This window comes from Haemaphysalis longicornis, unplaced genomic scaffold, assembly GCF_048455015.1.
Source record: "Haemaphysalis longicornis isolate Haplotype H1 unplaced genomic scaffold, Haemaphysalis longicornis Haplotype H1 scaffold_1, whole genome shotgun sequence".
Taxonomy (NCBI): domain Eukaryota; kingdom Metazoa; phylum Arthropoda; class Arachnida; order Ixodida; family Ixodidae; genus Haemaphysalis; species Haemaphysalis longicornis.
In genome coordinates, this window is record NW_027526203.1 from 200,788,862 (window position 1) to 200,933,040 (window position 144,179).

General features: G+C 46.2%; 1 protein-coding gene and 1 pseudogene across 1 annotated transcript; one reads left to right on the forward strand and one right to left on the reverse strand.

Annotated features, from left to right (window-relative positions):
• Positions 1–22,765: 22,765 nt before the first annotated feature.
• On the reverse strand, positions 22,766–95,817 carry LOC144141230 (nose resistant to fluoxetine protein 6-like). Its single transcript, XM_077672790.1, has 13 exons — positions 95,317–95,817; positions 86,855–87,063; positions 86,126–86,249; positions 59,802–59,889; positions 54,053–54,168; positions 53,670–53,849; positions 44,887–44,983; positions 44,564–44,659; positions 40,714–40,882; positions 37,049–37,131; positions 33,091–33,213; positions 31,262–31,706; positions 22,766–23,313 (listed from the first exon to the last, which is right to left on the reverse strand). Exons 1-13 carry the CDS (start codon positions 95,678–95,680, stop codon positions 22,948–22,950), a joined length of 2,460 nt encoding a protein of 819 aa, XP_077528916.1. The 5' UTR covers positions 95,681–95,817; the 3' UTR covers positions 22,766–22,947.
• Positions 95,818–109,514: 13,697 nt separating this feature from the next.
• On the forward strand, positions 109,515–122,118 carry LOC144156397 (SWI/SNF-related matrix-associated actin-dependent regulator of chromatin subfamily A member 5 pseudogene; annotated as a pseudogene).
• Positions 122,119–144,179: the final 22,061 nt, after the last annotated feature.

The following is a 144,179-nucleotide window of genomic DNA, read 5'->3' on the forward strand; positions in this document are numbered from 1 at the left end:
ATGGACAGAAATGACTGAATTTGCGTAATCATAATAGGTATTCCCTTCTTGCGCTGTCGGTGTAGTAGTACCTTGACTTTACCTCTACAGGTGTCTTACACGCACGATTTTTTGTTTCCAATGCCATGTAGTTATCACGCGTGAAGGTAGAGATCGCTGAAATGTTCCCCGTACAAAGTATTGTCATACGGTGTCGTAGGATGGGTGCTTCATTCCGTCGGTGTTGGCAAGTCACCACATATAGCTATAGTTCATTTAAATCTGCTCTTTTCCGCGCCATGCGACATAAAGTTTCTTGAGGGTCGTCAAGTGAAATATCTTGCAATCTCAACACGTCAGGGAATTATAGAAGTGTGGGAGCCTGGATGGATACACTGAAACCATCGCTAATATTAAGGCCCGAATAACAAAAAAAGGAAACGACCGCACTAGTTCATGTCCTTGACTTTCTTACTGCCTTCCGAATTTGCACGTAGTAAAAATAATTACAGCTTAATTATCTTCGTCATAGCCTTTTCTCCCCTATAATTGAATGTAGCATCCGCTGCTCGATTTGCAGCATCAACAAACGGAGCTAAGGATGAGCGACATCAGTCAATAAGACCTATACAAAGCGAATCACGCTGGGAGCGATACCGGTATAGGTTGGCTTATGAAACATGACACAAAATTAATATTAGACTTGACAGGGTGTACTGTTTAGCGAGTTCGTAGTTCATTGTAAAATGGCTACAGCGCTAAAAGGAATAAAGACACGAGGAAAACACGGGATATGTGCGAGGTGGTATAGTCAAACTACGCGAGGGCTCACATCAAATCGACAAGTTAGGTAGCAAAGGCGTTAGTTGGGTGTCAATCACGTTGTAACAAAAAGATATTTATTGATTGATTGATTGATTGATTGATTGATTGATTGATTGATTGATTGATTGATTGATTGATTGATTGTAGCGTTTAACGCGCCGACGCAATGCAGGCGATGAAGCGCGCCGTAGTGGAGGGCTCCGCATTAATTTTGACCACCTGGGGATCTTTAACCTGCGCCGAAATCTCAACAAAAAGAGATTGATTTTCTTTCCAACACGTGGTCCGCATCGGATAGGGCATACCCTGGTACCTTAATGGGTGGTGCTACGTCTGTAAACGCCTTTTCATGTCGTGTGTTTTTCTTGGTTTTGGGGGCCTGTTTTTGGTTTAATATTTTATTACCTTCTGTCGTTAATATGATGGGTGCGTATAAACGGCGCAAGTTTCTTCATAATCAATTCAGTTAGAAGTCAGTGCTCGTTCCGTCTTTCCGTCGTGTCTTTGTTCCTTTTCGCGCTGCAGCTATTTTAAAATGCATATTACACGCTCCTTTTTACAGATATTATAGGATAGAAAAAATCGGAAGGTATTCTGATGCATTCTATTTGTGACTTCCGTCACCGAATTTATGGGGATAATTTCTTAAAATTTGTGTTAATCGCACTAAAATAACATTAGGCGTATTGCGCAATCGTATTTGTTAAAGATTCCATGCTCGAGTGCTGCATATATACTGCGTCCTGTGGTATAGAAACAGGGCTCTTTCGGGTTGGGTTCCGTAATTTGTTAGCTTTTGGGGGTTGCTATTCCGCCTGGTGCGGGTGGCGACCAAGGGTCGCCGGTCGATAACGATGGTCTGCAGATCCCCGTGATACTGAACGATTTATTGTGAGAGCCTAAAAGAAAAACCACGTGATGCAGTGAAGTCATGTTACAGAGCTTGCAGCGCCACGCTACAACAATCCTCCATCCTTAATGTGAATAACGGTCCACTAGTTTCTTGTTAAGACGATATGGTCGTAGTTCCGGGACCAGGTTATCTTCAACGGGGAGGCGTTGTGCCAGCGCTGTTTCTTCAGGAGGCGCCGACGCTAGTTACAGCACCGACGCCGTTTCATGCTTTGTAGTAGCCTTCGCCACTTGGCTGGACTCTTGCGCCGACGAACGTGATACAAGTGTCGTTGAAGCTCACCCGCAGCCGCCTGGATGGTAGCCATGCGAGAGGCCGTCGTTTCATTTAGAGTTCCGGAAAGCAAGCGTTCTCCTGGGCCGAAATGGCGCGCCCAGACGGAGCCACTGGGGCCAAGCGTACTCTCGCTCTCCTCCTGCGTGCACAAAGGAAATGATACGGGCGGAGGAAGGCAGGTGTCCGGGCACGATCGAATTTGGTATCCCAAAAGTCGCCTTCACGCGGACCTTCCGTCTCCCTCAGGAGTTATTCGATAGTTGAAAAGAAGCCTTGTTAGACGCGTAGGCAGATTGTCCACCTGAAAATTCTTCAAACCATCCTTAATGGTGTGAACGGCCCTTTCTGCTAACCCGTTAGATTGTGGGTGGTATGTTGCAGTCCGCAAATGCTTGACGTTATTTAAGCCAAAAAGTTGGCAAACGCGTCGGATGGGAATTGCGTTCCGTTGTCGCTTACCACTCACTGCCCTTGGTATGCCTAACCGGCTGAAAATTTCACGCAGCGCTGCGATAGTAGCGTCGGCCGCGGCGTGCGGCATGGTGACTGCGTCTATCAACTTCGTGTGAGAATCCACTGCCACCAAATTTATCGCACCGTTCAACGGCCCCGCAAAATCCGCATGCACCTGTAACCAGATCTGCGTCATCGGCCAGTTAACAGGCGGCTTGGAAGGGGGGGGGGGGGGCATAGCCCTTGATTGTACAGTCGGGGACTTAATTTTGCAGACCACGCGAGCAAGTGGCAAAAGCCACCGATGCGCGCTCTGGAGGCCCAGCGCCTGTTGTCAAGACCGGCGCGGCGCGCATGCGCGTCCTGTTTTACTCGCAGGCACGCCGATTTTCTCGCTTACTGCAGTGGTGCTGCAATGGTCACTCAAGCACCGCATAGCGACGCCTTTGTAGCATTCCTTTCTTCGCGATGGCACATTTGGGGCCTAACGTGACGATTGCGACGCTTTCGCGCAAGGGCTCTTCGCGTCCTGATAAACACTTCCGCGGAATGTTTTCTTTGTTTGATTTGCGCTTTATCGTGTATAGACGATGAGACTAGCGGCTTGCGAACGGCGTCCCCGAATGAAGCGCGTACGAAGCACAGTCTAACGGTACCGCGCTACCGACGACTAAATGCCAGCTATATGAATAGCCAACCTTTATTCACCTTGTTTATTTTGTAATTTGTCCACTGAGCCTATATTTCAGCTCGCTCTCTGCTGCCCATGAAGTAGGTGATTTGCAAGTTTGATAAAAGAGATTATTTCAGTGTTTTTGCTGCCTACTTCATTACTTAAAGATGATAGAAATGCGTACCCATATAAATTGTCTGTTCGTTCTACGCGTCGGCATTATTCAAAACGACACCTCAGGTTCCCACCGAGAAACGCGATAACATTATTCACTACTTTTCGCCGTGATATTAATCACCACTTAGGGCCTTTCAAATGCTTTTGTCACTAATGAACGGGTGTTCAACCACTGAAAAACAATCAGCTCCTTTTTCGTTGTTGACCTTGTCCTTCCGCTCCGCTGGGCATCTGCAAGGTGGCCCTTTTATGATGGCGGCAAAAAGCGAAAAGGTTCAAGAGTATTCGGGGTTTCGGTGCATGTTACACGTCCCCAGATCAGCAAATTTAACCTCATAATCAATCAATGCATGCCGACCTTGAAGAATCGCTCCGGCCTTGGAGCAATTCATCCCCGTAGGCATGAATTCCTCCCCTAACAGCACCTCTTGGCCTATTAGTAAGCCGGCAAATGTCCCTTTGAAAAACGTATTCTCAAATGTAACGAATAATTTCACGCCATTCAATGGAAACCCGAGGTACCATTTTTACGAGTGCGACGGGTAGAGCGAACAGACAATTTATATTGGTGCACATTTCTATCATTTTTAAGTAATGAACTAGGCAGCAAAAAAACCGAAATAATTTCTTTTATTAAACTTACAAATCGCTACTTTATGGGCAGCCGAGAGCGAGCTGAAATATATGTTCAATGGACAAATTACAAAATAAACAACGAGAATAAAGGTTCGCTATTCATACAGCTGGCATTTAGTCGTCGGTAGAGCGGTACCGTGAGACTGTGCTTCGTACGCGCTTCATTCGGGGACGCCGTTCGCAAGCCGCTAGTCTCATCGTCTATACACGATAAAGCACAAAACAAACAAAATAAAACATTCCGCGCAAGTGTTTATCAGGACGCGAGGAGCACTTGCGCGAAAGCGTCGCAATCGTCACGTTAGGCCCCAAATGTGCCATCGCGAAGAAATGAATGCTACAAAGGCGTCGCTATGCGGTGCTTGAGTGAAGCGAGAAAATCGGCGTGCCTGCGAGTAAAACAGGACGCGCATGCGCACCGCGCCGGTCTCGACAACAGGCGCTGGGCCTCCAGAGCGCGCATCGGTGGCTTTTGCCACGCGCTCGCGTGGTCTGTAAAATTAAGTCCCCGACTGTACGCACGTGGTACAATTACGCGCCATTTGTTCGACGTAACTGGCCATTCGGGGCCACCAAACACTCTTTCGAGTGACCGCCTTCATCGCAGAGGTTCCCTGGTGTGTTTCGTGGAGGAGGACGAGCCGCAGCAGCACAACGACTCGATGGCCCAAATGAAACAGATCATGAGCCACTGTCAGCGCCAATTTTCTGGACGGATACCGCTGCGAGTGCCAATCTGATACTTTCCGGTCACGTGGCCAACCGTTAATTAATAAAGACCGCACCATTTTGAGCAGTTCGTCCTTTGACGTCATCTGCTGGAGCACCCGTGACAAAAGTAGCCTGCTGTTGAGTTGTTGCAATGAATGCACGTACTTACTCTGGCAGCTCCTCCGGGGCTTCCTCCGGGATCTACAACGAAAGTCGAATGAAGGCGTCCGCATCTTGGTTGTCAGGACCCGGCTTGTACTCGATCTTGTACAGGTACGCTCCCAGCAGCAGTGCTAAACGCTGGATCCGGACAGCGGCCATGAGAATCGTCGGGCGGTCTTCTCGGAATAGTCCCACTAACGGCTTGGGATCTGCAACCAGTAAAAAAATCGCACAAGCAGGTAGTCCCGAAACTTCGTACCCCAAACACCAACGCCAGCGCTTCCCGTTCAAGTTACGAATAGATTCTTTCCCTTTTAGACAGCCTTCGCGAGCGCAACCCAATCGGCCTGTCGTTGCTTCCAACTCGAGCACCACTTCTACGGGGTGTGGGGAAGCATCACACTAGAGGCGCAGTGGGTTGGTGGGATCGAAATTTGCTTGCTGCAGTGCCAGCTTCGACTTGTCCAAGACCTCCTACTGTTTCGGTCCCCATACCCAGCGCGAATGGTTGCTTAGCAGACCGTAGAGTGGAGCGAGTAAGCTAGTCATGTTAGGAAGAAACTAGCTGTAGTACGTCAGAAGATCAAGGTAAGAACGCCATTCGCTTACGTTCTTGGGACTCTGAGCATTCATTACAGCTTCCAGTTTCTTCTCCAGGGGTTGTAGTCCTTCGCTGGTGATCCTCTGAGCAACGTATGGAACCTCGGGTAGCCCGTCAAGATGGCCTCTAAGTTCACACCTTCCTCATGACTTGCTAAGCTTTACAAGGTAAGGACGGGAACTCCCAAGTTGTTTAGATTCTGAATGAGGTCTTGACCGCCTTAACATGGCCCTGATTGATGAAGCACTGTCACTGGCGTAGTAACGGTCTTGTCACCGTACGACACGGGAAGGGTCAGCTTACCGGCAACTGGCACTGGTCTCAAGTAGCACGACAGCTTCAAATCAGATTTCTCGAGTGGTGGCCAGCTAGCTCGAGGCTTGTTGTAGGTGTCCCAAAATAATCCATACTGGTGAGCCGGGGCCCATTTCCATGACGAGGTCTACACCCCCCCCCCCGCCCCCTCAGCTGAACTTGCTTCAGCTGGGGTGGTGTGGACGGGGCCTTGCATCAGAGAAGACAACTGCGAAGACAGTGTTCGGTTGTCCTCCGAACTTGGATTTTCCGTAGCTGCGAATGCCTTTTGCTTTCGCTGGCCTTTCGAGCGGCATAACGGTGCAAGGTGTCCATTCCTGTCCTTGCTGCTTTTCCACGAGGACTTAGGTCGCCGCTCACTTGCCAGCTTATGTCGTTCTGGCTCGACCTTTAATCAGTTTTGTGCGCGGTCCGTCCGCTTCAGCCGAGAGCACAATGTTCTTCGCTTCCTACAAAGTCAAATTCAGTTGAGCAAGCAGCCCCTTTGGGTGTCGACACTCCGAATGCCACAAACTTCTGTCCCGTAGCATGCGGTCCAACATCTCACCGAATTTGCATCTTTCAGCCAAGCTTCCAAGTTCCAAAAGGAACCTTTGAGCCCTCCCTTTGAATTCGACTGCAAAAAAAAAAAAAAAAAAATACTGGTGGCCACCTCGCTCTGCGAAAGTGGATGTCCAGCAAAGCTGTTGTAAACCACTACAAATGGGGATGGAGGAGGATATGAAACGTTTCTCGTCGTCTCGGTGGGCTTAATTGTTGCTTGCGCTCGGCTAGTGTCACTAGATAAGGGTACAGAGTATCGGCACTATTTTCTGTTATTGTTCCGTGCCGCCGCAATGATTATTGGTCAGTTCACATTACACGCCATTTGTTTACACTGCGATGGTTCATGGGCGCTTCCATTTTGTTGTTTATGCGTTTTAGTAGGTCAACTCTGGTAGGGTTAGCTTGTCCTCCCGGCTCAGATTGCGGCGGCGTGCGACTTACGCCATTCGGAATGCGAATCAGCGATAACGCGTGTAAGAGCATTTCACCTCCACAAGTGTGTGCAAAGATGTAGCCAATGCTGAGTCCTGCCTAGCCTGACGCATGCGTTAGGCATCTTGAGCAAGAACTACGTTATTTAGGGACAACAGTCCTGCCTAGCCTTCAAAGATAATCGGCAAACATATTACCAGAAACATGTGGTGTGTGTGTGTGGGGGGGGGGGGGGGGGGATCACATTGTTCACAGGCGCCTTATCATCCATAATGCGGTTTCGACGCTTGTTTTGTGGTTTCCTTAAACGAATTCTGAGCTCTATGCTGTATGCCTGATTAGCCTGCCGCAAGCGCTCGGAGTCTTTGGCCTTGGTGCCTTGGCATTTTTGCCCACGGAGATCGTTCTTGCCCAGGTGAAACCGTTGAGGGGCAGATGTATACAGCTTTACTGTAACACTTTAGGCTGTCCGCTATTGCGTACAGCTTCGGTGCGAAACATCATTCCAAGAACTGCACCGTTTCCGCTTAGGATAACTGATTGACGTTTCGCGGGGCACAACGCCGACACACCACATCGATGGTTTTTGTGCAGAGTTCCGAGACGAGAAGCGCTCTCTTTCTTCGCATGATCTACGATGCCGTTTGCCTCAAAATACGACTCAATGAGGATAACAAACGAGTCCGCTTATCGTTTGTGTCGTCGAACTACGGCACTTGGTCCAACCTTTCTGCAAATGCGCGGTTGTCTTTGTAATCTTCGAAAAGCTGGTTCGATGCTCGTCGCCATTGCTATTCCGCCTGCGCCGTGCGGTGACCAAGGGTGGCCGGACGATAACGACAGTACGCATATCGCCGTGATGCTGAACGATTTGTGAGAGCCTGGCCTTTTAATAGCGCCCGCTCGGGAAAGAAAAATCACGTGATGCGGTCGCGTCATGTTAGGATGCTTGCAACGTCAGGCTACCAAAGGGGTAAAATTTGGGCGCTGTATAAAAAGTAGCTAAGGGAGAACAATTGTGTTTCTTATTTATGTGTTCAGAACATTTTTATTGTGTTGTTCATTCAGTAAGATGAAGTTATTATTGAGCTCCATTAGTATCGTTGGTGTGCCAATATCTTTCAGGAGCAAAATGTACGACAAAAAAAGGTAACAGCGCCAAAACAAGCTGGACGAACTCAGACGATCTTTTACTGCGCTTCGGACAGTCATGCTATTCCGGAGAGCCGCTTCAGTAACGTCAGGAGAGCATTTGCCAAGGGCTGGCGTAAGTACGTGGGGTAATTTAATCTACACACTAAATTTTTTGCACCCTTTCTAGCCGGAAAGGGTGCAAAAATCTTGTCAAATGGCGCACACCTTCAAAACGTATTTCGACTAAAAAAGGGTGTAAGGATCAAAAAAGAATTCTTGTGAATACCCTAAAAAAGGGGTGTAAGGCTGCTTAACACCCCAAAAAAGGCTGTGGGCAGCGCAGCTAGGCGCGACAAGTGGATCGCCTGAGCGCGCAGCATGACATACAGACACATTCAACACGCATAAGTCCCTCTTGGACCACGGATGAATTGAGTGAGAAAACCAGCGAGATGCATGGGAAGAGCGAGTATGTACATACTTATAAACACATCTGCTCAGCTTGCTTTTATAGCCAGCAGAGGAAAGTCCTCTGATAGAGTCGGTGGGCTAATCGCAAAAATCAGATATTTTAGCGCTAATTTTAAAATTACTCATTTTAATTTAGCATATACAAGTGAACATGCGAATTTCCAAAAACTTTTTATACGCAAGGTTGTTATTATGTTCAATAAGTCATAGACTTTTATTAAATACCGTACAAATATTCCACACCATTTAAGCACGCACCAAGGAGGGTGCTAATTATGTCAACACACCTTTTCCTACAAGGTTGGAAAGCTACGAATAGGGAGTTGGGAACTAAGAGAAAGGGCGTGAAAGACCGCCAAAGACCTCCAACTTTGGAGGTATTTTATACCCGTTTACACGGTGGACTGAACCTTCTCTACAAGCGCGGTATGTTTTGCACCTCACGATGCTTACACGAGATGAATTGGCATAGTTTAATACCAGCGAGCTGTTTAATCTTGAGCTAGGTTCGGTGGCGTTAGCGAAAAATACAAAAAGAAAACTGCCCCGCCTGTAGAGGGTGCACCACAGGAGATAGGGTATTATAACAGTGAAGCCGGCTTTCGAACCTGTTCGAGTGTGAGCACAAGGGGCGCATGCGTATTCGCACCTCTTGCTAGTCTATTTTAAAGGTATTAGTCTTTTGGGGGCACTAAAACTAAAAAAAAAATTAGTGCCCTTCCACTCTGTGAAGAAGGATGACCTGCAAAGCTGGACGCAGTCCACGGAGTGCTTCAAACAAAACACGTTTATCGTAATTTGCGAGGGAGCATATTCCCTAGCCAATTAGCTGACTGAATCTCTGGCGGATCCAAGCTTTGTTCTTGCAGAGAAACATGCAACTGCCTGTGTCCCTCCCGCGTCGTAAGCATCTTACTATTTGTGCAAGGCCGGGTTCAGACTGTTGCCGCAACTGTCGTAATAATTTTAACAACTGATGTCATTTCACGTCTCAGCCAACCGAACTGCTTGACATGGCATTTTTTACGTCCATAGATAATCATACGGGATTTGCGTCAGTAATCTGAACAAAGCCTAACACACAAACCCAATCCGCTCTACCACAAAGGACTCCGGACAGGTCCCATTGGGCCGTTTGACGTCCGCGTTTAAATCTCGCACCAGCACAGCGGACATGCCATCCATCAGTACGGGCATGAAACCCAAAGCTGCACGTGCACGCCTCCCCTCCTCCCTCCCACTATTCACCACTGCAAACCTGCGCACGCATAAACCGGCAACCGGTCTTGTGCGCGTGCTTAGAAGTGACAGATGCCGTTGAAAATATCCCCTGAAAGCTGTCTGAAGAAGTTGTATTGGCTCACGCCGGTGTTCCAAGCGGGCAATTTGCTGTTCATCACGCCCCGCACGGGGCACCTTGAGTAATCTTGGTGACGGTGTTGGTGACACCGTGGACCCCGAGCCCCCAACATAAGCTGGATCCAACCGTGGCGATGTGTTCTATGGTGAAGGGTAGAAACCACAAACGGTGGCCGTTGGAGCCCAGGTCAAGCACCGGCGGATTGGCTCCCTGTCTGTCTACCAGGCAGGGAGCTCCGGGACCTCTTCAGCTATCAGGGTAAGGCTGACCAAGAAAGTACCCCCGTCTCCCTGCTTTCCAATGTATCATATGGCATTTTCCAAACCCCCCCAAACGTGATCGGCCCCCGAAAAGGGGCCGCACCGAATTTTCTTTCCCACCTCTTTCAACAACTGTCTTGTCAACAACTGTGAATAACTATGCTCGTTTTCTTGTGATTCAGTCAGCTGACTCAGCAAGACCTGTCGCTTCCATGTCCGTATTCTTGATTTTTAAATTTCTGCAAAGCACAATAGCTGGCAAATATCAAGCTAAAATGCTCAGGACCGGAGAAATCCTTGTAGAACTCAATGCCGAACAACAAGCCCGCACTCTTCTTGCACAAACCCGCATCCATGATCTGGACATCAGGGTCACACCCCACAGGAGCCTAAACAGCTCCCAGGGTGTGATTTCTGAGACAGATCTCCCGACGGAAACAGATGCCGAGCTTCTCGAAGGTTTAAAGTATCAGGGCGTCACAGCCGTCCGGCGCATCACGATACGCAGGGACGACAAGATAATCCCCACCAAACACATTATCCTGACCTTTGACCGCTCGGCACTTCCACAATATATAAATGCAGGCTTCATTCGATGCTCCATTCATCCTTACATTCCGAACCCGCGCCGTTGCTTCAAGTGCCAGCGGTTCGGGCATGGTACAAACTCTTGCCGTGGCCGAACGACCTGTGCAAAATGCGCGGCGTACGATCACCCCAGCGACAACTGCCCATCCGACACCCTCAATTGTGTGAACTGCGGGGGGCCGCATGCAGCGTACTCCCGCAAATGTGAAAAATTTTAAACAGAGAAAAAGATCATCAACATCAAGGTCACTGACAACATCACCTTCCCAGAGGCGCGAAAGAGGTTCTCCTCCTTCCCCCTGGGGAGGTACGCCGACGCAGCTCGCCGGGGGGCGGAGCGGCGTCTGGTTTCGGCTAGGACCCAGTACCGCGAGTCGGACTTGATCCCGCCTCCCCCCCTCTCCCCCCCCCCCCCTGGGTTGCCTCATGCAGCCCAACCCGGCACCACGCCGGTTGCTGAGGCAGCAGCGTTTGTGGTGCCAACCGTCTCTGTTGGGACCGATGCCTCTCCCACCGCTGCCTCCCCGTCCTCCAGTGCATTGGAGGGTGCCGAAGGGATGGACACCGGGGGCCCCACATCGGCTCCCACCGCCACCGCACCGCCCGTGCTACTTCTGGCGCCCGCGACACCCGCGGCTGTGGCGGCTCAAACGAAGGGCCCCTGAAGGGGGGCCAAGTCCGGGGGGCCCGGTTCGACGGGCACACCCAGGATATCGGACGACGAGATGGACGTCGTGCCGTTCTTGCCTGCAACGCAGCGCAAGGAGCGGCCTCCGACGTCCAAACCTACAGAAAGGAACAAAAAGCCCAATCCAAGAGTCACAGCCCCGGAAGTCGACACATGAACACACACACACACACAATCCATTCATTCTTAAACGCAAATAATGGGAACAGAAAACATAATCCAATGGAACTGCAGAGGCCTCCTTAAAACTCTTGATGATGTGTATGAGATGCTGCATGCCAATCAGCCAAGTCTCGTGTGTCTCCAAGAGACACACCTCAATTCCAAACAGACAGATTTCTTAAGGAGGTACATGCTATTCAGAAAGGACAGGGTGGGCTGCACACACTCTTCTGGGGTGTGGCCATAATCACCCGGAAATCGTTAGCATGCCACCCTGTCACTTTGAACACTGTCCTTGAGGCTGTAGCAATTCGCACAATAATATTCAATAGATTGATAACGGTGTGTTCCATATACATTCCTCCTGATCATGCACTTTCGACCTCTGACTTCGAGGCGCTGGTCGACCAGCTGCCCGAACCATACATCATAACAGGCGACCTTAATGCGCACAACTCCCTTTGGCGCTCCTCCAGAATGGATGCCCGAGGTCGCCTGATAGAGAAATTCCTTACATCTTCAGGAGCATGCCTTTTCAACAAAAAACAGCCTCCATACCATAACTTAGGACACAATACATACTCACATCTTGACTTGGCTATTGGTTCTGCTTTTCTCTTTCCATGTCTTGAGTGGGGTGTGGGCACGGACCCATATGGTAGTGACCACTTCCCCACTTCACTAACGTATATAGGTAGAGGCCCAAGCAGTCCATCTTCCCATAACAGGTTTAATGAATCAAAACCAAACTGGAGCACATTCACAGAAACATCTAAACTACACCACACATCCATAAAACACCTACACGTGGAGGAAGCTGCCCAACTCATCATGGCGCACATCCTCGACGCCTGCCAAAAGTCCATTCCGCAGGCCTCCAGTGCGTCCCGCAACCCAAGGAGGCCCTGGTGGAACGAGGACTGTAGGCGGGCGCGAGAGGCCCAGAACAAGGCGTGGGGTGTCCTTCGCCGGTACCCTACGTCGGGTAACCTCATTTCTTTTAAACGGGCAAAGGCTTTTGGGAAGCGGGTGCGTCGCGAGGCGAAAAGGGAGAGTTGGCGTGCCTTCCTCACTTCCATCAACTCATACACAGACACACGCAAGGTATGAACACGTATACGCAAACTCAAAGGATAACAGACACACAGCCTGCCCCTGGTCAGTACAACAGGGGACACACTCGAAGACCAGGCTAACACGCTTTCACAACATTTTGAACACGTGTCCAGTTCAGCATACTACACAAACACTTTCATAAAACACATAACATCAGCGGAAAAGAACTCCCTGCGTGATAACAAGTCGCACACGTCCTACAATTCTCCTTTTTCAATTCATGAGCTGAAGGCCGCTCTGACCACATGTAAGCCTTCAGCTCCAGGTGCAGACAAAATCACATACACCATGATACAACACCTACACCCAGAAACTCTTGAAACACTCCTACATCTATACAATAAAATATGGCTTTCGGGGCAAATTCCAAAATCTTGGAGGGAGGACATAGTAGTGGCGTTCCTGAAGGAAGGAAAGGACCCTTCCTCTCCCGCCAGTTATCGTCCCATCGCCCTGACAAGCTTCCTGTGTAAGCTCCCCGAGAAGGTGATAAACACGAGACTGGTGTACTTTCTTGAGTACAACGGTCTTCTCGAGGGCTGCCGGGCAGGCTTCTGGGTGGGGCGATCTACAAATGGCCAACTTGTCGCCCTTGAATCATACATCAAGGACGCTTTCATTCACAAACAGTTTTGCGCAACGGTGTTTTTTGACCTTGAGAAGGCCTATGACACCGCCTGGCGCTACGGGATCCTCAGTGACCTGAAGTCTTTCGGTGTTTCGGGCCATAAGCTCAACACTCTTGCTAGTTATTTGTCCGAAAGTACGTTTCGCGTGAGAGTAGGTAACGCACTGTCAAGGAGTCATGTGCAAGAAAACAGCGTGCCGCAAGGTGGAGTTCTAAGCTGTACTCTTTTTAAATTAAAATGAACTCTCTTGGTAAGGCATTGCCACCTACCATTTCTTACTCTATGTATGTAGACGACGCACAGATATCTTTTAAATCTTGTAATATGTCAATCTGTGAACGTCAGGTCCAGCTTGGTGTTAAAAAACTTGCCAGCTGGGCAGACAAGAATGGTTTTAAACTAAATCCAGAAAAAAGTTCTTGTGTTGTGTTCTCTAGAAAGCGCGGGATCCATCCGGACCCAGATATTACTCTGAATGGCGTTTCAATTCCTGTTAAAAAGGAGCACAAGTTTTTAGGCATAATATTCGATAACAAGCTAACATTTGTTCCACACTTGAAACATCTTAAGCAAAAATGCCTAAAAACTATGAATATTCTCAAAGTTCTCTCCCGCCAGTCGTATGGTGCAGACAGGCAACTCCTTCTGAGGGTTTATAGCGCCCTAGTGGGTTCCCGCTTGGACTACGGCAGTGTTGTTTATGGGTGCGCAACAAAAACGGCACTAAAAATGCTGGACCCGGTGCTGCATTTAGCGCTACGCCTCGCATGTGGTGCTTTTCGCAATAGCCCTGTCTATAGTCTGTATGTAGAATGCAATAAATGGTCCCTAGATCATCAGAGGGTGTACATGGGCGACGTTTTATGTGCCTCAAAAATCATGTCTATGAAAAATCATCCTTTTACTCCGACCATTAATGATGCATCCTCACAGCAACTCTTTTAAATGCAGAGCATTTCTTAGCCTCGCCTCTTCCTGCGTCGGACGGCGTCCACAGCTCCGCGTCCGCAGCAGGTGCGCCTCTCCTCCTTCCCTCCTCTCTCTCAACAGCAGCTGGCGCGCGCATGCGTCGTAGTCAGCCCGTTCGCTCCGTCGCTGTCTCGGCGTAACAGGTGCGTGATAGCAGCGCGGTGGGGCGTGGTAGGGCGCGCTCTTCTTGCGCATGCGCGCTCTCCCCCCCGTACTGCTCTCCCTCTACTGCGCGCGCTGCAAATATAAAGCGGCTAGCGGTCGCTCGTGCTTCAATCACTGCGTTGCTCCTTCCTTCCTTAGTTGACGCTCGCTCCCACGTTTACTCTTGTCTGCTACTCCAGCATCACGGAAGAAGCGATGGAAGCAACACTGCCTTCAACCAGTACTGAGGCACGAGCCAACATCATCATCCCAGCACTCGTTGAAGACCCCGTTACCTCCTCCACATCGGAACCGTCGTCGTCGTCAAATGCGGAAGAAAAGGCCGCGAAGCGGCGCGCATACGACGCCGAACGCAAGCGCTTGAAGCGCGCTGCGGACGCCGAACTTCGAGCACGAGAGGCCCAATGCTCTGCATTTACTCGTGTTCCCCTCGCGGGAAGGCGCGGAAATTTTTAAATCGTCCATCAATCTCCATGCCGTTTCCTCTAAGAGTGCGAGAAGAAGCTTCTGAGCTAGAAGTCTCGTTTTCAGGCATTCACAAGACACCCATCATTGATTCAATTCCACCATGGCATCTCCGCCCTGTGTCATGTGACCTGTCTTTTATGCAATTTAACAAGAACAGGTCACCAAGGATTGAGATTCTGCAGCATTTCTTGTTTGTGCAGCATAAGTACCGCTGTGAAGAGTTTTACAGTGATGCGACCAAGACTGCAACTGCTGTGGCTTGTGCTGCGCATGGGGAAAACTTTCACGTCAGTAAAACAATGAACCTTTGTAGCAGTATATTCACAGCGGAAGCATGCGGTATTTTAATGGTAATAAATCACATAGTCGAACATCAAATCCTAAAATCCATCGTGTACACGGACTCTCTTAGCGTTGTACAAGCACTTACATCAGGAAAGCATTCTAAAAACTTTGTCATCAATCATGTTTTTAAGGCCATCATTTCTGTATATGCATCAAACCTTCAAATAACTTTCTGTTGGGTTCCAGGACACTCTGGAATTGTCGGGAATGAAACCGCAGATCGAATGGCCACTGCAGCTACACTCTTGAATGCAATGGACATAGCAACAGTGCCATACACAGACATGAAGCCACACATCAGACACCAACTTTGCAACAGATGGCAAACACACTGGAGTGAACAAAAAGATAACAAGTTACACGTTATAAAACCACGCTTGGGACCATACACCACTTACACACGCAACAGATACACAGAAGTTGCCCTTGCTAGGTTACCGATAGGGCACATACATGTCACACACTCGTATCTTCTCACGGGGTCTTCAAGACCCCAGTGTGGCAGGTGTGGAGAGGCCCTATCCGTAGTTCACATACTCATTCAATGCAAAGCACTTCACACAACACGACGCAAACACTTCCCACAGCTGTACAGACTACACGTCCCACTACACCCAGTGTTTTTTCTGTCTGACGATCCCATGTTTTCTATCAAGTGCGTTTTTAAATATTTAGAAGAAGTTAAATTTTTAGACCTCATTTCATACCACGCGTGATCACTCCCTGGCCCTATACACCAGCCATGCTCATTGTCGTTTTGTGATTTTACTTTTGTTTTTGCTGACTTATCTTAGTGTTTAAGGTTTCACCCCTGATATATGACTATTGCTTTGGCGCTCTTTGCCCCAGTTGTCCTTGCGCCATAAACATCCAACCATCATCATCATGCTGTTCATCAGGGAGGGAATCGCCGCTACTCCATGAGCTGAACTTCAGGCGGTAATGGCGGTGCCAGCTGCTTTGGCGGTGCCATTGTTTTTGCACCCATTCGCGCTTGTGTTCGGGCCAACGCTTCGATTCTTGCTCTTCCTCCAAACTAGCGGCATGCATCCGTCCCATACCAATTTAAAACCTGGAAGCTCTTGAGCTCTATTCTCGCGTACAAACATGCGTCTGTCGGTTTTCCTTCCCCCTCGTATGCATCTTACTGTGTGTGTAAGATGTCTGTGTAACACATCAACCCACACCCGAACCACTCGATTGAGGAGGACAGCCGACTAACCGAATCTAAATCTCCCACCAGCACAACCGGCATTTCATCGGTAGCGGCATGAAGCCTAGGTGTGCGTGCACGCCCCCTTTTTCTACCCACAAACCGTGTACGCATAAACCGGGAACCGGTGATGGCGCATATTTAGGCGTGAAAGACACCGGCGAAAATGTCGCTCGGAAGGCCTTCCAAGCTGAAAACGAAATATGGGTTCAAGCCGGCGTTCCAACTGGGGAAATTTCTCTCCTACCGGGAGGGATTCGCAGCTACCTGGCGAAGTGAATTTGAGTGGAAACGGCGATGGCGCGTTTTGGTCGTTTTAGGGGGCAGCCCTTTGGCAGCCGTTACCTGGGCTTCGCGGGAGCGGCGTCTGTTTACGTCGGCGTAACCGAGTGAGCGAACGCAGCAGCGACGAAAGAAAACAGAGAGAAGCGTCTAGCGAAGGGTGAAGGGGAGTACGACACGTGCGGCTACGGCGTCATCTCTCTCACTGCCTTTCTCTCACACATGTTTCAAGTGTCGCCATCAAGGAGCGCTGTCCCCATGACACTTTCCCCTGACGCTGTTCCATTCTCCGCTAATCCAAACCACGTGACTTTTGCGCGGGAGTTTCAAACACGATTCGCAACATGCTGGCCCCCGGAGGCGGCGCACTGCGAGGTAGCAGCAGAGTAGAGCACTCCGCCGTACGTTCGCTGATAACGCGAACACTTCCCGAGACGCAGCAGAAATGCGCCGTGACCGAGAAGACTGCAGCTAGCGCTGCGCACAAATTTGATATTAGGGAATGTAGTAATCGTCAGTCCATTTTTGTGCCCATCCGTACTTCTGTTTACTTTTTGCAATCATCTGATAACCGCATACCGCCGTTAGCTGCCGACTGCGCAACTTGCCAAAGGGGCATCGGTGGAAGCGAGGGGGAAAAGGGGAAAATAGTTGTCCCGGAGTGGCGCCGAGTAAATCGATGACACTGGAATAAAAAATTCCCCCGCATTTCCCCGAGGGGGAGAATGTGAAAGTGTGAATGCACGGTTGTCGGCCCGCTTGCGGCGCTTGCGCTCGGCCCCCGCAGCCCACCGCCTCGCCGCCTTCTCTTCCATCTCTTCCATCGGGTTTGTAGTATCACGTGTACACCACGCAGTTATCAAGCCGCTATAACGCCGCTGAGTCCCAACGCACGCCGCTGACGACGTAGTTTGAATGCGTTAAAGATATAAGGCGCGTCACTAACACTGATATCAGCGTCGCGTCCGTGGCTTGGTCGGTAGAGCGTCGCGCTGCGGCCGCAAAGTCCTGGGATCGAAACCTGGCGCCGGATGCTGTTTCTTTTTTAAATATAGAGGAGCACTGCGGACGCCGCCGCCGCCGCCGCCGGCGGTGGATGGTTTGGGGTCGCTTATAAAGTGCATTCGCACTTAAAATTGGGGAAGGGGGGCGGGGGGGTTAGACATGTATACTGCTTGGCAGTTAAAATTGGCGCAGCTTGCAGTAGTGGTGCAAGGCTGGAGAAACAGTGGAGGTGGGGGTCGACCTAGCTTTTTTTTATTGTAAGGTTTAACGTGTCAACGCCACGCAGGCGATGAGGCACGCCGTAGTGGAGGGCTGCTAAGTAATTTTGACCACCTGGGGATTTTTAACGGGCGCCGAAATCTCGTACACACGGGCGTTTTTGCTTTTCGCCTCCATCGGTCGACCTAGCTTGTTTTCCCCTTGAATCCGCTGTCAGTGGGAATGGCACATTGGAACAGCCGTGTAAAATCCGGCTAAACCTGGCCTCACGCCGCAGCACTTAGCCTAGCCTAGCAAGAACGTCGTAAAACCTAAGAAAACTTAGCAATGCCTAGCAAAACCTAGCAAACCTTAGCAACACCGGAAGAAGCAAGGTCGACTCCCAACTCCGCTGACGTTTTTTTTTTTTTTTTGCCTTTTGTAGGGATTATCCCCTGAGAAATCCTGCGTTGCTCCGTTTAAACTGGAGCGCCACCTCTCCTGCCATCTGGGAATGAACAGGGGGAAGACTGTAGGATAGAGGGGGCGTGGCACGTCCTATGGAAACTAGATAAGCGCAGTGGCGCTTGTCAGCGGAGCGAGTGTCGCCAGCCAGGAGAGGCCAGCCGCCACCAGCCATCTTCAAGGAGCCCGCACGACAGCAAGCGGAGAGACGTTCATCCCGCCATGCCCTAGACCTCCGGACAAAGACGTGCTGGGGCGAATACATCCCCTGTGCCGTTTGTGATTTGTTTCCACTGCTCCAGTAAAGCCCGTATTTAAGTTCTAACTTTTTGTGCAGTGATGTTTTGACAAGGCCTGAACACCCTCGGTAGGCAGGACTACCCGCAAACTGAACATCTATTTTACAAATTTTCTAAACCCTACAGAAAATCAACGCGTTGCACTCAGTCAACACCCTTTTCGCCACACAGAAAGAGTGTAAAGCTACAAATTAGGCGGTTGAAACCTAAGAAAAAGGGCGTGATAACTTCCCAACACTGTTATTCTACTTATACTACACCTTTTTTAGGCAATGAGGGCGTAAAAATGTTAAGTGTGTATATATAGTGTTCTAATTTTAAAAATTCAAATTGACGTTTCACGTGCCAAAACTAAGCTTGGGCCACGAGGCGCACCGTATATGGAAACGGCCGATCATTGCAGATGAACAATTTTTTTGCTTTTGAACATTTCCTACGCGGTGGGGAGGGGTGTATGAGGGGATGTCTTGAACTTTGCAGTGAAATTATACATTCATGCATGGCCTTTATTATACAACAGCTTAATACCTTTTCCACACCCTTTCAACACCCTACCACAGACAGAGGGTTCTTGCTGATGTCGGTTAACACCATGTTTTCCACACAAAAAGTGTGTAGAGCTACATATAAGGGTGTTGAGATTGAAGAAAAAGGGTGTAATGGCCTCCCAACACCCTTTTTCCACTTATGCTACAACCTTTTTGCCCAAAAATGGTGTAAAAAAGTTTAGTGTGTTTGCTTTGCTTGTTTTTTAGCAATGCGCACCAAACATATAAAACCGAGAAAAGATAGTTTTTTTTGTGGCTTATCATTAAAGCGGACAGATGTTTTATGTTGCACCGATTGACCATGAGTTGGCCTCTTTACCTGTTAATCATGCTGCTAATTAAACTGCACAGGTGAGTTTTCGTGCATATATCTCCGCTGCTTCCTCCGGCTACACCGACGCCTTTTAACGCGATAGCGTTATTAGGCTCATTTTTCGATTTTGCGGTCCCTGCTAGCCGTCCGCTATCAGCCGTGCCCATCAAGCGTCCACTGAAGTATGTACGTCATCGGGGCTAACAGGAAAGTAAAACTGAGGCAGCCAGATCCGAGGGCTCGCAAGAATCGAAAGTACAGAGCAGCGTCTATTCGAAAGTGGAAAGGAGGACAATAATACTAGGGCCGAGACAAAAAAAGATATGTGATTTGAGCTGGCGTCGCGCCTGCGCAGTGACGTTTGTTCTACGTGCCCTGTGTAGTCGCACGCTGGGCAGACACGGTCTCCAGCCGTGCCGCAATTTACGCCACCCATCCCCTCCCCAAAGTGCCTCTCCGACGATCAAAAATGATGGCGGCACCAACATTATGTCACCTAGTTGAAAAGGGGAAAAGATTAACGCCAGGCTCCTAAAAACTAAGAAAAGCCTCGGTCATATTTGGCCCATATTGTAAAACGTCTTTTACAGGGGAAGAGCGGGAATGGAAGAAATGATAAAACTTACTAAGGCACTGATCATGAGCCCGATATTTTACAGCCTGCCGTAAAAGAAACTTGCGCGCACTGAAGGCCAAATAAACACAACCATCAGGGCAGTATATAGGGCAGGCCTTTCCCTCCCGACATTTACGATTAGAGGAGGGGTCTTTTAATTGTGTGTTACAATACCTTTGAAGAAACCAGAGAGGCCAGCCTCCTAGCGCAAAACGAGCGCCAGGAAAAAAACGAAATTGGGACCAGTCACCGTATCAAATATAGGCACACCTCCAGAGAAAGAATGGCTGGATGCCATGACGCATATGTAACCATCCAGCGACTTTACATGAAAGCGATCGACTACTACCAAAAAACATAGATCAAAATCTAACCGAGGAGAAATGACAACCAGAGATCCCAGTCCTTCGAGGAAAGTTCGAAAACCATGGCAACACAGTATACGTGGGCGCCAGGACGTCCTAAGGTACGAAGGCAACAGTTGTCGCAGTGGACTACCATGGCAATCGCTGCGACTTCATTACCCTCCCACACACAGGAACGTAAATAGCGGACATCGGAGCCATCCTCTAGGTGATCCGCCTAGCGGAACTATGGAATGGATGCTTCATCATTACACACGCTGAAAAGTTCATTAGTCTCTTCGCTGCAGGCACTATACCTGAACACTTCAGAAAGATTATCCAATGCACAATGACAAAAGTTAAAATCACATTAAAACCCGGACACAAGGGTCTCGAAGGAAAGGAGGCAGCCAGCCAAGATCCACGCGAACTCGCATACCATGCTTCTCGTTGACCACGACTACCACACTCCCTTCCCCGAGAAATAGGCAAAACGTCTCATCCTACGCCTAGGAATGCCAACCCTCCCCGTTCCGCACGGTTATTCTCAACAACGAGGAATCGCAATTTCTGCGCAGGATACACGCCAACACACACAACCACAAATCCTGCCACAAATCTGGGCTAAGAATTTTGGTAAAAAACATCCTACTATAACTTAAAGTTGTGGTAAATACCAGGAAACACCCACTCTCTCCTCCGAAATCTGGTCATATCTAAGTATATGCTCAGGGGTGAACAACTCAAACATTACATACTCCTCTTATATCGGCACATTGCAGGATGGCCTGCTACGCTTGTAACCTCAAAATCCGCGTGAGCTGATTCTTGGACCCTGGACTTCGGCTTCAACCCTTGGGGTCTACCATCTCTTTACCCCCATTTCCCAAACTTTCACTGTCTCTGACTCAAAAAAGGTCTGTGTGTGTGTGTGTGTGTGTGTGTGTGTGTGTGTGTGTGTGTGTGTGTGTGTGTGTGTGTGTGTGTGTGTGTGTGTGTGTGTGCGCGTGCGTGCGTGCGTTCGTGCGTGCGCGTTCGTACGTGTGCGTGTGCGTGTGCGTGCGTGTGTGTGTGTGTGCGTGCGTGCGTGCGTGTGCGTGCGTGCGTGCGTGCTCGCGCGCGCGTGTGTTCGCGTGCGTGTGTGTGTGTGTTATAAAAACCGTTCCGTCAGGTGTTCCGTCAGGCCATGACGCTAGAGAATCAAAACTTTTAAACACTAATACTGTCATCTTCTCGCTCAAACTGACCAACACCCGCACCCCGCAAAGCCCACATCTTAAGCCACAATTGCAGATGCCACTGATTTTTTTTGACGCGCTGACTAAAAACCTTTGCGGCGAGTCTAGTTCTAATCACTGAATTTCAGTGCCTGGAACGCATACATGGTAAATGCTCCAACTCCGTTCGGAAACGCTCCCTCGACGCCGAAGTGACTCTATCGCGTCGTACGTCTTAAGACCTAAACGTAGATATCATCTGCAACTTTTTTCAATACCTAATCATTGTCAGTGGTGCAGATACAGGTTTCTGAGAAAAAGAAACGCACTTTAAAAAATTCATCCAACCTTGCTTCCTCGCTTCTCTACACAACTCCGAAGACCTGGTGAGGTATTCGTTAACAAGTACCTACCCAATTCCAGTCATGCACAAGGAACCGTAGGCAAATGTACCGCCCCCCCCTCCCCCCACGCACTTTCCACAGTGCGACGCCCAACACAAAGATAATCTACATCACCTCATTTGGTTTTTCCCGAAATGAACTCGCAATCAACATTTTGCTGTCTACACCCCTGACTCCACAATACTCATAAGCCCTTACACTATGGACACTTCCACCTATCACCTAAATACTCTGCTCGGACTCTCAAGCTGCCTTCTCGAGCAGTTCAGAACGATGGGTCTCCCCCATTCTTCTTGACAAGACACCACAATAGTCAGCCTCCTCCAAGGAGACTCACGACAAGATGAAGACCTCCCCGTTTCAAGAGTGAGTGAGCGAATAAACTTTATTTGCCCAGTTTAGCTGGGGGTTGCGGTCCCCCGATGTACCTAGACGACGGCCAGATATCCGAGGATTTCGGGCCACGCCTGAGGCGAAATTAGACTAGCGGTGCGATGCTGCTGTCGCCGTCTTTGCAGGGTTCTTATTTAACCCCTGCAGTTTGGCGGCGTCCTCGGCCAGCTTGACCAAGGAAAGCTGGGCGTTCTCCAGACTGTTTTGTAGCGTGGTCTCCCATTCAATATCATCTTTAGTTAATAAAGCTCTGGTTGGTGCCTGTGTTCAACGCCACAACAACTTTCCATACAACAATAGAAACATACCCACGGAATCCCAGGTCGAGGAGGAGGGGTGCATTCGACGCCACTCTGTACGGTTGCAACAAACAATAAGTTGAGATTTCACAGAAAAAACGGTAGGAAAAAAACGTGAAAGGCTTAGATTTTATTTAAAAAACTTTATGCCGAGCATAAATACGAAGCGAGCAAGAGTTTAATATGGGGCAACTCACTTCGAAACATACTGCTGTCCAAAAGGCAGCAAACTGGGCATACATAACAAGCGCCAATTACACAACTTTCCCAGTAAATTTCAGGAGAGATCGCATGCCTTCAAAGCTTAGCTAAGTTTATTGAGGAATTCAATGACTTCTCATCGCCCTTAAGAGCGCTTTCACATGCGCCGTTAAAGTAGCAGGGACGGAGATTGCCCTGCGGCAGTTCCAGCGATGCGCCATTGGTACCGTCGCACTTGTCGGGAAGGACAAGGCTCTTCTTTCCGTATTTTCCCCCCAAGGATTCCATGGCTTTCAGTTGTTCAGCGGTGCTTTTGGCCTTCATTACCTCCAGGATGACATTTTTCGGCATTATCCTGTTGAAAACCAGGTTGTCGAGGGCGGCCACGGGGCATTCAACCAGGAGGTACACGACTGCACCGATCGCGTAGGACATGACGACCGCTGACACGTAAAGCTGAGCCTGTAAGCGCGCAAGAATGAAGAGACCAGAGCTGCCATAATAAAGCTCTCCAAGCAAGGAGCCATAGGGTATAATCAAGTTAAAATAGCCCAACAAAGCAGAATCTTATGTGTTATTGCGTTGTCTTCACCGAATCGTACCAATAAACCAAGAGCAAAATTACAGCTTCAGCTAACAGTAGCGAATTTCTGTTAGCGAGTAAGCCTGTTACAAAAAGGCCCTGAAATGGCCCTTTTTGTAACAGGCTTACTCAGGCAAAGGGGCCATCAACATTAAAGTTTCTATATATTGATCGAATGGCGTATGGCTGTCAACTGTCGGTTGTTATCAGATACCTTGCGCCAGGGTGATTACTGGAATGTTTTTCATTGAAGTAAGGTGTTCGGCATGACAAAATTAAATAATAGTCCATGTGGTTGAACCTGCCAACTGAGTGCGGTTATCTGCTTGCGTTCTGATGATCATGGGGACACACAGATATGGTAAACACACTGGCAGCTTCCCCACGCTTAGCACAGCTGTGAATTATTGCTTCTGCAATACCGAAAGGGGAAAAATGTCCGGCTTTTTCAGCTAACCTTATTATTTATGAAGTTATTTCGCTTCATGGCACAGCGGGTACGCCAGTAATTAGTCACCAATTAGTAGCAAGGAGAAATGTGGGCCATTCGGTGTCCAGCTACGCACTGAAAGAATGCTCGCGCTAGCGTGCGCACACATACCACGCACAGCACACACAAAAGCGTAATTTATATTTTTTTACTGCTCAGCCTATTATAAAAGCGAGAATCATTTGGGCGCAGCGGCTGCAGCCGCTATTGAAGAGCCGACGGAGCCTCCATCGCCAAAAGGAAGTTGAAAAAGTGGAGGACGGACTGCAAGTTGAGGGACGCTATGTATTATAGTTCAAAAACAGCAGTAGCAGCGCAATGGACGGGACCAGGGAGGACTACAGGACGAAGTGCTGTCTAGCCACCGAATGCTTTGCTTCCGTGAAAAGCTTATAAAGGTGTATAAAGGCACGAAGAAGGGGGTGACACAAACGAACAACGACCTTTCGAACTTTACAAGGCGAGGGGATCCGATAGATATGTTATTTCTTTTGATAGTAGGGGCAATGACGGAGCACTCAGACACGTGTCACCGAGTTCATGAATGCGGTGCGCCTCGCAAATTTTACGAGTTAGTTGGTCCCTTTATGTTGTGATAGTTTGGCGCTTCTTGAATAAAGTGTGGCATCCGAATTTTTACAGTTAGCCTAAAGAATCTTTGGAACGCTTTTTAGCGTTTTCGCATGTTCGCGCAGGCGATCATTAATACATCTGCCTGTTTGGACTACACAGCATGTATGCAAGCAAAGGGAACAGACAGCATTTATACGACACTTAACAAAGTCTTCTTGCGTTTCTTGGTGCATAGAGGTTTATTGTTGCCTTCTTCATTGACCCGTTTACAAAGACCAGTAACTTTGCTTGTGGCTGAAAGAAACCACCTTCACGCCCGCTTTTTACGCCACTCTTTTCACACTCTGAGACTCGGTGAATGTACGGTATAACGGCGAATTTTGTTTTTTCTTTGTGTTGAGGCTAGTCCTTATCTAGATTAGGCTTCTTTTTCAGTTCACAGACCAGGCGTTCTGAAACACTAACGATAATGGCGGTAGGAAACCCGGCTGATTTTAGTCGGTCGATTTGCCTAATAAAACTGAATTCTACATAGTGCTCAGAAAAGCGCGTGAGAGGTGCTTTTAAACAGGCCTTTGCTATGCCCTCTTTGACAACTTTTGAATGTACCGAGGAGTAGGGGATAAAAGTGCCTTCTTTAACCGAGGCTCATAAGTTCGACAAACATCACCTGGGTTGAAAGAAATATGCCTGTCTAAAAATCTTACTATACGGATAGTCAGGCTAAGTGGTTGTAGTTGAGCTGTAAAAACGTCAAAGATTAGTTCAGAAAGTTGGCGCGGTTCAGGGTTGTCACGGTTGAAAATTATCAGGTAACCGTCAACGTAGCAGGACACCTTAGGTGTTATCGTCTGGTCAAGGTTACTATTAGACTGCTGTCAAAGCAGGTCATTAAAATATCGCTAATAACTGGTGCAAGACATGAGCCTATGCAGATTCAATCTATCCTGAACCATTAACTGGTTGTCGGGAGAGATAAAGGTAGCCTGCAGGTAAAAGATAACTAATTCTAAAAACTGGCTCACGTTCACGTCACACGAGTTTTGAAACTTGACGGCGCCATGACAGTCAATCACTCCGACACTTCTTCACAAGGAATGTTCTTTGGGAACAAGTAGTACATCTCCTTGAGATCGACGGAAAAGGCGCTTACACTGCTTGCACAGTCCCTCAGGAAGAAGGACGAGACTTCAAGCGATCTCCTGATGAGGTAGGGGTCGTCTATTTGCAGAACAGCCAATGACTTTCTTAGAATAACCTCCAAGAAGGCGTGGAAATGTTCCACGCTCAGACACAATGACGCGAAACGGGTATGCCTGCTTGTGCGTCTTCGCTGAGAAGAAGACTCACAAATTGTTCATCCTGAAATCTTCATCGATGATGCCAGCTTCGAAAAGCCCGCCCCTTGACGAAGGGCATTCGCCCTGATTTTTTCTTTTGCGGGGTTGACACGAGGAACCTCTTTGAAATTCCCGCTCAGGGCAAGTTGGGCTTTTTCGCAATAGACGCTCTTTGGGGCTATCACAGGCCAAACAGGCAGATGTAGTAATGATCGCCTGCGTGAACATGTGAAAACGCTAAAAGGTCTTCCAAACCGTCATCTTTCGGCTCATTGTAGAAAAAAGGGATGTAAATCTTAGTTCAAGAAGAGCCAAATGATAAATGCATACAGGGACCAACGGAGTCGTGAAATTTGCGAGGCCCACCGCATTTATGAACGCGGGGACACGTGAATGGGCGCTCCGTCATTGCCCGTACTATAAAAAGAAATAAGACATCTATCGGATTCCCTCGCCTTGTAAATTGTAAGCTCTTTTTTTGTTTGTGTCACCCCTTCTTGATGCCTTTATAAGCCGTTCACGGAAATAAAGCATTTGGTTGTTAGTCAACGCGTCGTCCTGTTGTCCTTCCTTGTCCCGTACACTGCGCTGATTCTGCGGTCTTTGACAATGTACCGACCATCCCGAATTGATACTTTGTTGAAGCATTGTAGCTTACATAGAACAGCATGTTGGATGATTCTGTCGCCCCGTTCCGTTATAATCGGCGGTAGCGATGGGATGCGCATGGACTGGCAATTCGAAGGAAAGGCAACGGTAAATGGGTATACACACGAAGGCCAAAATCAATCGCTGCCTCCGCCGCTCCCTTACCACGCGAATGCCCGTCTCGCCTTCCCGTATAAATGTGAGGGCAGGTGGCAGAGCGTGGCGGCAATGTTCATGCACAAGGGTCGTTGGTTGGGGCACTGTAAACATTTTTATCACATTTCCCAGTGCCGGTGATTGGCCATGAGATGACCTGATGCTTTGGCAGCAGTGCCGACTGCCAGCGAGAAAGTGAAAGTTTGCCAGAAGGGATAGACATAGTTTTCCAGCGTCGACGAAATCCCCTCCGAGGCGGGGGTAATTTGCGCAGGTTGGACAAACCACCCCCGACCTCTGTGCCCACGCTCCGGACGGTGCGGGCCGCATGACTGACGCCTCCCGCTCACGTCTATTGACGGATACGTCATTTTGGGGGGCTCGCTTTTCTCTTAGTTGCCGGTGATGACGGATGCGGTGAGCACGCTGGGCGCAACGTTTTGGCTGGCATTCGCTGGCTCCTGCCAAAGGGCCAAGTAATCGAACGGCCAGTCACCGGCGTACGAAACTACAAAACTAGCCAAGCTGAGTTTGCCTAGTGCGACTGATGACCAGGATTGTGAAGGTCCTCTGGCGGAAGAATAGTTTATATGTACATCTATACCTATCAAGAGAAGTGCCCGACTTACTAACTTACTCCCCAATGCCCAGCCAAAACTGCTAAACCTAGACAATTGAAATTTTGGGAGTACATTTGTGTCATGGCGTAGTAAGGCGGGATTTTTCGAAATTGTACTCCTAACCGAGGAAAAGGGGGATATTGTATTTTCGTAAGTTTTTTTTATTATCCTGCTCACCCGTTAACACATCGAACTGCTTTTTGCTGATATTTGTACTCGTTAAAATTATCTAAAAAGTAGTTTTAACTTTCCCCATAACCAACCAACACTATTGGGGTGATTCTGCATTTCGTAAAAAAAAGGGTGTTCTTAAAGGTTCTCCCAGAAATGATTCACTGATTGATTTACCTAATTGGTTTTTGCTAATAAATGTTAATCATACAAACACACAAAAGCGGTTTTAAGGATTCCGCCTCGCGAAATCGCTAAAAGAGCGAAACGAATTGTTTAAATTTACACCCATGACGGGCCAAAAGGGCTTAGTATTTGATGTGAGCGCCAAGTCAAACTGCTGTTTGTGCAAACTTAAAATTTGAGAAGCACATTCCTATTATGGTTTAGGAGCTGAAAATTGCTGAATTTTGCAAAAACTACACCCCACAGACAGTGAGAAGGGCTAAAAGACCGTTCCACAAATGTTTGTTTTTATCGCAGGCCCGTTGAGATATCGAACAAGTTTTTGTTGATTGGGTAACCAATATAGTTTACAACGGTGTAAAAAATGTTCCATAAGAATTTTCTAACACGGCAATGCAATAGGGAGAATCAAATTTTTTTGTAAAAACGAGTTTTTAGTTTTCTCAGTAACTATTCAGCCCGTTGATTTTTTTTGCTCATGCATAATACCCATAAAGTTATCCTAAAACCAATTTCAGGATTTTGTCCCATGAAGCTTATAAACAGGCAAGCGGGATTTTTTCTAAAAGTACACTCGAAGTGTTAGCTGACATTAGCCCTATTTATTGATTTTAGCAAGGCATTCTATTAACTTAATAGCGACTTCTTGCTTGAAAAACTTGATTCCTATGGTGTTTGTGGAGTATCCTTCTCGCTACCTCGGTCTTTAAGGGACAGACAACAGTGTGTCGCTATAGGAAGCTATGTTTCGTCATTTTCGTGCAACCGTACCGGCGTGCCTCAAGGGAACGTATTGGGATCGTTTCTTTTCAATTTATACGTGAATGACGTGTTTAAATAGCCGAAAATACCAACTTTCTATTCTACGCCAATGGCATAACGATGCTGGTTTCCGGCCTCGACACTCATGACGTAATCCTAACAGCAGAAAACGTTTAGAGTGATCCGATGGTACCGTTTAAAAATTAACGCGAGTAAGCCGAAGGCAATTTTGTTCTAAGCTAAAAATAATCAGGTGTACATCCATAAAGACCTTAAATTGGGCAAAGTGCCCATAGAAAACGTCCACTGGCATAATATCCTTGGAGTGACTTTGTCTACTACCTTGTCGTGTTCTTGCCATGTTGAATCTCTGAGCAAGTTATTGTGATTGTAGGGTTTAACGCGCCGACGCTACACAGGCGATGAGGCGTGCCGTAGTGGAGGGCTCCGGATTAATTTTGACCACCTGGGGATCTTTAACGTGCGCCGAAATCTCGTACACACGGGCGTTTTTGCTTTTCGCCTCCATCAGAAAAGCGGCCGCCGCGGCCGGGAATCGAACCCGCGACCTCGTGCTCAGCAGCGCAACGCCTTAGCCACTGAGCCACCGCGGCGGTTCTGAGCAAGTTATTGGCAGCAGCAGTAGGTGCATTATTGCGATATGTCCACTTCTTCCCGATAAAAGCTAAATGAGAAATCTACCATGCTTTATTCTCGTCCCACCTAAACTGCTGCACCCTTGTTTGGGGCAGCACTACTATTGGACTCTTAAACTATATTATTTGCTGCAGAAAAAAGCACTCTGCTCCATAGCCATTGTGGCGAACTCGCACACAATGGCTAACGTGTTTCGGAAATATCAGATTATAAGTGTAAAATATGTTTTTTGATTTCACGTTACTTCATTCTTACCTTTTTTCGGATAAAAATTTGCAAGGTTTCTTAAAACCTCTGACTAATCGAAGAGTTCACGACAGTGATCCGCGCACCCGCATCCCTGACATGAGGCTTGTTCCACGCCGGCACACGAATTATCTCCTGCAGTTTTTAACACACCGAATACCTTTCATTCTGAACAGCTTGGAAGAGAGAGGAATTCGCGCTAACGCACTTTCTAGAAGGCGATTGCGCGATTATTTCATCCATAACTCGTAGTATCTGTTACAATTTTTGCTGTATAGGGCACCTTTTTGTTGATGGTTGTATCTTTTTGTAGTCGACGCATTACACGCCATCGACGCAAGTGTGAAGATTTGGAATGTGTCTTATTTTTTTTACAGAAACTTTCGAAAAATCTGTTCATTTATTTGTAAATACGTTTTCACTGATATATGTGCATGGTTAGATCTTTGTTTTTTTGTAATTTGATCGAGCATCACCTTCATGTCTCTGTTCCTTCAGATGTCTCGCTGCCTGTACGGTTCCCCAGACATATTCAAGCGATATATGACCGCTTTTTGCATGAGGAACCCCAGCAAATTTTCTTCGAAATAAAAACTACTTGACTTGATTTGAATTCAGTTCAGTTTTGCCGCGTAGCATGCCGTTCGCCATGTTGGGAATTTAGGCAACTACACGCCTCTCCTAGAAGCCCTTGTTATTTATTATAAAACTGTGACTGATGGGTATTCTTTACACCAACCACATAAAACTTATCATGAGTACGTAGCCGTTTGAGCACACCATCTTGGAACAATTTTTTTCGGGATAGTTCGAATAAAGCCCGCATTCCAGGCGTTTACTATAGCCAAACGCTTCCGGAGGAGCCCATGTACTGAAAGCAGGCAGAGTTCCTATTATTGTGTACACCTCCGTGATGAACTACCTAATTATGATAAGGAAGAGATAACAAGTGTTATACCATTCGTATAGTCAGTATAGTGGCCCACCTGGCATCCGGGTACTACTATACATATAGGATTAAAATACAATTTTAGGAATAAATTCCTATTTTCTTTTGTGTTTGATGCATTTTTAAGCTCAGTAATAGTACGTTATTAACAGAAGTGACCGTCGAAGCCGATTTTACAAAGATTTTTAAATATCCCAGGCCGGGAAAACGGCGTGAGAAATCGGGCAAAGCCAGCTTCACGAGGGTGCCAGCGAAAAGAAATCTGCATATAACGAGAACACACGAGCCCTCTTAGTTAACCAGAAAATCTTCCGGTAGGGATATCCATGTGCGATGTAGAGTCTCTGATTGTGCATTCATCCACGTAGGCTTATTTCTGAAGGTAGGCCTACGTGTATGTGCCAAATGGGTGCGCACACAAAAGCAACAGCACCGGGCACGCCGATGTTGAAGGACGATTATCTGAGGCGGCAACAGAGCAGTTTAGTGCAGACAATACAGGAAAGTGCTGCTACGCAAATCGCTGTCTTTCGCTACTTTGATGGCATATGATGACTTCAAATTGAGCGGACGTTGACTTCATAAAATCGGGTTTAACTGTACACCTGTTCTAGCTAAAACCGTCCCCGGCAGATAGCGCGGTGGTACTGTTATCAGCCGACCCCCTTAACCGCAATCAGACGGCACCCCACACCACTGTAATCCGAAAAACAGCGCAATAACACGGGGAAGGGGGCTTATCCCTGCTCCAGGGGTAGGACAATTAGTAACCGCTCACCGTCATTGCCATAATTATCCAGCAGAATTGCTATAATTCTCAAGGCGTTTAGGTACTGGAAGTCTAGGGGAGATACAAGGTCCGTCTCCTCAATAATTACTATCAGGTTACGGGTGGTGACGAGAGCGGCGCAGCTACAAAGCAGAGGTCCCGCGGCCCCTGCTTAGGTTACAACTTCCTAAATAAAGGGCAGCGTATATGCTGGGACTAACCATCTATAAATAACCACTTAAAGAAAGGGGAAGCCTTACGTGGAGGAACGACTGCAGGGGAATAAGTTCCCTGCTGAGGACAGAATTTGTGGCCAGCACAATGATATGTACGAGGAAGACAGAGAAGGACAGCCTCCCCAGCGGGTAGAAGACGGGCCATGCGAGGATCTTGGTGACATAGCCGCCTCGTCCTGTGGCGCAGGCGTACATGACCCAGCCTACGCCAATGCCCCACGCGGCGCGGTGCAGGGCGGCGAAAAAGGCGGATTCGAGGCGCTCGGGCAGCCGCCCCACGGTCCAGGTGCGGACGCCCAGCAACGCGGCTAGCGCCACGGCAGTGGCCAAAGTCCACGCAGCAGCCTGCAGGCGGCGGGACAGCCGGTGCCGCCTCACCGCCAGGCAGCCAAAGATGATGCCCACGAAGAGGGGCGCCGCATGCGTGTGCGCCTTGATGTAGATCTCCATCTGCAGGTACAACTCCTTCCTGCGATCACAAAGGCAGCCCGAAATTGCGGGTGCAAGCGTTAGGAACAAAAGGCTCCGGCATTGAGCTCGCCAGCCGCAAATCTTGAGTACGCACACTGATTTGATTGATTGATTATAGGGTTTAACGCCCCGACGCAACGCAGGCGATGAGGCGTGCCGTAGTGGAGGGCTCTAGATTAATTTTGACCACCTGATGATTTTTAACGTGCTCCGAAATCTCGTACACACGGGAGTTTTTGCCTTTCTCCTCCATCAGAAAAGCGGCCGCCGCGGCCGGGAATCGAACCCGCGTCCTGGTTGAGTACGCACACTGGTACAGGCCGCCCGTTGTACGATAGTGACTTCCGCTGAGGGTCAGTGTATCCGAAAAATGCTGGCTGCCTGCTCAGGACAATTAGTTTTCAATAGCTCTTAGGTGGGTATACTGATACATAGGGTCGAAAGTTAAACGTGCCTGCAGGGTGGCCAGAGATTTTTCCATCTAATTTGGTGTGTCGGGATACGGGAACATGAAGATTCCGCTGCTCACCGGAGTTAGCCATGGCTGCGGAGGAGGACAGTTCATGCGGTATTTTTGATCGCAAATGAATGATTCGACTCACTCACATGGGCTAAACGTTAAGCTGTACAGATAATAATCACGCATAAATAATGGGGTCAGACGGACACCCAGTGCTAATACAAAAAGCCGTGAAAAAGGTTCTCGGCGAAAGCATCCCCGTTAAGGCTTGCCCGTTCCATTATAATATAGCTGAATATACGCGTATGGCATTTTAAGGTGCCTATCTTTGAACTATGAGGCAGCGTGCATTGACTCTGCAGTCAATTGGAGACAGTAGTAAGCTCGTATCACGACTTTGAATGCGATACAGGCTGCAGCGTATTAAAAATTAGACGTCAGCGGTCGATGTTCTAAAATGTATTCGATTGAGGACTTTTAATATATGAGCCTGTTTAGATAACTTAATGAATGCAGTGGTACAAAACCAACTTAATATCTACATCGTACGGTAAAATGGCGATAATTTAACATGTTATCAAGGAGCATTGTAAGCATTCCTAAATTCGCGCGTGAAGAGGGCCTTTAACGTAAGAGGAATAGAGCTATTTCTGCATCATTCATAGTCTCCTTAAGATATCGTTAATCTGATATACAAAGGAGTGCGCACGAAAGCGCGAAATCCTGTTCGTGCACGTGCATCGAGTCTCTCTTTGTATTTCGTCCACGTTAACTTAGTGCAGTGTTTTCTTAGTAAACACCCATATACGAACGCATTTTATCTGAGCCATGACGAAGCTTTGACGGGCGCAATACTGGCGGTAAATCCCAAATACCGTGAAATTTAAAATGCGCGCTTTCAAGGATGCAATTGAGTGCTCACTTGATGTCCGTGCTGAGAATGATGGCGAACGGGATACTGTCGTGGATATATGTCTGAAGCCCTGTGGCCAGGCAGGTGGCAGCTGCGATGACGGCCATCAGCCACAGGGAAATCTTGGGCCACCTGCAATGAGGCGCGTACACGACAGGCGCTAGCACAGCTTTCTTAGCTCCGTCTCAATGAAGGCTTAAAAAAGATGTGCAATTCAGGTCTTCTTTAACGCAAATTATGCTCGGGGAATGGCAAGGACACTGAAGCGATTTGTAAACATTGCGGGATTACCAGCGAAAGTTGTAGCCTGGAGTCTCTAGGCCATGTTTCGAGCACTCTCGCTGCGTTTACGCGGATTTATTCATTAGAAAAATCAATTCGAAAATGCTGTCCCCGTTTGTGCATGCTCCTTTCCGGTTTCCAATGATGCTTTGTGTGACGTCAAAACATAATAGATTGGCTTGACTGCGCTGCTGCACGACTCGCCGACCCCCGACAGAATCAGACGGCCCAGGGTTTAATCTGCCGGCGGCCGGCGCGTATTTGCAGTTTGTTAGCTGAGTCGAAACTCACGGCACACCCGCCGCGGTGGCTCAGTGGCTAAGGCGTTGCGCTGCTGAGCACGAGGTCGCGGGTTCGATTCCCGGCCGCGGCGGCCACTTTTCTGATGGAGGCGAAAAGCAAAAACGCCCGTGTGTACGAGATTTCGGCGCACGATAAAGATCCCCAGGTGGTCAAAATTAATCCGGAGCCCTCCACTACGGCGCGCCTCATCGCCTGCGTTGCGTCGGCGCGTTAAACCCCACAATCAATCAATCGAAACTCACGGCACATTTGTGCCAGCAAGAATGTGCCTTTAGTTTGTTTGTAGGCTGTGTCAAGCTCTAAGTCAAAGTCGCTCCACACAAGCGCACATGCGATGCTTCGCTGACTGGTACGCTAGCAGAAAAATCTAAAGCCAATTGAAGGCGAGAGAAGAGATTGATTGATTGATTGTGGGGTTTAACGCGCCGACGCAACGCAGGCGATGAGGCGCGCCGTAGTGGAGGGCTCCGGATTAATTTTGACCACCTGGGTATCTTTATCGTGCGCCGAAATCTCGTACACACGGGCGTTTTCGCTTTTCGCCTCCATCAGAAAAGCGGCCGCCGCGGCCAGGAATCGAACCCGCGACCTCGTGCTCAGCAGCGCAACGCCTTAGCCACTGAGCCACCGCGGCGGGTTGCGAGAGAAGAGTCAGCGAAGTTGATATAGATACTGAGCAATTAAGATCATCCGAAACCGTTATCCTACAGCGTACAAACTGGCTGCGTGAAGCACTTTTTGCGCTGGGTGAACTAGCGCAGCGGTCAGCAGCACGACCACGCGAATGATTTTCCGGGTAAGTAATGCAATCGCTAGACATGAGATATTGTGGGAATTTGGGGGACGCTTACTGCCCGAGCACTGTACAAGAAATAGTCATCTAAGCTGCTTGAAATGCTAAAACTAGTAAAAAATGTACACTTGCCATACATTATGTACTTTATATTTCCGCTCCTGGCATCTGTGGCTTATAGCCTTGTGGTCTGGAGCACTAGGTATATACATTGTTTTGCAACTCGAGAGTTTGAATCCCCGATACTGCACTTTTTCAAGCTGATGTATTTGTTTTGGCGCAATGTTTTTTATACTGAATGCAGTATTATTGCGCTGTTTAGTTAATTGCTCCACGAGCGAGTTCGCAGTACGCGTGCAGACTGACACTGACGTGCTGGCGAGTTCCCGTTTGCGTGGTGTTGCCATAAGCACCGACTCCTTGCAGGCACCGAATCAGCCGACCCTTGGCCTGGGGCGAACACGCCTCTTACGATACAGACACGATCCAGGCAAGCTCCAAAGATGGGGGAAAAGCGCATCGCATCTTAGCGCCTGCGGTGACGCGTAGGGCGTTGATCCACTGCGTACGCCTCAGCTAGTGATTGTTACGATTCCAAGCCGTGGTGGCAGGCTTATCTGATGCATTTTACAGCCGACATGGCACAAGCGCGGTATGCCGATTACTGAGATATCGGGAATGCCCATCCAAAGATAACGTCGGATGCCAAGCATGTTGTTCCACAGAACCGAAACCGAAACTGGTTTGAATTCTTATCTTAGACATCGTCCTATCACGTAGCACCTTGTATTGACGTCACTGCTGTTAGTTGGTGTGGCCGCCGCAAACTGCGCATGGTAGTTTTTCTTCTTTTAAAGTTTATAAAATGAATATCGCATTATCGCCCGGATAAACGATGAAAAGTGTGTTTATTTAAGCCAGTCTACGCAGTGCAAGCAAAAACAGGAGCTTGACAAATTCCCTTCAGTGTACCTTTCAGATGCCATGGCAGCTCTAATGGAAGTGAGGCATACACATTCCCAAAAGAACTCCTCAGGATGAGTGAGAAGTGACAGACTCGACTTGATGTTTTAGCTAGATTACACTGCACACCTGGACTAAAGTATTGTCTGTCTGTCTGTCTGTCTGTCTGTCTGTCTGTCTGTCTGTCTGTCTGTCTGTCTGTCTGTCTGTCTGTCTCAGTGGGACAAGTAAGAAACCAAAAACAATGAAATAAACCCAGTGAAAACAAATGATCAGCAAGTGTATGTAGATACAAGTAATGCGAGTAACATCTAAGGTACTATTATGAGCAATGTGAAAGGGAACACAGCAACGCGTGACAAACAGCCTCGAAACAGACTCGGGGCGATACGCGGATGGCGCTGTGAAAAACAAAGGGGGAAAGGAGGGCGCTCTTCCACTAATTGCTGGTACTCCCACCACGCTGGCATTTCTATAAAGCAGCAGCTTACATCATTTCGCCGATATTATGTTATCGTCCGACGGCTGATTAGACGCACGGCGCGATTGGGAACATTTGTTAGAACAGCGTTCCCTTTCCATTTTGTTTCCGACGGCGGCCGCTGCGTATCACTGATAGCTGGGTCTGAAGGTGTTTTTTACGAGTTCCTGTGTTCCCTTTCATATTGCTCTTAATAGTACGTGGGACCACTAATGATTTGAAAACATAATTTATGCATTTATGGACACACGCTGTCCAGTGATTCTGGTTTGCTTATAGCAGATCAAAGGGGCAGTGGGGGCCACTTGTACGAGTAGCAGCACTCCGTTTCCCACGCAACGGTTCTTGTTCAGCGCTGGCTCCCTGTAGTCCCTTACTAACAAAGGTACTTTGAGAAAGGGACCGAACAGACGCTGTTAAGTACACATTTTTGTTACAACATATTCACGAACTTCAAGTGGTGTGTGCGGAAGCCAGCGCAGTGGCAAGCAATTTCCGAGGGTCAGTCGCACAGGAGGAAAACCTCACCATGGTGAAGTGAACGAACGCTGTGGTGGATAATGTCATAGCTTCTTTCATTGTGGGACTCGCTTCTTCGTGGAAAAAATACAGAATGGCATGAAAGGAGCAGGAAACAAACAGAAATGCTTCATGTTTTTTTTTACGGATGGGCATAAAATTTAAAACAAAAAGAAAGTATGAGGTTGGACACGGGTGAGCAAAGGGGGGCAGTACTTTTCGGGGCTCTTGAGAAGATGAAGGAGGGCCAAATGGGTTTTTAACTTCAGCTCTAAGAGGCCCCTTAGTGTAGGGCGACGGATCTGTTCATCCAGAATGCATTTGATTGACCTCAAACGTGTCACGAAATATTCACACATATTCTTTTTTTCTATAATCGAATACAGACACGCTATGAAGAAGGGGGAAAACGTACACAAAATAATCAGCAAAAAGGTTCTAGAGAAATAAAATTACTCAGACCCGATTAAGAGCTGCAACTGCAGCCCACAGGCATAAGGGAACACTGAGACACATTTAAAAACTTCGTATCAAGCAGAAATGGTAGGCCGTACTGGGAGTTGCGCTAAGGAAGAGAAATGAATAGGAGGCGCAAAAATGTCCAGAACGACGTTGTACACACTCACCTAGGTGTTATGACAGCAAGAATAATTGTTGAGAAAATTGCCAGCTGGAAATCCACTGCAATGTACCAGAAGTGTGCTAAACACTGCGGTTGAAGAGAACAGTAAAAAAAGAGGGTGAGAAATACGCTTGTGACATAATCTTACCAGCATTTAAATTTGCAGCATAGTGCTGGTCTATTAAAGGGACCCTGCTACACTTATTTCAACTTTTTTAAAAATCTTAAATTTTTGCAGAACGTAGCCGACCAACACATCCAGTACTAATACTAGGGGGTCACAAAGTGCCTCAGCCAGAAATCACTGCTCTATGCCCTTCAGATAACTTAAGAAACTTGCTCAAAAGATATTTCACTCTTTCCCGGCCTTGGCGTTCTTCGGCCGCTGAAATTACGTTAATACAGTGGTGCAGCGGCTATTGGCCGGCTTTCCTTCAATTGCCGCCATGAACGCATTCCATAGCCACTTTAAAAAGAAAGCCACAAAACCAAAGCAGGAACAGAAGGCGTGTCTGGTGCGACGAGCAAATCACGCAGTACCGCTTCGTGCTAGCGATAACTATAGCTTTCGTAGTGGTTCCAGACGCAAAGGAAAGAGTGAAAGCGCTTAATGAAAGTGTTGCAGGGTCCCTTTAAAGGGACTCTGCAGCACTTCCGATAACCGCTTTCCAGTTTCACTTTTTCCTTTGCATCTGAAAGCACTGCGAAAACTATAGTTATCGCTAGCACGGAGTGGCACTCGTCATTTGCTCGTCGCAAAGGATAAGCGCCCTTCATTTCTGCTTTGTTTTTGTGGCTTTTTTTAAAAGCTGCTATCGAAAGCGTTCATTGCTGCAACCGAAGGAATACCGACCAACAGCCGCTACATGGCCTTAGTGACGTAATTTGAGCCTTCGAAAAACGTCAAGACCGGGAAAGAGAGTAAAATCTGTTGAGCGAGTTTACAAGTTATAACTGTTGGGCATAGAGCAGTAATTTTTGGCTGAGGTACTTTGCGACCCCGTAATCTAAGTAGTGGGTGTGTTGGGTGACTGGGCTCTGCAAGCACTTAAGATTTCAAAAAAAGTTGAGAAAAGTGTTGCAGGGTCCCTTTAAGTTTCGCGTGTCTTGTATCAAAAAGAGCGTTAAAGGGCAACTGCGCTGGAAATTTCTACCTCTTGAAAACCACATTTCCGCAAAGTCTTGCTAAAAAGGCGGGATTATAAGATATGACAGCTCAAATACGCGCACGTACGCCGCGAGCGATGGCCGACTTCAAAATTGAAATTGATAAGGACGCAGCCATCATGGCCCGGTTGAAATGACTTCGCAGCCGGCAACCGAGCAGCCTGCTATCCATCAGCTAAGGATTGATTGATTGATTGTAGGGTTTAACGCGCCGACGCAACGCAGGCGATGAGGCGCGCCGTAGTGGAGGGCTCCGGATTAATTTTGACCACCTGGGGATCTTTAACGTGCGCCGAAATCTCGTACACACGGGCGTTTTTGCTTTTCGCCTCCATCAGAAAAGCGGCCGCCGCGGCCGGGAATCGAACCCGCGACCTCGTGCTCAGCTGCGCAACGCCTTAGCCACTGAGCCACCGCGGCGGGTCCATCAGCTAAGGAGCAAGTATGCGTGAACCTCTTCGTGCTCGCGCGGTAGCTCTGGGAGCAGCGCACCCAGGAGAACTCAACGGGCTCTCCAGCTGTTTCGCTCGCCGGCAGACCAAGCCCCCGCCCTGGTATGCTTCATGCCTGTTTGCGCGATCAACCGGCAGGTGCAGCGCTGTCTGCGACGGAGCTGTTTTATACGCTCCTGATTAACAAGGCATTTCACGGTGCTACCAGCCACGACCCCGCTGATTTAGAGGTACGTAATGCACGTTCAAAATAAATTTCGCCGAGGTGAAATTTCGCTGCAGTTGGCCTTTAATTATGGCTTACACATCAGGGGGACTAGAAAAGGAACACGTACAATCCGACATACTGCAATTAGCCGATGTTTCAGTTCCGAATCCCAGCTCTAAAGTTAAAATCATATACTTATACATATCATGAGCCCTACTGATTGTAGCACAAAAGTCGTAAGTCTGCAGCTACTAAATGATATGACAGAAGTTTAGGCTGCGCAGAAAAAAAAACGGATCCTGCTTGGTGAAGGATCAGAAACTACTCCTCGGCCAATCAAGAAAAAAAAGGAAACGATGTAAAATCCAGAAGGGTGAAACGTCAGAATTTATTTAATTCGCGAAATCGTAGAGCGCTTTGAGGTGATTCTTTTACGGTCCTACTTTGTAGTTTCCAAGAATCTTATTTATTTTACACAAGACATCATCGTAATTTGGTCTTTAGGTTAAAAAAACAATCTTGCTCGCAAAAATCAGGAGCGAATGCAACAAAAAAGCTATGCTTTTGAAGGACATGTTTTAAAACAAAATCAACTGGCACCACCAACAAGTTACTTGTTGCGAAGTGCAAGTATGTACGGTAAAGTAGAACAAATTATCTAATAAAGAATGACGTTGCTTGCATGCCACTATTTATGCATTTATTATGGTTCTTTGCGGTTAGTACAAGTGATAATATCCTCCTCTCCCTCCTCTCCCAAACAGAATAGCTGCCACAGTAATGCTGCACGCCCAAGCGCCAACAGTTTTTATTCTCCCGTCCGTAGGAACAAGGAACAAAGAATTGAACTCTTCTGAGCCCGCAGGCCAGCCACATCCTTGAGATCTTGCTGAACACCAACTGACAGGGCTGGCAAAACGAAACGGCGATAAGGAAGCTGTGAATAAGGCATCATGGATGAGTCAACCTGCACCCATTGAAGCAGCATAATTGATTCATCTTTGTCATGAGATTGTTTGTACGGATATTAACGAATCGTTTGTTTTTCTTGTGCCACGGGAGTTGAAAAGTTTGTGTTCCGCAATTCTAAGCAGAAATATTTTTAAGGAGAAAAAAACTAAGCAGAAATGTAATTACGGAATAAACACCTGGGCGATTCTGTAGGAGGTTAGTTCCCCCCATTCCCCGACGTTGTGGACTGGATTTTTTATTTCGGAATTAATGATCAAAACTTGTTTGCTCGGGAGATCCCTTTGTCATTTCACTTGTAACCTCAGCCTATCGAAAACAAACGCGAAGACAGCGTTTGTTTTCAATAGCACCGGCTTCGTCGGAATTTGATGAAGGTGCCTCCAACTACTGATGACCGCATGTATGCGCTTCCCCGAAGAAGCAAACGTATTTCTGTTGCCAGCGCTCGTGCTGCATTCTTCGAAATTGGGAACGATTTTCGTCAGTATCGTAGAGTGAAAACCGCTCAGCGTTATACGTCGGTGACGTCCGCAGACCAGTGGACCATTTCTTGACACGACGCCGGTCGTGAGAACGCACCGAACTGCGCATCGATGGCTGTGTCCACGAGACGGGACCGTGTTAGCGAAGCCAGTCACACAATCGGAGGATTAAAGGTTTCAATCAAACTCTGGTTGGGCAGGCGATCTGAAATGCGTAAAGTTAACGCGCCTTATCAGGTTATGTAGTGGCGTGATACTGATTCTATCACATGTAGAGGGGCATGGGAGCTACCAAGACGGCTAGCGAGAGTGGGATCGTATCGCTCTCTGCAGTTTTTGATCGATCGAACTGAGGGCGCTGGTTGTGCGAACTCAGTGTCCCTCATACCATGTCCTTGGCCTTGCTAAAGTAGTTAGCGGTCATGGTGAAAATCCTCCACCAGTTGTTGTCGCAGGACGTCGAAAAGAAGGGCCAGTAGTCTCTCAGGCTCGGTCCGTCCATCATGAGCGGCATCAGGTAGAGGTAACCCAGCAAGGCCGCCATGGGGACGACCAACCTGCAGGAACGGGTTTGTGCCGATGGCCTGAATCGCGTGTCTACAACTTTTGGTTTCGCTTTTTCATAGACCGCTGTTGGTGAGAGACCATAGGGACTGAACGCCCGTCTGGTGCTGTGTGAGAAATCGCGCGAAGGGCTGTTAACAATGCATCACTGAAAGCATGAGCATACCGAAGGAGAGCCAGTGCCATGGAGGAGGACACAATACAGCTTGATGTAAGCAACAAGCAAATCCTTCAGTCAAATCTCGCGAATTCGAAGTCGCTTAATTGAAATTTCCGGTCTATGAGAAGTGATGTGCTGGTCCCGGCGATTTTACATGCAATTCAATTGAATAAATTGCTCCATAATTCGAAGCTAAAACCCATTATATAGGTTAATCGGAAGTTATTTCGAGTAAAAAGCATCCAGTTGACCGTCATTTCTCAATAAAATTCAAAATTTTCAAGCACCAAAACAGTGCCGTGCTCTGTACTATGTCGGCGCCATCGCAACTGAGGCAGCGCTCAGTGGATAAAGCGGCACTTCCGACAGCTTTGACATTGAGTGGGAGGGCTTTAGAATTTTTTTGCTTTTTGATGCCGCCAACCTTTTTTTGTTGCGCACAGTGCCGTGTGAGCAGTCCGTGCGGTGGACGCTTCAAGCTTAAATTTTAATCAGTCAGACTCAAGTATCGTGGCAACCCGAGTCGCACGCTCGACTTTGATACGAAAGCCGACATTGCGAACGAAATCAAGAAGGGAGAAGTGTTGCGGACTATTAGCAATGGTGTATTGGGATTTTTTTAAATTGAAAATTCGGTTAATTCGACGTGTTTCACGGTCCACGTGTACTTCGTATTAACGCTAGTCGACTGTACAGCTAACAAGATTGATTGACCAAGCATCTCAGTTATAGTGACACAAAAAACAGGGAAATGGGAAAACGCGTATGATGATGGTTAAAAGTGCACACATTCGCACCACTGGCCACGCTTCCCCTGTCAGCAGATAGATCAGCTGTGATGGATCCTAAGGCATCTACCTTAAAAAACTGTGCAATATGGTTGCCCCGGGAGCACGCCTTCGAAGAAGATATGCATAAAAACACAAAAAGGCTACACTGGGAGCAAGAGGCAGGCACTTTCTGCAACTAAAACCACCGTAATATGTTAAGATTCAGTAAATTATCCAAGAAACAAAAAGAAAGCTTGTCGTAAAACTCGTTCTTGGAGCCTGCTATATGAGTACTAAAGCAAAATGGCGGGGAATGACGACTAATAATAATGTATTTGTACAACTGCACCAATATCACACCTACCAGTCTTATGTGCAGGCTGTGTCTCTTTACAGTTAGGTGGAGAGGCCCTTGTCAGGCTGCACTCCCGTCCCTGTAAACACTCAGGACAAATAAATTCTTTTTCTCTTTCTTTACTGCATATTATGACATTCGAAACAATTCTGGGTAGACTGAAGTAATATTACAGTCCTCTGGGCTAACTCAAAATATTGCGCATTATTTTTCAATCTTACCATGTTTTTTTCTTACAAATTCGTACAACGATCATAACAAAGCTGGAGTGGTTTGCGTAGAAGCAAGGCGAATATCGTAACCAAGACAACATGCAGCTTTGCTTCATTAGAAGACAACACATAACTTTGCTTTGTGTTGTAGTAGGGAACACAATTTTAGCGTTAACAATATTTATGCGGCCCAATACCTTTCCTTCATTTTCTTAGTGATGTTGATCACAAACTGCTGTTACAATATCTTACGCGCGAACAGCTTCGGGAAGCTTGACAGTGGTTTCCATTTTTCTTCTAAAAAAAGGATTTCGCGCCACTTCAATAACGTAAAAGGCGATGTGCTTTTTGAGGATGGTTTGGAAGAACATTATTGGGGCTGTCATTTAGTGTGTTACATATAAGATCAGTCGAAACAACACGAACGCGACGTTGTCAAAAAAGAAAGCGATGCAAAACTGGTGGTGGCAGTGAACGCGTGTCTCATGCGTGATATATATGGAAGTGCTACTGATTAACCCACAGCTGTTTAACTATGCGTGGTTGCAGTGAAAGTGGTAGACACGAAGCGACGCGGCACGTGGTAGGAGGCAGTTTTTGTAGAAAAGGGTCGCAAGGGTCCGCAATGAAAGGGAAGGTCTCATGCTCTACTTTTTATTTATGGATACTTTAAAATGCGAGAAATAATTTTGAAGCAGTGCTTCCTAACGGATGTTTTTTTTTTGTATAATACACTGTAGGCCAAGTGAATGGTCGTAGCACAGGCGTCAGGAAATTTATGCACATCACAAAAACAGACGCATTAGTGTGCAATTGCAAAACGTGCCGCCGCTATATCATCATCATCCTTCTCTCTTTGCGTCTTTGTTCACTCCGTTACCGTGATTCGGTACATACCTACGTTCACATAGCCAAGTACCTCTTTTCAGGCCTAGTTTCCCCTTCTATTTCAACATATGCCCAAGTTACTCATGTAGGCATCCTTACTGTCGCTAACACATGTTGTTAAGACGAAAGCACCAACGTATTCACTACGTCGACCTTTCTTTAGCTAGAATCATTGAGATGGGGTGGTGTTAGGCATGCATACTCATTTCCAATTCTGGATTTCCTCCCAGAGCAAAATTTATCCAGTTTCCTTTTCAACTCAGTTACCCGACTTTGTTTACAGGAGATTTCGCTAGAAACTTAGCGTCAGTTTGAGCCTTCTTTCCCTTTTATCGATTCTGTAAGCCACCGACCATTTTGGGGCCCATACGTCGGCCATTTTGGGTGCCATATCTTGGCCACAACGGCAATAGGTTTTCGATCAACCGGCGTAAATAATTCATTCACATTACAAAGAACCGTTATTATGGAAGCAGTACAGTTGGTTACAGCAAGTTATTGCCCTGGCGTTATACGAGGTTAGTTTTTCTATGCACCCACGCCCCGTCCGGTGGGCTGTAAGCTGGTTAACAACATTTAGTGGTCAGGTTTTGTCACAAGCTGGTTATTTTTCGGGAAGGAAAAATTTACCTTTTTAAGTTTACGTCGTTTTTCTAATGTCTTTATGCAACCTTACTGGTTCGCCGATATTAAGAAAACATAAGACGAATGGCGTTGCGCTCGGTCATCTATAGTGCATCGATTTAGTTATTGCGTATGGATCCCAGACTACTGATGTACATTCTAGCTTTGGTGCAACAATACGTGCATAGCTGATTGTATAATGTATGAAAGAACCTCCTATCATGACTCAAGGAGAAGAGTTTTTTAAATCATGACGTGCTCACGTTAGAGACGTCCTTATTGCAACTGAACTTACGTGTAATGGGGACGCCTAGATAATTGTATTTAGTTGCGTTAGTAAAGGATTGATCGCGAAGACAATGGTAAAACTACGAACTATTTTTTTGTTGCCGCTTGAATTTATGCATGTTTTCAGAGGCTTAATTTCATGTCGTACTACGTGAATCATACGCACACATCTTGTGCAGGTTTATGGTTATAAGTAGCTCATGATCAAATGTAAGTAACTTCAGGAACCAAAACACACTCGTCTGCAAACGCCAAATTTGTACGCGATCATTATGGACGTTATCAATTAAATTTATTCGAATAAAAGGAAAGCGCGCTGTATATCGCTCTATTTCCTAAGTGTGCCCGTATTCCAGGCGTAAGGCAAGGATACATACCGCACGTAACGCCTGAAGAGTGCGAAGAAGACGACGAGTATCGGTGAAAGATGCACCCTAGGAGCCTTGGTGACCAGGTAGCCGGAAAGGAATCCACTGCAAACCCACAGTCTCGTTGGACAGCGCTTCGTGCAAACTGGGAGCGTGCCAACTTAAGCGCTGTGTCTACTTATGGACCATTGGCATAAACTTCCGTCGGAATGGCACCAACATATATTTTAAAAGCTTGAAAGGATACTCTAAATTGGAAGAAAAGGCCAGGGGTAGACAAAACATTTTTTTTGCTACCGGACATTTACGGAAAGAAAAGAAGACTGACTTACGTAATTACGAGGAATGTCTCGACTGCCATGAACGAGTTAATCGTGACGGTGAAGAAGAAGTCGTCGCGCATTTTCTTAAAAAATCCAACGAAATCGGCTGAAAAAAGAAGGGAGCAGAAATTACTGGGTCGGCCTCTGTGTTAACGGGGTGCCTAATAATGGAAATGTGCATTAACTGATCAGGTCTATCATCTCACGCTTGTAATCCCGCAGTATTAGAATAATTCATTGAGAGGGATGGCGCAAGGCCTTGTTGGGAAAGGAAAGGTTGGGAGGGATTAAGTGGCTCCCACGGCTCTCCCCAATGACGACGTTGGTGGAGATTGCGGTGATTATAGAGATGCCTTGGTGTACTCACGTGTAGACAAATGTTAAACTGGAGCCAGGCATAAGTCATATTTTATCATACATAAAGATCAAGGAAATCCAGCTACTCTGCTTTCGGAAATGATAAAACACCAGAAAGGGTAACACGGATGTGACGGGTGTCGTTCCCACCCGTCGCGAGCATATTTTCTTCAATTTTGCTACCTTAGGTATAATTTCTAATTTTTGCTTCACAAAAATTAAACTAGCAGCTCTTCCACTCGTGAAAGAAGCGAAAAACGAAAACCTGCGTGTGTCGAGATTTTGGTCGTTATGAAAGACCTCCAGGTGGTCTAAATTAATTCATTGTCTTCCAGTACGGCGCTTCTTATAGCCAAGGTGTATTCTCGGAGGGTAAAATTCCGCGAAATCGAAACATAGAAATAAAAATAAACCACCTCTTTTGCCAATTTTTCGGCAGCAGTCATGACAGTCCTCTTACTTCTTGTTCACTTAAATACGGAGCTTGCCATCCTTGTGTACATTCCTGAGCGTTAGCAGATGTGTGCTAAGCAAGAAAGCATTCCTACCGGTGTCCAGCGTTTGCAAACAAACATAGTAGAGATTCAAACAAGGCGCACAATGTACAAGTGACCAACACCTTGAGTCGTGATGTGTGATCGACTTACATGTGTACAAAAATTTCACATCTTGGTGCAAAGTAGGTAGAAATGCTGAACCTCCCTGGCTATATCAAATCGCTTGCTCAGACTAGACTGCTTACTGGCGTTGCCCCCTTCCCCCTTCATCTTCTCTCTGTCTTTATCGCGCCCGTTAGCTCTTTGTACAGCGTGGGCCACGTTATAACTTCAAAAAATTTCATGTGTATCCCAACGTCGTACCGCATAAGAAACGCTTCCTTCTCCAGCCACCTCCATAGCACTAAAGGTTTTAATATCAGAATTTTGGCGACGCACATCCTTAATCCTTGAGAAAGACTGGTTCCCAGCCCATGGACCATTTAAATGTTGTCATGTTTTCCCCTCTGACTTCACAAATACACTTTCTGCTCTGCTCGACCGTGAAGGCAACATACGTCTTTATTGTATTCGAATGATCGAGGAGTTCACACCTTACTTATAATTAGGGCTCCGGGTATTCCGAGTTTATTTTTGGTAAAATTCGGAGGGTGTTTTCCGGAGTTCAATTTTTAGTGAATTCTCGGTGTTTTTCGGAGTTTATCTTGTAAATATACCATTCTCCAAAATTCGGATTTCATTCTGCTCGATTTTAAATGCTCCAATTCATTAGTGAAATGCTATCTGAACACAAACACCTCAGACCGCACATGAACCGCACGCTTTCTGCGCACGATGTTCATTGCCGTGCTGCTGTAACTGGGCTAAGAAAAACCAAAGCTGTCTCGCAAAGAACTACCGCAAAGCGTTTGAAAAAAGAGACGCGTCCCTCTAAAAGTTGCCAAGCTTCGCTCGCGAATTTGGTCGAAACAGTGTCTGCACAAAAATGGGGAAGAAGCATGTCAAGCCCATCGTTAAATGTGTTATAGGTAAGGTCAGCGACGTGCTGTTCACCTTTGGTAAAGTTTATATCGGCCAAACCGACCGATGTATATAAATGACCGCTTTGGAGGACATTCCGTTCAGATAAAGAGCGAAACATTGCCGCATTTTTTCGTTAATATAAAAGATTGTAACTGTGCACTCGACTTGAAAAATGCAAAAATAGTGAAAAAGCAGGCATTTCACGAAACGTGATATCGAAGAAGCTATTTGTGCCCAACCAAATCAGGGTAGATAACCCATGTTTAGACAAATTTACTGGTCACGAAAGGGTACAAGGGAGCCTCCTTGTGGGAGCGGCGACATTACGTATATAGTTATCACCGAAAAGTGTGAAAGGCTAGTGGGGCTGATATCCTAAAGTATGAACTTCGATCGTGGCTTTTTGACGTCGTGTGCTCTGGAGATCGGTGTTTATGGGATAAATCCGAACTGTCAAACATTTCACCGGCGAGTGTTTTTTCGGATTTCTTCGGATTAATAAGGAAACCCGGAGCCCTACTTATAATTTGGTTCGACAGGGATAGAAGCCTTCATTAGAGATGAATTCGCCTTCAAACCTTTAAAATGACATATATCGAATTGCCCGCTGGCTTCCTAACTTGCACTACGTACTAAGCGTCCACGTGACGCACCCAGGGTAGCAAAAACGTGCCGTCAGTATGCTGAATGCACGTACATTCATGAACAAATGACATCCGAACGCGCAAATATGAACGGAAACACACAAATAGGTCAATTTCGTTTTATGCAGGTCAACTTGCCGCATGGCTTTATAACAGCAAGAGAGTTTGTAAACGTAACTTTCTAAATATACCGCAACCGTGTCGTTATGTGATCACCACGAACAAAATTCTTCGATTTTGCGTCTTCTGAATCGAATTTCTCTTTTCATTTCTCCATGACTGTAGATAGATAATGTCAAGCAGATACCGGAGATCGGCTCTAGTCTTAGTAAAAATTATTGGAACCCGTCATCTGTGTAGTGCCATGGTGCGGTTACGGGTTCTTTGTTTGCTTCGGACGGTTAACCTCAATGTCAGGTTCCCATTTAGCCAGTATTGAACTATTTTATTCTACCTTGAATCTCCATACCTCAACCAGAAAACGGGCTGCTCGAGTTTCTGGTAAGTGTTCCGGTTTTGGTAGTGTAGCGTTGTTACAAGAGCCACACACGCATGTCGACATGTGATTATCTTCCGGAGATTTTGCCGCCGAAACACCGGTTACCTACCGTATGTTTTCACCATAGAACATTGTTTAATAGCTTATCGCTACAAAGCACGCTATTCCGTACTTGAAGCCAATTGTTTGTTGCAGGATGCCCGCAATGTTTGAAAATTTCCGCTAATTTTTAATGCCACCCATCAACACACCCGGTGACATGTTTTTGTCCTTGTTGCATCTCCAAATACACATGCGACACTGCAGTACACACACAGCGTTTAGTAATTCCACGTAGCGATTATTGGACGGCCAGTTGTGCAAATAATTGCAGCCCAATGCATGTTAGGGTTATTTGCTAGTTTTCTTGGCGGTGAAAAAAGCGCTTAAAAGGGGAGCCGGCGGAAAGGATACCGTATGTTTCCCACATCATTTATTTCGATCCTGTTTCTGGTCAAGCATTTTTCACCACCATATGCTATTGAAGACCCGGATTGTCCTCAAAAAACGCAGTCGTGATTTTCATCGCGGCTACGCTTGTGAGACCGCCGTGTACGCTAAACTAGCGCGGTAATTGCGCGAAGAACAGGGTTGTTTACCTTCCTCCCCAGCGTATGTCTGCGTGCAAAAAAGGAAATTCAATTATCTTTTTAGTAGGCACTGTGTCAGCGGTAATCCTTCGTGCTGTCAAATGCGTCTTCCTATTGTTATTTTACCTAACTTATTCCCATTACATAACTTTTCCTTGCTTGCGGATTTGTCACCCCTTGAAGCTCAATAAACTGTCGCGCGTTTTAAAATTAAACGCGAGCTGTCACCTTTCGCCGCCTTTAACGTTGGCCAAGTCGCTATTCGTACCACATGAATTTCGGTATCCATCCAGATTTCTTACCATTCGCCAACTTTGCCAAAATGGGAACTACCCGTTGATGCCGGTGATAGCAACAGTGCGATGCGGGTCAGGCAATAAGAGAAAAGTAGTGTCTGATCATCGCTCGCATCCTTTCCTAAAGCGTACTGACAGTTGTGTCTACAAACTTACTAAAGTTGGTGCCATCGAGGCGTAGTGCGCTAAACGGAGAAGGTACCAAAATTGGTGGTTACCGTTAACTCCCACAAAATATTTTCTACATACATAAGCACATACATGCGTGCATGCATGCATACATACGTACACACATACATACACATGCACACATACATGCATGCATACATGCATTCATGCATACATACACACATGCATGCATACATGCGCACATGCACACACACATGCATTCATGCAAACATACATACGTGCACACATACATACATACATACATACATACATACATACATACATACATACATACATACATACATACATACATACATACATACATACATACATACATACATACATACATGCATACAAATGACCAACCGCGGTGGCTCAATGGCTAAGGCGTTGTGCCGCTGAGCACGAGAACGCGGGTTCGATTCCCAGCCGCGGCGGCCTCTTTTCTGATGGAGGAGAAAAGCAAAAACTCCCGTGTGTACGAGATTTCGGCGCACGTTAAAAATCTCCAGGGTGTCAAAATTAATCCGGAGCCCTCCACTACGGCGCTCCTCATCGCCTGCGTTGCGTCGGCGCGTTAAACGCTACAATCAATCAACATACATACATACATACATATATACACACATACAGGGAGCAAAAAAACTTGGAAGAGACCTGAGACTTGCCTGACGAAGGCAAGTTTCTGCTGAAACATTGGCAACAATCGTGGTCGCTACCTTGTTCGAAGTTTTGTTTTCTTACATACATACATACAAACAAACAAACAAACAAACAAACATACATACATACATACATACATACATACATACATACATACATACATACATACATACATGCAAACATACATACATACATACATACATACATACATACATACATATATACATGCATGCGTGCGTGCGTGTGCACATAGGACTATAGTCTTCACTTCATTGCACTCCGAGCGTACTGAATTTGTTTTGATGATGATGATGAAGTTGAGGTTTGTAGAGCCTCGCGAACACACATGTACATAATCTTTCCTATAGTTTTTGTTATTTATAAGAGGGCTTAGCGCAGTGAGGACCAGGAAAGTGGCACACAGGATGGGGAGAGCGACGGATTTTAATAGAAGACGCTGCGCCTTAGCGATAATTCCCTCTGTCTAATGGTAAGAATACTAAAAAAATGTTTGTGTAAACAGTTTGCGTAACCAGAAAGCGCACTACACGTCCAGGGTTTACTCACCATCTTTTCTTTGCAAGGTCCCCACCCATTCACCACCTCATTTGTCCTCCTCCTTCTCTTTCTCCGCCAACTACTTTCCGTGTGCGCTCCTTATTTGGCGAAATCATCATCATCATCATCATCATCATCATCACCAGCCTATCTACGCCCACTGCAGGGCAAAGGCCTCTCCCATTATTCTCCAATTACCTCGGTCCTGTGCCAACCGTGACCAATTTATCCCCGCAAACTTCTTGATCTCATCTGCCCATCTAACTTTCTGCCGCCCCCTGCAACGCTTGCCTTCTCTAGGGATCCACTCTGTTACCCTTAATGACCAGCGGTTATCTTGCCTTCGCATTACATGCCCTGCCCACGTCCATTTCTTCTTCTTAATTTCTACTAATATGTCTTCAACACCAGTTTGCTCTCTGACCCACTCCGCTCTCTTCTTGTCCCTTAATGTTACACCTATCATTTTCCGCTCCATTGCCCGCTGAGTCGTTCTCAATTTAAGTTGAACCCTCTTAGTGAGCCTCCAAGTTTCTGCCCCGTAGGTGAGTACCGGTAAGATGCAGCTGTCATACACTTTCTTCTTCAGCGACAATGGTAGGCTGCTATTCATTATCTGAGAATGTCTGCCATATGCACCCCACCCCATTCTGATCCTTCTAATTATGTCTGCCTCATGGTTGGGATCCGGGGTCACAACTTGGCCTAAGTAGATATATTCGCTTACCACTTCCACTGCCTCGCCACCTATCTCAAACTGCTGTGCTGTCCCGAGGTTATTGATCATTATTTTAGTTTTCTGCATATTAATTTTCAGGCCCACGGTTCTACTCTGTTCGCCCAGTGCGGAAAGCATGCTTTGCAATTCGTCCCCCGAGTTACTTAGCAAGGCAACGTCATCAGCAAATCTGAGGTTACTGAGGTATTCTCCATTAACCCTTACTCCCACCTGTTCCCAATCCAACGTTCTGAATACTTCTTGTAAGCATGCTGTGAATAACATTGGAGAGATTGTGTCTCCTTGTCTGACACCCTTCCTTATAGATATTTTACTGCTCTCCCTATGGAGGATGATGGTAGCTGTAGACCCACTGTAGATATCCTCTAGTATTCTTACATAATGCTCATCTACCCCCTGGTTCCGTAATGCCTGAATGACTGCTAGGGTTTCGACCGAGTCAAATGCTTTCTCGTAATCTATGAAGGCTATATATAGGGGTTCAGTATACTCAGCGCACTTCTCTATTACCTGATTGATCGTGTGAATATGGTCCATTGTTGAATAACCTTTACGGAACCCTGCTTGTTCTTTAGGTTGACTGAAATCTAAGGTTGCAGAGATTCGGTTAGCAATTACCTTGGTAAATACCTTGTAGACGACTGACAGTAAGCTGATCGGCCTGTAATTTTTCAAGTCCTTCATATCGCCTTTCTTATGGATTAGGATGATGTTCGCGTTCTTCCAAGATTCCGGTACCATTGCGGTCATTAGGCATTGCGTATACAGGTTTGCCAGTTTTTCAAGTACAATTTCTCCGCCATCCTTCAAGAGGTCTGCTGTTATCTGATCCTCACCAGGTGCTTTGCCCCCTTTCATTTCTTTCAAAGCCTTCCTTACTTCTTCGGTCGTTACTGGTGGGATGTCTGCCTCCTCTGAACTGCTGTCTAGTTCGGCATTATCCTGTATGTCCCGGCTACTGTACAGATCCCTATAGAACTCCTCGGCCACTGTGACTATTTTATCCCTATTTGTGATGACATTGCCTTGCTTATCCTTAAGTGCATACATCTGTTTTTTCCCCACGCCAAGACGTCTCTTCACTGCTTTCAGGCTACCTCCGTTCTTTACAGCGTATTCGATCCTCTCCATATTATACTTCCGTATGTCAGCTGTCTTGCGCTTATTGATTAACTTCGAGAGCTCGGCTAGTTCTATTCTGTCAGCTGCGGTAGAGATTCTCATGGTTTGCCGTTTCCTGATTAGATCTTTCGTCTCCTGTGAAAGTTTACCAGTATCCTGTCTATCCATAGTGCCCCCGACTTCTAGTGCACACTCCGTGATAATGCGTGAAAGGTTGTCGCTGGCTTCCTGTGTCGTAAGCTCGGCTTCCTCGTTAAGGGTGGAATATCGGTTCTGCAGCGCGATCCTGAATTCTTCTACTTTACGTCTTACTGTTAGCTCATTTATCGGCTTCTTTCGTACTAGCTTGTTGCGGTCCCTCCACAGATCTAGCCTAATTCGAGATCTTACCATACGGTGGTCACTACACCTTACCCTTCCGAGCACTTCCACATCCTGCACGACGCCAGGGTTATCGCATAATATGAAGTCTATTTCATTTTTGTGCCCCCCATTCGGGCTCCTCCAGGTCCACTTCCGACTCTCCCGTTTACAGAAGAAGGTATTCATTATGCGGAGGTTATTCCGTTCTGCAAACTCAACTAGTAGGTCCCCCCTGCTATTTCTACAGCCCAGACCAAAGTTCCCAACTGCCTTGTCTCCAGCCTGATTCTTGCCTACTTTAGCATTAAAGTCCCCCATAACTACGGTATACTGTGTTTTTACTTTAGCCATTGCCGATTCCAAATCTTCATAGAAGCGTTCCACTACTTGGTCGTCGTAGCTGGATGTGGGCGCGTAGCCCTGTACCACCTTGAGCTTGTGCCTCTTATTGAGCCTAATTACAAGACCTGCTGCCCGTTCGTTAATGCTATAGTAGTATTCGTCTATGTTGCCAGCTATGCTTTTATTGACTAGAAATCCCACTCCCAGTTCTCTTCTGTCCTCTAGACCACGGTAACATAGGACGTGTCCATTTTTCAGCCCCGTAAAGGCTTCGCCTGCCCTCCTAACCTCGCTAAGCCCAATTACATCCCATTTAATGCCCTCTAGTTCCTCGAACAACACCTCGAGACTTGCTTCGCTAGATAAGGTTCGTGCGTTAAACGTTGCCAGGTTCAGATTCCATTGGCGGCCTGTCCGGATCCAGGGATTCTTCGCACCCTCTGCTGCGTCACAGGTCTGACCGCCGCCGTGGTCAGTTGCTTCGCAGCCGCTGGGGACTGAGGGCCGAGGGTTAGTTGGCGTATTCATGGGAGGTTGTGGCCGTTACTACACCAGGGTGGCCAATCCTGCTCTGGTGAGGGAGTGCATTACCGGCAATGGTCGCCGGGGTCAGGCCGCACCCCAAGCCCCTTTGTGCAATTATATCATACGCGGATTTTTTTTTGTATATCCGGTGGGACTTGTCCGGCACCGGTATTCGAACCACGGTCCTTCTGCACGCGAGGCGGGTGTTCTACCTCTACGCCACGCTGCCACGGCGAAATAGCCAACCGTAAATAAGTATATTTGGAAGTTGTTCACTGCTAATGTCGATGAGGAGGTAAATTACATAAGCGTAAGCGGAGATGATTGGATCTTTTTTTTTTCAGAGTGAGTTCCGCGCGTTACTTACAATTGATGTGGGGATCTCGCATAATGTAGCTGTGCCCTAGAACAACCCACGTGGCGGACAAGACACGGAATCCGTGAATGAATCCGAGCTCGTTGGAGTAGTCATCCCAGTTGGGCATATCGATGAGCTTCTTCATTGCCCTTCTCAAGGAAAATGCCTCCACCGCCTTGGATATGTACCCTGGGGAAGTGGATGCAGACAAAGACTGATTAGCCTTATGCGAACTATTTTTGCAAGTCAACACGTTAAGCTACCAGAGGGTGATGCGGAAATATATTAAGCACTGAGGGTTCGAAATAATTGTGTTTTATCGCTATATTAGGTAGCATATTTTCCGCTCTTGACCTCAACGCCTTTGAAACTGCCGTGGAGGCGTGACTAACCGGTAATCGTCGTTTTCTTTGCAGAATCGATGTCCTCTCCCGGCTGAGCCACAGTTTTGTAGATGTCGTAGGCGGTGCCAAAGAGAACGAATGACACCCACACTCCAAAAATGCACCTAGAATTGAAAGTACGCGCAATAAAGTTTGGGAAAGCGGAACTCAAGCACTCACATTCGTCAAGGCAGACAACGCGTCACATGAAAAGGGATTTTTTGCATGTGCCGTGCTTTATTTATATGGTCATTCAGTCATGACTTTTTGTTTTATTTACTGGGGAATTTCCCCTAGGGTGGGCGCCTCTGACTCGTTATGATGCGAGGTAAAAGAAAATGTAAAAGCAGTTTGAGTCGACAAGCTTTGGTGGCTGCGCTAAAAATAAGGCCGCAACCTTGTTTTGAGGTCCAACAGAACTAGAGCAAGATGGTAGGCGCGAGAGAACGAAGAACAAGAATGGAAAGCAGTAAAGACGTTACTGTAATGCCTGCTGCTTATTTCCGGCCGTTTGAGTTCAACGCGCGAGTCACCGATTCACAAAAGTAAACAGTAGTGGTGTTCGTTTCACTCGCTCGTTCGAAGCGCGCCTATCGGGTAGCACTACACGTCTGTACGCATTATACCCATTTTCGATTCCCCTACTTCCTCACCCGTGCTTTACTTTTTAGCCCGTTTGTAAATTGTTTCTTCCGAGCAATTCGAATGACTGTAGGACATTCCACAACCTTTTCGCTCACTGCCCTGGGGAAGAGTTACCAAGTTTAAAAGACGACCGAGACAGGGAACCAAAACAAAATATCTCTGGAGGTAAAAAAACACCCACTGGAATAACGTAGGGCATAAGGTAAAGAAGCAGGGAAGTCTTCCTTATGGTGTAAAGAAGCTACATTTGCATCTAGCTACTCGTCTGCGTACTTTACCGAACCTCTCTGGAGCACGACAGTTTCGATGCTAAACTTCCTGTAGGGCTATAGACGCCCCTTTTCAGGTTGTGCGCATTCAAAGTGGCGGAAAACCATTTGCACAGCAGCTTGTATGTTGCCCACTTGGGAGAAAATTGGCGGAAGTGTTTTCGCGTATAGGGGGGCGTATTGCTCGGCGTCTTATTTTCACGGTATGGTTGACCACCCTGGCTCTGAAGGAGGTGGTATCCAATAGTGATCGGTCATGCGTACCCGCCACTTCGTGGATGTCACTTCTGGTGGCCTCACCTCAGATTATGTCTTACTCTGGAACCTTTAATAATCCTTAACATAAGTACGAACGATGTGTACTGCGTGAAATCTTCAGCAATATTTTTCTCTTTTTTAAACATACCAGATTTTGCAGAAAATTGCATAGATGCGAGAACAGATTCGTAAGCTTTTCCGATGTCTAGCTGCGTCAGCATTGCTCTCTGGAGCGGGCTTTTCCGCTCGTTCCGCTTTCTATTCGTCTACGTCATCCTGTCGGTCATAAAACGCCACGTTTCTGTTGACACAAATGAGGTCCTGGTTATCAAAGCGAAGCCTTGTATCGCACTTGTGGCGGTGTCGCAAAATATGTACTGCAAAGAAGCCAACCTTACTGCAGGAAATTCAATTGTACACAATCGGTTTCCACAAAGGGCACATCAATCACACCGCATGAACAATGGGATGTCTTTACATGCATGACGGGCACCATTGTTGTAAACGAATGCAGTTTAACGTCATACCGTTGAGCGATGATGATGATGATGATGATGACGATGATGAAAACATTATCTAACAGGCGCACGTTGATCACACCACACGCTTAACCAACGGGAAGCCCTAATGAACGACAATGCTTAGCTAACTGAATTAGCACATTCAGGTGACCCGATGACAGGCTAATAGATACAAAATGACATCATCACTTTCGCGTAGCTTAGCGTTGACGTAGATTTTGAATTTGGCTGATTGGATTGTTGACTTCGCATTTGTATCGGAGAAAGCTTCGCGTATCAACCATCTATCTTCCTGAAAGGGGCGTTAGATTTTTTTCGGAATGGGGGCACATGTTTTGGTGCAACCGCATTTAGAAAATGCTTGTGTTAACATAAAGCACAATGGTTTAAAGTATACGGTGAGCTTAAAGGAGCCATGAAGAGAAAACAAAAGTTTGTTTTATTCGAAAGATTAGGTGTTTCATAGTACCCCAAGCGCTTTCCCGGAAGCAAATGATGCTTTATTCACTGAGAAATAAGGCAATTTAAGCCAAAATTTTAAATCTCCCGCTAAGATTGCACATTTGGTGACGTGAGCAATGGTGTCACACGGGCCGGTCCATGAAACAGATACTTAGTATGTCGACTCCATATAGCACCCACACGCGGGAGTCGACCGAGACGGCGGCCATTTTAAAAATGCTAGTAAAACCTAGTGCACCCGCAGCCCTAGTCATGGAATCGCCTGATCCGGAGAACAAAACTCTCGCCGAGGAGCTCGGGCTTGCATTTAACAACCTCACACCACTTGAACGCTCAACGCTTCTAAGTGCACGAGCGGCAAGAGTTGTGGGATACGCGGTGGACGGGAAAGCGACCATTCCGCGATAGCCACAACAGACGAACGCCCTGCCGTCGGCACCGCTGCCTCGTCAGCACCGTCGCCACGGACGAATACAGACTGGTACGTATGTGCCGTATTTTTATTACGGTTAATAATAGTTCAACTTCAGTAGCAGTATCGCTTATGCCAGTTGGCCGGTGTCGTGTATGGAAAGCCGTTCGCGCGAGCTCTCTGCTTCGACCAGAAAGATACGAGCGTCAATGCGCGGTGTTTACGGCATTTTTCCTCCAAGGTCAGAGCGCCTCGAACCCGAAAATTCGTCTGCGCGACGGCGAGATGTCGAGCTCGGCCAGGCGGTTGTTTCGTACGCATTGGCGCACACGCTTGCGTGTTCGTTCGGAACTTCAACCGTTTACTCCACCGTTCTTTGTCATAAAAAGAATGTGCAGTATGTTTCACGGGCATTTAGCTCGTTATGCAAACTGTAAGCCCTGCCTAACATGCGTTTGCTTTTGCCGGCCTCCGCCAATCGCAGAGCTTAGCCCATGTGACGGCATAGGTTCTGTTGCGGGAAATGAGCTGGTGGGTCGCATGACCATTCCCGTTTTTCCTAATTATGTAGCTTATTTGAGCGAAGTTTGCGTTATAAGTGGTGTCGTTATGGTTCTAACGAGGCAATCTTTCGAATGAACCAAACTTGTGTTTTCTCTTCATGGCTCCTTTAATTGCCCATGAGTGGCTTCGGCTGTTTAAATTAGCCCATGAAACACTTTTTAAAACTTATTTCCATATCCTAATCGCTTCCAAGACATAAAAACTTTGCACGGGCAACCCTTAGATTAGACGGCCACGAAATATCCGAGCCAAGTATAACTGCTGCATCCAAGCTAATTTTTAGACTTGTTCAAAAGGTTTTCTTCGTTTCATGGGGCTCTTTACAGTCTGCGCACACTTTGTGCAGTAATGCGACATCCCACAAATAGCCTCGCAGCTAATGGCTGTCTTGCTTTCAGTTACAGCGATAAAAAATGTTATAATTGCTGTTAAGAAAATATAAGAAAAATATCACACGAAAATTGATATCGGCTGTATCAGGCAAATAATGGAGTGCCATTCTGGGATAGCGTTCGCAGTGTTCCAAAGAACGGAGGAAAAGAAGCCATGCTGAAGTGCCCCTTAAACTCAACGTTTGAAAGGACTCTTTTCTTTCTGCTAGACATGCGCTGTGTTCCATTCCCTGTTCCTGAATAGGCACTCGTGGACTTTCGCTTCTTTTCATTGTCGACCTACGGTAGATGCTTCTTCTCTAGGTGCATATTAAGATGTTTAGCACGTTCTTGAATGCAACAATTGGCCACATTCCAAAGCTGTTCGTTACCAACGTACGGTGAGCTATAACCTGCAGCAGTGTCTGGCACCAAGGGGCCGTCGCCCCATGTGGGAAAGGCGTCATACAAGGCATCCGCTAACCACTCGCGCAGTGCCAGCGGTTTCTTGGGTCGGTTTTCCGCCCGCAGGTTCATTTCATCCAGCATACACAAAGTCTCTCAGGAAAGTATCTGATTAAGGGGTTCCCCCCCCCCCCCTCTGCAACGTCATTCGGATAGCTGTCGGAATTCAACGACACTAAAAAATAGGGGTCTGTGATTGGCGGGGACGTTTTAATGCGTAGCATTCTTTGCCGAGTACCCCCTCAGCCAGGAGCGTGTAACGCCCTGAATTTCCATAATAATGCAGATTTCGCGAAAGTTCCAAATGTAATCGTTAGAATAATGTAAATGGAGATAATTGGTCGAACGAAATTTTGAAAAAATAAAAATAGCAAAAATATAAAATATTACGGATAATATCAAAACGTATACCACATGGCATTTCGACAATAATGCAGATTTCGTGAAGTTTCACGTTTAATCGTTATAACTGGGTAAATAGAGATTGGTCGGGGAAATTTTGAAAAACTAAAAAATAAGAAAAATATTAAAAATGATAGAAAATGGCATAACGTATAACGCGTGGCATTTTCACAATATTGAAGATTTCGCGAAAGTTTCACCTGTGATTGTTATAATAGCGTAATTGGAGATAATTGGTCGGGCAGGATTTAGAAAAAACAAAAAATTTGTCTGGAAAAACCTCACACTCAAGACAGGCGGCATAAGAATGCCACGCATTAGTAGATAATTCTGTGAATTTCTGCAGAATTTTTTCAGCAGCAAATGAGGCATAACTTCTTTAAACCGACCACAAAGACAAAATGCAAGCTTGCCTAATTTGAACAACACCCATGTCGAAACCACGAACCACGCGAAATGAGCGCACGCTCTTTTTAGCTAAGCTAGAAAATTAGAGGGAAATGGTGCACCATGGTGGTTCAGAGAAGTTGATTATGACTTTCCTCCTCAGTCCGGCTCTCACATATGTTAGTGACGAATGGATGAATCAGCCACGAACTGCTTCCAAAGAGCCATTAACTTAGACTTATGATGGCAGCTATTATGACCCCTCGCCCGGATGGCGAACTCCCGGATGATCTAAGACGCCGGAGTAAACTGCACTAACGCATTCTCTATAAAAAGAAAACAGACGAGCGGTAAGCAGCGAAGAGACTTTCCCCGACTTACGCAGTGATTTCACAAGTGGGGCCTGTACGACTGGTGGCTGCCGTGAAATGAAACCGAAAAGAGAAGTGTGGACTACCAACTTGAAGACAACTATGGCTCGAATTAAGAGCAACTTTTTATAGGCTATGGGCTCTAATCCGTTTGAGAGAACATTAGAAAATGGTTAGGGAATTAAAAAAATTACGTGCGATTGACAACTTGGCTACAGTGAACTAGAAGATCCTCGTGCACGGCCCAGGTAGATTGTACATACATGGTACAGCCATGGTATGTGAGCCTCGTTCAGGAGTCTAATAAGCACGAGTTCTGGTATCATGAATTTTCTAAACACAAAGGAACCACAGGAAAACAGGGTTCGCATAGGCGTATGATTTATGCACGTGAGATGTCATGGGTTCCACCTCTACCGGCTCCAGAAACAAAACTCTGCTCCACAAATGAACCAATACATTTCGAGTATAGTTTGTACCTAATTTCCCTAATACTTATGTGTGAATGGAGCTCTGGAGCTCTCGTAGATAGACGTACTAAGGACGCCTCTCGCTTCCTATGCGGCCGAATGTCTACAAGCTGGTGCAATGATAAATGGTTGTGCCCGAGGGTATATTGTTCGGTACTTACAGTATCACAGTTTGCCGTCGGTCAAGCCTGACTGGCTCGTCCATCGCACACCACTTAGCTTTGAGCTGGATGCCAAAGCCCTTTAAAACTAGAAAGAGAAAGGCACATGATTTGAATGTGGTTACAAGACCAATGAACTGGAAAAAAATTGAAGAGGAAGGACAAATCTTTATGAGAGGGGTAGAGCTAAGCTCTTTCATTTACTGGAGTTGCTGAGCACCGAGAATGATAATGGAACGCTTAGCGATAAATAGTAATTAAACCATGTGTAGACTTTTACAGACGATATCTGTCTGTTCTTATGTTTGTCTGGGGCTCCATTCAACGTTTCGGCCAAACTTGAAACCATCCGCCAGAAAGAAGTATATATTGGCAAAACCATTCCAAACTACTGAAACTGCGGGCGTGTGATACATGCCCCGATTAATTTCTACAAGAAAACCTCAGAAACATTTGAGTCAAAATGTAAGCACATAATCGGGAGTACCCGCGTTCGTTTCGTTAACAATGCACTTTGAGCGTCTTTTGCGCTAGCAAGTGAAAACAAACAACGCGTTAAAAATGACACAGAGTGGCTCCAGGACGTGCGAGATAAAGGTAAGCACAAAATTTGAGTGCTCTTCTACACTGTGGAGAAGGATGAACAGCGAAGCTGTGGTGCGTAGTGTTGAGTCGTCTTAGGGGTTAATTGACATATAATTTGCTTCCGTCTAGTTCCAGTAAAACACCACTTACAGCCGTCTTCTGTAACAATGCTCCCTCCGTAAATGCCCATGTACTCATAGCAGACAGGACTTCTGCAATGGTTACAACTCCACCGTGAACGAATCATGACGAGTAACTGAAAGTCGGCGTAATGGTAAAGTCGTCTTATAGGCTAATTTTCATTTATAATTTTTTTCGGGATATTTTCTATAGAACAGGACTAAGAACCATTTTCTGTGACGATACTCCCTCCGTAGATGGCCGTGCTTCACTGCGGAACAGGCAATGTAAGAAGGCCAGCTTACAAAAATCAAACTTACACCAATTCTTTTAAAGTCGGTTTCACCTCTAAACCAAACTGCATTGCTGGGAAGACATTTTTTGGGGAATATGAGCCACTTTATACGAAAATATGAAGGCCATAGGACCTTGTTTTATTTTTAATGAATTTTTACTATGCTGGGAACCAGTTTTTGTGCGGAGGAGAAACCTGCTCCAGAGAGAGCGTGACACGATACCCGTAGAGACTGTCGCCAGGGCCAGCCTAGAACAGCTGCGCAGTTAAGATAACAGAGCTCCCGCTGGGGCTGTTCCAGGTAGAACAAGAAACGAAGGACCAGGATGGAGGAGGTTGTACTACGAAGGATCCGACTGGGCGTGGCTCTTACTCCTGCCCGCACGAGTGGATGGAAAGGGGACTACCGAGGACATGTCAAATGTCCAACCTGCTGGGAGGAAACGGTTCCGGCAGACCTTCACCACCTAATATGGACGTGCCCTGGAACTAAGGACATTCGAAGGAAATGTTTGATGGCAGCAGGCCTAAATTTGCAGCAAGAAACGCATTACCATCGGTGGCTCCATGGTCCTGCCTACCGTTCCCTACTGGACTATACCCGGGAGGCCAACTTAGTTTCCTGGATATAGATCGGACCCGCTTAGTGTCCACTAAGCCTTGAGGCTATTAAATAAACGAATAAATAACAACAACCTCTCACAAATGCAATGCCTTGTCTTTAAGCCGCCGCCTCTCTCCACTTGTTTTTCATTATGCTATCAGCGACATTCCAGCTGAAACGGTTAGTTCATTTAAATATCTGGGAGTCACATTCGGCAACGATCTTTCATGGGGTTTGCATATCACAAACATCATATCATCGGCAAATAAAGCGCTAGGATTCTTGCGACGCCATCTACGTAACGCACCTAGAACTGTAAAATTATTAGCCTACAAAAGCCTTGGAAGAACTAAACTGGAATAGGCTTCCCCAATCTGGAGCCCGCAACATCTCTATCTTCAAGACGCCCTTGAGTCTCTTCAAAACCGTGCCGCTAGGTTCATCCATAGTTTGTACTCCTATGACGTAAGTGTATCGTCATTAAAAGCAGAAACCGAACTACCCTTTATTTCCTTTCGGCGACGTATCGCCAGCCTTTCCTTATTTCATAAGTTTTTCTACAGCTCGATGTGCATGCCACGTTATTTTGTTCCCGCAGCGCACATCTCTCAACGCACTGGTCATCCCCTTAATGTCGTACACCCACGTGCACAGCACCGTTGCTTTTTCTACATCATTTTGTCCTCGCAAAGCACCTGCCTGGAATGGCCTTTCAGGCGACATTCCTGCAATTACTTGTACTTCGCACCTTCATAAACAGCATCACTAATCACCTTTCACCGTAGGACAAGCGATTGTTTTCCGCTCAGTTTTTTATCTACCACCCCTTATGTAATGCCCCGAAAGGGGTATTCAAAGAATAAAATGAAATGAAAAAGGAGTGCGAAGACGGGAAAATTGAATTGTATTGAACGAGCCAATCTTGAATTCATCGTGAGAGGAGCGAGGGTAGGGGAAGAGCGTGAGGGTTGGGAGCGGGGAGCAGAGGAGCGGTATGCCGTGTCAGGGGCGGTATGCCGTAAGCATAATTTGCAGACTAGATGTTTGTTTATCTCTGCCTTGGTAAACACTAACGGGATAGTTTTATCTCGCAGCTGTCCAGTTGCTCATGTTGTAATAAGATCACTACTACACTCCAATTTGGCGCATTTCCTTGCACAATGTTCTAGTAATTCCCTAGCAAACGTCGTCTCTACAAACAGCGTGCCTCTTTCTTGTTCCACGGAGATAAAACTTAATTTTAGAGCTAAAATAGCGGTTAGGCCATGTGAAGTGAACGATTGCAGCAAAGATCGAGGATGCGCAACAGATAACGCTTCTTGTTCAGCTTAATACGACGCATTTCGCTGAACTACGGGCTAAAGAAAAATATCATGGCACGTCATTCAATCGTGCACTTGTAAGTGAACATAGTAAACCAAAGTCCCTTAATACGTGGAAGGGGTATACATGCAGCAGATGAGAAGAATGTAGCAGGTCTAATAGCAATAACAACAAACTGAAAACGCGCGCTGTAGCCGGACGCCTTGCTGTCAGCTGTAACTCCAAGAAGATGAGTGCCTTGCGTAAAAAAAGTTATGACAATGCAGCAACAGTCGTAACAGCCGGCTGCCGAAAGCCGGTCAAGTTGACAAATCATCATTAACAACCCGAAATAAAACACCGAAGAGCTTCGGTTTAGTCTATGCGAAAAAAAAACAGAGTCTGTTTCTAAATGTTTTAAATGCGGAGCATTTCTTAGGCTCGCCTGGTCCTGCGTCGTTGATGGCGGTGCCGTCCACACGCTCACTGCGCATGCGCAACTCTCCTCCTTACACCCACAGCTCCGCGATACTACACTATAAAAAAAAGAAATAGTTAGCGGCGCCCGGTTTCGATCCCACGACTCTCTGGCCGCAACGGGAGGTACGCGGTGCTCTTCCTACTACGCTACAAATCTGGGACAGGAGCAAGTGCTACGAACGCGCCTTATGTCCTTGACTCATTCAAACTACGTCAAGAAGCTGCTGATACAACGAAGGCACGCGAAGCTGAACGTCAACGGAAACGACGAACTCAAAACTTTAGAGGGGGATGCTGAATTTCCCGTGGGAAAGCTGTGGCGGGAAGCGCCACGCGCCTTGCAGCTCAACCAGCCCCGTCCGCAGCGCCTCTGACGCTGATTGTGGCAGGATCCCCTAGGGATTGGTCAACCAAAGAATCCATCACGAGATAGGTTCGCGTTCAACCACCGTCGCCATCTTCCCGTAGGGGAACCGCCGAAGAAGAAGAAAAACGAGAAGACAAAGCTGCGAAGAGGAGGGCGTGTACATTGCTCTCAGCCGGTGCACCAATGTCAACAACCTTTACCTCACCATAGCTGACGGAGACTACCGATTCTACCACAGAGACAACATCGACAAGAACATGATGGACGAGTTTCGGCGCCTCGAGAACCACCGCCTACTCACCGTAACACAACAGCACTTGAGTGCCTTTGCCACCGGTGTGGACCCGGACGCGGAATTCCCTCTGGCGCTAGTAAAAACCAGATCACTCAACATAACGGCAACACAATGGAACCAAACGGAACCGCCACGATGCTTCGCATCCTCATCAGGGTTCCCCACGAGAAGATGGTGTAACTTTTTTCGTCCCACAGGCAATCGACTGCACATATGAAGGCTGGCGACATTATAATTGTTTAAACAACACTCATAAACTGCTTAGCTGACGCTGTATTGTGCTGAAATTACTGGTCGATCGGTAGAATTTAAGAACTGCGCGTAGACGGGACAATAAAAATTGACATACCATATAGCTACTGTAAGTACGGAATATCGTGCGAAGGCAGCATACGTGCCTGCTTATAAAGCCTACTCTACACCCCCTTGAGCGTATGTGCTCATCAATGTGTATGTAACATTTTGTTACGCTTGCTCATATGCATACATGATTAAATGTACAGTCACGGATTTCTCTGTGGTCGATACTCTTAGGGCGTGCACTTTAAATGACTGATTGATTATTTATTGATTGCATGGTGCATGTCCCAGCAGCGTCTGTCCAAACCAGCAGATATTTCCGGTAATAATGCGCCGTCTACAGCCTAACTGCGCGCACGTGGAACTTTGGGTGCGTATCACTTCATTAGAATAACAGCACAAACTGTCGGGTATGCGCTGGAGCTTTTATGCCGTAAACCATCACAGGGAGCCATAGGTCGGCCTACTCACTTGTGAGTACACTCATTTGTACTCAAACTCACGATTGAGTGCGAAGATGAGCGAGTACAGGCCTATACAAAAGAATGAGTACGATGATACGTTGGTACAGGTCAAGACAAAAACTGTGAGTACGATGACGAGGGAGGTCAGACGGGACCCCATGTACTCGTGAGTACAGTATTTGTGAGTACAATACTTGTGAGTACAGTACTTCCGAGTAGGCACTCGCGAGTAGTCCACTCGCGATTCTTGCGAGTAGTACTCGTTAGCACTGTACTCGCGAGTACGGTATTCGCGAGTACCGTACTCATGAGTGCAGTACTGGAGAGTACAAAATGGTGGTTTTGATCGCGCACTCGAATCGCCCCGTGCTTGCACGATTCTTACATGTTATGCGGTGTCGGGGCACCCCTTTATGCTTAAGGAAGGCAAAATGAGGTGTAAAGGGGGTAACTGCGGTTCTCTGTATTCCCTTTTTCGCGGGGTTACTACTGTCGACAATTGCTCGCCACGGGGTTGCTATTCGCCCCGAGCGCGAACAGAGTCGGCCCCTGGCGGCGGCGGGACGAACCGCTCCTAGTGTGGATGGCGCTCTCGCGTCGTCTGCTTTTTCACGTTGCGTGCGGCGCAAGACGCGTGCTGCACACGACAAAACAACCAATATGTGTGCTCGTTTGGCAGTAAGCGATGACATAGTTACCTCTGCGTGCGCATTTCCTCTAGAAACGCAATAATCAGCGGCCGTTGAGGGTTAATGCGCTGGTTTAATTCCACGAAACATCTTCGCCGTGGTCACCGCTTGAGTGTGAACATTGCTTCCACACATTGCACTTTTCCGATTGTTGAGTGCAGTCGTCTGCCGTTTCGGGAACGCCGAAGGGTGCTTTTTGAAGGTGGCGTGGTGATTATTTAAAGGATAAAAGTTTAGTACGCGAAACGGGTAAGAAGCGACAAGACCTGTGCATACGCGTGCAAATTCCAAACCCTTGTAAAACTGCGCTGTGTCCTTATAGAAAGAAGAAACAAACAAAAACATTTACACTGCACACGACCCCTGAGCTATCGCCCATACATTACCGGACAGCAAGCGCCTGTGTGATCGTGTCCTTCCCGTATGTTTCTAAAATAAATACCATTTTTGGACAGTCGTTGTTTATACGCAGTTGTGAGTTTGCGTTGTGAGTTTGCGTCTGTCATGTGTAATTTCGTGTGTCATTTTCATATATATTATTTTCAAATCCGACATAAATCACCTTGTCCAGAAACGTGTCTCACTCAGCATAACCAAATGCCTAATATGGTCACATCTTAACCTCTTTTAAGGTGGACCTAAGTTTAAAGAAAGAGGAGAAAACGCGTAATATAATGCACGTTGTTGCCCACATGTGTGAGGGGTGTGTGCCTTGACTCGCTGATTTTTTTTTTCCCACAATGCTTGCTTTCAATACATTTTTGAAAAAGGCGAGCCACAATTCCTGGACAATCTCGGACCAAAGGGGGTTAAAATTTTGAAAATACGTGTTAAAGTACTGCTTTTTCACCGCTACAGAATACAACGCCTAGTGTAGTTTCGATTGTAAGTAATACTGATAACCATAGTGTGGCTTTTCGCGTTACATGCGTTCTGTTCTCTCTGCTCTTGCAACGTTGACAGGACCCCCCCCCCCCTCTTCCCGAAAAAAAAAAAAGAAATGCACAGAATTTCATTTTTTAACCAATCCTCAAGAATTAAATACCAAGACAAAGGCGATATTCAGTTTACAAAACAAAGTAGTTACCGGGAACCCGTTGCGCTGATTCGCAACGAGAAATAAAAAGGAAATGTCTTACTACATCTGCAGCAGTGCAACTTCATTTATTGCCATCTTTAGGGTTCGTAAGCGACCTTATACGCAAGAATGCAAACACATCTCGCTGTTACAGGCACCTGTTAGATTTTAAAAGGAACGAAAATGGTCTACAGAGCAGCCGTAACAGAAAATTTGTGCTCACTGTGAGGTCCCAGAAGCTTGGTTTGCACACTGTAAACCTGCTTGTCACTTTGCGAAAACCTAGCTAAACATGAGATGTTGATTGTACTGCGTGCGTTGACAATTCAATTCGCAAGTTCACTTGCGACGAAAGCCGTAAATAAGTGATCTGAAACCGTTATTCATCAACCCTTCCTTCAGAGTCGCTAAAATTTCATTTAAAAGACCCGTTAGAGCGGTTGCATTTATATCTCTGCGCTGATCAAAATTCAGTAATTTTATGTTGCCTTTTGAACACACAAAAATATCGTAAGCTCTTAGAAAGAATTTCGGGGCAGTTAAGTAGTGCTACCATTGGGCATCCCACAAATGCAAGAATGCGTCATGCTACCAGTGAAAGCGATTGAGATTGCCTTTGTAAACTGAATTTCAGAGATCGAGGCTTCCTGATTTGTTTCTATTTATGCTTTTATTGAAGGCTCAAAGCCATAGTCTGGAAAGATCGAGCTTGCTACGAGCCACAGCGTACAAGTTCATTGTATTTCGAGATTCCCGATGAGCCGTCGCTTTTTTTGGTGTAGTAATGAAAACTGACTGCCGCTTCCATGCTATACATTGAACGTTGAGTAACCGAACTACAGCATACCACTCTTGTTTGCACCTTTCGTGCGCACATACTGCGAGAAAAAAGCACGAAGCGCGCCCACAGTGTGCATTCTTACGGGCCGCTCAGCGGAGCATCCACACTAGCAGCGCGACGGTGTCGCCACCTACATGTCGAGCTCGCGGCGAATAGTGAAAGCAAGGGCAGGGATGGGGGCTTCACTCCGCATGCTCCGCTCAAGTCAGCGCGTTAATACAACTGGTTGATTGCGAGAACAAATTAGTAGAAACACTTTTGAACACGAGTAACTGTGAATACAGATTGAATGCAAGTACAAGTGAGTAAAGATGAGTTGAGTACGAGTGAGTACACATTGAGTACGAGTGCAAGTGAGTACATGTTGAGTACGAGTACAAGTGAGTACAGATTGAGAACAAGTACAAGTGAGTACAGATAAGTTGAGTACGAGTGAGCACAGATTGAATATGAGCAGAGGTAAGTACAGAAGAGCTGAGTGCATATGAGTACATATAGAGTACGAGTACTCGCGACGGCTAACGAGTTCGAGTACAGGTCAGTACGATTACAAATGAGCATGTGAGGAGTGAGTATGTGGGATTTTGAACAGAGACGAGCATTTTGAGTCTGAGTTTGAGTGAGTACAGCGTGAAAAAAAATGTGATTAAGTTTGAATGAGTTTTTTTCTGTACCTATGCCAGGAACTTGAAGTACAATGAGGTTTTTTTCATAAATGGGCAGCGTTTGACGATGTTAGACCTCAAAGCGCGACTTTACGCGTAACGTTCTTTATTTTCATAACCTTGAAGATGAGTCTTGCGACATGACAAGCAATGTAATACTCAATCTACGTCAAGCTGTGGGTAGCGGCTGACGATGTTATTCCTCAAAGCTTGACTTCAGGCTGAAAGTGGGGCGTCGCATACCCGCATTTCCCCCTCCCTCTACTGCGTATTAACCTTTCCGCAAGCGAGTTATAAACTGGAAAATGCGGAAGTCTTCACCAAGAGTTTGTGCGTCTACATCCGCCAAATCAGCTGAGGTAGACTAATATAGTGTCGCACTAAAATGCAAACGGGAACGTTCGGTACCATGCGGTTGTTTTTGAACCATGAATATATTCGAGGTTCCAGCTTTTGCCTCACCATCCACTGGCTAGCGCAAGTATCCTAATCCCCTGGTCCTGCTGCTTTTCGCTACGTTTTTCTCAGCTGGCGTAATACTTGCCACGCCCGTTTCTGATCGCAACCATGCACCTATAAATATTCCACCACACCAAGTCTCGGTTGCGAAGCGAAAAGCACCCTTTGCGTCGTTGTCTGGGTGTGAATGAGGAAGTTAGGATATACACAGTGTCCTCACAAGTACCCGAGAGTAGCACACAACGGGCCTCGAAATTTGTACAGATGAGGAACTTGAAATTAGGAAACAACAAGCGGTGCGCGTGGTAGTTGGTTGAAACATTTCGTTCTGGGTGACTATACTCATTCAATTAGGCGGCAATTCACTTCATAATGAATAATGACAGGCAATTCTTTGTGAAATCAGGAATATCGCGCATTGGTCCAGCTCGCATTTCACTTGGCTCGCATTTTCAGTTCACTTGGTCCCAGCGTGCCTGATGTGCGTGACATTTTTTCACGCATGCTACATGCTGGTCACCATCGTAGGAGCTGATCACCCTTACAGGAAGGTTTCGCTGGTTCGAATAGCGCCGACACTACTTTTAACGCCAACTTCTCTCAAATAAGCTAGAAAATAAGGAAATCAGAGAATATGTCAACTACTGAGCAGCTACTTTTCCGCGTTAGAGTTTGGACGCATTACGGCTTGTTTGGATAGCTGGCTAAGGCCGGCAAAAACAAATGCAAATACACAGATATTCTAAGTTGGCAAAGCGCGCAATTTCTGCTTGATTTATATTGAATATTGTTTTTATATATTAAGAATGGTGGGGCAAGCAGCATAAGTTTCGGATGAACACGTAAACATGCAGGCTGTCGCACCGATACAGCACTAGCGCCGGCCGACGCTGCGACACCTCGCCGTCTACCGTGCAGACAATATTCCGAGCCGACACCTGCCTGGCATAAGCGGCACTGCCATTTACGTGACCCTGTATGTCACCTTATACTCGATGTTTCACAAAGCGATTACTATGAACCTTAACAAAACAAAGCTCGCACAGGTCCGATCAGAAGTAAACTGAGCGATCCCCGAGAGGCATCGCTCCGCCATCTAGTAGGGCTGACAACAACCAAGAGCATTTTCTCATAGCCTCCTTCCCTCTTTGTTCATTTTTTTCTTGTTACCCTGACACCAAAATGTTCTGGTGCAGGACATGGTGTATCACCACAAATGCATTTTATTACCACACCACCTTACAGCCTTCCGGTTCCTGTTGAACTGCAGCTTTTGGTTAACACCTGCAGGGAGCATACGAAATATAACATACGTTTTAGGTACCAGCCTCTAATGAATCCCTGCTGACGTCACGAAACATGTGATACAGCGGGGAGAATCAAATTTTTGCCCTGATTTGTCGAGAATCTCAGCCCGTGACAATTGGTTGAAAAACAAGAAAAGCTGAAAGGATCAGAAAATATACGGTGCGAAAAATATGTCGCGCCACAGCAAAGTTCTTCTGGCAATCGCAAAAAACTGGGCCGCAGTGAATGGCTATAGGTGTGCGTAGCACAAGAGTGGCTGCGGATACGTCAGGCTCCCAGTCGGTGAGCCGCATCGCCTCATCAGCAGCGCAGATGATCTGCTGGCAGTGCTGAATTTACGGCAGCAATGTGAGGCTATCTACTACGTCACTGGGTACAATGGATGCGAGATGCGAAACACTGGAACAGCTAAAAAGGAATGTAATGCGGTCTGATGCTCACTTCCGTTGCTTCCACCCAAAGGGTTTGTTCCTTAGTCGACAAGGCTGATGCGCTTGAGCACTTGTTGAATGAACTTAAATGATTGGAGTTTTTATGCTCACAGAAACTTGGTACTCAAATTCAGTTGACGGTCTTCGGTTACAATATTACCGCAAGCATTTTATTTATCGCAGGGTTGGGCGTGGGGGGAGGCGTTTGTATTTTAGTAACCAACTCTACTTCACGTGACTTACTGCCGCAGTTCTGCGTTGCGATTGCTGATTATAAATGTCTTTGTATCATTTCTGGTCGTACCATTCTCGCTACTTGCTACCGCCCTCCAGATTCTAGAACACGGCAACGCTCTTTTATAAAAAGTACGAGATGATTGTGGGAGGCCATTTTAATATAACTTTTCTTTCTGCTACTAATGCGGTGAATGAATTTCCCCTCACCCGCTCGTCAAATGGCTGTGGTTTTGCAATTGACAAACCGACAGTAATAAGTTTTAACACAGTGTCTTTGATAGGTCTGTTTATTAATAATTTGGAGGATTATCCCTTTACTGCTTCAGTGTTAAGTTAGGACCTGAGTGATGATCTTCCAATCCTACTATTAGGGAAAACAAGGGTAAAAAGTACGTCGTCGCGTAGCAGTGCATTGCGGAATATTCCCACGAATGGCCTAGCTGCTTTCAGAAAGGTCATAGAAATGGTGAACTGGCTTGGTGAGGTAGACATACATGAATGATACGAATAAGGCGTATAATCTTTTCCTAGAAACATTTGCAGGTATCTTAAAGGGGTGAGATTTCGGCGCACGTTAAAGAACCCCGGGTGGTCAAAATTAATCCGGAGCCCTCCACTACGGCGCGCCTCATCGCCAGCGTTGTGTCGGCGCGCTAAATCCTACAATCAATAAATCAATCTTAAAGGGGGACTGACACCAATTTTTGGCGTTAATATTATTGCACAGTTCGCTTCCTTTACTCAACAGAATACCCTGGTTGAAACATGAGCGGCCTGCGACGCGAAGCACACACTTTAATTGGATCTCATTTATCGCGCCGACGGAACAGCACGCGGAGCGGCACTCAGCAAATGGACATCAGCGTGACATCATCCCGTGCTAGCCAAAAGAAGTGACGCGGACAGCACTCGTCAAAAACACGTGACGTCACTTCCCGCGCGCGGCCGGGCGGCGGCCTCGCGAGCGGCGACTGGGCGCCGGCGCATTCACAAACGGGTGCACATAGCCAGAGCTACAGGCATAACCGCTGCCCAGAAAGACACTGTTGGCAAAAATAAAGTTCTACACTCGGGAAAGGAAGCTATAATATAGCCCGGAATCGCAATAGAAGTCCCCATCAGGATTTTTCTTGAAAGCGCTCATCGAATTTCCGCGCAATGGCAAGCCTAGCAGCTTAAGGCAGCTCAGCTGTTCAGCTCCGGCGGCGGCGCAGTCGAAACAATGCCCTCACCGCCCTCAGTGTTTTGACGTCCGCACAAAGCGGTGAGGTCATGCCGGGATTCTGTCATATGCGCCTTTCGGGCTGAGAGCGCGGGAAATTGAAACAAACAATTTCAGGCCGTTCAATGTAAATAATTATCGCGCGCTGAAGTATTTAAAGTGCTTTTTCGGGTTCCCCAGACCATTGAGCATCGATAAAAGCAATAAAAATGGAAAATAAAATTTTCGTGTCAGTACTCCTTTAAATCGTGTTTCTCATATAAAAGCCGGACTGGACCTACAAAAGCTAGAAAGGAATGAATTCCTCGAAACCCACTCTGGTAAATTTGACATGTAGACCGTATGTATCGGCCATTTCATAACTGGAGTGACCTCAAACGATTTAGAGAATTCAAAATCTACAGAAATCAATTAAACAAAGAGGTGAGACAGGCGAAGGAATCGTACTTACTCGACACTTTCTGATCGTGTAACGAGGACCCAAAAAAGCTACTTGAAAAAATAAATACGCACCTCATATACGCACCTCAACTTGATGGTGGTACTATAAAATTCAATTTATGCTCTACAAAAAAGGATCTGCTATCCATATACAACCTCGAATTAAGAGTGCCCATTTTCCATTTGTTCCGCTCAGACAATATACTACGAATTTTAAACTTTTCTACTTGAGGCTAATTGAAGGCTTCAAAAGAGAACTGAAGAAAGGGTACAACAGCCTACAGAGTCTTGCAGTAATCCATCACAATAAGCATGCGTACAAATGCAGAACGCCGAAAATTTGGCCCATGCCCTTCCATCGCACCAACTACGGTTTTGATAATGTGCAATATGGTTGCCCGGTCTCTTAAAGCGACCCTGCAACGCTTTCGATAAGCGCTTTCACTCTTTCCTTGAGGGTCTGGAACCACTGCGAAAGCTATAGTTATCGCCAGCACGGAGCGGCACTGCGTGATTTGCTCGTCGCACCAGATACGCCTTTCATTTCTGCTTTGTTTTTGTGGCTTTTTTTAAAGTTGCTATCGAATACCGTTCATTGCTGCAACTGAAGGAAACCCGGCCAACAGCCGCTACATGGCCTTAGTGACGTAATTCGAGCCGTCGAAGAACGTTAAGACCGGGAAAGAGAGAAAAATCTTTTGAGCGAGAGAGAGCGAGAGCGAGGGGAGGTCAGCTCTGCTAGCGGCAGTGCTTGCTACGCCAGATGGGGGTGACTACAATGCAGTGATGTGAATGTGAGAGATCGGGAAAGCAACAATAGAGAGAAAACAAAAGTTAAATAAAAAATGGCACGCAATGAAATGCAAGGAAAAAACTCTAAATAAAGTTAAGTAAAAGAAAAAAGTTGAGCGAATGGAGCCCAGGAAGCGCAGAGCGCCTAACAAGAAAAAGGAGTCAGAGCGTACATGACGACGCAAACGCCTACAGATGTAGCCATACGCACAATGGAAGAATTACAAAGTTTTGCCTAGTCCAGAATCTCGCCAAAAACGCAGAAGAATTTTTGTCCCTAAAGATGAGTCATTGTTGTTGGCCCAGGGTCCAACACAACTGAAGGCTTGCTCCACGCCGTACACGAGACAGGAAGCTCGTCGCTGTTACTCATGCAGCGGATAATCGCGGGCATATACACAACAAGTGCTCAGTTGTCTCGCGCACAGCGCACGTGGGTCACAGTGGTGAATCCTCCCACCCTATTTTGAACTTGAAGCTTCGGGTGTAAGCCACATTGAGACGCAAACGATGCAGTACACCTTCAGGCGCTTAGGTAAGGTCGGGTGCAACACGTAATTTACAGAAAGGGTCAATTCCATGCAGAGGTGGATATCCGATGTGAGGGTGCTGCCACTTCAACATTTGCTCACTCCAACCAGTTCGATAGATAAGGGCACAACCATCCTCTTGAGAGAAAAGAAGCTGTGTCGTGTTACGCAGAGTGGCCAGCGCTGGCGGCTGCTTCAGCTATAGTATTTCCTTCTATTCCCGAATGAACAGGCAGCCATTGAAGCACGATGTGATGGCCCGCGCGCACTACCGCTGTGTGGATTTCACTGATTTCACACACAAGCTGACTGCAGTGGTTGGACAGCCTTCTTAGAGCTTGCAAAGCACCGCGTGAGTCTACGAAGATCACCCATCGCCGAACATGATGTGCACCAGTGAAATGAAGGGCAGCCCTTACAGCCGCTAGCTCAGTAGCGGTGGATGATGTTTTGTGGCTCAGTTTTTTCCTGATTTTGCACTGCCGCGGATCAGTGACCGCAGATGATTCTGCGGTCACTGAGCCGTCCGCATAAACGTGCGTGTGGCCTGCGTGCGCGGTAAATATATATTCGAAAAACTTCAGTGCAGGTGCGGGCACGGCCGACTTTTTGCTTATTCCTGGAATTTTTGTTATTATATTCCATGGTGCGAGTATCCACGGTGGCAATGCTGGCTTGACAGGTCGCTGAAAATTTGCAGAAAGCAAGACTCCTACATGCGATGCAGTGATGGCTGCCAGATGATGCACATGGCACCGAGTGACATGGCGTAGAAACGTTCGAAGGCACTCTTGATGTTGAAGCACTGACGCAGACAGGCACCGAGCTTCCCGCAATGTTCCAATTGTCGATGTGCATTTGGAAAGTCCCAGGCGCACGCGTAGAGCTCTCGCCAGCACAGAATCTATGACCTTCAAATCTGTAGAAGACAGTTGATGCAGAGCCGGTAGGCTGTAGCGTAAAAGGCCGAGAAAGAGTGCTTGATAGAGTCTAAGAGGAGAGGACACGGAGCATCCCCAAGATTGTCCACTCAGCATGCGCGAAATTCGAACGAAAGACAAAAGCCTTCCTTTCAACTGCCGAATTCTAATTCCTGCCGAATTCTAATTCCTACCGAATTCGAATTCCTGCCGAAGTCCAAGGCATCGAGCGGTCAAAAATGACACCTAGAAATTTGTGGTGTTTGACATAGGATATTTGCGTACCTTCTACACTAAGCGTATATCTTGAGACGTCACGCCGTGTGAACGCAATCGCTGCACACTTCTGAGAGGAAAAAATCAACCCGCAGCATCTCAGGTACTTTCTCCAGGATCGCCAGGATCGCTCTCTGAAGTGCGGCGCGAATGTTTCGGTGGCTTTTGCCTGAGGCCCAGATGCAGATGTCATTTGTGTACAGCGAAATATTGACACCTTGGGGAAGAAACGTTGGCAGGCGTAGAAGGCATATGCTGAAAAGAGTCGGACTCAAGACGCCGCCTTGAGGACCTCCATGTGTGATAGGATGCTCGGTCGTTGCGCCATCACTGGTGACGATATAGACGTACCGATGTTGTAGGTAATCGCAGAGCCACTTGAACATTCGTCCTCGCAGCCCTACGAATGTCATCTCTCTTCGGATAGCTGTGTGTGACACGCTGTCAAACGCTGCCTTGAAGTCAAAAAAGACAGCTATGGTGATATTTCCAGCTGCTTTTTGTCGGGAGATATCCGCCACCAACAAAAGTATGTTATCTGTGCTGCTTCTTCCCCTCCTGAATCCAGACATCTGCGATGGATAAATGCTTCGATTTTCAAGGTCCCAAGTATGCCGTTCTAACACCATTTTCTCCATCACCTTGCCAATACAACTTGAAAGTGCAATTGGCCGGTACGAATCTATATCTGTTGCCGGCTTGCCTGGTTTAAGAACCACTACGATCCGGGCGATTTTTCAGCTGGCCTCAAGGCGCCCTCTCTGCCACGATTCGTTGTACCGGGAGAGGAGCTGATGACGAGCTTTTGGGCCCAACTGGCGTAGAGCCAAATACGTGGTACTATCAGCGCCAGGGGAAGAAGACAAATTGAGATTATTCAACGTCCTGGTGAGCTCTTCAATGGGGAAAGGGTCATCCATCAGCGTCGCATTTGTGGTGGGGTTTTACAAGTAATCTGATGGGCATACAGCAGTTTTTTGGCTGAGGTAGTTTGCGACCCCCTAATCTAAGTACTGGGTGTGTTGGGTGTCTACGTTCTGCAATCATTTAATATTTCAAAAAAAGGTGATAAACGGGTTGCAAGGTTCCTCTAAATGCACCACATGCACAGAATGAGGGCGTTCATCGAACCTGGGTGAAAAAATTGCGGTTGTTGGTTATCAGTGTAATTTATTGTTTGTTTTTGTTCATTGTGATTTTTATATCGCCCATTGCGATTGCTGAGGTGCCTGCTAATATGGTCTCTTTCGATTTGTGGGCCTGCTCTCTACGGCATGCCCAGGAATGAGGCACACTGCGGTTGCGTGAAAGAACTCTTTACTCACATCCTCCAACGCGCTGTCGCCCGTCCGGGCATACACACACACACCATCACCAGAAAAACTCTCTGTGCCGAGTCCCTGTCTCCGCGCGCGGTTCTTCAGCACCACCACCCGTTCCTACCCGTCCACTCGCGCCATCTCTCCGGCGACCGGGCCGCACGGTAGGCGAGGAGGGCGAGGGAAGGGAGCCCATGGCGAGGGGCTCCGGGCGACACCCCCTAGACCAGAAGGTGTGCCGAGGCGCTCCCCACAGATTTAAGTAGACGAAACATACTTTTAATCATCAATTCGACCGCCGCACCCCTTCCCGCCTTCTTCTTGCTATCTTTTTTCGTATTTCTTACCTTCGTATTTCAACCTGGATCTTTTTTCTGCTTCTCCGCTGACGAGAATCCTAACTCTCTGAGAGCTGTAAATACTACAGTCTGCGCTATACAATGAATAATCAGGCTAACTGCTGTACACATTCTTTTTTTGCGCCTGGCTGCACCAGTTGAACATGCTTTTAACGATCAATTCGACCGCCGCTCCGCCCCCCCCCCCCCTCCTTCCCCTTTTCTCGCCATCTTGTAGTAAGCTTTCTGTAGTGAGCTCTTCATTTCTACCTTATTTTTTGCTCCTCCGCTCACATGAATGTTAAACGTGCTAATACTCAAGGTGTCCTTTGTTAACATTTTTTTTTTCTTCCTTTTTTGCATCTGTCTGTATCAATTTCCTCAGTGGCCACCTGCTGACGCTGATCAACGGGACTGATGCGCCAGTCAAGCTGCTCTAATGCAGTTTCTTCCCATGGTTCCCGCCCGTGCACTGCACAGGAGAATAAAGAAATGTTCAATATTCAATGTTATTTCCTGTCATGCTGGCGCTAAATGTACTGACCGGTGATGGTGACCATGATTTAATTGTCAGATGTCATCGACTTAAACCAATACACCTTCCACCAAGCCGCCTCGCCGAGACGATTGCGAAGAGACTCGGCACAACGCACATTGCCGTACGGGTCGAACTGATTAATCGGCGAATGATTGACGGGTGTGTTCCACTCAGACATAATTTCATAGTAATATATACTGTAAGGAAATCTGTAACGGCCGTAGCGTGCTTCATGCAAGCCTTCATTGCAGCTGACAGCGTTCGTTTCTAGTCGGCCTGGCTTGCAACAAGGTTTCTTGGGGCCCCTGAAGAAAAGGGTAACAACAGGGGCAGCGCTTTTTTTTAAGCGAAGGTTTATGTGGCTAGGTGGATGAAAAATCCGGCGGTGCCGTGTACGCAGCAAACTCCCTCGGCACAACCCAATGCCCATGCGCGAAAAAAAGCAGGTTGGAGAGCTGTTAGAAGTAAGGGGGGAGAAATTGACTGGATTTACATATGACGTAGCTACACTTTCGCATCTACCACACTGGTGAATGGGAATGCGTGTGCATCGGAGGGAGCGAAAAAGTCTCGGAGCAGAGCGCGCGGGCAGTGAGCTTCTTCTCGGCGGGCAGGAGCGAGGGCGGCGGCAGGGGCGGAGCAGTGTCAACGTTGCAATAGCAAACAGTAGCCGCACACACGGTCTTCGTGAAAATTTTCTAGGCCAAGCGGCAAACGTGCAGGCCGCAAAGAAGTCAATGTTCAAGCTTACATCCCGAGAGAGGCTGAAACGTTTTATGCCGGAAAGCTAGAGAAAACTCCTTTCTCTCTTACCGCCAAAAAATATTTTGGTCACATTTAAAGTACAGCTTCTTTGAATTCTTTCTGGTCGACAAGGCTTAGGTTTGGCCTCATCAATTTGAGAAATGGTGTACGTTACTTCGAAATGCGTAGGCCACGCGGGATACGTAAGACACCGGCCGCACGGAACAACTTCGCTGGTTAATCATCCTTACGGGACACATGGCCGCACTTATTGCAACATTGATGACAGACCGGAAAGTCTCCGGCTTCAAGAGGGGCAGTACTGATGCACCCGCTCCGCACGTCATCGAGGAGCGGGTGAGTGGGTAGAGTTTCAGACTAATGTGTACCAGAGGGAAATCTGTCGCTGGTGCCTAGGCGATTCGCGCTTCGTCGAGTGTAGCGCCGTGTAGCGCTGATGACACTCGCATTTTTATTTTGTTTGGTTCGCGAACAAGATAATACTAGCCTTTGTCGGCAAAGAAAACAATAACATACTTTAAAAAAATTATTTCTTTTTATCAATAAATATTGCACCTCTTAAAAAAACTTCGTCATCAAAAATTCTTTAAAAGCTCATGCGGCCTGAACATAAAAAGAAAAAAAAATATGCCCGCGCGTATACGAGGTGCGCGGGCTCTCTGAACAATATCAACAAACGAAATGAACGAACGAAAATGAACGAATCCAAAGGAAAGCTGTGCGGTTTATTCCTAACAAATTTTCCTAAACTGACTGACTCAGTGAACTAACGAAGATTAACGGTATACCTTTACTAGAAATAGGAAGAAAGCAATTCAGAGTAGATTTTTTTCCCTGCCCTTGGGTAACAAACTAGCACTTGATCCCTCACTGTTTGTATCCCTCTTAAAACAACAAGAGTTCCCTGGCACCACCAACAGCACGCGTATACTTTATACTTTGCAGGAACCGACCTTTTCGAGTAACCTAGCCACCACGAGCGCGTTTGCGTAAACTGAAACTATCAAGTGACACTGTTTTGCTGAATGTGCTTGTATCGTCCACCTTGCTTGGACCCATTGTCCGCTCAGTAATAAATAAATAAATAAATAAATAAATAAATAAATAAATAAATAAATAAATAAATAAATAAATAAATAAATAAATAAATAAATAAATAAACAGCTAGGTGCACTTTGCCATCACTCTCAGAAATAGCAACAATCAGCATGGCTTGGCTACTGACCAACGTCAATTAACCAAGAAGTGGTAAACCTGGGGCCCTGGATTTAATGGAAGGAAAAGCCCCCTTCCCGGCCCCCGGCTTTAAAAGTGTATATTTGGTAGTGAGCTCGACCAGAAAAACTTAGCTGTCAAGGCACGGGACACCCAAGAGCCAGCCGTGACGTCGAAAAAAGAAGCTGCGATCAGTCGCACAGATTTGACGGGCATTGGTTATCGCTCCAACGCGAGTTAACCTGTAGTTCGCATCACTGTGGCGCTGCACTCCGTTGCTATTGCGCACTGACTCGATGGCGTGAAGTGACGGAAACAAGAAACAAATCCACGAGGCTGAAAATCTCGCGGGGGCTTAACCTTGACGGATCTTTCGAAATGATCTGCGGTGTCCGTGAGCATCGTGCCAGGCCTGGCCTTATTGGCTGCTAACTCCGGTCGGGTGCCTCGTCTGCATTCCGGTCTCCCCGCGTGCCCCCAGGGATGAGATATACCGAGAATTTTTCGCGCGTCACCCACGCCAGCTCTTCTTTATGGCATCGCTATGCTCATGTTTGCTTAGTTCCTCGAATGCTGATTGCATAATTTTCTCCCTCTTGTAGCGAGCAACAACTTCAACATGGCGGGGAAATTTACCACGGAAACCCAAGGTTATAAGAACAAGAACCAAAAAAAACCGTAGAGGTTGCATCAGCGTTCTTGTATTATTCTTTTTGACCAGGCAACGACAACCTGTCTCAGGTGTTTAATGGAAGCTTAATGGAAACATAAGTGTACGAAGCTATACAGCTTTAAGTACGCGGTATATGTGGCGTCGTAGCAGCCGCGACAAGTGCAAAATCAAACTGAGATATTCTTGCAATCAATGCAATTTATAACATGTATGCGCCGATTACAACGTCCTGCCCGAACATGTACGCGCACACGGAACACAAAATCAATGCCTGTTGGAAACGAGACGGCGCATCAACAACATTTTCTGCAGGTCCGCCCACATGATAAATACACGCGAACGGAAAGAAAAAGCCTTATTAAATATAGAAACGTCTGGTCAGGTTTTTTTAGTGCGAACGTGGCAAATAAATTACTGCACAGACCTCAACCCGCCGTGCGTCGAGGCGATTTCCCATACACCGGAAGATGCAAGATGGACGCGCTGTTAACTAAAAGAGGACCGTACGATTAACATGAAAAGTAAAGGGCTCTACCGGTTGACTTCGAAAGGAATACCAGTATCGCGCTCTCTGGCGCACGTGAAAGTGCAAACGGAATATTAACAAATCTGACTTCTAGGAATACACAGTCTTCACATGGTAACGAGAATAAACGATAAAAAATTACGAGTGATGCTTAGAACTTTAACAATGGGAAGACGAAAGCCTAGTTGGACCTTCTGTTGACCTGCTCTTCAACCTTCTCTTGAACTTCGCGGACGCGCCCGTCAAAACCTGACCAGCCCCTTGTACAGCACTCCCCGAAGCTCGTTCGGCTTGTGCGCCATCGCCAGGAGCATCCTATTCGCCCCTTTCTGTACCCTCACTGCTCAAAGCCGCTGGTGTTTCCTTTCCCGGCGCCCGCTGCGTGGCCCTTTCTCAGAGCCCTTCTCCGAACACCCTACCGCACTGCTTTTTCCCTTTCTTGGTACGCGATCCCCGGCTTACGCTTTCCCCTCCCGCAACTTTTTCTGGACCCCCTATCTGTACCCCAAATCGCGCGTGCTTGAAACTTACAGATTTCAGGTTTTCTAGTAAAAGGAAATGGTCGCATCTAGATACGAACAATTGTATGAAAAGATGATAAGTTTTTAGTTTATGCAATGGTAGAAATTGATGGAATCCCCCCCCCCCCCTCCGCGTTAACAACAATAGAGAAGAGAAAAAGCAGAAGGTACAGTTAGAAGAAGAAGTTTCTTCATGGTTTAGGCAATCTCCTCTCTGCGTAGCACTCCCTCCGCTAATAAACGCGTTTTTAGGAAAATCTACACGATGATGATTCCCTGAGACTCACAAAATATTTGCCGGTTTCCCAAGGGGACAATAAATCCGCTGAAATTGCAGCTATCATCATCCGCAAAGATTTATTCGTGACTAGCGGTAGTACCCGGCGATGCCCGGGTGGGCCACTACACTAATTACATAACACTTAAGTTATCTCTTTCGTGTCATAATTAGGTAGTTCATAATGGAGTTGTACACAATAATAGGAACGCCTGCCCTCTTTCAATACATGGGCTCCTCCCGGAGGCGTGTGGTTATAGGAAACGGCTGGAACTCGTGCTATATTCGAAATACCCCGAAAATAATTGCACCAAGATGGTGCGCTAAAAGAATTACATAGTCCTGGGAAGTATTATGTGGTAGGTGTAAAGAATGCAGTCACAGTTTTATAATAAAAAACATGGGCTCCTATGTAAGGCGTGTGGTTGCAGAAATTCTCAACAGATCACGACCGGTATGCTACGCGGGAAAATTAAACCTAATTTCCCTTTGAGAGGAATGTAACGTCTTTTTAAAACCCGCTTGTCTGTTTATACGCTTCATGGGGCAAAATACTGAAATTAGTTTTTGGTCTACTTTATGGCCAGCATGCATAAGCAAAAACGAATTAGATATAGTAACGGGCTTTCTAGTTGTTGAGAAACCCGTAAAAACAGGTAATTTACCAAAAACCCTGATTCTATCCCTTACATGGCCGTTATAGAAAAATCTAGTGTAACAGTTTTCACACATTTGTATTGTTTACCTATATAAACAAACTTCTTCGATATCTCAACGGGCCTTCTCACTGTCTCTGGGCTGTATTTTTTCAGAAATTCAGCAATGTTGAGCTCCTAAAGCATAATAGGAATGTGCTTCTCAAATTTGAAGTTTGTACAACCAGAAGTTTGGCTTGGCGTTCACATAAAATGTTAAGCCTTTTCGGCCCGTCATGGGTGTAAACTTGAACAATTCGTTTCGCTCTTTTAGCGGTTTCGCAGGGCGAAATCCTTAAAGCCGGTTTTGTGTGTTTGTATGGGTAACATTTATAAGCAAAAACCAATTAGATAGATCAATCAGTGAAACATTTATTGGAGAATCTTTCAGAACACCCTTTTTTCCGAAATGCAGAATCGCCCCAATAGGGTTGGTTATGGCGAAACATTAAAACCACTTTTTAGATAATCTTAAGAGCTACACATATCAGCAAAAAGCAATTCGATATGTTAACGGGTGAGAGGGATAATAATAAATTTACGAAAACCCAACTTCCCCCTTTCCCCCGTTTGGGACTACAATTTCGAAAAATCCCGCTTTAGTGAGCCCCTACGCCATGACACAAATGTACCCCCGAAATTTCAAGTTTCTAGGTCTATCGGTTTTAGCTGGGCGTTGATGAGTAAGTCAGGGAGTCATTCAGTCGGGCATTATCCTTATAGGTATAGATACGCGCTTTCTCCCCCATTGGTTCGCATACTATTGAAGACGTGACGTAGCAGCACCACCAAAGTTGTGTCCCTCCAGCTTAGCGTCTTACCGACGATAGAGAAACAGGCGTAACCTGCCCTTTCCGTCACTCTCAAAAAGGAGAGACTGAACCATCCCTGTAAATCTCTAGGCTTGTTAGTTTACCAACGCCGATCATCGTTACCTCCCAACCGGAGTTATGCCTCAGCAATAGAAACCCAATTTGAAAGTCGAACCCGCGATTTGCCGGATGGAAGAGGACGTTTATTTTCTACTAAAAAAGCACGACGAGCCACGCAACGTTTCAAAATGACATCGCGGACGCGGACAGCGGTTGAGGTGATCAACACTAACTTAGTTCTGATTAAGGAACATGCACCCATAGACCAGCGACATTTTTTTCTTTCCTGAGTAACTTAAAATATAGTATTTCCAGGCGCCTAGCGATGGAACTACTACACTAAAGCTTTTAACGTGGTTTTATAGCCGGTACTCAATGGCGCGGAATGCATGCAGGCAACCAAGTGTGCGCTTCCATATCTGTGGCCAAGCGTCTGTTGCTAGGCGATGTTGTGCGCACGGCCCGCACATCAGACACCCCTCTTCTCCTTCATGCAACCGAGTGAGTGCGCCCACGGCCGGGCTAGAGCAGCGGCGCGCGCGCGTTGGTGGCGGAACTTCACATCGAGACGGGGCTGCATTGTTCTCGCCGCCGCCGCCGCCGCTACGAAGGCCATATCAACGCAGCGCGCGCCGCCGCTCTAGCCCGGCCGCGTATTCCCAAACCATATCCCGTAGGGGCCCAGGCCGACCACACCCCCCAAGCAGGGGCGCAGCCGCAGAGGTTAAAAAAAATTGCAATTTTTTAACCTCCTTGGAAGCAGCACCGTGACGTCTCTACCTATATGTGCGCGACTTCATGCGATGTGGACTTTTTCTTTTTTTTTTACACTCGGTCATGAATTCTGCATAATTTGCACTGCTGGTCATAACAATTTAGGGAAACAATATCGAAAATATATACCAACCAAGGGCTAAGTAATAGTTGGATTGTACAGCAACTGAAGTACTCGAGGAGTTTGATATATGTCATCTGTACAAGGCTATTGACCATAGTCTCTTCACTGAAGCCATCAGACCGAGTTTGATATCAGTAATCATGCGTGCTGCCACTCACGCTGTTGCCAATGTCGATTAGTTATTTTTAACAATTTGTGCTTCATGCACACAGAGATTTTGCTGCATAAGATACGTTATTTATAAATAGACAGCTCCAGCAGGATCCGAATGGCGCTGATGCCCCCCCCCCCTGTAATCGGGAAGGCACACCAAATCGTTACCACTTAATTTGGCTCTGTCCATTATTCGACCGTAATCGCCACCAGCTTTTAACTCTAGGTCCAGCCCCTGCGACTGAACAGGAACATGTTAGTCGGGTCCGTGACAATCCCACCGCACTAGAAGCAATTACCGAGTACGCCCTTGAAAACAGATTCTAGAAATTGGTGTAGCAGCCTGGCCGACTTCCCCGTTCGGTATACAATGTGAACTGTCTGCAGCGTGCTCTGTTTTCAGTGTGAACCGCATTGTCCGCAGTGTGGACTGTACATTTAAGTGTGAACTGTGCGTTTTGCTGCCACTGACTGACTTTAATGTGTTCATTTTGCGATTAGGACCCCAAGACTGCAACTGTGTTCATTGTGCGAGTTGTGACCTTCCCATTTTCTCCTCATCCTTGCTCCCCCAGGGCCCCATGGCCTCTCATTTAATGCAGTGTTACACTCACTCAGACACGTATATTCTTTTCGCTGGGACTAATGAGTAGTTGCCCGTGAGCTTGAAGTTTTTGCGATAGTGATCTCGGAGTCCCAATAGCGGCAAAAAATTGTCACTTTTAGAGATCCACTGATGGGTATAGATGAGCAGTTTGTGTCTGTTTCCTGCGACGCATTTTTAGCTACCACATATATATATTTCTGTAGTGTCTGGCCTTTTCATTCGCCAACATTGTGTCACAGCTCGTGCCTCAACTGTAAGCCACACACACGCAAAAAAGTATACAAATGTATAAACAAGAAATAGCAGGAATAAAAATATAAATAGTACAACACAAGTTGCCCACGGAGCGAAACCATCGGCCGCCCGCAAAGCAGCCGAAACGAGGGGAGGGGGAAAAAAGAAAAAATCCACCTCGCATGAAGTCGCGCACATATAGGTAGAGACGTCACGGTGCTGCGTCCAAGGAGGTTAAAAAATTGCAATTTTTTAACCTGATTGGCTGCGCCCCTGCTTAGGGGGTGTGGTCGGCCTGGGCCCCTACGGGATATGGTTTGGGAATACGCAGCCCGGCCGTGGTGGCCGTGGTGCGGCGTCACTCGTTACGTCGGGCTCCGCGGGATGGCGGTACTTGTCCATGCTAAGCACAACTGTGAAACACATGACTTTCACGTTACAAACTCTGCCTCACCGAACGCACAGTATTCCCTCGAGTTCAATGTGAGTGCGATTAATAACATCTCTGTTGACGCCACCGTTTAAAATCGGATTGGAACGGAGCAGATGACGCACGCCGGTGCTTTTTTTTTCTTCGGCGTGCGGGCGCAGAGGCCCAAGCCACGCCGTGTCCTTGGCGTATCGGCCATGTCTGTGGCCGTTTCCAGTGTTGCCAGGCGAAGAAATTGACCGCTAAACATTTCAACGAATAGCACCTATAAAATAGTCCAAGAGAGCATTCCTGAAGAATCAAGTCTTAATTCTGGTAAATGTTTTCCAACGTGCGGGCAGGAAGACAGATTCATGAAAAGTATATACTATTGCGCATATTTCTCTCATGGGGGTAAAAGTTTAATCCATGAGCAAGAATTATGGCCGGAAAATTTCCGGAACTTTCGCGAATCGCAAATCGACGGCGAACTGCCTTAACCTCGTCCTAATATTAAGCGATATAGCGCTTCCGAAAGATTTTATATTTCTATGGGTAGTTGGCGCGGATGAGCCAGATTGTAAATTAGTGGCAAGTTCAATGACCAAGAATAGAATTCGCCTAAGCAAAACTCAATTCTCAGTCTTCGACTCCCAGCTAAACTTACCAGCAGAACACTGACCAGTAAAAACTAGACACAGCTGAGCAGTTTTATAGCTGACCAGTAAAAACTATAGATCTTTATGAGTTCGGCAGCTTACTGCGATCCCGACAGTTCAGCTTAACGTCTGCAATGCGCAGATCTTAGAGAAAGAAGCCGGTGTAGTGAAATTGGCATGCTTAATGTTAACTTGAACTTCGAGTGCTTGAGAAGGCTATAAAGTAGCTCAATGTCTTTTACAGTATACAAAGGTTCACTCACAATGATAGGAACATATTTTGTCTCAAAATTTTGGGATCATGCTAGATCACAAATAAAAAAAACTTTTGATGATGCCCAATTGGAATGTATATGCCTTGATAATTACCCTTATTGCGAAATTTTGCTAGAAGTAACATAGAAAAGCAACATCAAGGTACAACTGCATTAGTTATGACCACCCGCGGTACAAATATGGGCTTTGGAGCACATTTTTTTCGTATGAGAGCTCAGTAGAGAGCTCAGTACTGCGCATGTCAAAAAACGATGGCTTTGATGCCTCGGTTCTGACGCTTCCCTGGTACTTTTTGAACAACACCGCGCGTGATGGGGGTCTAGGAGGCATAACTCGTCTGAAGGAGCAGGCCGATTTCCCCACAACGCTAAGCTTTTGTTGCACAAGGGGAACATATGGAATTGGCGTGTCTTCTACACGCATCGCCTCCATTGTTTGAAACTGGAAAACAGAAACTCTTATATCAACTTTTGTATCATTACTTAGAGTAAGGCATGACTAAGTGTTCTTTGGAACCACTGGGCAGGAACAGATTTCGTTTAGAACAAAAGTTGCAACATGAGGGACAACCATTGCATGGCAAATATACTGGACTCAAGCGGCTCTCCGCAGCCTCAGGCTGCCTCTACTCTGAAAAGGTTGTCTTACAGTGGTCGATCATGACTTGCAGATCTTCCGGGTAGCACAGGGATGGCACACAAACTCCAAATTTGTAGAGTGGTGCGAGATCCAGAAACTGTTCGTCGTTCATTTTAGATAGGTCTCCGGCTGCCTGGAAGTGGAAGGATGAATAATAAGGATAGTAATAAAAAATCCAGTTCGTTGTATGCATCTAGCGATATGGTTACAATAAGTTTGTATAATTACACAGGGGTTTTAAATTCACTTTAGTCTGCGGTACCCGGGTGTTTCGTCTTCATATTGCGGAATGCAAAGACTTGACTGAAGAGTGTGGTTATGGTGCCGTGCCATAATAATGGGATGTTCAGCCTAAAAAACTCATTTATGGGTATTGTACAGGACAGCGGCGTTTGATTCCGTTGATCAGAACCAGTGGCTCGAGCCGCACACGGATCCTGGTTCTGGTTCAATGGCATTATGCACCGGATCCTGCTTCCCTCCTGGACGGAAGCGCACACCCTAACATCAAATATTTTACAAGTAGCCCTGCTGCCATTATCTCTGCGAGACCCAAATTATTCTCGTACGTGCATAAATGAAATAGGCTGCAGCCCAAAGACTAGATATATGGCATTGCATGTGATACGAAGCAAAGCCAGGCGAGGGTTGCAAGAACCCAGAAAATTTTAACGAAATACGTTCTTTAAAAAAGAAACACCGGGAACGTGATAAACGCACACCATCTTTATTGCTTACCTCAAATCCGAGATGCTTGACGAACTTGCCGACGAGTCTTTGCACACTGGGTGATAGCTCTGAGCCGTTGTAGACGAGATGAATCATGCAGTACTTGCCCCGGAAGAGTCCCTCGTCATGCCTCACAGCTAGGCACTGATCGTAGGCGCCGTACCCGGACAAGCGTCCTTGCATCAATCCTGCCGGAGGTTTCCCCATTGCGTCCAGCACTGCGAAACGGCAACATTTCTTGCAGTTAAGGTAGTTGCAAATAAAAAAAGAAATATAACAAATAGCACGTTAATCACGCTCTCTAAAAATTTATGCTACCTGCTTCTTTTTCTGCTTCTATGCTACGTTTCTGGCTTATTATGTTCTTGTATATATACCGTAATCGATCTTGCTGATATTATTTTGTGTTTCGTTTATTGATATATTCGTGCTTATAACGTGTGTTTCCGCCTGTTTAATGAATAACAGGAGGTCCCCTCTTCAGTCTCTGACTCTGGGACCTCCTTCTGAAATCTTCTATTGTATACATTCTTGTTGTAACGCAAATGAAATAAATTCAAATTCAAATTCTTTTGAACGGCAGGTATTTCTCAAGCAATACCGTGGAGTAGTGCCACACCTATGTGTCTTAAAGTTGGGTAGCTGTACGCGTACTCACAGTGCCTAAGCTTGCCTTACGTTTCCTTGGAAGCTTTGAAGGAAAATGTCAATGGATGGAGGGCCGTCTCCTTTTTTCCTTTTTTTGAGTTAACGGCGTGCAGGTGCTGTATCCTATACATCTTTGTGATTTCGTTGGTTCGTCCTCAGTTTTTTATTTTGTATACGTTTGTTAGTTTTTTGGTTATATCTTGAAAGCGGTAGGTTATTAGTACATTTCTGAGATTTCGTTATTTGAATTACAGTATTTTTCTTGAAAACGGCCGATTTTTGCCAGATTTGGCCACCAATTCACTAAATTCTGCAAATTCGTGTTTTGTTTCGTGATATCTGTTCTGCATTTTCATTTGTTTTTTGCTGGCAATGATTCACATTTACACTATTATAAGGATTGAAACAGTTAACGTCGCCGATTATGGATTTTTCTGGAGATACAAGGCATTACAGTGTTGCGGTTGGGGTATTCCGTAAAGAATACTTGCACATAAAAGTTACGCTCTGGTAAGGAGGAGGAAGGCGAGAGAAAACGCTTGAAACAAAAAAAAATTAAGGAAGCTCAAACTAACGCATAAGGCTTCAAGGTAGCGAAGCTGTACGCAACCTTCGCGACCATCCCAGCGGTTTAAGTTCACGATTGCAGCCGATTTGCTTCTTCTGCGCTGCCGCAACGACCTTTACTCCATGATTGTTGCTATCAAGCAACTGCGAAAATATTACCCGCCATGAATTACAACCATGCGCCTGCATCAGCTACTGAGCTGAATGAAGGAAGAAGAGAACGAGGTTCTCCTAGCGTTGCCTAGCGTTGACCCTCTTAAGCTACCTGTGACACCAAGACCACCAGAACCGACTCCCTCGCTATGCATGTAGCTAATCAGAATGGGAAATGAGCTGGGCGTTGAATGAACGCAGAAATAAAGGCCAGCAGTCGATAACGCTCAGGAAGGCAAAGGAGAAGAAAAAATATCCGTTCTTTGTGCTGAATTACGCTTATTTTTTGAAATGGAAGAAATAAATTCGAGAAAAACAAGCCACTGGGCATGCTGGGAACGCTCGGCGGTCACCGCGGGGCACCCACTCACGAGCGCTCGGCATTTTCTTTGTATTTTTCCTGCAATGGCGAACTTGCAGCTTGTCAAACAGCTCCGCTGTTAAAAAATGACAACTACTTCATGCGGTGCTATAAAGCACCTTCAGGAAGCCGAATAGCACTGGCAATAAGGACTGCATTGTTGATGCGTGTTAATATATATATATATATATATATATATATATATATATATATATATATATATATATATATATATATATATATATATATATATATATATATATATATATATATATATATATATGGGCGGCGCAAGTTGACCGGCCTCAGAGCTCTTGTAAATATAAACCCCCGCTTTAAAGTCGAGAGAGAAGCCGCTGTGGGGATTGGGGATAGCGTAATGGCGAACGCACCGCACCGGTTATGCGGAGATGTGGGTTCGAGTCCCGCTCCCGGAAAACGGCGGATATTTTCTCGACTTATATTTTCGCTTATTTATCAATGAATCAAAAGAAACGTGACAAGCACACGTCATTCGGCCCTATTAAATATTTCGAAAAAAAAAGCCGAATAGCACTGGCAATGACGACTGCAACCTTGATATGTATCTTTACCGAGTCCCTCGTCCCGTATCTCTCTGTTCTGCTACATGCATTACGAGGCACTGGCTCCAGCAGTTCGGATATGCCAATTGCTAACCCCGACCTCCGACCATGTTCTACGTGGCGGCCGCTGGGAAAGAAGACGTCGTCTCCCGCGGTAGTCGAGGGGCGGCGCAAGTTGACCGGCCTCAGAGCTCTTGTAAATATAACCACCCGCTTTAAAGTCGAGAGAGAAGCCGCTGTGGGGATAGCGTAATGGCGAACGCACCGCACCGGTTATGCGGAGATGTGGGTTCGAGTCCCGCTCCCGGAAAACGGCGGATTTTTTCTCGACTTATATTTTCGCTTATTTATCAATGAATCAAAAGAAACGTGACAAGCACACGTCATTCGGCCCTATTAAATATTTCGAAAAAAAAAAAAAAGCCGAATAGCACTGGCAATGACGACTGCAACCTTGATATGTATCTTTACCGAGTCCCTCGTCCCGTATCTCTCTGTTCTGCTACATGCATTACGAGGCACTGGCTCCAGCAGTTCGGATATGCCAATTGCTAACCCCGACCTCCGACCATGTTCTACGTGGCGGCCGCTGGGAAAGAAGACGTTCTACGTCTCCCGCGGTAGTCGAGGGGCGGCGCAAGTTGACCGGCCTCAGAGCTCTTGTAAATATAAACCCCCGCTTTAAAGTCGAGAGAGAAGCCGCTGTGGGGATAGCGTAATGGCGAACGCACCGCACCGGTTATGCGGAGATGTGGGTTCGAGTCCCGCTCCCGGAAAACGGCGGATTTTTTCTAGACTTATATTTTCGCTTATTTATCAATGAATCAAAAGAAACGTGACAAGCACACGTCATTCGGCCCTATTAAATATTTCGAAAAAAAAAAAGCCGAATAGCACTGGCAATGACGACTGCAACCTTGATATATATATATATATATATATATATATATATATATATATATATATATATATATATATATATATATATCTGACAGAAAATAAGGGTTGGCAGTCAAGAAAACTTTGGAAAGCAAAGGGGAGGTTGTGGTGGGTCATAGAAACAGATGAAGAATTTTTTGTGTCAGAAAGAAATTGGGGAAAAAATGCCCGCCGGGTGGGATCCGAGCCCACGACCTCCAGAATACCGGTCTGGTGCGATAACCACTACACAACCGGCGGGGCTGTTTCCCCACCAGTTTTTCGGGTATTTATGTTAAGGTATTTGTTGTTTCCTGTACTTGGGGGTGGTAGCCCGCGCCACTCGGACTACACGGGTGAAGGGGACCTTCTTTTTTAAACCCCCGGGCCGTGACTCGAGTGCCTACGACATGTCGAGAGTGGTCGACCAGCGTTGAACCCTCATAAGCTACCTTTGGCACCAAGACTGCCAGAACAGAGGCCCTCGCTAAGCATGTAGCGAATCAGAAAATGGGAAATGAGGGGCTCAGTGAAATAAGACGGAAAATAAGGGTTGGCAGTCAAGAAAACCTCGGAAAGCAAAGGAGAGGTTGTGGTGGGTCATAGAAACAGATGAAGAATTTTTTGAGTCAGAAAGAAATTGGTGAAAAAATGCCCTCCGGGTAGGAACCAAACCCACGATCCGAACCCATATATATATATATATATATATATATATATATATATATATATATATATATATATATATATATATATATATATAGTTAGGAAAAGAGGGGCTCGTTGAGGATATACAGAAAGATAGGTCGGCAGTTTACAACGCCAAAGGAGGCATAGGGGTGTTGTTAGGCTCTTGTTTTACTACGGTTAGTGAAGTTAATATTTTTTTAATATTCGTAAGAAAGGAAGAAAGAAAAACACGCGCCCAGAGCGGGGACCGAACCCATGCGTTTCGATTTGATCTCGAATGCTATATATATAACCCGCCGCGGTGGTTCAGTGGCTAAGGCGTTGTGCTGCTGAGCAAGAGGTCGCGGGTTCGATTCCCGGCCGTGGCGGCCGCTTTTGTGATGGAGGCGAAAAGCAAAAACGCCCGTGTGTACGAGATTTCGACGCACGTTAAAGATCCCCAGGTGGTCAAAATAATCCAGAGCCCTCCTCTATGGCGCGCCTCATCGCCTGCGTTGCGTCGGCGCGTGAAACCCTATAATCATATATATATATATATATATATATATATATATATATATATATATATATATATATATATATATATATATATATATATATATATATATATATATATATATATATATATATATATATATATATATATAAAGCAACACGTTATTCACATAACCCCTGTGAGGAAGACATTTCTAAAAATCCCCAAGCATGCTATAGGCTTCTGTATGAATAAATTTAAGACGCAAGACGCACATAGATAAGTTTATGGCCTAAAATATATTGGGGTATCTAAAAACACTTCTAAGCCAGACGTTATTCATTTCCCCTAGGAGGGAGTGAGATTTTCTGAAATCGGTGTACTTGTTTGACGCATTTGTTCAAACAAGTATACCCAACGCGGGACTTATTTCTAACGCGGCAGAACCGTAATGGTTCAACTGCGGGAAGAAGAGATTTTGATGGATCTGTACAAAGACTTTTGAACCTATTCTTACCGTTAGGAATAAAATTTTAAACAATTCTGCTTTTCTGACACGTTACGTCAGGGAAGAAATGTAATCCCTATATATCAAGTCTCTAGATCCTGCGATTTTCACGCGAAAGGTTACAGGGCTTTGCGTGTATTTCGATGTGATTTAATTGCGCAGGTGTTCAGGGTACTAGCGTTTGGATATTAGTCCCAAAATATGAAGGAGCTCATCTCCAATGCATACGTGCAGTTTCCCACTCGTTGTTCCGCAACACAGACGCCAAACGTCAAAATCGCCGCAGGCTGCTTTCTTCGTCAGAGGTCTCACACAGTATCCGAAAAGTCTCCCGGTAAATTAGTTACCCCCGGAACCAAGAAATATAACAGGGTGAAGTTTTGGTCTTTGTTTTACTAGTTTCATCCTTTCCTTTTGCTGGTATAGCCTAGTTATTCTGTCACCATTTTAAAGTCGCGGGTACTGAACTTCCTAGCACCTCTACTGCCTGCACAACACGTGCATGGGAATTTTGCATGAAGTTTACTTTATTCTTTTTGTTACTTTTGAGGCTTTTCCCATTGTTCATATTGTAGTTTTTATTTGCGGCAGAATTTTTTCGCTAAGATCTGGTTATTATTCCTCGCAAATAGAGCGAGTGCATCCCCTCAGCTATTCGGAATGCACCTCCTAACTGCCCATTCACATGCATGTTTTACTCCTATCTTTGAGTTTGTCCCCTGTCACTGCCGTGTGCTGTATGGTAAACTTATTTATTGCCAACTATACGTACCCGTAGAAACTGCTCATAGCCTCATCCTCGCAGCGAGGCGTTGGGGCATCACTTTGTACTGCCTTTAACCTATTCCTGCTGGTCAGCTTGAGCAACACGGCCGCGGCTGTCTCGTAATTGCTAGGGGATGGTGCTGTAGAATGGATCCATATTTCCATCTATCTCTATGTGAATCCGCAATCCTACCCTAAGCTCCCTCGTTTACGAATAGTATCCGTATCACAAAATATTCACTCATATTCACAACCTAGAACGTTCACGAGCTGTTAATACATAACTGAACATTATGCTTTGCTGCTGGAGCGCTCTTTTACTAGAAGAAGATATGTCACCTACACACGACGACGTTCCAGTGCTAAAAGTGACCAAACAGGAGTTCCGGGGGCGCATGTTGGTAATTGTAGATGTTCAGCACCGTCTGCTGTATTTATGACCTGTCGCCGCCTTGATAAGCTCTTCTATAGAGACTGGGGACTGAGGTCCGTGAGCTCAGTCGTTCCTCGATGTAAGGTTGCAGGCAAATGCAACCCCAAGAAGGTAGGTTCTGCCTTTGCGAGGAAGGGCTATTGGTGTCCCAGCGATTCTCCTGATTATGGCGGCACACATCGAATTTAGCGTGACTGGTTTGCAATTATGTTATGACCTTTGTTAACCGGGGCAAGTGGAACCCCATAAGCTTCACGCTGTGACAGCTTTGCTAAGTTCTATCTGCTCTCGGGCTTCCTAGGTGGTCTCTCACACAAGTACTGACCTGGTCGGGATTGTATTTTGGTGTTGGTGGGAACACCAACACCGAAGCGAAATATTGGTTGAGCTGAACCCGCGAACTGTTTGCGCACAATAGGCGCACTTTTACGTAGGTTTTAAGCAACACATATTAAAACCAGCACAAATACAAGAAACCATTTGATGAAAATTCTTAGTAAGTTTTGATACGAATATTCTTTGAATGTAAAAGGCCGCGCATCGCAATTTTAAGTGCATAATGCGAAAATACTTATTGTTGCGTCAAAAAAACAGGAAGGTCGAAAAGTTGTTTTTTAGTGTCATGCGACTGGCATAGTAAATTCTGGTGGCACCTTATCATTGATAAAAGGCGTCCATGCCTGCGAGGGGGGGGGGGAGGGGAGGGGGAGGGGGTCTTGTAGGTTGTAACCCCCCCCCCCCCCCCCCCAGAGGTCTGTCGACCCAGCCCCCTCCCCGCTCTTCCACGGAACCGAAAACTGAAGTTGACCGAGCGAAGTTTGAGGTATCGGAATCATCTATTGTTGGACATTCTTAGTTAAATCTCGAAAAATAATATTGTATTACTGGTCTTAAAAATTAAAGGACTAAGAAAAGAGGAGCACAAGTTTTTTAAGAGTATGTGCTTCTCAGACTATGTACGGACCAACTTACGTATCACTTGGAGTAGTTTAAGAAAAAGAACGGGAAAATATTTGGTGACAGAAAGAGTTTCGGGGGTAGGAAATTTCTGAATGCGTAGAATTCCTTTGGGATTTAAATAACTCCGTAGCCCCTTCATCCCCCCCCCCCGCCACACACACACACTGCGGCGCACCTCATAGCCCACGTTAAACCGCAATTAAAATTTTTGTGGGACCAATTTACACCTCTTACTGAGCTTTTGTGAGCATCGCAGTTACGAGATTTTAATCATTAGTTGACTTCTAAAAGAAGGAAGGAACGCTGAAATTTCTCATAGCTTGGCACTCATTATTGCTAGGTTGCCTTCTGACCTCAAATCAAATCTAATAATATTAGATCGAATTTATTTTAGTTGAAAGCTAAAACAACTGTTCTTTTTTTCAGTACTAAGCGCTTTACGAGCTAAAAGAACCCCCTCCCTCCCCCGTTAAATAATAAAAAGTTCGGTTTACTTCTATATATAGCGCCTGAGTTGATAACGTCCTCGCGAGGAAAGCTGCAACGTTTCGTGGGCAGTCAGGAAAACCAGTGAACACGGATAACAGTGATGTTGGGCTGAAAAGGGTTCTAGAAATACGGTTTAATTTGACTACGCAGCGAAAATTATGTCAAGGTATTCTATTCGCTTTCGCATTCAGACGTATTTAAAGTTTCGGCTCTATCTTTGTTACTCAAACCTAGCTTGCGAGCGGCGCGCGCTCCTTCGCCGTGCAAATGATGTATTATAGCTGGTAGGCAGGTAACACTCATTTTTTTTAAGATGGTATAGCAACTAATAATAGTAAACGGTACTGCAAAGTTTTTGTTTCTTTTTGCATTTTTGCAAAAATAAGGGTCACGACTCACGAGGCGTCTGCACGTGCTTTACACTTTGCTTGACTTCATCAGAATATTATTTACATTTATTATTTACATTTATATGCATATTTATTCTTTTATATTTTTCCCAGACAGAAATTCTGGGTGCGCTAATGTCATTGATCATAATGGCCGGTAAAACTACCCTAATGGCCGCTTGAGATGGCTAAAATGACTTTTTTGCAAGAAAGAGTACGCACACCTAAAATACAATGTTAACAAAACAACAAGGATGGGACCTCTACAATGGCTTTCCGAATGATATTTCCACAACTGTTTTTTTTTTGCATGGCACACATTTGGGAAAATTTACGATCACCTAAAAAGCGGCGTATTTAAGATAAAGGTTCCCGGAGGCACAACAAATCACAAATAACTTCGTTATTTGCAATTTGCCGTTTCCTCCATGTCAACTTCACCTGTTTAGAATCAGAAGCTAACGGCCGCTGAAGACGTTGCGCGAGAACCACTGGAAAGCCTGAACAAAACGGCCCTGCACATAAACTCACTTTGCACGGCCCAGATATCCAGCGTCTGCAGAGCCGTGCCAATCTTCAGCAGAGATCCCATGCATCCTGGCGATATCCTTGGGTCATAGATGAGGTCGCTGATAAGTGGGTAGAACTCCCGCATCCCGATCCGCAGCATCTTTTCCGTTACGTCCTTGAAGATTTTTGCTGCGCGGTCCGGTTTAGCCGTCGTTGTCATCCTAGTGGTGGTCGGGGCGATCGTGGTGGTAGTTGTCATATTCATCACCGGGCTGGGCGGCGTATCGGCGGAGCGCTTCCATCGTTCAGCCTGAGTCGCTGTGCCGAGAGATGCTAACGCGAGCAGCAGGAGCAAACGCTGTTTTTGCATTGCCATAATATGCATGCTACCGCGATCCACTCCGTGATGGTTGGAGTACTGAAGGGAGAAAAGCTGGAAAATTGCCGGTATATATCTGTGACTATTGAGCCGACCGAAGATTAACGTCCGGTTGTGGAGTATCGAGGTCCTCTGCACCTCGCTGACTGGCCACTGGACTCTGTCCAGCTCCGGCGATAATCGATTCCAATGTAGCAATACGTGACGTAATGGTGGAGAGCGAGCAGAGCGGTGGGAAGCAGCAGCCTGTGCCGGTATACATCCGACTTTGCCTTCTCATCAACGGGTACCCTCGTTTCCCACGATCGAGGAACGCTGCAAACCCGTTTGCATTAACACTGCTCGTGTTCCGAGGAAAGCGGGCGACTTGGCTTCGCCTAAATAATGCAAGTCGCGTGCGGAGTACACCGGTGTAGGACACCGATTCCCAAAGCATTGGCATGTCATGCACTCTTTGACTCTCGGTGAAGGGTATTATGTATTTTGCATGGTGTCGGTGACCAGTTAAAGAGTGCCCACAGCATTATTTCTTGCTTGCCACGCTGTCGTATTTTCCCACATGGCAAAAAGAAAACGAATTTCTGGTTGGGCGTACGTTTGTTGCCTCATTCGGCGCGTTCCACATTCCCAACAGCCTCTCCGCTCAATATTTCATGGGAGTAGCGAGTTTTTTCGTTTGGATCAGGTTGAGTTGTCAAGAAGGGCGATATGTATAATGTGTAGTGCTGTTCGTCAAAAAGGTGTGAATGAATATTTTTCTTGAAACAAAGAAAATTTTTGACTAGTGTCGGTTAATATGTAGCTGCAGACCTCGAAACACAACTAAATAAGTTTGAGGACTCAGGAACTAAAATAATCACAAACAATGTCTGATAAACTACAGGAGTATTTTTCGACACACGCATTACTACAAGCCGCCGCACATCCCCAGACAAAGCGTGAATGCCGTAAGTACCTATACCAAATGCATATCACAAAAAATAATAAACATAAAATACCAGAAAAAAAACGACATTTAAGCATGCATGGTTTTGCTACTCATTGGAAGTCGTTGGTAACTGCTATTAAAATGTCATTACCGCAAACTACATTCCAAATTTATGCAATATGTTTGGTAGTTTTGCTCAAAAGCTTCCAGCCACAAAATGACAAATGAGGCGTTTTTTTCGAAATGAGCCAAATCCACCTAACGCGAATTTGAGAAACAAGGGGAAGTTTGTTACCGGACCTAACTGCAACGCCTTCAAAACTATTATATGATATCTTTTACCTGTGAGTTAGGGGAAGTCTATGGCCACAAGTGATTGAAAATTATTCCGTGAATTTGAGCAATATTGGGATGATAAGTTTCGATTTGGCTCGTATTGAATTGAAACACTGAAGTTGGGGCGGCATTCTTATGAAAACTTTATTCAAATTGACTTTCAAGCATTGTGTGATTGAATTTTGGTATAAAATGCTATAAAAATACGCAACATGGCCTCAAGAACTGTAGAACTATAGATGGAGGGCAGGTGAGTCCTCTTGGCACCATTGGTTGCTATTTTCGAATTCTTCCCTAGCATGGTTATCTTGGGCTAGCCTCAAGGCACTAACAAAGTATATAAGCTCTTCATTGCTTTGCCATCAATTTCCAAAGCACTTCACAAGAAGGCTGCTCATATTTTATTCTTCACTTTTATGAGTGGTTCGTACTCTCAGAGCGCGCGGGGGGGGGGGGGGGGGGGTTGGTTATCCAGGGCTTGTAAGCAGGGGCTTTTTAGTTAAGTTTCCAAATGGTAAATATGGCAGCAAAAAATAAATATAACCAGAGTTATTTTGTAGGAATGGGGGAGACGAAATGAAACCATTGTTTCATTTCTGTTTCATTGTTTCGTCTGTGTTTTATTTCGTTCATTTTTTCCGTTCACTTCGTCGTTGACATCAGGATACAGATCTTTCGCCGATCTCCTAATTGCCGTCTGAATTCATAATATGCCAGCTCCAAAACGCAAAAAAAAAAAAAAACTTCCGAAAACACCCACGAAACAGTCTGCACGATCAAGCCAAAAGCAAACTCCCATTGGGCAAATGCATTTGGCTCATTCTGATCCGTAAAACAGCAGGGTATGGCCCATTTGCGGTATGAACTACGATCTGCGTACACATTTCCAGAGCGTTATCTTAACTATTTTCTAGCCACCCCTTTTTTAGGGGAAATTTGCCGAGTTTTTCTTGTCACTGCAGCTTTATCCGACTCAGTTTCAGTTTATGGATCTGGCTCATTTGAAAAAAAAAAAAACGCCTCAGATATTGATACATTGCCTTCAACGAATCAGCATCAACTAGCATCAACATTTATTACGTCAGCGGGCAAAAAAATAATTTATTGTTCTAAGGTACGAATAAAAATACATTGCTGTAATAGGCGATGTGGTTTAATTCGTTCGCCAAAAAAATTTGCAACATATTTAACGTTATGATAACGATTTCTTTAAGTTCCAATTCCACATGACAAGGTATTAAATGCACAAGACATCTAGCCGTACAATATTATACACAAGACAGACTGAGAATATGGGGCGAATAATTGCTGAGTGTAATCTATAACCTATTTCAGCAACGAATATTTAATTATGGTAATTGAGATATGATAACATGGCATCAACTTCATCCAGTCTTTTCGTAGGCCGACTTAAATATTGAAAATCATAAAAACAACACGTTTGTTAACATACCCAACACTCCATCCGGGTGGGGGACATGCCGTTGTTTGGCCACGTATTCTTCAAATGTGAACAGCCTATTCGAATGGATGCACGAGAGAGTGTCTATTTTGCGCCCGGCTTTATCGGTACATATTAAAACTACGATCGCCATTATAGATAGTGACCTGCTCATTGCAGCCGGCGACAATTGGAGCCAGTGTGCCGAAATATTGCTGTGTAGGGAAGGAACGCTTCGCTCGCAGTGCGACCTGCGACTGCTCGCATAAACATTGCGGATATACCAATACCGATTGCACCGATCAGTGCCTATAATACCGGCCAGCGTGGATAATTTACTGGTCAGTTTAGACCCGCTTCTCAGCTAAGCGAACTCCAAAGTACACAAGTATGTCACACTACTACCATATCTGCCTGCTCGACTAGCATTATTTATTTTCGAGCATTTCTGTTCATTCAAATATTCGCAAACTTTATCGACTTTGTTTTTACGTAGAGAAGTTTTCTTTTTGTATGCAGATTGTTTGTGCAGAGGAAGGGCTTGAATTTGTGTAAATCAGCTCCAAGAGGACCCACGAGGCAATCCTCCGGAACATGAACACCACAGGCTGCAGAAAGAAGACATGCGACTATATTGTCGACTTCCTGTCCAACCGTAAAGCCATAATCAAGATCGGGCGCGTCACCTCGGACCCCATCACCCTTGGCTGTCGGGGGACCCCTCAAGGCTCAGTCCTGTCTCCGCTATTGTTCAACATCACGCTCTTGGGCCTCCCGGGGCGGCTGGAGACTATACCCAACCTAAGACACGCTCTCTATGCAGACGATGTAACCCTGTGGACGGGGACCGATTCATCAGGGGGTCTGCAGGACACTCTGCAACTCGCCGCCGATACGGTTAACCAGTATGCGAAGGAATGCGGATTGGCTGGCTCACCCCAAAAATCGGAACTTCTTGTGGTTCGACGCCACCGCAGAAATCGAGAAGAAGATGGCATCTAGGTGACCCTTGAGAAACAGGTCATCAAACCCTGCACATCACTAAAATTTCTAGGCCTCCTGATAAAATCGGACGCGAAGAACGACCAAATGATACAGCGGTTTACAAAAACATCCGAACTGGTTGTACACATGATCAGAAGAGTCACCAACCGACACAAAGGCATGAAAGAGAACGACACCCTTCGTCTCGTCCAGGCTTTCATACTCTCAAGCGTAACCTACTCAGTGCCGTATGCAGTTCTAAACAAGAGAGAAACCGACAAACTTAACACTGTCATCAGGAAAGCAACAAAACAAGCTCTGGACCTTCCAATGAGCGTGCCCACAGACAAGCTATTTAACATTGGGCTACACAACACAGTCGATGAGCTAATTGAAGGATATCTGTCTAACCAAAAAGCTCGCCTCGCACAAACCCAAACGGACCGGAAGGTCCTTGCCCAATTAAAATTGATGCCAGTGGGGGACGCTGCTTCAACAAAAGAAATGCCGGAGAAATGGCGGAAGCTCATCATAATCCATCCACAACCGAAGAATATACATCCTGTTCCCCATCAGGGCAGGCGAGAAGCAAGGGCCAAAGCTCTGGACAAAAATTATGGATCTCTGCCCACAGTGGTCTACACAGATGCAGCCGCATACCCCAAAAGACAAGCCAAAGTAGCGGTGGTGACAACGAAGACAGACCTCGTCGTCGGGGCAACCCTGCCACGAGCCTCAACAAAAGAAGCGGAGGAACTAGCCGTAGCCTTAGCTCTCTCACAAGCGAAGGCAAGTGTCATAATTACTGACTCCCAAGAAGTATGCAGGAGTCTCACGTCGAGCTGGGTGGCTCCAATGACATACCGCATACTGTCAAGCAAGCCACCAGACAGGGTAGTCGAAGTGGTGCGGGCGCCGGCCCACTCCTAAATGGAGGGCAATGATCAAGCCCACCTCAAGGCCCGAGGTTTCGTCGACCAGGCCGCGGCGGACTCACATGAACCTATGCCACTCACGACGTACCAGGAAATTACAGAGCACTACAGACTAGGTCGCAGAACACTTCCATTGCCCCACCCACAACGAACAAGGACACAAGAAACTACAGTCAGACTTGCGCAACCAAACACGTATCCCCATTAAACACTGATTCACCTTATTTGTCCAAATCAACACGAAGCCCAATGCAAATTCTGTACGCAATCAGGAACACTTAGGCACATTATTCTTGAATGCACCGAGAACCCTGCTTTGCCACCTCCACTCCTCCCCATTCCTCCGAGCAGTGAGAGACGCTGCTGTCCAGCTCCCTCTTTTGCCATCAGCTCCTGCTGGTTGAGAGAGCGGTAGCATCAAGGACGGAACATGGCTACCTGTAAGAAAACTCCACTCTCACAAGGCTCTGCCAAATAAAGTTTTTTTTCTCTCTCTCCAAGAGGACCATTCTGTGCGGGGAAGCACTGTCATTCTATCGTGAAAACAGAATGTTCTTCCAGCGACGAGAGGCTTCTAAAAAAGACTGGAAGGCTAACGATGAAATACGATGAGAGCAGTGGAGAATCAAAGACAGCCAAGGTAACCAAAAAAGAAGCAAGGTAGATAGAAGCAAGTAAATGGAGAGAAAAAATGGAAGCTAAAACGTCGTTACATGTGTACAGGGTAGAGAAATGGGACACCTGAAAGGTAAAGGTACGGTAATTCCAAGGGCAGTGCTTTGAGGCTAGAGCAGGTTGCTTGAAAACGAAGAGCTTCGTGGGGAAGTATACATATAATGATGGGGTTTGCGTGGTCTGCGGAAAAGAAACAGAAACTATGCGGCACATACTGTTGTAGTGTGAGTGTAGCCATCCAAATCTACATGAGGAAAATATTCGGCTTTCAGAAGCCTTAGGATTTAAGGGTAGCACAGAGGGAGTTAACTTCCGGGCTGTCGAGGCGGCTAAAAGGAAATTAGAATGCTGGTGGACGAAAAGCAGACAGGGGAATATTGCCTAGGACAGCTATCACCTGTAACAGAAAAAAAAACGTATTTTGTGTCTGTCCTAAAGCAGGGCTAGTATTAAACGAGGAGTATAAAGAATAGATCAATTACCGTAGTTATCCGATTCTAACGCGCACTATTTTTCTGGAAAAATAGGGCTAAAAATCGCATGCGCGTTAGAATCGGATACGAAACTGAAACTGCCGAAACAGCAGAAATTTCGTCCCACCCATCGCCATCGCCATCTCAAGATGGCAGCAAAGCTTTTAGCAACAATGGCTGCGTTCCAATTCGCGGACAGCTTGGTACACAGTCTACGAAGCAGTCTAACTAGACGTCTAAAGGAACGAAATTGGAACAGCGTCGCGGTCGCAAACGCAACACCAGTGCAGACGACAGCGTCGTAGCAGGCATGTTGAGTTGCGCAAGCGGCAAGTTTTGTAAGTAATATTACCGTTGTTATTACAAACGTTACGTAATTTAAAAATTAAACAAAGTCATTTTCATCGCTAGTAAATTATACTAAATATTTAAATAAAGAAACAAGGGCTTTTGTTTTAACATTATTATGCAAAAAGGTGGCGCTGGCGTCGCTTATTAGTTTAGACAGGAAGGTAGCCTGCATCGTTGCTGACTTCGATGCTGTCTCCTCGAAGCAGTCTTCGTTGACTGTTTCGTTCGAATTGAAACGGGGCTTAACATGGCGTACTGTTTGCGAAGACGGCAACGAAGCTGTCTAAACGGTAAATTGGAACGCACCCAATGTTTCGGACGCAGGAAGCACAGGTGCCTAGGCTTTTCTATCGGCGTTCACACAAATCGTCAAATCGTTCCACTTGCGCGCTTGATAACAGCAATGGCAGCAGCGGCTCTCACGCGTTCAAAAAAAGCGGTAGGCTGAAGCGTGCGCCTCTGGAGAAGCTCGCGGGATGGGCGTGCGAGGCGTGGGCCACGATCCCATCGACCATGGTTGAACGCTCGTTCAGAAGTGTGGCATCGCGAACGCGCTTGACGGCACCAAGGACGAGATGTTGTGGTCAGTGGAGAGCGACGAGGAGTGAGATGAGTGAGATTACTTCGGGAAATTAATCGCCCGTTTCTCTCGCATTCGTTTTTCTGGCTCACAAAGATCCGTGCGCGTTGCAATCGGAGGTGCAAGTTTTTTCGGTTTTTTTGCCAGGAAAATCCGGTGCGCGTTAGAATCGGGGGCGCGTTAGAATCGGGTAATTACGGTAGTTTTTTTGGTCAGATGACACGCCATTTCCCCGTTACAAAGAGAATACCACTAACAATCAATCAATCAATCAATCAATCAATCAATCAAAAAGCACCAATCGACGGAAACGTTTCTAACTTCTGCGGCTTTGTCACAACAAATAGAGCCCCGCTTGCAGGAGCTCCCTCGAGGTGGGTTACACACTTAACAAATCGCAAAGTTAGGCCGTATCCGGTCACAGCCGTACCCGGTCAATTCCTGCGGTGAGAACCCCAGTTATCTTCGAGATGAGGTGATGATACCACATGAGATGATGCCACATGAGGTGAAGAGAGAAGTCTCACGGCTTTAAACTACTCGCGCTAGACCACTTTCTATAGAATAGTGCGCAATTAGAGTCAGCGTGGAAGGTTCTAAGGTATCAGGGTCGATGTATGAGGAGTAGGCATTTGGAGGACCGTTGAAGGTTCTGTAGAGTGGGAATTTCGGACAGTGTCAAATTAGCTGCTAGAGATTGGCTGGTAGCGGGGAGGCGCAGAAGGGACATCGAGGCGGCAGGGATGGGGTGTACCATTTACGGAAGGTCTCTGGGGAAAGGCTAGCATTGGCAAAATATTAGTTATGAAAATTTTGACTGATCTTGCGAGCCGAGGCAGAGCGGATAAAAATTGGATTTGAGTCGGGGCCTCGAGGCGGTGTTTTTTTTGTTTTGTTTTGTACCGTAGAAGCTGTATCGCTGGCGTTAGCGACTCAGAAGAGGGAGGAGCCAAGTCGGGTAGCAGCGGAAGTTTACAGGTTATGCACTCCCGTGCAGCCAAGTGAGCTGGCCGGTTCTCCAGTTACGACTCCTCGTGTCCAGGCGACCAGTCGATGCGAAGATGAATGCCGCTATATTTCAGGATGGAGATCGGATGAAGGATTTTGTTGGAAATGGTATTGGTTGATGTGAGTCCTTTTAGAATCTGTGGAGCTTCGAATGAGTCCACCAGGATGCGTATGTGGAAAGGAACGGAGGATTGAAAGTCGAACATGAGAAAGTTTATGGCATGAATAAGCGATGCTTGCGTCGGTGTAAATGTCGATTTCATGGGGGCGTTTACGGTTTCGGAGGGCGTTGATGCGGCCAGCTCGGACGGGGTGGGCGTTACGCGGGGCGGGCAAAGACTAAGTTCAGCGGGCCGAGAAAATGCGAAATAATGACGACAGCATGCCGAGCAAGCGCTTATACAGAGGGCGAATAAAAGACGGCCACCTTTACAAATAAGGATCAAATGCGAAGCAAGCAGGGGCGACGGTGTCGGAAAGAACTAAAAAAGTTAAACAAGCAAAAACAAATTCGGCAAAAACAATCGCTAAGCATGTTACGCAAGGAGCAAGTTTGGGACTCAGTTACAAGCAGCGCGGGAAACAAGACAACAGGAAGGGCACCCAGGCACTGTTTGTAACTGACTTATGTACCTACTGGCCCACCTTATATCCGTGTTGCAGTCAAGTTTAGGAACTTTTAAAGCTTGTTTGCTACTCTACCTTATCTGACCACAATTTTCTGTGCGTGTCTCTTGCGAGAAAGTGTGGTATGAGGTATAATACTCAGCTTCAAGGATCACAGTCAAAAGGGCACAACGCCTGCGCCTCGAAGTACCTGAAGATCAGGCGGAAAGCATTATGCCAAAGCTATCCTCGATGTTATCGTGCACTTGAAATGCTGAAATATGTCGCTGGATATAGTCCAGATCGGTATACGAGTGGAGGGCAGCTTGGCCCAGAACATTCAGGTCGCAAGTGACTGCGTCGAAGCGTCTATGGGGAGGGGGACTTAGTTACGTCAAGTCATATCTTGTTCTGCTTAGCCATTAAAAAAGAAAGCAAAAATGATGTGCCACCTTATTACGCCAATATTGACCAGCTGTACACGCATTGCTCAACTCCTGCTTAGCGAGTGCCCCGGCTAACCCTAGAATAAGGAAGCTGCATGCATGCTGGAGCTCGGTTCCATCGAAATCACATGGGTGGCATTCACGTGCTCGGACATAGAAATTCCGTTGCCATCTAATGAATACCACGAAGGGAAGAAAATCAATAGCAAAGTGGTGTTAAGCAATGACGTCGCGCTAACATCGAGGCATCCAACTTCTATGACGACGACCCAAGGGGGGGGCGACCAGTTTTGTTCGTGACTACTGCGGTTGGCACGGCTCTACTCTACCATTTACAGCTACACGGTTACAGATACCTCATCGAAGCCCACCATTTTGTTTTTGATTGCGCTGAAGAACGTGACTTAAGGCGGTGTGAAAACCCTATTATGAAATACTTCCAAGCAAGGAAATGGGCTTGAAATTGCAAAAAGAGGAAAACGTCCCACACTCTCATAGCTGTCGTTTAACAAAACAGTCTTAGGAAAGTTACTGACGAAGAAAAAAGAAGAAAACCTCCACAGGAAAATACCGGGTGCATGGCAAAACGTTCAACTGCTAGCACAGTAAACCTCATTCTCAGAAAAAATCTTTTTTGGAAATCGCTGTTTGCACTAAGTGTTTCACGATTCCCACTGTAGTGCAATGCGAGCACATCGCATTCGCTTTTGACGTAGTATCGCTAATAACGAAGCCAGTTGCCTGTCCTTTGGAGATCTTTATAAGGAGGGTTTGCCGTGTAGCAGAAATCAACCTTATGGCAGAAATAAAGGCGAGAATGGGTGAAAATGGCACCGACGGGCCATATCTTCTCAATGAGTAGCATTCTTTGCTGAGCACCCCCTCAGCCCGAATCGTGCAACGCCCTAGATTTGCAGAAAAATGCATAATTGGCGGAATTAACACATTTCATCGTCTCGAACTCTGAGACAGCAGTATTTGTAAATAAATATAGCGTAACTGGAGATAATTTATCAAGCATAATCTAAAAACGAAAACTAACAAAAATCAAGAGAAAATATAAAGTGTACTAAGGAAATTAAAAATACTCATCTTATACACGGCCCCAAAAATTGAAGGCGAATATAAAAAAGCCCGAAAAAGAACGCCGGAAACATGACTAAAAACAGCGAAAACGTATCAATCGGGTAACGCCGTGCATTCGCACAAAGATAGATGATTGATGAATTACACATTTACTCGATATAATAGGGTAAATGGGGAAATGCTCAAACGAAAATTTGAACAAAAATACAAATTGATGAAATTAAAATAAAATAAAAAATGTGACCTATTATACATCTCCCCCGCAGAAGGAATTGAGAAAAATAAAAATACATGAAAAGAGTGACATAAACAAAGATAAAAAATCGTGAAAGCAGACCAACCATTCACTACGCTTTGCAGGTCATTCCATGCCAAACGTCCCAGCCGTAAAATCGAACACCACGGATTTGCTCAGTAAAAATTGTGGGTCATCCTCGCATGGCCCACAATGCTCCCTGAAAGGGTTTTTGTCCAAAAAAATTTTGTTCTGTTTCTAGCGGCCCTTTTATCTCCAGGGTTTCAAGCAAACGTACGTCTGTGAAAAAATTCATGAAAAAGTAAATTCTCTTACAATGGCCACCATTTTTTTGTGAACATCATGTCGAGGCCCTGGGCTGCTGTATGCCGAATTTTTCAAATATTTTTCCTTTTCTTTGCTGTGATTACGCCATTCAGAAAATACACGATGTCGAGCATTTTCAGACATTTTTAGCAAACACAAGCACATTCTCTCAGCCAATGAAGCATTTGTACCTGTATCTCAGCATTGTGGAAAATTGATAAAAACTATATTTACACTGAAAAAAGATTAAATGTGCGAGAAAACGTTTGTCAAACTTGGGAAAATCTCCCTTATGGCCCATATTCACCTTGAAATTGCGCATTGTTGTGCTCGTAGTAAAAATATCAAACACGAGCCATTCACTAGTACCAATGATCGCAGTTTATTTCAGAAAGTTTAATCAGAACAGTTTTTGTTTTAGCAGAGAAAAAGAATTTTCAATTTGTAAAGCGACACTACCTCACCCCGTTGTTCCACAGAGCGTCTTCTCTGCACGGCATGCACCTGCCTGCATGAAAGAGCCGCGAGCCAGCGGGTTTGCGCTACAAGAATACCTTTCGCCGCAATGGTAGTTCGTAGCGTCAGTACAGGAAAAAGGAATTATTCGCGTGTTAGTGGGAAAAGTACAACGTGGAGCTAGCGGTGGTGCGCCCATTCCATGAGTACGGGTAACTCAGCGGCTGCACATCAGACGAGCATTTAAAGCATCGGGTTATGCAATTCCCGCTAACGCATACAAATAAATCCGCTTAACTCGATGACTCAACCGCTGTTTATTTCGTAATTTTCGGCATACTTAAAGCATACCGCGTATAACATACCCTGCTTCTTTAAATGCACGTCCATGTCCAGCTAGCCGTTGAGTTACCCGCGCTCATAGAATGGGCGCACCACCGTTAGCTGCATGTTGTACTTTTCCCACTAACACGCGAATTATTCCTTTTTCCTGTACTGACGCTACGAACTACCATTGCGGCGAAAGGTATTCTTGTAGCGCAAACCCGCTGGCTCGCGGATCTTTCATGCAGGCAGGTGCATGCCGTGCAGAGAAGACGCTCTGTGGAACAACGGGGTGAGGTAGTGTCGCTGAACATATTGAAAATTTTTTTTCTCTGCTAAAACAAAAACTGTTCTGATTAAACTTTCCGAAATAAACTGTGATCATTTGTACTAGTGAATGGCTTGTATTTGATATTTTTACTACGAGCACAACAATGCGCTATTCCAAGGTGAATATGGGCCAGAAAGGAGATTTTTTCAAGTTTGACAAACGTTTTCTCGCACACTTCACCTTTTTTCAGTGTAAATATAGTTTTTACCAATTTTCCACAATGCTGAGATACAGGTACAAATGCTTCATTGGCTGATAGAATGTACTTGTGTTTGCTAAAAATGTTTGAAAAAGCTCGACATCGTGTATTTTCTGAATGGCGTAATCACAGCAAAGAAAAGGAAAAAATATTTTAAAAATTCGGCATACAGCAGCCTAGGGCCTCAAAATGATGTTCACAAAAAATGGTGGCCATTATAAGAGAATTTACTTTTTCATGAATTTTTTCACAGACGTAAGTTTGCTTGAAACCCTGGAGATAAAAGGGCCGCTAGAAACAGAACGAAATTTTTTTGGACAAAAACGCTTTCAGGGAGCATTGTGGGCCATGCGAGGATGACCCACATTTTTTACTGAGCAAATACGTGACGGTCGATTTTTACGGCTGGGACGTTTGGCATGGAATGACCCAGTTGCACAAAAATGCATATTTGGCGAATTTGAGGGAAAAGAATGACATAAACAAAGATAAAAAATCGTGAAAGCAGACCAACCATTCACTACGATTTGCAGTTGCACAAAAATGCAATTTGGCGAATTTGAGGCACCTATTCGCAATAGTAAAAGTGTAAATGTACATCATTCGCAAAAAAAACAACAACAAAAGAGCAATATCAACAATAAAATAATCCGATGTATTTTTCTACTCACAGTCAAATATTGCTATGAAAAAATTACAATGAAGACAAGCGGACTAAGAATGATGCGGATTGGTGTGCAATCCTCCGAAGTTCTTCACATTTTTTGGAAGATCGCCTTAAACATTTTTGAGATCTTTGTTTTTGTCCCAACAGATGTATCGCAAAGTGAACCTAAAGCAGCTGTTTGCGTTTGTTTTTTGTGGCATATGTTTGTTTACTAATTTGTTTCACATACCCTAGCGCTTACACATTGTAAAAAGCAGTGGGGGTGCATGGACAAAGGCAGCATAAACTATTTTTCATGAATGCGGCACAAAAACACAGAAGCCCTTGAGGGACATGTTGCAGCGATCGCACAGAAGGGGCGAAAAAGCGGTACTATCAAACACATTAACAGTACCAAAAAACCACGCACACGCACACACGAAAAGATACCAACCCGACAACAAGTCATGCGGCATCATCACCCCAAAGTACAGCATAGAAAGTTTGAGGAAAAAGAGATAATCCTGATATTACCGCTATGTCACAGGGAAGATGATTGCAGTCATTGGTAGTATTGGGAAGAAATAAGTAAAAGAAGACTTTCGTGGAACATGGTTTATTGATACTTTTTTTTACCGTTTGACCTTTTCGTTTAGTTTGGCCGATTTCACGGCACACTTCTTCTGAACTGAACTTCTGGTCATAAGAAAAATTCCTAGCTGAGTGTCGAATATAATTTTTAAAATTGGTTGCAGGCGCATTTGCCCTAAGTTTTACGAATTTCAAAATATATACATATCAATCTAAGAGCTTTTCCGGAAGTTTTTCGCAAATCACATGTTATCTGTCCGCGTTGACTGGCTTCCTGGACGTACAGGTATAGTGCTTAAGGATAGTGCGGATGTGGCACACTTCGGGTAGGTGGCCGTGTAGCAAATGCATGCCCAAATCTGAAATATGTCACTGCGGCACGCTATGGCTGATATCTGCTGCTCAGGGGGCAGACTAACTCTGCCTTCTCTTATAGCCATAAGATGTCGCCTTCAAAAATTAAACTTGTATTTTATCAGATCTCTATTAGCATCAACAGACACTTGCCTGACTACTAATCAACCTGATCCCCAAAGACATTACCGATCTAAATGTCGCCGCTTTTGTGAACCGAAAACAAATTATCTCACTGACTCAATTGACCACCTCGGTTTTGAAATTAAAAACTACCGCACTTATTTTGTTCGGCGCTAGGAGTCTCATCCACGCAAAGAAATTTGTCACCTTCATGAATTCATCTCAACCAACGGAATGTTCCTCTGCTGATATGTGCTTTCCTTTTACGCCTGCCCCAGTCGATACTGAGTGTATGGGATTTTTTTCTGTCGGCCGTTTATTTACTATCCTAACCAGCGCATTTTTAACGAAATAGCCCATTCACAAGCCCTGGCCAATCTCCCCGCCGTGGGTACGCGCCATTACATGAAGCCCTACCGAAGCATCAATGGACCACACATGATCATTGTGAAAAATCAACTTTGGCCAGCTGAATGAGCGAGTTCCAAAGGGGGTGTCAATCTCCACGCAGTATATGTCTCCTTGATATCTGAATGATAAGGTTGTCCTCAATTGGCACGACCCATGCCTGGAGGATGGGATGTTTGTGTCGCCTCCTAGGAAATGGTCATCGGAGATAAGGCCATCCTGAAGAACTTCAACAGTAGTTACCTGGTGATTTGCAATGCTCAACGCATGAAGATCAAAAAGTGTAAGCTTTCCGAGGTACTGCGGGAGTTTATACAATCACGAGCCTTCTATTGACGGGCAATTCATTTATATATAACTTGCACGAGCTATGGCCTCTGCTCAAATTGCTCCTTCCTGACGTCGTCAACTCATCTGAAGAGATCGATTCGTGGTTCTACACCAAGAAGAGCCTCAGTGACACGCACCTGGTGGAGCGTCTGGACGCCGTGCTCCAGCCATTCGTGCTGCGTCCCCTGAAGTTGGGTGTGGAGAAGAAGCTGCTGCACAAGAAGGACGGGAAAATCTTCATGTTGCTCTCCATAGTACAGAAGGAGTAGTACCTGCTCAAAGGCATTGATATCGTCAGCGGCCCTGGCAAGGTAGAGGAGATGTGGCTCCACAGCCTCCTCATGCCACTGCGCAAACGCTGCAGCAGCTTGTGATTACCGGCCATGGCGGCCGCTTTTCTGATGGAGGCGAAAAGATTTAGACGCGCGTTAAAGATTCCGGATGGTCAAAATTACCGGGGCCCTCCACTATGGCTCGCCTCATCACCTGTGTAGCGTCGGCGCGGTAAACCTCATAATCAATCAAATCAACCACCCGTACCTCTTCAATGGCGCCGATTCAGTGCCCCGTACACCAGGGATCAGCGCTTAATCTACAACTGTGGCAAGATGGTGACCCTGGACAAGCTACTGCAAAAGATGAAAGGTCAGGGCTGCGGTGTTCTCATCTCGTAAACTACCAGCGTCGTGCTGTACATTATGGCGGACTATTGCGAGTGGCGACGCTGCGGGTACTGCCGCCTCGTTGGCAAGACGCCGTACAAGTTGCGCACACTACAATAACGAGTTGAACCGGCCAAACATCGATAAGTTCCTGTTCATGCGGAGGTCCCGGGCAGACGGCATCGGCATCATTCGGGCCAAGCCGGACGGGGTGATCTTGTAGGACTCGGACTGGAACCCCGAGGTGGACCTGCAAGACGAATGCCATGCTCATTTTCGGCATGATCACCGAGAACACTGCCGAGGATCATATCAGTCAGCGGACCGAGGCCAAGCTGAGCCTCGACACCATAGTTTTCCAGCAAGGCTACCTGGTAGACGCCCAAAACAAGACTCACCAAAAGCAGATTTTGGGCCGGCGCGGAGTTCGATGGCCAGCGAAGCTGTATATAAGCTGTATATTTCAAACACTCTACTTCCAAATATTTCGGAGGACAAAACCATTCCACGAGTTGTGGGGATGTATGTTGCGTGCACAGACAAAGTATGGAATCCTAATCCTCACCCTATAGGTATCCCCAATCATACCCGAAAGTGGCAACGAGAACTTCGTACGCACACACTCTGCCGGATGAACCATTGACTGCCACCAGAAGGTGTCAATCCCTATCCACTCATGGATGGAATGGGATCGATGCGTTCTCGTGGCATGCATTCAATGTTCATCCGGCTCCTATCTGCTTCAGAGAGACAAGAACAACACCAACAACTGCGAAGATAATGATCGATACCACATATATTGTCATCGTCATGTCATGGCCTACGTACAGCGCCACAAAAGACATGCGCCGATGGTGCTATAGGTTAAACATGAAAACAAGGTTGAATGCTACCACTTGAAGGATTCAATGTGAGCCCTGCACTCTAGCGCTTCCGTAGAATTTTACGCCTTACACAGTATTCCTGTGTTTCGGCTTACCTGTACGACAGTTACATGTCGTCAAACTCTCCTGAGTTCTCACTAATGGCTACAAATTTTAATTCGAAAAATGTTGAGTGCTTTATTATCTGGAAATCTGTAGTCCGTCGTTAGTGCGACTGACCGGTGGTCCGAAAAATGGCCGATGGCGCAAATAAAATAAAATAAAATAAAGTGCCCTTGAGTGGGAGGTTCGAACATCAAGGGTAGGGCGTGCAAAGCGTACAAGGCCGAATAAGATCGCGGAAACTTCACCATCGTTTAGGGAAGAACTCGTGGCGATTAAGGAGGTTCTGACTGCAACCAGAATCGCTTAACAGCCTGGAGCGCGCATCGTGACTCGCACGGATGCCCTAGAAGCAGTTCACTTACTTCGCTGAAGTCATAAGTAGCCCTATGCAGGCTGAGAGTGTTCTCAAATTCGCGGACGAATTGGTAAAGAAATCCAAGTTGGATGAAGGCAGGCGTTGTAGCCTTCGCTCTATTTCTGACTATTTCTGCCTATTCCTGGCTAGAGCTGGATTATGTCAGTCTCCTGGCGTCAACAAAGGAACACCTCCGGCGCGGCACACGGCTTAAAGAGTTATTAAAGATGTAGGGAGCAAAAAACGAGACATTACGGCAACGTTACTATTTGGATATTCTTATTGCATTGATGTATTACTGCTCGGTGTCTTTTTCCAGCTTACTGAACTAGCAGCGCACAAGCGTAAACTTCGGACTTCGCTACTAATTGGCGGAAACAGACTCCGGTTAGGACCATTGATTCTGTAATCACTCATACGGTGTTTCTAGCATTATAGTGCCAAGTTTAGGATTGATTGCAAAGGACAAATTTTAGGCCTTGTTCAACCGGTTCAGCTCTTTGCGAAGATGCGCGGTACCAAGTTGTCACCGTAAACAAAAGAAGCGATTTGTTTTTTGTGGTAACTTGTACCTATAAAAGGGCCATAACCAAATACACCAAACGAATTTGCACCCGAGCCGCATACATTTTTGGGCAATAAAACGGCGCAGGGAACGAACTAAGTTTAAGGCTTGAATTAAAAATTAACTGCTCTACTGAGCAATGAGCGACTTGTTGACCAGCTCCATTGACCCCCTTTCGTGAAAGCGTGTTCCATCGGCTACAGAACAGCTGCTTCTCTGGTGAAAACCAAAAACGGGAACGCCTGTGTGTAGATTTTGGCATAGGTTAAAAAATTCAACATCACATCTGAATGAGTTCATAGCCATCCAGTACGGCAAGAGTCACAGGCCATGTGTAGCTTCGGCGCGCACCATAACAAAATTTGACCTTTTTATTCTCCTCTGCATCTTTTTACGGAAAAATTTGTGACGGAGAAAATACACAAAGTTGTGGCCTTTCTATTCACCGTGTCGAACGGGTTGTAAAAGGAGGTTTTATTCGCTTTACGGTGGCTAGAACATAGCACCAATTTTCCGCTGGCGTATTTGTCTGGTTTGTTTATCGCTTTTGTGACACTCAACCAATGGAATATAGCGCCAGTGAGCGGGCATGTACAGTATTTGCCAAAAGTTTCTGGGCCGTGGCAATAGCTAATAAGTCACAAAAATTCAAAATTCGAGCTTACCTCAAGAGTGAGGCTTAATTTTGTATGCCAGAAAGGTTGCAAAAGCATTTTTTTATCTTACTGCCATAAAGTGTTTCGGTTCCCCCTTCATACTAGGCTTGTGCTTTCAATTTGTGTGTCCGAGATACAGTTTTTGCTTGACCCAGAAAATTTTGATAAAGGACGTACGTGTTGTTCGTTTTAAAAGTGCAGGCTGAGGTGGGCGATAAAGCTGGTTGAATAACCTGGAAAGCTGGTCCTGCAAGTTCACGGTGGCTAAAGTGTACAGAACCAGTGAAAAGGGGCAGCGCACGCAGAAAGAGAACACCATTACAGCCACTGGACAGAGCAAGTTACTTATACGATCAATGACCAATTTAATTCACTCTTGGATACTTGTGACTTAGGTACCCCGCAATGCACATGCGAGACCGGTCATTGTGAATATAGGGCCAAAGTAGGCCACACACAAGACAAGCACATGATTAGACCAGAAAAATTTGACAGCCAGCGCTGTGAAATTGCGGAATGAGAGATTGGCATAATGCGGATATCCCATGTGCGGTCATATTCTGTATCTTTGCCCTGCACCGACCCCTGTTATAAGTCCAATTTTGTTGAATAAGAGGCATCTAGGGTCACAAAAGTGCACTGTGGCAAAAAAATGCCCTAGACGTTTAAAAATCTGCCGTGCTTATGAAATAAGGAAAGATTATTAGCTTGAATCTTGCCCTTAGAGAAAAGTTATACGCTTGAAATACTTACGAGTATACTTGAAGTGCACTTCAAGTATGCTTTGTATTTTGTACATATATTTCAAGCGAATTAAAAATGTTTTTTCTGAGTTCTTATTAAATATTGGAAATACATATTTAAAAAATGGGGATAACAGTATTTTTAATACCCTCCAAACAGGTTAAAAATGCACTGAACCTCACCAATGTGCGCATAAGGTCTTCAGAATATATTGAAAATGCATTTTTTTCCCGGAAAATGATCACGGCGTAATTGCACTGTAAATTTAATATAAATACACTTAACTAAATACAATTCGGGCAGCATCCTGAGAATACCGTCAAAATATGCTGAAGTATATAAATATACTCCGAATATATTCGAAATATATTTCAACTGCCTATTATGTTTGTGGTACGAACATGATATAAATACGCTATAAATACAACAAAAATATTAATTTAAAACACGTTTAAATCTATTAAAACACTTTGTCAAAATATATTTGGAGTACACTACAGGCGCTCGTTCAGTAGTTGAATCTTATTATTCACATAAATCATATGTGAAGTGCCCGATAAAATACATTTCAAATGAACAAAAGCACTGCGAAATTTTTAAATTTTCTCCTCGATGTTATTACATATTGGGTGTATGCACTGGGCTTTGGACCGCGCCGGCGCTACCTGCGCGGTGGCGACGACGCCATATTTGAGGTTGCACTCCGCCACGCGGGCAGCGCGTTTCCCGACGCGAAACCTGGTTGGCGGCGTAGTGTTGGCAAGAACAGCCGTGTGGACTGTGTTTTTTCTGAGTGATTCGTGGGTTTGCGAATGCCTTGTCGTAACAAGTAGCTAGCATTGCTTTCGCTTCGAAATTGCGCACTGCGCTGGTTTCCTACAACCGCAGACCCGAAGCAGGCCCCACGACGAGAGCATGCGCGCCGGGTATATTTTTAGGGGCGAAGCCCCTTAGGGGCTCGGGCTTTTGGCGTCTCACGTCCTCTTAGCAACCGTCGTCTCATGCAGTCACAGTACTAAAACACCGGGACACTCATTTACGCCTAGCGCTGGAACGCTTCATAAGACACTCGTTTACGCCTCACGCTAGAACGCTTCGGGCTTCAAAGACACTAGACTTTTACAGCAACGCTGTATAGCTCTACCGCCAAACAGTTTCATCTCCGTTGGCAAAAACGCTAAGGCGCAAAGAATGCACTTATACACTGCATGCTTCTCCCCTCTCCAAAAGTTTTTGTCAGCGTTTTACTTTTACTGACTGTTTACTTTCCCAGGCACCGCTAGTGCGTGCACGTGCCGTGTACGCATCAAAGCGCCACCGGAATGCGGTAGTGTATATGTGCACGTGCCTGGCCACGAATAAGACCGGGCTAAAGTGTCGCTCCAAGAGCCCTTCAAAGGAAGGCGGCGCCCGGGGTGCAGTCAGCCGGGAGCAGGCGTGTGGGGCCCACCGCTCCATTCGCGGGTGCAATGGTGTATCGTGCCTTATTAATAAGGTGAAACTTGCGTGCTGAAGGGAGTTGTATGTTTGAGGCCAAGGAGCAGTTTAGGCAGCCTGGCTGAGCATGCATCTCTGTACGGATATAGCACTGATGTGTGTGAACTGTTGTGGTTTTTAGGTTCACTCCCACGCGTGAACTATGGTGTCTGAGCCTCGTGCCACGGACATTATTGTAAAGAACTTTCGGTGCGGTGTACTAGTTGTTTTGTGAACTTGTGTGATGTTCACTTCTTTTCCTCTGTGGCACATTGCGTAAATCCTGTACCCTGTCGACCCGTGTAGAAGCTAACTACAGCGGGTCCTAGCTGTAACTATTTTTTAATAAATTATCTTTATGTGCGCGGAATACACACGACATTCCCATCCAATGAACCGCGGGCTCCTGGTACCGTCCCCCTCCATCCAACACTCATCACCCCCCCCCCCCATTTGAAACAATGAGTGCCTGTAGGGGCTAACGTTGTTGAAGGAATGTTTCCTTTAATTTTTTAAACGAAAGATTTAATTTCTAAAGGTTCATCTTTCAGCAGTAGTAACTCTGTACGTTTTAGCATTCCTGCTAAAACAAGATGGCCGGCATAAAAATGGCATGTTTATGCCTTCACACCTCCTATAATTCTTTCGAACAAAAAAAAACTCGCAAAATCAAAAGCAATCCTTTCACCCTCGCCGAGTCATGTGGTACCGCATCATCGAAGCTCTCAGGTAGCGAAGCGATAAGAAAGAAAGGTGCAGCTCGTACGCAGGCGGCTGAAGGTCATTGCGGCGCGATGAACGACATTGAAAGATGTAGTGTAGTAGAGCTTTCGCTCTAAAATAATGTGAGCACTAGTGGTACCCCCGCAATGCGGAGAAGCCGATTCCACATTTCAGACTGCGCGATTCCGGATGGTCCCCTTGAAGCAATTTGGCGGTTTGACCTCACTGTAGACAACAAATCGGCCCCAGGTGATCGAAGATCCTTCTGAATTACCTACTTTCCATTTGCGGTCAGCACAAAATTTTGGACAAGCACGCGATGCCAAGAAATAAGCTTGGAGTTGAAAACAAAGCTTGGTGGCGAACGTTTGCTGACCTTAACCGTCAGAACGTACTTTTTTTAATGCGATAGATTGCCCTACGGCATAACAGGGGGGTTTGTAGGTACAACATTGCACCAGTTGCACGCAGAAAGCCAAGAAGAGACCGGTACTGGGGTCCCCATATCCAACGCTTAAGATCGGGGGGTCTCCCAGGATGGAGCCCTATGCGTCGGAGGTGTTGGATTCTGGCGTTTCTAAGACCTGAACAAGTCCACAACAGGTGTTCAACGTCAGCTTCTGCCGCAGGAGTCACACAGAAGGGGCAGGTGTCCGCAAACGGGCCGTGATATCGGGCAGGCCAAGCGTGAGTAACTGCTGGGGATAACACCACCCCAACTCGAAGCCTCCGAAGCAAGACCTCCTCCCAGCGAGCGAGCCCACTGGGGAGGTCAGTTCCACGCGGTGGAAGTAAAGCACGCGTGGAGCGGCGGAGGTTTTCTTTTTCCACCAACAGTTCTTCTAGGGTAGATAGTCGAAGTAGTGGTAGTAGCTGTGGGAGGTCTCTTCGGTGGCAGGCGCGATCTGCCACAGCGAATCCATGAAACGCGGACAGGGCATGGATAAGTGTCCATAATCTCGTGAATGCGTGCGGCCAGGCTTTTACAACGCCCAACGCGACACAAATCTCGAATCGCTGCCGTTGAGTCAGTGCCAAGTTCCAGCTTGTCCCCAGATGCACTGTCATCTTCTGACTGGCTATTGTAGCCGTTCTTACAGAAGTGAGGGGTGGTACGCTGGAGTCATGGCTTGCAAGCTAAAATGGTTCAGCACCAAGAGCCTTCTGCATTACAGCACCACCTAATATATTTCAAACATGCGGTACAGAAAGTGTTGCTGATTTTGTCAGCATAGAGAGGTTTACTTCTGACCAAGACTTTGAAGATTTCAAGATTTCAAGATTTATTTCAACATGAAGTTTACCATACATTTGTGTGTGTGCAGTTGCTGAGCTAAAAGCTGCAATAGCAGCTTGACGAGGCCCAGCAAACCGTTACATGGCAGTAACGACCATAAAGACAACATAAGAGAACATAAAGACAACATAAGAAAACATGATATACATAATCCAATATACGGAATTTGCAAAACAACACGACCGTAAATCTGATTAAACCATCTTTCACTTAAATGGCAGATTACATACATTGTTGGGCTGGTTTTGCTTTCGAATGGAAATTATACAAAATCAATCCCAAACAGCAGAACATTACAGGCAAAATAAAAACCAGGCAGCACAAACATTTACAACTTGCAGAGAGGAAAAAGCGAAAAGAAAGTCTGCAACTGTCATGATAATTACAAACATGTCTACAAGGTCACAAAATATTTTCGCAATTCCCGAAAATTAAAGTTTGCCGTGTGCTTATATCTGTTTAGAAGGGAGGGGAGATTGTGTTGTAGCGATTGTAATTTATAATTGGTTCGGAAATGCGGGATGAACCAAGCATCAGAACTGCGGGTGCTAGCCAAGTTTTCACTTTGTCGCAAAGAAGCCAGGCGAGTAATATAGTCTCTGTATTGGGGGGAAGAAAAGGAAAAGGAGCGCAAAATTCGATATTCATACATGTGGTCCACTTTCACAATGTTGTACATGGGAAATAAGTTTTCCGTTGTGTACAGATAAGGCACGTTGGCGATCAAACGGATGATCTTTTTTTGTAACAGCAATACTTTCATGATGTTTGTTTTCGTTGTGGTAGCCAAATTAAACTACAATAGTTGATATGCGATGCAAAAAGCGCGTAGTATATGTCAAGTTTCACCCTTCTTGGGAGCAGCGCACGACAGCGAGACAGCGCTCCAGTCGCGGTAGAAAGTTTTTTACATATGCTGTCTACATGAGCATCCCAACTAAGGTGAGCAGAAAAAATGACGCCAAGAATTTTATGCTGAGACACTAAGTCAATTTTGCTACCTGCATATACAAGCGAGTGTTGAAACTTAATTGGTTTATTTCTTGCTCTGAAAATAATTGCCTTTGTTTTTGCTGTATTAACTTTTATTCTATTTAATCGTGACCATAATTGGAGCTTCTCTAGCACGTCATTACATTTAGCAATTAAGTTATTTTCGTCTTTGTCAGAAAGTAATATGGTGCTGTCATCAGCATATATGATAAATTTAGCTGTTGTATCTACCTGAACAATATCATTAATATAGGCATTAAAGAGCAGTGGTCCCAATACGCTCCCTTGAGGCACACCGGTTGTACCCATTCACGGAAAGAAGCTGCCTGGTGAACAGCTGGCGGCGTCAAAGATCGATTTGAAATGTTGCCCTTGTATGAACCGTTAACCTTGTATGGCTGGGTGCTATCTTTCGACTTGCAGCTCGCTGCTGTAGTAACATTTATTGGCTAGTATAGTTCTAGGCCGCGGTGACGCAAGAGGTTGGTGGTATAGGATGTTGCAGCCAGTGGTCGCCTTTGAACGCGGAGGATGTTGTCGCAGGGGCTTTCAAGATGTTATCCAGACGAAGGAGGCGATGTTGACGGCGATCTGGTACAGGAGTAAATATCGAGGCTGCACCGCTCGTGCTAGACCTGTTTGGATCGAAAAATTAGTGATAAGGGTGAGTGTGTTTATATCTAAAATATGCAGATTTATAGGGATAGTCGAATCGGGAGAGTGGGGTGAAACAGACCGCTTTCGAAAAACGTTTGGGCAGTGCCAGAGAAGGCGATGTAGATTTGCCGTAGCTTTAAAAAAAACAGTAAGGACATTTCGGGGCCAAGAGGGGTGGGTACTAGTTGCGGAATGTTTTAGGGGAGCTGTTATCCTAAAAATCAGGTGGGGAGGCGGCAAAAGCATGACCGACGTGCTGCTTTCTTTGCCTACCATATCTTTTCTGTGCCTACCATATAAAAGCTTGTAATTTTAAGAACGGCTTGTCAACATTTAGTTTTATTTTTCGAAATAAACTTACTGTTTCGTTCCTGGCATTGCTTAGGTGATTGTTTAGGTTATTGCTTAGGTCACACGCCAATCTCATGACTTTTATGTAAGCCTTGTACTACCTTCCTGCACCTGCATTTTTAAACTGTTTTGCTGCGAACTATTTTTTAGAACGCAATCTTTGAAGAAGGTGACGCCGAAATACGAAACACATAACAATAATTATAGCCATCATTATTACTGCGCATTTTATTTTATTAGCTTCCTGTGCCTTCACAGACCAGGTATGTCCAAATTCATACTCAGCTTTCTCACTCAAAATTCCGACCTCTCAGGAACCGAGCAAAACCACTTCAGGAAAGTGATATTTGGCACACAGAAAGAAGTCAACGTGAAGATGAAAACTCTAGAAGTATTTTCCAGGAGTACGAATATTTTGTGTGTAATTCGCTGTCAAATCTTGCTCCCCATGAATTTCTATGGGATAGTTTCCATGGCTCCGGAACCTAGTCACGCAACGTGCAAGACTTGAAACTGTGCACAAAGAAAGTTTTCACACCGAGTATTAGCTGCGCAAAAAAAAAATTTACATTTCGCTGAATAACTACAGAGTAATCACTGTTGAAAGGACTGCCATGAGCGGGAAAGCTGCCCATGTATTTGAAAAATTAGAATGACCACCACTTGAACTTAACTCGAGCACCTAAAAAAGAGATGTAGCATGACGCAAATAACTCTGTTGCATGTTTGATAACGTTCTTATCTAAGCTGCATCCTTGCTTCCTAATTTCCGCTAATTTTCATCCCTAGATAATCTCCAAACATACTCCCCCACTTTCCGCCAGCCTTTGTTTATAAAGGTCTTGAACATGCAATGCCACGTGGCAGTAGGCTCCCTGCTCTGATATGGGGGCGACACCGGTGCCTGAGCAACTAGCGCCACCTCAGGCCACCGTGGCATTAATGGGATGTTGAAATCGCCAGCGCGCTGTACCCGCACTGCCCAAACTACAGGGCGATGAGTGATTGCTTGAACCAGCGCGCTAGTTTTAACGGTTTTATAGAGAGAGGAAATATTGAAGGCTTTACACATAAAAACCGCAAAACGTGGTCGCCAGCTACACGCCGCAAACGATGTTTTCTGCGCCCGGGAGCAGCTATAGCGTGCGCAACGGAGCCGCCCGATGCTTCCAGCAATGGCGTGGGCACAGAACAGGTGTGGACTGCGACTTTTATTTAACAGCGGGTACATTAACGGTTTTGAGTTCTCTTGTAAACACGCGGTTCACGCATCACTGCATTTTATTAAGTTTTCAGCGAATCCAAGCGAAACAGTCGGGCAAGCCGCACGTGCAAGGTCGGGTGCCACGGCTCGTGTAAACATGCTGATGCAGTTGCTATGTTCGTCAACTCATGACTGTGAATGCTGGGCAGCTATTTCCCACTTTCATCGCCGGCATTAGTGCCGGTTTTTCCTCCGTCTGAGTCAACGAAAAACAAGTCGTATGGAGTTTAGCCGCGATATGTGCGTCGAAGCAGCCGCCGCGGCCGCAGGGGCAGGGGCTCCGCGGGTACGCGTACGAATGGGTAAGGCCGCGTTCAGACTGTTGCCGAACTTTCGTAACAACTTTAAAGATATACGTCATTTCACGTCTCAGCCAACTGAACTGCATGACACGCCGTTTTTTTAAGTTCAAAGATCACGATATGGCTTTTGCGTCGGTAGTCTGAACATATATCAGCGATGAGCACCGTAATACAGAAGAAGAAACAAATATATAGATTACTAAAACATAAGCGAAACGTGATAATAAACGGCTGGGGTAGGCATATGCTCAGAAACAACAACAAAAAAAGCCAGACACCATCACTGCTCCAAGGTGATGCGCACACTTATGACCCATTTGTTTAGACTGTGGCAGTTTCCTGTGAAATCCCTGCAGCTTCGTGTCAACCTTTACTTCACCTCATATTCCGTAGCACGCAAGTAAGATTGCTGGGGTGTATGCTGGCGGGTTGTTTTTATTCCCGTCGAAGGTCGCTTTGCATATGGAAATAAAATTGATTTGATTTGATATGCGCGTTTCGCCGGGCACCGGCTGTCACAGGTCCCCACCGAAGATTATAGTGGACGTGCACAAAAACAAGATCCCTGAGTATAAACCACGTTCGCACAAACCAGCAAACCAAATGTTTAGGGCCAGGGTCTATCGGCGTTGTTTACACTGCACGTCGGACTGCGCGGTTTCATCGTTGTCTTTCCGCTTCATTTCAAAAGAAGCCAAAAAAATAATTTTTTCGGCAGCCTCCTCGCGGCGTTTTAAAAGAATGTTGCGAGAGCCATAGACCCAGCAGTACACAGAATTACGCATTACTATAACTCGACTTTTTCGCACCGACTGCGGATTCTCGGCCCTTTACCACGGCTCCTTCGGGCTGACCAATTTTTGACGGCACCGCTGTTTGGCGGCGCTGCGGTCGCGCTCGAAACACCAGTTCACGGAGCCCATATAAAATATATGCTTAACACATATCTTACGTCTTTCAAATGGGCATTGTTGACATGACAGGTTTTTTTCTGCGTTTTTCTTTAAATGGGAATGTAAGAAATTCTTGCTCTTGAAGAACGTTGGCGCGGCTAGGGAAAAGGCATGACTGATTTATCATGCATTTGGATTTAACAAAGCAGTGTTTCACTAATATTTTTTCCTGTTTTCTTTTCTTTTCATGGGAGGTGCTGGCGAAATTCCCCGCCTGGGAGAATCCGAAGTACGAGGACTCTGACGCACTACGCTGCATCTGCACTGGGTACAGAGGTGGCTGAAAGGCATTCATTCCACGCTGCTTTGCAGTGGAGAAATGGACCACTCGGCTGAAATGTACAATAAACAAATTTCAAAATGCCAATCTGTGTGAATGAGTGCTGTTTTTTGCAGTCGTTTGCTGGCCACATTCAGAGCAGAGCCGGTTTAGCTTTACACAATCGAGCATATTTTTAGGCTAGAGCCTCTTACAGTTTTCAAAACCCCGAAAGGAAATTTTGTAGCTTGAAAGTTAACAAATCCCCCAAAGACACATCGCAATGGCATCTCTCAGTGTATTTAGGGTTGTACTTAGTATGCACTAGTAACATATTTTGAATGTATTTCGAGCACTATTTTCTGTGCATTTAAAATGCATTACTGGCGCTTTTTGTACCCATTTAATATGGTATTTTCTGTGCATTTTCAATGAATTTAAAATGCATTAAATATAATTTTTCGACGCACTCCATATGTATTCGTTGCTACAGCTGGAATACATTTGAAAGGTATTTAAAATGCATATGGAATGGGGCGAAAATAACGCAAAATAAATACAAAGTAAATATATGTATTAAATGCATTCAAAATTCTGAAAAAGTACGGCTTCTTTTCGCCAAGGGCGGTAGAGTTCATAACGCTGTTTTTCGTGAGAAATTTATTCAGAAAAGATATATTATTGTCCGTAACATTGAGTTTTGGTTGTATTAGTCTGCAGGGAGCTTTCAATTTCAGTTCAGAGCTCTTTTCCGCTTCTTCGCAGTAGCCAGACAAATTAGATGCTACCTCAACAGGCGTCACCTACCCCAAACCAAAATTTCCCCTCAAGTAGAAGTTGAAATAATACGGCCGCTTCGCAGGCGAAAATTCGAAAATCAGCAATGGATGTTAGCAAATAGGAAGGACATATAAAAGTAAGCATAAGTAGTAACACAATTTTTTGTTATGTTTTTATTTTTTTCAATAGTTTAGAAAGGGGAGTTGGCAGAGTGATTCCGGAGAGCGAGCGGTACCTCAGAAAGCTCAGGCCGAACCAAATAATGGACCTCGCACGTTTGCTTTCAATGTGAGCTTCGTAACCAGTTGTAGAAGCCCTTTTCCAGCAAAGCTGCATATGCCTCAGGTTCCAGAGTTTTTCGCGTCCGTGAAAAGAAAACGCTTGTAGCACGAGCGCCGAAAGCGAGAGCTCGCACCATGCACGTTTGAAATCACGCATACAGCATACGCCCCATGGATGGTTAAAATAAAGAGGAAGCACAAGACACGTCTCCCGCCCACATTGTGGATGTTAAAGCACTCGTCAACAATGGGAAACACGTAGCGATTGCAATTGTTGCTGGCTGCTCCGGGGACATCCGGTTACGTCATGGAAGCGACGTCAGTGCCTTTTAAAGGACGCAGGGCAAGTTGCCATGATCATCGTCATCACAAGCCTGTTTGTGTCCACTGCAGAAGGAAGGCCTCTCCCAAAGATTTCCAGCCACGCCTATCGAGTGCTGGCAGAATCAATTGTTTTCGTCCCAAATTTTCGCAGCTCATTTCGCCAACGAGTTCTCGGCCGACCCCTATTGCGCTTGCGGTCTACTGGCAGCGACTCTGCCAAACGGATGGTCCACCTGTTGTCTGTCATTCGCATTACCTGACCAGGCCATACCCGTTTCCTTCGCTTAATTTCAGTTAGAATGTCGTCCACCTTAGTCTGTTCCCTAATCCATGCGGCTGTTTTCCTGTCCATCGGCGTGACCCCTAGCATTCCGCGTTCCATGTCCCGTTGTGCCGATCTAAGCTCCCTTTCAAGTCGTTTGGTGAGACCCCAAGTTTCTGCTTCTTAAGTCATTACTGGAAGAACGGATTCATTAAATACAACCCTTTGGAGTGACAGAGGAAGCTTACCAGCCAGGATATCTGAGACCTTACCAAGCGCAGCCCACCCCCCGCTTATTCTGCGGTTAATTTCCCGTTGATGGTTTGGACCAGCAACTATGACGCCCAAGATATACGTATTCGGTGTCTGTTTCCAAGACTTCATTGCCTACCTGGAAGTGATGTACCTCGGCGTGCTGATTCGACATTACCTTGGATATTTTCGTGTTTATTTTTAAGGCACAATTGGTAAAGCATGAGCTGCAAATCCTGGCTGCTTTGACTGAACAAGACAATGTCTTCTGCAAACCTAAGGTGACTGAGAAATTTCCCATTCACGCACACTCTGGTTTTCCTCTCCCTAAGCTTTCTCAACACACCCTCCAGACAGGCTGCAAATAATTGCTGCGATATTGTGTCCCCTTGCAGGACCCCCTTTTGTATAGGAGATTTACAAGCTCTGTGATGGAGCCGTATAGTTCCCGTACATCCGTCGCATATATCTTTCAATAGCGCAATCTATGCCTCTTCGACACCGTGATCACGTAATGCTTTTATTACTACTGAAGTGGGCACTGAGGCAAATTCCTTTTGATAATCTGTGAATGCCATATACAGCGGTGCGTTATACTCTGAACACTTTTTGATTACCTGGTTGAACCCGCCGCGGTGGCTCAGTGGCTAAGGAGTTGTGCAGCTGAGCACGAGGACGTGGGTTCGATTCCCGGCCGCGGCGGCCACTGTTCTGATGGAGGCGAAAAGCAAAAACACCCGTATGTACGAGATTTCGGCGCGCGTTAAAGATCCCCAGGTGGTCAAAATTAATCCGGACCCTCCACTACGGCGCGCCTCATCGCCTGCGTTGCGTCGGCGCGTTAAATCCTAAAATCAATCAATCAATCAATCAATCAATCAATCAATCAATCAATCAATCAATCAATCAATCAATCAATCAATCAATCAATCAATCAATATCTGGTTTATAGCGTGATTATGGTCTAAAGTTGAGAAGCCCTTACTGAAACGGGCCTGTTCTGGTGGCTGTGGAAAGTCCAAACTGGCACTTATGCGGTTGAGAATTACCTTGTTCAATAATTTTTTGGTAACGGAGAGGAGGCTGAGAGGGATGTAATTTTTAAGCTCTTTGGCATCACCTTTCTTATGTAGAAGAACTAAATTCGCACTTTTCTACTACCTTGGCACCCTTAAAGAGTGGAGTATTACCACTGGACCCAGAACATTGTATCAAAATTTAGGTTTATTTTTTACACTTTCTGATGTGTGCTGATCATGTTCCGCCTTGTCTATTTCGTGATGCCAGGCTCCGCCACCCCGCTCCTCCGGATTCCGTGCTCGGCCCCGAATTGAAAGCCTTCGAGCGCCCTTGTAGTACGCTCGCACGTGCGGATGCCTCCGGAGGCGGCGACACATATTAGGCCACGCGCATAGAAGATAGACCACCGCGGGCGCTTCCTCCTGGCGCAGCTCCTAGAGCCACGCAGGCAGCACGTGCTGATTCGCATGCCCCTTGCGTTGACGTAAAACAACCGCTGCGCGGCCGTTTTTATTGGTAATTGTGCCGTTGGCGCAGCACGGCTTGGCACCTTAGCCTTCCACTGTGGCGGCTCAGCCGTTGTCCGGCTGAGCACGAGGTCATGGGTCCAATTCCACACCCCCACAGTTTTCCTGACTCAACCACAAAACAAGGAAGTGGCCCGTCTGTTTGGTATTTATTTACTTATTTATTTCAATACCTTCAATGCTCAGAGGGCGTTACAGCAGGGAAAGGTTTCGGCACAATGAGGTGTGAATACAAAATACACAATTCATCATCATCAACAGCCTATTTAGGTCCGCTGCTGGACCTAAATAGGCCGTCGCTTGCGCTCAGCTGGTGTCACTAGATAATGGTGCAGAGTATCGGCCCTCTTTTCTCTTATTGTTCCGAGGCGCCGCCATGATCATTGTTTAGTTCTCATCACGTGACATTTGTTCACCCTTCGACGGTTCATGGGCGCCGCCATTTTGTTGCTTATACGTTTTATACGCCTGTCACTCGGCAAATCTAATGACATTTAGAGCAAATGTCATTTGCTCTAAATGTGATTAGTTTGGAGCTACACGAGAATACCGAATGAAATACGAGGCGAATGAAATTTAGCAGCTAATTAAATGAGGTTCGGGAGCTCATTCAGCGGCCAAATGAGTGGCCTCGAGAACAGTGGTGCGTCTCCAGAGAACAAAGTTCAGTAACAAACCAAAGAATACTGCTTTTAAGAACTGTCAGTAAACATATTTTCCCCTTCATATTGTTTTTCAAATAAAGAAAGACAAACAAGTACATAAAAAAAATCTCGTCCCCAAGCCTAATACGGATTTCTTGTGGACTTGTCTCGGCATGTGGGGTTTATTTATGTCATCTAAAATGGTGATTTTTTTTAATTAAAAAAAGAAATATTTGTTTTGTTTTAAGAAACTATTATGTATGAAAAAATTTTGGACGCACTCGAACTATAATTTCGCGAGTTTGCGAGCTTGCTCATCGTCAAATGACATTTTTTTCCGCCGTGTGGAGCCGCACGGCCAAACCGATTGTCAATTACAGCTAATGTCATTCAGTTCGAATTACATTAGATCTGCCGTGCGAAAGTAGCATTAGTCGATCAACTCGATCAGCTCGATCAGTTTCTCCCTGCTCTGCGGCTGCGCGCCACTGACGTCGTTCCGAATGCGAATCAAAGATAATGCGTGTAACAGCATTTCAGCAGCGGAAGTTTGCACAAAGGTGCTGTTTTGCTGGATATTCGATAGTGTTGTTAATAAACGGCCCGGTGGAAGTTACCGGTGAGGCCGTAGATGCGGCAATCTCGCAACACTGAGAGACAACAAAATGGCCGCCGTTGCTGACTTTCGTGCCACAGTGGCGGTACTCTGCTACTTTATCTGCTGACGCTACGCTCAGCTTCTATGGCCGCAAATGCTGGGCCCTGCCTAGCCAGACGCATGCGGTCGGCGTCTTGAGCAAGAACTGATCTATTTGGTGACACTAGTCCTGCCTATCCTTCAAAGATAATCTGAAAACATAATCTTTACCAGGAACACATGGTGGGCTGTCCCATTGTTCACAGGGGCCTTATATATATAATCCATAATGCGCTTTTAATGCTTGTTTTGTGGTTTCCCTAAACGAATTCTGAGCTATATGCTGTATGAGCGATTAGTCTGACGCATGCGCTCGGCGTGTTAGGCCTTGGCGCCTTGGCGTTTTTGCCCACGGAGATCGTTTTTGCCCACGGTGATGAAATCGTTGGGTGGGGGAGGAGGGTAGGGGTATACTTTGCTGTACAAATAAGTTAGTGTTGCAATGCGGATGTGCACACTAAGAAGTCCCCGTAGGCCGTCTTCATCACAGAGCTCCAGAATGACTAAATGAAGAGACCAAGTGAGGAAATCTGGTGAATGACGACGCTCAACATAATTTTTGATTAAAAAAAGCGCGTGTGCGCAGCGACAACACGCAAGGCGTGAGCGGCCGTTCGCATTGCGAAATGTCCCTGCTCAAATGCGCTATTTCATTTTAATTGAAAGGATCCGGCAACACTTTTTTTTCAACTCTTTGAGAAATCATAAATTCTTGCAGAACATAGTCAATAAACGCATCCAGTACTTAGAATAGGGGGTCCCAAAGTACCTCAGCCAAAAATATATGCCCATCAGATAACTTAGAAACTTGCTGAAATTTTTTCTCTCTTTCCCGGTCTTGGCGTTCTTCGTCCGCTGAAATTTCGTCATTACAGGGGCGTACCAGGTATAGGCCGGCTTTCGTTCAGTTGCAGGAATGAACGCATTCAATAGCCGCTGTAAAAATAAAGCCGCAAAAGCAAAGCAGAAACGGAAGACGTCGCTGCTGCGAAGAGCAAACCACGCAGTTCGGCTCCGTGCTGGCTGTAACTATAGCTTCCGAGGTGCCTCAGGACGCGAAGGAAAGAGGGAAAACGCTTATCGGAAGTGTTACAGCGTCGTTTAAATTCAATACTCGACCCCGTCACTTGTCGAATTTGCACTCTAGGCCTCTACAATTGTCCTCTATGGAGAATTGTGGTGAAGACGCCCTACGGGGACTTCTTAAAGATTATACTTTATGAGGGTGGTCATTTCAGGATGACATTTATGACGGCGCAGAAAGAAGTTCAGTTTTGAGGTGGGCATATGAATAATAAATTTTATGAATGCTGACAATCGGGCGATTTTTCTGCGTAGGGCTAGATTGAGAGGTTTCAACGTGCATTTCATGGCGGAAAAACGAGGTGTCCGAGCATAGTTAGTCGAGACGAAGTGTGCGCAGTAGGGCGTTGTACTATTTCTAACACGTCAATGAGATAATGAAAGCGAGGGTCCCGCACTGAACACGCGTATTCAAGTTTAGGCCGAATTACAGTTTCATATAACAGCGGTTTCAGATGTAAAAGTGTCATAGAAATATACCCATTTGAATACCCATAGAAAAACACTCCGCAAATACGCAAGCATGCCGTTAGCGTTATGAACAATATAATTTAAATGCAGTTGCCAAGACCGGCTGTTTGTTATGGGAATTAACATATATTTATAAGATGCAACAAGTTCGAGTTTAGAGCCTTGAAAATAGTAGTCGCAAATATCAGAGTTGTCAGCTTGTGGAGATAATCTCATTGTTTTACATTTGTTAGTATTCAAACGCATTTCCCATGTCTTTCACTGAGTAGAAACATTATCGCGGTGAGTGTGTAGTTTTGCAGTGTCAGAATCAGCAGTGATAATTTAATAAATAATGGAAGTATCTGCGAACAAACTAATGTTTAATTAATTACACAGGGAAAACATACACACAAATCAAGCAAAAGCAAGGGACCAAGCACGGCTTCCTTGGGTACCTCTGATGTTCAAACTTAGCTCACAGAGGCGTTCTAAATGCCATTCCTGAAGGTAGCCTCTTAGGTCTGTACTTGTAACGAAAGCGGAACGATTTTGGAGGATACACAGCCCCGGCCGCAACCACGCTTCTCTTATCGCCTACGTTGTCCCCGGTGTACGCTCATCGTAACCTATATTTTCGTGTTTTTTAATTGCTGCTTGCTTTTACCGCAATGTAATAACCCACCACTGAAGGCCATTAGGTGTATTGGCCAATTCTCTATCACAGCAGGTGCTCTGTTCTCACTGGCAACAGCACAGCAGTGTTTCGGTAATAAAAGCCACGCAGAGATGACTCTCAAGTCCTTCATCCCTGCGCGGTGCTTAAATCCCTCCCCACCATGTCACGCATCGGATGAACAACCGGCAACGTGAGTTGTTTGTAAAAGCCAAAATCTGCTGCCGGATCCTATAGGCGGTAGCCCGCTCGCTTGTGGAATGGGAAGTCGGCGGATAAACGTCTGTCTGCGGAACGAAATTTCTCTGGACCAGACAATAAAACGGAGCTATAGTATACACCGCCAATTAACTGCAAAGCGTTTACCTCGGTGTGTACGATCATTTAAACGCTCTGTGTACGAGGATATGGCACATGTTAAAGCGCAGTAGTTGCTCTCCACTACGGCATAACCCAGCTGTACACCTTCGCTGCCTTTTGTAGATACTCGCTATGTTACTGGTGAAGTACCAGACACCAGAACTGACAACTGCTTTCTCGTTCGAGGTGAAACGCGCAAACGGCCATGAATGCCACGTATGGTGTCGTTTCAAAGGGTTAAGAGACACGGTTTGGACATGGTAAATAAGCTTCCGCGATAGCGAGGCTGTAGGTGTTCAAGGACGCCTGAGCTGAACATCACTTTCTCGTGAGCCGCAGTAAGGTCATGCGTTTCAATGTTTGCCACCTTTTTCCTTAGCCTATTTCGGATCTCCGCCATCGTTTCCGCAATCACGCGTCAGCGCGTGCTAACACCTCACGAAGCACAGATCCCGCCTATTGGGTACGTTTTCGCGGGCCCTTCCGGATACGATCATGCGACGTCCTTGCATCGTCTAATCTCCGTCGACGACGACACCTTTCGTCAATTAGCATTGCCCGCAGCACGTTCAGTCACTGTCGTTTTCATCTATGCGTGCCTTTTTTTAATTGTATCATATTCCAAATCACTTTGCAAGCCTCTGCGCGCACATTGTGCACAGGGACTGCGTAGCGTGTTGGAGTCAGAACTCGTTTGCAGGACGCAGTGGCGCGCGTCCACACAACTAATCGAGCATAGCGGACACGGAGGTGGTTTATAAGTCAGTATTACGGAGGTAGATGTAGGAAAACATCAAGTGTGTGCTACTGGCAGGGCATTAGCTTTTACTCGGCATGCACGCAACACATTTCGGAAACTTGAAGCGTAAGCTGCGGTAATGCTACAGCCGGCAGTGCACGACCCCTAAATTCAACCTAAGTGCTCGGCACAGCATAAATTGGTTTCTCCTTGCGTTACAACTGTTCGCCGAAATTACTCGTGCGCATGGCTAGGACGACTCCGACCAGCAAAATCTGCACTCGGTAATTTTATAATAAAGTAGCACGCGCAGCAAACGGCTCCGCCCTACTGAGGAGCTTTCGAGATAGATTTCAGAACGGAAGGCTCAAACCAGCGGCTGTGCGAACACGTGCAGGAGAACAGGCCACTCGTAGTTCCCAATCATCGTGTATCCTAACTCCATGGCGTTAAAAATTCCACGAGCGATACGAAAAGTAAAAACAGTGCTCTTTGAAAGGTCATAATTACATCAACACTGATCGCATTAACACAATTCTTGCGGGAGGAGGTTACTGGGCCGGTACTGTGCGGAATCACACCGGCTCAATAGCGTGGGCGGAAGGTGCTTCAGAACTATTTTAAGGAGTTATGTAGCTTAGATAGTGGCAACTAATTCGGATTTTCCAAAATGGCTGACATTTGACCAGGAATTTATTTGTAACCGTTAAAGTCTAATTTTAGTATGCTATCAGCAGGGAGGTCAATGTCAAGAAATCTCTATGCTCCGAATAAAGCCTTTGCGCGTACTATGATGCCTAGGGGAAGCGTTACATGCATTCAGGGGTGCGTTGGTCAACGCCCTACAAAAACACTAATAAATTCAAACATTTCAGCCAGTAACAGATTTTAACGAACAACTCAATAAATCAATAAATCAGAGAAATCCGTGCGCCTACTTTGAAGCCCGGCACTGTTTCTATACACAGCGTTACTGCAGCGCATTATAAGCAGAAAGTTACGCTGAGTCCGATACGTTCGCCTTAAAGGAAACCAGCAAGGTCCATTTGGATCCGCCTTAGTGACGCAAAAAAAAACCAAATATGGCTTGCTTGCGGATCTATATTGAATTTTTGCCCGATAGTTACTTAATTTTTTCTTCATGCACGCATGCGACGAAAAATGGCGACATCACAGGGAAAAAGGGTGCATGGGCCCGTCCAATGCTTGTTTCCTTTTAAACTTAGCGAAGCTGCTTAGCAATTCGTTGATTCCGGCTTTTCACAAAACTCAGCATCACATTATAAAGAAAATAATCACCGGCACGCAAGATCCAACCTGTCTCGTAGATCAACGGAGTTAAATCGTCTTACCCACTCGGCTATGACCGTGTGCTGGTACCCGAGAGTCAAACAGCTTATTCACTCGGCCAGAGTCCTTCAATGCTTTACTGGTCATGAAACTGCTCCGTAACTCAATGGGAGAGCTTCATATGCTGCATTTGGCCGCCGCGCGGTGGCGCCACCCTCTCACTGAGGTCACTCCTCGGGCGGCGTTGCGCTGTCTCGAACGGCGGAGCCGCGGCGAGTTGTGTTTGTTTTGTGCGGGAAAAAAATGTAACGTGCATATCGCGCTCTTGTGATGCGACTTAAGTAGTGCAACGACGATGCCGAACATGTGTTGCGTCCCGGGATGTCGTTCCTTGTACAATGATACCACAGAAAATGTTTCCTTGTTCTGTTGACCGAGCGAGGGGCAGCTGTGTGAGAAATGGAGGGGTGCCATTCCAAGGCAAGCAACGGGAGATTTCAGCTTCGATTATAAGTGTGCGACAGTGTGTGGAAATGCACTGTGTGTGAGAATGGAAAAGGCAATGTACCCTTTTGAGAGCATCGTGGGCCTAGAATTGTACAAGGCTAACTTAGAGCCGGATTTTTGTCATATCAGTCAGGTTGTAGCGGTGCTTCATTACCTGTTTGCAAACTTGTATTACCTTGCGCTCAGGCTCGCGTGTAAAAAAGCTTTGGGACATCCTTGTGCTTTTACTTTTCATATTTCCGTGAATTATCCCTTAGGGTTCGTTTTGTTTGTTTTGTAACCGCGCGTGGCCGATTCCGGTTTATCTGGCGGTTCAACCGGAGCGCCCGTTTGCTCTTTTTGTCGTACGTCCCACCGGGCAATATTGTTTGATATGGAAAGGGTGCCAGCTTGTCGCTAACTTGATTGATTGTAGGGTTTAACGCGCCGACGCAACGCAGGCGATGAGGCGCGCCGTAGTGGAGGGCTCCGGATTAATTTTGACCACCTGGGGATCTCGTACACACGGGTGTTTTTACTTTTCGCCTCCATCAGAAAAGCGGCCGCCGCGGCCGGGAATCGAACCCGCGACCTCGTGCTCAGCAGCGCAACGCCTTAGCCACTGAGCCACCGCGGCGGGTACCTTGTCGCTAACTTGATTTTTTGTTTCTTCGACAATGTTCTCGATCCTATTTCCATTGATCTGAAATTAATAACGTTCCAAGAGTAATGCATGCATAGCAAACGCCGCGCAACTCACTTTATCGACGTTCATCTGTTCACATCACACTGCGGACTGCTTCTTAGACGTTTGTGTTTCATTCTAGTCTTTTGTAGTGCAGGAGATCGCTAGCTCGCTGCGTTCAGAAAAGCTTTGCGTCGTTCTTGGCTACGTGGCAATATTCAGTTTCCTCCGTGTGCTGGACATCGCAGCGCGAAAAAATACATTTTTGTACGCTGGACCACGCTCTTTTGTCTCCCTTCGTAACATAAATTTTTTGTTGCGTGTGATCAAATCAGTTTCATTGTTCTTTTTTCGCTTCCTGTTTTTGCAAGGATTGCAAAGCGTGGAAGCAGAAAGACACGTGGAGTAACATATATCTCTTCGTGTTTTGATCCTTCGCGTTTTTGCAGCGTTTTTAGATGTTCTCAAGTATGTACCCACTCATCGAAACGACAATACTATTGGGCTATCTTTTAGCGTTCTGTGCATTACAGAGCAATCAACGGATTCATTAAGCGTAGTCTGAACGACGCGTACTTGGTTTCTTTCAGTTTTTTGTTGTATTATCGATAGGCCCGCAGCAGTCCGTTACTACACAGCTACCGTATGTGTGGTATTTACAACTTTGCTTTAAGAAAAGAAGCAATATAGATTTAAAAATCCGTAAACACGACGGCGCAGCGCTTGTGCCAGAGCACACAGAAGCCGTTGCCATTCGCGGCCGAAGTCTACGGTAACTTACTTCGAAAAATAAAACCCCATTGAAGGCAGGTGATAAACACAATTACTGGACTATTCATCGCTAACTACTACGAAAAAAAAACACACTTAATCAGCGCGCAGACACCAAAAGCAGCGAGCGTTTGCATGCCAAGAGCTGGCAAATACGCCGCACGCGCGGCGGCTGGATGACCTTCGTGCGGCGGTGGCGCCTGTAGTGGCGCGCGCGGTCCCTATATGAAGCGAGCGCCGAAGTTTCGTGACCAGTAAAGCATTGAAGGACTCTGACTCGGCTTTGAAAGGGGGGATGGGGGAGGAACCACGCCACCTGCTCGACACCGAAAACGCGATAGGGTACACGTTGCACCTCGCGGGCGCCTAGTTTAAGTGTGCGCATTCCGTTCGTTCGTTCTGCTTCTTCGATTTGCTTCTTCTTCGCCGTTATAGCAACAAAGATGGAGTAAAGGTCATTGCGGCAGCGAAGAAGCAACTCGGCTGCAATCGCGGACATAAACCGTCGCCATGGTCGTCCAGGTAGATTGATTGATTGATTGATTGTAGGGTTTAACGCGCCGACGCAACGCAGGCGATGAGGCGCGCCGTAGTGGAGGGCTCCGGATTAATTTTGACCACCTGGGGATCTTTAACGTGCGCCGAAATCTCGTACACACGGGCATTTTTTGCTTTTCGCCTCCATCAGAAAAGCGACCGCCGCGGCCGGGAATCGAACCCGCGACCTCGTGCTCAGTGGCGCAATGCCTTAGCCACTGAGCCACCGCGGCGGGCCGGTCGTCCAGGTAGCGTACAGCTTCGGCACCTTCAAATCTTACGCCTTAGTGTGGGCTGCCTTCATTGTTTTTTTCGACGGGGAAGTTTCAGGCTGCGCACCTCCCTAGCAGGTATACAAATCTTCCTATTGAGCAGTTCAAAAGTGCTCTTATTTCCGACATATGTAGATGCTTACTTAGTCTTGTTCCCCCGCAGCTGCTCAGGAAGATCATTGTAACACAGCGCCGCTTTTAACATGGTACGGCGAAGATCTTGTTTCTACTGCGAAGTGCCGGCTGGGGAAGAGGTAAAAGGTGTGGGGGGTTGGGGTACTGACCCATGATGATTATAACCAAGCTAAAGAGTTCGCAAAACATACGTAATTGAAGCGCTAGACATCAACTGTCTGTTACAGTGGTGGGCTCCTTTCTTTGCTTATACAGACGCTGAGGCTCTTACGTCAGCGGATGTTGCCGCAAGCGTTGGTTCTTGCAGCGCATCCCTCGAGATAGGCGTGAACGCCGCTGAAAAAACCCATTGTGCATATAGGTCAGCTCATTCGACGTGAGGGAAGGCTATCTTGTCGGAAGAGGATTTGTATGAACAATCAATCCCAAACCACCCGCTCGTGATGCGGGTGGATTCCTACGGAGTCAGTGAAAGCAGGAATATTTTCTTTATTTATTTTAAAGATATGCACCCGTACACCCTTCACTATGTGTACATTTTGTATACACCCACTAATTTTCTTTCTTTTGATTTTATTCAGTTTGCGCTGTCGGCCATTTTTCTGACCATCTTTAGGTATAGGCCGGATGCGAAATTTTCACATAATATGGCACTTTAAGCCTTCGCATTAAATACGGCGCTTGTATTTGTGAAGTTTGCCGAACTATATGCATCTATTGTAAAGTGCAACCTTGATGGCCTTTTACAGCTTCTAGGTTCTCCCAGCTTCTGCAAGTTTGGTGCAGCTGCTTTGATAAAAGTTCAGGTCCGTTCCTTGGTGTAGAATATGGAGGATAACATAGTGGGGATGTCGGGTGTTTTAAAGCTCGTGGCGTTATGGTCTCTACGAAATAAAGGTAGGTGTTTATCAGCTTCTGTCTGTTGGGAGGAGCGAGATAATGTCCCGTGCGACCTTTGCCCTTTTAACGGTGGTGAGGGGTCGGATGCCGCAAGTATTTGGGTTGGTCAGCAGGATGACCTGGAAAAAGGGCAGTGCTATTCAGCCCTTCGTTTCCACCACCCCTAAGGGAGGAGCCGGATGACCCACACAGACTCTTATGTGCGTGATTTTTAACCCGATCATTAGTCGTTATCAGTCGCAAGTTCCCTCCCAGTGGCTGAGAAGGTGAAGCCGAGGTACACATTACAATTGACAAAACGCTCCTGCTCAGGAACGTATATGCGAGTACAGTGACCGAGATTCATCAGAAAATTGGCAGCAGCATAAATCCTCAAATGCCTTTTGGCTTTAATTGCTGCGTATTAGTTGAGGGCATATCCAACTGGATGGAATTGTGGGTGACTGACGTTCTTATGTACGTATGCACGCACCAATCAACCCACCTTTCGTTGGAGCCAGGCATACAGAAAATCTCAGTCTGTAACAATGATCTTTGTTCCAGTTGATTTAGTGTGTGACTGTTGCGTTTCTGTGAGACACGCAGACGGGGCTGCCGGAACCGACCTCGAGCACCTGACGCAACCCCGCTGGGGGCTCAATGAGAAGCAAGGATAACACTAAACCTTGCATTCCCCTGCTGGTGCAGTTCATCCGGACGTGCCAGTGTTGCCTGGGCGGCGTTAAGCGTGGTCAAATGCAGCGAGGAAGGAAGCAAAAGAAACAAGTGAGAAGAGCTAAGCAAAAAAAAAAAAAAGACACGAATAGAACCCCTTCTTAAGAGCTTTCCCCGTCCCTTGGTTTGCCTGTTTACTTTATTTACGTTTATCCCAGGACTGACATGATTTCTACTGAGCTTGTGTAGCCCTTATTTCCAGTGACCGGCATACTCATCCGGCCTTCCTTCAGACAAGGTACACCGAGAAAAAAGATCACAACAATACAAATAGCCAGAAAGGCGAACTCGTGTTTGCGCGTGCGCTTGCATGAGCACAAATTACTTTAACAAGTTCTGTTCGTTCAAAGTGTTAACTATATGTTGGGTACGTGTTCTCAAGGGACGCTTTAGTGCGATGTAAAATTGCATTATTACCTTAACAGATTGATATCTAGAGTGCGCACATCAGGACCTCAGTCTATTCAATCGATTTTCAAGTCTTTTTAAGGAAGAGAAAATTGTGCGACACCTAAGCGCTCCTCAATGTACCGAATGCGAAAGCAGTAGTGTTGAACTGTAGAACGGATACCAGGACGTTCATTCTATTCATGGCACTGGCGTAGGGCCTAAATTGGCAATTTGTTAGCCAACACTACAAGCTGGCTAGCCTTATCCGTGGTGTTGACCGTCGGCAGGGTGAGAAAGACGGCAGTCTTTCATTTCGCAGGTCATGAAGGGCGTGTCCGCTAACATTAACCTAAATGTAGAGAAACAGAACAAGATGAAATTATTTGACTGATTATGAGGTCTGACGAACCGACGCTACACTGGCGATGGGGCGCACCGTAGTGGAGGGCTCCGAATTAATTTTGATCACCTTAGAATCTTTAACGTGCGCCGGAATCTCGAACACACGGGCGTTTTCGCTTTTCGCCTCCATCAGGGTTCGATTCGCGGGTTCGATTCCCGGGGCAGCAGAACACCTTAGGCGCTGAGCTATCATGGCGGGTACGCTAAAATAATTTCAGGTTACAACACATCCAGGGCGTTCCCGTATGAATGCTCTATAGGTAAAAATATAATTTGGTCGTGCTTCATAACTAGGACATAACAATCAAGTTGCCTGTAGTTCACTGAATGTTTTCGTACTTCTGCAGTGCGGAAACAACTAAGAAGGCTTACGCTTACGCAGAACTTTCTCGGCCGTCTGCATGAAGAATTGCGAATATATCTAACATTGCCAATGGGGGTTTTAAACGAAGAAAAAAAAAAGAAGAGAACCTGGAAGGTCCTCCTAGGGTCCAAAAGCTGCCATTTTTAGCACTTTTAACCAATGTAAAGCCAGCAAAACTGCTGGGAGGCACGTCTCAAGGTGCTGAAAGTTATCAATTATTTAACTTTCAGACTTCTTCACCAAGAATCGTCATTGTAGACGAAAACAAGGCATCGTTATACTCAGCAGGTATGAAGAAAGTATAAATTAGTGGGTGGCGTCCAGGTAGAACACTTTTGCAGCTTCGAGGTAATAGCTAATTAAAATACCGTAACTCATTGTTAGGAAACTCGTGCACCTATTTTGGAGGTACTTATTACGAGGACATTTTGCTTCGTGCTACGAACGACACAAGCGCTGCTTGGTGTATCAGCGTGTGCGCGCTTTTTCTTGCAGGTAACAAAAGTCGCAAGTGCAAGATGGCCAGTCGGAAAACTAAGCACGCTGACCTTGGACCTCATTTGAAGCTTCCATCCGATCTACCCTTCGAAATCTTGAACTCATCGGCAGAGGTTGAGGTCAGAGCCTCCCGCCTCGCCAATCCAGCAGGTTGCAGCCTCTGACATTGCCATAAACTCGCATTAAGTGGTGATGTGGAGGTCCATTTGAGGTTGAGGTCGACCCAATGAGCTGCAAACCTCATGAGGATGTCGAAACGTTTTAAAGGTATTCTGACCCGCGTATTCTCACCCAGTTCATAAACCCTGCTTTCATGAGCTATGTGAAAGATATTTCTTGAGCGGGTGCCTATTGACACGAATTAACGCCACCGCAATATTGATTGTGGCATGTGCGGGAGTTGAGGAGGGGGGGGGGGGTGTAAAAGTAGACAAGGCTTTGTGCCGCCTCTAGTTTCTTCTTGGACTATATCGGGCCACGATGAGAGGAAGAGCAGCTCTCCCTGATGCCACAACACTCATCTACCCGCTACCGTCCTCAGACAGCTGACAGTACACATAATCATTGGCTTCTCTCGGGGCTTTTTGTGGCGGCCTCTCACGCGCTCACAACTTGCGACAGCGCAAGCTGTGAGAAATAGTCGTAACGAACGCTCTAAGGCCGTTTTTCGCGTGCGGTGGTTCTGAGGTGTCGGTGCGCGTTATTTACACAGCGGTCGTGAATACCTTTGCGTGTTTAAGCCAGGGACATTGTCTTCTTGCGGCGCCACCCAAGCGAACCACCTCCGCTTTCTTTACGGCAAATGGTTCCGGTGGGGCTTTCGCCGCGCCTCGCTCTATATGTGACGAGCCGCTCACCCAAGGTCAAGCGATGAACAAATCTTCACGGAGACGCCGTAGGCCAGGTGCCATAAAGAAGCACGCACGCCTGCCGTGCAGATGCCTGCTGCAATCATTTAACCACACTCTCCCCTGTTTTCACGTGAGCCAGACCGCTCGTGGCAATGCTGTATGCTCGAGGACGTTAGCGCCTTGTGTCGACCCGATCCCCTAGTCCGGTCGCCAGGGAAGTTAATTACAGCCGCTGCCACAACTGACTACCAGCTTCGGCCTCAACGTCCTTCTGAGGAAACGCAAAGGGGGTGTGCGCAGGGTCTCGTCTATTGCGCCTCGTACTAACTGTCGACTTAGCGGTTTTCCAGCTAAACCGGGTAGTGCAAGCGGTGAAAGAAAGACCAGAAGGTCACTATTAATGCAATACACGTGCGTCAACTCACCTCAACTTCTCCTTAGTGCGACGTAACCTTTTCGGCGTGTGTGCGCGCACAACGGTGTGTGTGTGTGTGTGTGTGTGTGTGTGTGTGTGTGTGTGTGTGTGTGTGTGTGTGTGTGTGTGTGTGTGTGTGTGTGTGTGTGTGTGTGTGTGTGTGTGTGTGTGTGTGTGTGCAGGGGGGGGGGGTAGGTGGCTGTGTGTGTGCGCACGAATTGGTGCATGCGTGCATGCATAAGCGCCTGTTCACACGTACATACGTGCGTGCAGGCGTGCATCAGTGTGTTCGCGCGAGTGCGCGGGTGTGCGTTTGCGTGCATCTGTACGTGTGGGTGAGTGTGCGCATGTGCATGATGTATGCGTGCGTGTATACATGTTCATAGACAAATAAACGCGATCACGTAAATATGACCCAGAACACATAAATAGCGTGATTTCTTTTCATGCAGGGATTATTGACGCATGACTTAATTCCAATAACAAAGTTCGAAATTGTGGCTATCAAATATGCCAAAAACCAATCTCTAACCCTAAGCCCAACCTGAAGGGCGCAGTTGGAGGGCCTGCTGATCACCCCTGAACACGCTGACCAGCTATCTCTGCTCCCCGACACAAGACTCCGGTGAAGGCCAAAAATATCTAAAGTGACACAAACCAACCCACAGAGTTACAGCTCAACCTTCACCATTTACTCCAATAAATGTTTATTCTCCTGTATGATGTTAATCTTGTTCCACGTAGAATTGATAAACAAAGCAGCTTTTTTCTGGAATGCCCTTCAAGGAAAATTTCACCGACTGGTAACAATGAAACATTTTAGAGACTTTAATTTCATTGTATTTAAAACTGTGTTCTATGCTAAGACTATTTTTAGTGACCAACAGTTACTAATAAATTGAACTTTGTTTCGGTAGGAAACTCGACGTCATTAAGGACAAAATTGGCCCCAGAATTAAAGAGTGAGCAGCAAGGATTCTAAATTAGATGATATTTTTGCTACATTGACTTCGTGGTAGTATGGGAAATGACATTAATCCAACAACGCATTCCTCACACACCACTTTTGGTAGTTTTCAAGCGAACGTTTCATCCCAGTTGTCTTTCGCATTATCCTATTACACTCAGCAATTTGTGATAAGAGGATGTGATGTGCTGAAATATTGAAGAACAGTTTTTCGAGGCAGTATTTCTTCTATACCACCTTTGTACAACGCCCGGGAGCATTCGTACAACTGTAAGTCAAAGTGACTTCCTTGAGCATGACGCCTGGCTGCGTATGTGTAGGATTATCTTTCAAGGGGAATACTGCGCTCAAAACCGAATTCCCCGTGGAGCAGGGGTTTGTCCTTTTTTTTTTTGTCAGAACACTAAAGAGCAAACCAGAATTTTGTACAGGAAGTTATCACATGTCAAGAAGTGCCACACATAATACGTTCTAAAAAATACCCATGGGTCTGGTTCACCAGAAAGAACCAGAATGACCGACTGCGGCAAAATGGAAAGTTGGTCCATGGCAACGCCATCCATATGATTTGACTGAAAGATGGGGTCTGCGCCGTAACCTTCTGCCATCCAATTATCCTGTTTTACATTGCGTGATGTCGCAGCAGAGATAACACTTTTAAGTCAAATCTAAGGTAGGGCGTTCAATTGTTGCAGTGAACAATAAAAAACTGTAAATATTGCGGAAGTTTTACGGGCCGAAGCTACACCCGGGATATGAGCGGCGCCGTAGTGAAGGGCTCCGGAGTAATTTAAACCACTTGGTTTAAGGTTAAACATCATGACGCGAACAATTATTTATCAGACGCTAACACTTTTAATTTATTCACCACCACCTCCATGCACCTTCTGCAGGTTACACCTAGTCGGAACACCAGTTTCTGCGAACTGTTGCTGGAATGTACAGGCAACAGTTGATTCGAAACGTATAAAGGTTTCTTATGCAAGAAACTTGCTGGAAATACAATAGAAAAAAGTGGTGTCATTGCATGTAAACGTATGCTTTCCGAAGAACAAACTCCCCAAATGAAACATTTTTGTTGTGTTAAATAAAGATGTAATAAAACAAAAACGTTTACCTGTTTTCATACCGCGTATAAAGGTAGTCGACTGAAAGTAATTGATTATTTGTATTCACTATATTTTTATTATTTTTAGCCCTTTAAAGCACTTTTGATACAGTAACGATCCTGGCACGTTCATGTTTCTGCAATACTCTTCTTCTCATAAAATACACGTCTTTCAGTCCGCGGCCGCGAAACACAATGTATGTTTTCTTTTGAGCCATTGCAAATGCCAAAGGATTTAGCCATCTGTAACAGCATCGATTGTTTGTTTTGCGCACCCCAGTTCGTGTTCTGAGAGCGTGTACTTACGTGTTGTTCTAGCGTTTTAGTTTGAAGTTTATGGATAAATACCGCAACTACAACTCTCAATGCTTACCCATTAGATTGCTGCTACGGCAAGAATGATTAATTTGATCGAGGTGCATATTTAGGTTTTCGTTGGCTCAGGTTGCTGCATGGTAATTTCCGTTGACCGCGCTCGTATTGCCGGTGAGAGGCGGTACGCTGAAGGACTGCGACGTTATCTTACAAATAAGCTTCATGCGACCAGGGTTTAAGTACTCTCTTCAGAGTCCCTTGCCTACCGTCCGTCGTTGTAACTTACAGCATATGACTTCCTACTCAGATACAGATAAAAACCGCTGCTCCGCCTCCTCTGGCCTCTTTAGAAAGAAGGAAACTCCTCCACTTTTCCGACCCCGGCCGAGTTGACAGAAGGCTACCTAACTTTAACCTTTTGTCTCAACTGATTCCCCTTTCCACGCCCTTTGTCTTGTCTACATTTAATTCTATCAGGCGTGCCAAGTACCCTGCTTGCAAGTGACGGCTGTTACGAGGCCAGTTTTGTTGAAGGCCGCTGGCGGGAGCTGTCACGACGCCTGTACGGAAAAGAAATACGAGTTTCTCGTTCGATAAACGCAGAGTTAACGCCCACTGTGTGCAGGTGGTGGTGTATTCCTGCGGGCGTGTCTTGCTCACTAACACGCGCTGGTGAAGTAGGAAAGAATCAAGTACCGTTACGGCAACAAGCAGGGGTGCATAACTTCCGCGAACTCGCCGCGGGCCAGGAGAACCCCGCGGATGATGCCCACACAGCGATTCGCTTCCGGCACAAGTCTGTCATGACCGTCATCGCCTTCGAGGAAGTGCTTGATGGGCGCACAGCAGGCCAATCATTCAAGGACGCTCACCGATGCCGCTTTTTGGGGATATACAAGGCTTCATTCGCTGCGCTCTGCAATCCGTGGCGTCTGTGTGAAGAGTGACAGCATGCCGTCACGACCGCCCCGTAGTTTTCGTGTCCCGTAGCTTGCAATTACGGGTGGGTGGCGTGGTTGTGCGATCAGACGGGGGGGGGGGGGGGGGTTACGATCACTGTTTCATTGTTGCGGGCGTGCCCGGAAACAACACGTTCGCGTGTGGGTGTCGTTGGCTCTTCAGACGGGTACTGGCTGATATTTTCGGCGCCAGAAAAACAATGTGGGGAAGTTGCATACATAATACGGGAGGACGGAATAACCACACTTTTCTTGGCGCTCATCTTTGCCAAAAAACGGCGAAATAACCGTCAGAGTTTCCGGGTGCTTTTAGGTAGCGGACAACGTGCTTGTGAACAGGAAACAAGTCAAGTGTTTGAGGCTTGGAGGGTTGAAAATGAATAATCTCGACCCTAATCGTCGATTTCTTTACCGCTAATTATTTCGAAGAAAGCGTAGTGTTGTAACACGCTAGCTTGGATTTATCTGTAGTGACAAGGCGCTGCTTAGCGATACCAAGTAGCGCGTTCAATTTCCGGCAGATAGGGCTATTCCAACGCTGGCGAAATTCGTGTCCTACGGTGCCTTCCCATGCACGATAAATACTCAAACAGCACTTTTGATCCATAGCATGATAGAAGCCCAAACTGTTTGTCCCTGCAAAATCATTCAGGCGAAAGCAGGAAAACCCCAAGACCTTGTCCTCTGTGACATCGAAACGAACGTTAACGGATTTTTCCGGGTTACTTCACAGAAACCCTCCAAGGCAACCGATCACGGAAGACATATGGGGGACGCGGCATTGGCCTCATGAGCGAACATTTCAGCGACCAGTTAACAGGGGATCGCAAGGCCTCATACGAAAGGGTTAACTGGCGTGGCTGGCAAAAAGAACCAGTTTTAGACAAACGAGCTCAATCATAAGTGTGCCTTTATTTGTGTCGTTCCTCCATTCATGCATGCTTGATGCATCGGAGGAAATTCGGTGGACAAATCGTCTTCCCATGCTTTGAATATCCGACCTCTGAATGACTATACCTCAAAACGGAGCAACCATCGCTCTCGTCGCCTAATAAATATAGCATAACCATGGAGGAAATCCAGCAGTTTATAACGCTAAGGTAAACAGGAGAAAAATTGTGGTTGTTTTTCAAATGAAGATGATCATTACCGGAATCTTAAAGGACTAAGTGGAAAATAAAAGCGCTCCCGGGCGGGAACCGAACCCAAAACGCGTCCGATACCATACCAATTCTTCCAGTGCGGTGGCGGTGCTACCGTTCACTTTTTGGGGGTGTTTATGTGTGTGAAGTGTGACCTACGCTTCAGGGCGGTAGACAGCGCAGCTCGTATACTCCGGGGTGAAAGGGCACCTTCGTTTTAACCTCGGGACCATGAGTCGGGCCCCGAGTTTAAAAAGATGGAAATTCTCTTAGATTTTCTACGTCCCCAAGACTAACAGAATAGAGGCCCTCGCTATGCGTAATGAAAGGCTCCTAGAATGAATACAAAGAGGAAAGCCAGCAGTCTAAAACGCTAAGGAAATCAGACGAGAAGTCATTTTGCATGTTTTTCGAATAAAAACTGCTGGTAATGAGCTATATATATATATATATATATATATATATATATATATATATATATATATATATATATATATATATCAAAGTTGCAGTCCTTATTGCCAGTGCTGTTTGGCGTTTTAACAGTGTTTTATAGTGCCGAATGAGGTATGATTGCCTTTTTTTATGCAGGAATAAATAATAGAAAATTCAAGTCGAGAAAAAATGCGCCGTTTTTTTCCGGAAGCGGGAATCGAACCCACAACCTCCGCATAACGCGTGCGGTGCTCCGCACGCGTTATGCGTGCGGTGCGTGCGGTGCTCCGCACGCGTTATGCGGAGGTTGTGGGTTCGATTCCCGCTTCCGGAAAAAAACGGCGCATTTTTTCTC

Coding starts and splice junctions, on each gene's coding strand:
- LOC144141230 (XM_077672790.1), bottom strand. CDS start 95,680: ATGCATATTATGGCAATGCAAAAACAGCGTTTGCTCCTGCTGCTCGCG. Junction 44,660..44,886: donor GAGACATTCCTCGTAATTAC/GTAAGTCAGTCT, acceptor GTGGGTTTGCAG/TGGATTCCTTTCCGGCTACC. Junction 40,883..44,563: donor CTCTTCAGGCGTTACGTGCG/GTATGTATCCTT, acceptor CCGTTCCTGCAG/GTTGGTCGTCCCCATGGCGG.